We start from the raw sequence: 144,179 nt of genomic DNA, 5'->3' as shown, positions 1-144,179 counted from the left end.
AGCTCGAAAATTCAAGCCCCTTGGGTGCTGCCAGTTTCATTAGAAGTGCTCATCCAAGAAGGCTCAAGGTCATTGGCCACAGATAAAATGACATCAATTCACGTTATATTTACCATAGCGTTAATTGGACTGATCATGTCAACATCATACTTTTCATACTAAAAAGCTAGCAGTCATCATCATGAATCAAACTGACAATCTACTGGCAAATCCTAGTCGGGAACTCGGGCCTCTTTCTAGAGCGCCGACCTGAAGATCACTTACGTCATGATTCAACCTTATTTTTTTCAGAGTTCGCAGTTGTCTTGAAAGCACCATAAATGCAGAGAATGACAGAATTTGATGATAAAGTTTGATGACAAAATTATCCCACGAAGGACCGCCGCGCCACCTTCCTGTTCAAGTGAGCACAGCACAACAAGAAGAGTCCAAAAATGTATTGTACGCTGCTGAAAAAATTATGTAATATGCCGGGTAGATATATATACTGTAGCTAAGAAAGTAATACAAAGTGTATGTTGTATAGTAAGCTGTTATTAGCCCTTGTGCCTCACCCTAATTAGTTGGTCCCTTTCCCCCTCATAACTTAGTCTACTGTTTGACTTGGTGGTGAACATTTAGCCTATAGCCTGTTTTAGAGAAATGCCATCATCAAATATTGTAAGAGCTTTCATTGTCTGCTTATATGCCCCCTTTATTTATCCTACGGCTCCGACTTGGTGTACAGGTAGAATACTGTAAGAATGGCCCATGTTCTGAATTCTGTCACTGTCAATTTCAAAAGTGCTGAACAAATAGTTATATTGACTACATCCGTCATAGCTCGCTCCCTAATGTCTTAATCGAAATTATGGATTGCCTCTTATCCGCTCATCGTCCCCCATAGTATGTACATCGCAATTGTCAGTAGAAATCACATTCATTTAAGCAAGTCAGCCATATCAGCTATGTTTTTTTAAAGGCAGTAAATGAGGCTGAATGAACTGTTTCTCTGCCAGACAAGGCTCCGCTGATAGCCAGGTGTAGCAGTGGTAAGGTGTTGGGACTGCTGTTGGGACTCTGCTGTTGGGACAGCTTTATGTAGGCCCTAACAGTTTGTGGGCCCCGTTTGACACCGTTTTAGTGCAACTAATGTATTGTTCAGTGTTGTGTTGTGTAGTGTAGTGGCTTTTCTGGCATGCCTCAAAAGAAATTGGGGGAAGTTTGCCCAACCAAGATTTACATGCTAAAATCACCACTGGGCCTATTGTAAAAGCATACAAGCAATTCTATCCGAGCATATATTGTTAAATTTCAGATTTTTCTTCAATTTTCTTTCTACCTCCTCTAAAGCACTCACATCTTTAGTCTCCAGGAATCAACACCTGGACAGAGGTTCTGTAATTGAGCTTCAGTAGACAAAAGCTGTTAAAGCTGTTCAGGTTAAAAATGGAACGGAGTCAAACGGTTTTTCCATATGTTTGATGTGTTTGATACAGTTCCATTTATTCCATTCCAGCCATTATAATGAGCCAGTCCTCCTATAGCTCCTCCCACCAGCCTCCTCTGGTTTTAACATATGGATATCCCTAACCTCATAAACGGATGAGCAATCATTTCTCCATTAAAATTCACATCTATCTCAATTTGCAAGCCAATGCATTTACGCTTTCTAGCTAAGTACATAATGTAAAGTATCAACCTTTGAGCAGATTTGAATTAATGAGCATTGAAAGAGATCAAAAGGACACGTGTCAATTGTATTATAATAGTAGAATTACAGTGCTTGTTAGACTTGTTTGCAGTAAAGAGGTCGATTTGCCAACTTCAGACAGGAATTATCATGCTTTGCTTGTTCCTTTTATAGTTCCCAGACCTCAGTGAAAGTCCACCTGGGAATGCCAGAGGACAGTATCAGAAGTGTCCACAAGTAACTTTATGACAATGAGATTTGGCCTCCTGCCCACCTGAGCTGACTGTTGGTCTTATCAAGGAGGTGGTCGAACAGCTTAACTCGTCCCTCTCTGTGACCATCAGCAGAATCATTTCAGGACGGTCCTCCCCTATTGCTTCTGGTACACTCAAATAATTAGGGGCTCAACAAGGGTTCTTCTAATATCCTTAAAGTTCTTCAAAGAACCTTAGGGTTCTTGGCACTGAAAATGGCCCCCAAGAGGTTTTTCCAATAACCTCATAGGTGGGGTTCATCGAGGAACCTCCTTAGTTGGAGGGGGTTCTTGCTGCCTAACAGCCCGACTGAAACACTTCGGTTTGAATTTGAAAGGACATCAGGTGTAGGCACTTAACTGACAAATGTAAAGATCTCCTCAATTTAAGGTAAGGTTTGTCCCTTGTATGATCGAAATGTATATTATTTTATGATTATACCATTTATATTTTCATATTTTTGCAAGTCTTTCTAAAACAGAAAATGGACACAATTCAATGGATATCAATCAACAAAAATGTAAGAATATGTAGGCTATAAGAATATGTTGATGGCCAGCTTTAATGGGTGCAGATGACTGAACTGCTCACTTTTGTGTCTGTTTCTGCAGGTATACAGACAAGGAGGCATACAAATGTATTTCAATTGGTATTGGTATGTTATAAAGATCACATATACCATCCTCCTTCCTTACTTAGTCAATGAACATACCATAGTCCTCTACATTATGGACAAGGTATATGTATGAAAACCATTATCGAAACAGTTTTTTAAATTCACATTCACTACAAAAACCAAGGTATGAATACTGTCATGTGAATGTTTTGTTAATAATCTATAAAATGACTCTTTTTTGGATTCACAGACTTCACCCTCCCTACACCTCTGATGAATATAACAGGAAACCTGTTCGATTACCATGTACTGCAAAATCATTCTGGCTATGGATACAGAGAACATCAACACGTTAACATTACCACACCAGAGGGTATACCCATTGGACTTGGGGCTCTGCTGGGAGTTTACCTCATATTTAGATTTTTTTATTCTGCTTTGCCACTAAAATCATAATAAACACTGAGAACTAAAATATTGTGTAATTGTTGTTATTGTTATGCATATTATTATTATTAATAATAGTAATAATCATAACAACAGGGGTGGGGGGGGGTAGTTCAAAAATGTACCTCAAAAGGTTTTTCGAGGATCCATTAAAAGGGGTTCTTTGAAGAACTTATATGGGTTCCCCCACAGTATTAATATGAAGAACCCCTAAAGGATAATCCACAAACCTTTTATTTTTAGAGTGTACTCAGACTTCAGAGTTCAGTCATCAGAGTGCGCACCTGAAAACTGTATACTGGAAACACTCGGTTTGTTATTTTAACTAAATATAACCAATCTTTGTTAAACATAAATACCAAACTTGTTTTCTAGCTTTTTCAATGAAGTTCATGAAATTAAAATCTTGCTAGTAACAGATGACATTCATATTCTGACTATCTCTGAAACTTAGACAATACATTTGATGATACAGTGGTAGCAATACAAGGTTATAACATTGACAGAAAGACAGACATGCCAGTGGTGGAGATGTTGCTGTTTATATTCAGAACCACATTTCTGTAAAGATTAGAGAGGATCTCATGTTAAATACTGTTGAAGTAACATGGCTACAGGTTCATCTGCCTTACCTAAGGCCCATTTTTGTGGGAAGCTGCTATAGACCACCAAGTGCTAACAGTTCGAATCTGGATAATGTGTGAAATGCTTGATAATGTTTGTGATATCAACAGAGGTATATTTTCTGGGTGATTTATATAATGACTGGCTTTTATCAAGCTGCCAACTCAAGAAGAAGCTTTAAACTGTAACCAGTGCATACAATCTGGTTCAGGTTATCAGTCAACCTACCACGGTAGTTACACACAGCACAGGAATGAAATCATCAACATGTATTGATCACATCTTTACTAATGCTGCAGAAATGTGCTTGAAAGCAGTATCCAGATCCATCAGATGTAGTGATCACAATATAGTAGCCATATTTAGGAAAACCAAAGTTCCAAAGGCTAGCCCTAATATAGTGTATAAGAGGTCATGCAAAAAAATCTCAGTTTACATTGGCGCGTTATGTTCAGTAGTTCCAAAACATCCAGTGATTTTGCAGAGAGCCACATCAATTTACAGAAATACTCATAATAAACATTGCTAAAAGATACAACTGTTATGCATGTAATTTAAGATCCACTTCTCCTTAATGCAACCGCTGTGTCAGATTTCAAAAAAACTTTACGGAAAAAGCACACCATGCAATAATCTGAGTACAGCGCTCAGAGACCAACACAACCCAAAGAGATATCCGCCATGTTGTGTAGTCAACAGATGTCAGAATAGCATTATACATTTTCACTTACCTTTAATGATCTTCATCAGAATGCACTCCCAGGAATCCCAGTTCCACAATAAATGTTTGTTTTGTTCGATGAAGTCCATCATTTATGTCAAAATAACTCCTTTTTGTTAGCGCGTTTAGCCCAGTAATCAAAATTCATGACGCGCGATCACTAGGTGCAGACGAAAAGTCAAAAAGTTCCGTTACAGTCCGTAGAAACATGTCAAACGATGTATAGAACCAATCTTTAGGATTTTTTTTAACATAAATCTTCAATAATGTTCCAACCAGAGAATTCCTTTGTCTTCAGAAATGCAATGGAAGCTAACTCTCTCACATGAACGCACATAGTCAGCTCGTGGCACTCTGGGAGAGACCTTACTCAATCCCCTCTCATTCGCCCCCACTTCACAGTAGAAGCCTCAAACAAGGTTCTAAAGACTGTTGACATCTAGTGGAAGCCTTAGGAAGTGCAACATGACCCCATTTCCACTGTATCTTGGAAAAGCAAAGAGTTCAAAAACTACAACCTCAGATTTCCCACTTCCTGGTTGGATTTTTTCTCAGGTATTTGCCTGCCATATGAGTTCTATTATACTCGCAGACATCATTCAAACAGTTTTAGAGACTTCAGAGTGTTTTCTATCCAAATCTACTAATAATATGCATATCCTAGGATCTGGGCCTGAGTAGCAGGTAGTTTACTCTGGGCATGCTTTTCATCCAGACATGAAAATACTGCCCCCTACCCAAGAGATGTTAAGAGATATTCCAGCCTCAGTGATTAAGAAGCTTTCCAGTGAAGAGTTCAAGATGAACACTACCAACAAAGTGCAAAAAATACTGATAAAATCAGTCAGTAGCTTTCCCAGGAAAGTTTGTTCCAGCCAGACAGATTCTCAGGTGTCACCAACATCAACAATTTCCTTGAGGCATACCGATTCAACTGCTTTTGTTATCATTGGATCAGTTAACAAAGACATAAAGAGCCTTTTCCCACCAACGACTTATAATAAATCTCTATGGCAGGCAGACTTTATGCTTCAACATAGCAATGAGGAAAGCTTAGAGTACACTGAGGCAGTATCCGAAGGTGCACCCGTCTGCTGTGGAAGTGTCTAAGAAGAAGATTTGGACAATTGCAAAGATTATTTACCACAATGTGAAGACATAGATGAGGAAATGTCTGCAATAGTGGATATCATCATAAAGGAGGTACAGTATATACACAGAAAGAAGGGAGGTTTGCATCCCACCCTGATCAAATCAAGCGCATCATTTCTGAGAGCCACTTGACCCCTCTGCTTCTGACAGTGGCGGTGGAAAGAGTGCATCTGATACAGTCCTTACTAAGCTGAATATGAATGAAAAGAAGTTGGAGAAGCCCACAGCTTACGAGCTGGTTCAGCTGTTTTCAGAAGGGTCTGTGAAGCGCCTCCTGCTTCCTAGCCTTGTGCCCTCTTTAGCTTCAATGAGTTTTGCTCAGGGAGTCAGTGTGACGGCTAGCGTATCCAAAGATAGGATTTCATGCTTTTCTGGTACATCAGCATTTAGTGACACAGTCAGTCTGTTTACCAAAGTAATGGTAAGCCAAGTCATGGACTCTGTGGTTTCTGATGCACAATGCAGAGTGTCATCTCCAACAAGAACTGTAACTGATATTGGAAGTCTACTGAGTGGTAAATCTTCCCCTTTGCCACCTTTCTCAACCATCAGCATGGCAAAAAGTGAGACCTCCAATGCTGCACGAGGCTTTGAGGCCAACAAAGATGCTGAGGAAATGGATACCACTAGTTGTTCTGGCGTAGGTTAGAGCACTGTTTGTGATCAGATGTCAACCAGCCTGGATGTTGTCAAAGATGTCTCGCTTTCAGACCCTTCCTCTAATAATTTAGGCAGTGATAGTCTCATCAGCATGTTAGTGGTGGGACTTCTGTCAAAAATGGATCTGTAGGCAGTTGACGTCACACGCACATCACACGTCGCACGTCACACCTGATCCCAAAAGTTTTGGCTGCCTCCTGTGCATGGTCAGGCTGCTCACTGCACAGTTGAAAAATACATGGCAAAAATAAATCAAAACTGGATGGTGTTCAGAGAACAAACAAAAGATAACTATTGTAAAATATACTGTGTCCATCAAATGCATATAGCATTTATAAGCTGGAAGTAGAAGCCTAAGTGTTGTTGTCCATTAGTTTACTCCAATTATGGGAGGGAAGGTAGGGTTAGGGGAAAATAATTAAGGAAAATATATTGGAAAACATATATATAATTTATATACACTGCTCAAAAAAATAAAGGGAACACTAAAATAACACATCCTAGATCTGAATGAATGAAATATTCTTATTAAATACTTTTTTCTTTACATAGTTGAATGTGCTGACAACAAAATCACACAAAAATGATCAATGGAAATCAAATTTATCAACCCATGGAGGTCTGGATTTGGAGTCACACTCAAAATTAAAGTGGAAAACCACACTACAGGCTGATCCAACTTTGATGTAATGTCCTTAAAACAAGTCAAAATGAGGCTCAGTAGTGTGTGTGGCCTCCACGTTCCTGTATGACCTCCCTACAACGCCTGGGCATGCTCCTGATGAGGTGGCGGATGGTCTCCTGAGGGATCTCCTCCCAGACCTGGACTAAAGCATCCGCCAACTCCTGTGGTGCAACGTGGCGTTGGTGGATGGAGCGAGACATGATGTCCCAGATGTGCTCAATTGGATTCAGGTCTGGGGAACGGGCGGGCCAGTCCATAGCATCAATGCCTTCCTCTTGCAGGAACTGCTGACACACTCCAGCCACATGAGGTCTAGCATTGTCTTGCATTAGGAGGAACCCAGGGCCAACCGCACCAGCATATGGTCTCACAAGGGGTCTGAGGATCTCATCTTGGTACCTAATGGCAGTCAGGCTACCTCTGGCGAGCACATGGAGGGCTGTGCGGCCCCCAAAGAAATGCCACCCCACACCATGACTGACCCACCGCCAAACCGGTCATGATGGAGGATGTTGCAGGCAGCAGAACGTTCTCCACGGCGTCTCCAGACTCTGTCACGTCTGTCACATGTGCTCAGTGTGAACCTGCTTTCATCTGTGAAGAGCCCAGGGCGCCAGTGGCGAATTTGCCAATCTTGGTGTTCTCTGGCAAATGCCAAACGTCCTGCACGGTGTTGGGCTGTAAGCACAACCCCCACCTGTGGACGTCGGGCCCTCATACCACCCTCATGGAGTCTGTTTCTGACCGTTTGAGCAGACACATGCACATTTGTGGCCTGCTGGAGGTCATTTTGCAGGGCTCTGGCAGTGCTCCTCCTGCTCCTCCTTGCACAAAGGCGGAGGTAGCGGTCCTGCTGCTGGGTTGTTGCCCTCCTACGGCCTCCTCCACGTCTCCTGGTGTACTGGCCTGTCTCCTGGTAGCGCCTCCATGCTCTGGACACTACGCTGACAGACACAGCAAACCTTCTTGCCACAGCTCGCATTGATGTGCCATCCTGGATGAGCTGCACTACCTGAGCCACTTGTGTGGGTTGTAGACTCCGTCTCATGCTACCACTAGAGTGAGAGCACCGCCAGCATTCAAAAGTGACCAAAACATCAGCCAGGAAGCATAGGAACTGAGAGGTGGTCTGTGGTCACCAGCTGCAGAACCAATCCTTTATTGCGGGTGTCTTGCAATTTTGCCTATAATTAACACCTGTTGTCTATTCCATTTGCACAACAGCATGTGAAATTTATTGTCAATCAGTGTTGCTTCCTAAGTGGACAGTTTGATTTCACAGAAGTGTGATTGACTTGGAGTTACATTGTGCTGTTTAAGTGTTCCCTTTATTTTTTTGAGCAGTGTATATTAATGAAAACAGAGTGACCCAAGTCTCTTGGGAAAAAGAAAGAGAAAGAAAGAAAGAAAAGAAAGAAAGAAAAGAAAGAAAAAGAGCTGCAGTTCCGAGGTGGAGACACTGACTATTTTTAATATATGATAAAGAATTATAGTGAATTAACCCTTTTGTACCACACTATCTGCCACATTGAAGAACTCCAGGTTAAGTGAATTATCACTTCTACTTTTAATCAGCAATCGTAGGATTCATTCATGCTCTTTAGATAACAGGTTAGGGTTACACACTAATTTTCTGTCATGGTCTATGGACCCCCTAAAGTAGCCTTGGCCACCCCATGAAAAATCTCTAGTTCCGTCACTGCAAATAGGTTTATCTTCTGTTTACCACCCCTACCTTGTCACACCACAACTGATTGGCTCAAATGCATTAAGAACTAAATAAATTCTACAAATTCACTTTTAACAAGTCACACCTGTTAATTGAAATGCATTCCAGGTGATTACCTCTTGAAGCTGGTTGAGAAAATTCCAAGAGTGTGCAGAGCTGTCATCATGGCAAAGGGTGGCTACTTTGAAGAATCTCAAATATAAAATATGTTTTGATTTGTTTAACACTTTTTTGGTTACTACATGATTCCATATGTATTATTTCATAGTTTTGATGTCTTCACCATTATTCTACAATGTAAAATATTGTTAAAAAAAAAAGAAAAACCTTTGAATGAGTATTTGCATCCACATTTTACTGGTACTGTATATACTGGAGAAAAATATGAACACAACCATGCCAGATGTCTCAAGTTTTGAAGGAACGTGTAATTGGCATGCTAACTGCAGGAATGTCCACCAGAGCTGTTGCCAGAGAATTTAATGTTAATTTCTCTACCATAACCCACCTCCAACGTTGTTTTAGAGAATTTGGCAGTACGTCCAACCGGCCTCACAACCGCAGACCACGTGTAACCACGCCAGCCCAGGACCTCCACATCCAGCTTCTTTACCTGCGGGATCGTCTCAGATCAGCCACCCGGACAGCTGATGAGACTGAGGAGTATTTCTGTATGTAATAAAGCCCCTTTGTGGGGAAAAAGTAATTCTATGCCCTCCCAGGCCCATCCATGGCTGCGCCCCTGCCCAGCCATGTGAAATCCATAGTTTAGGGCCTAATGAATTTATTTCTATTGACTGATTTCCTTATATGTAACTCAGCAAAATCACTGAAATTGTTGCATGTTGCATTTATATTTTTGTTCAATATAAAAGTATTTACATTTTCCAAACCTCAAGATGATGGTTCTCACCTATAAATATAATGCATGTTGAGTTGTAACTGAGAATATTAGTTATATATTAACTTACATCCAAAATAATTTCTGAAGGCCATGTCAACTCTATTTTCTGTAGGAAAAAATCAAATCAAATCTTACTTGTCCCATGTGCCAAATACAACAGATGTAGACCTTACCGTGAAATGCTTACTTACGTGCCCTTAACCAACAATGCAGCATTTTTAAAAAGTAAGAAAATGTGTTAAATAAGAAAAGGAAAAATAGTAACACAACAAAATAACAATAACGAGGCCATATATAAGGGGTACCTGTACCGAGCCAATTTGCAGGGGTACTGGATAGTCAAGGTACACCCCTTAAAATTAGTTGATTTGGCTATTGTCTGCATCATTTCCAATCCCCCATATATTTTGGGGGTAAATATATACTGTATATGTGTGTGTACATATGTGTGTGTATATATATGTGTATGTGTATGTGTGTGCGTATACATGTGTGTGTATATACAGTTGAAGTCGGAAGTTTACATACACTTAGGTTGGAGTCATTAAAACTCGTGTTTCAACAACTCCACAAATTTCTTGTTAACAAACTATAGTTTTGGAAAGTCGATTAGGACATCTACTTTGTGCATGACACAAGTAATTTTTTCAACAATTGTTTACAGACAGATTATTTCACTTATAATTCACTGTATCACAATTCCAGTTGGTCAGAAGTTTACATACACTAAGTTGACTGTGCCTTTAAACTTCTTGGAAAATTCCAGAAAATTATGACATGGCTTTAGAAGCTTCTGATAGGCTAATTGACATAATTTGAGTCAATTGGAGGTGTACCTGTGGATGTATTTCAAGGCCTACCTTCAAACTCAGTGCCTCTTTGCTTGACATCATGGGAAAGAAAAGAAATCAGCCAAGACTTCAGAAAAATAATTGTAGACCTCCACAAGTCTGGTTCACAAGTCTGGGAGTAATTTCCAAATGCCTGAAGGTACCACGTTCATCTGTACAAACAATAGTACGCAACTGTAAACACCATGGGACCACGCAGCCGTCATACCGCTCAGGAAGGAGACGCGTTCTGTCTCCTAGAGATGAACCTACTGTGGTGAGAAAAGTGCAAATCAATCCCAGAACAACAGCAATGGACCTTGTGAAGATGCTGGAGGAAACAGGTACAAAAGTATCTACAGTATATACATAAACTCAGCAAAAAAAGAAACGTCCTCACTGTCAAGTGCGTTTATTTTCAGAAAACTTAACATATGCAAATATTTGTATGAACATAACAAGATTCAACAACTGAGACATAAACTGAACAAGTTCCACAGACATGTGACTAACAGAAATGGAATAATGTGTCCCTGAACAAAGGGGGGGGGGGGTCAAAATCAAAAGTAACAGTCAGTATCTGGTGTGGCCACCAGCTGCATTAAGAACTGCAGTGCATCTCCTCCATGGACTGCACCAGCTTTACCAGTTATTGCTGTGAGATGTTACCCCACTCTTCCACCAAGGCACCTGCAAGTTCCCAGACATTTCTGGGGGGAATGGCCCTAGCCCTCACCCTCCGATCCAACAGGTCCCAGACGTGCTCAATGGGATTGAGTTCCGGGCTCTTCGCTGGCCACGGCAGAACACTGACATTCCTGTCTTGCAGGAAATCACACACAGAACGAGCTGTATGGCTGGTGGCATTGTCATGCTGGAGGGCCATGTCAGGATGAGCCTGCAGGAAGGGTACCACATGAGGGAGGAGGATGTCTTCCCTGTAATACACAGCGTTGAGATTGCCTGCAATGATAACAAGCTCAGTCCGATGATGCTGTGACATACTGCCCCAGACCATGACGGACCCTCCACCTCCAAAATCGATCCCGCTCCAGAGAACAGGCCTTGGTGTAACGCTCATTCCTTCAACGATAAACGCAAATCCGAATCCGACCATCACCCCTGGTGAGACAAAAACGTGACTCGTCAGTGAAGAGCACTTTTTGCCAGTCCTGTCTGGTCCAGCGACGGTGGGTTTGTGCCCATAGGCGACGTTGTTGCCGGTGATGTCTGGTGAGGACCTGCCTTACAACAGCCCTCAGTCCAGCCTCTCTCAGCCTATTGCGGACAGTCCGAGCACTGATGGAGGGATTGTGCATTCCTGGTGTAACTCGGGCAGTTGTTGTTGCCATCCTGTACCTGTCCCGCAGGTGTGATGTTCGGATGTATCGATCCTGTGCAGGTGTTGTTACACGTAGTCTGCCACTGCGAGGATGATCAGCTGTCCGTCCTGTCTCCCTGTAGCGCTGTCTTAGGCGTCTCACATTACGGATATGGCAATTTATTGCCCTGGCCACATCTGCAGTCCTCATGCCTCATTGCAGCATGCCTAAGGCACGTTCACGCAGATGAGCAGGGACCTTGGGCATCTTTCTTTTGGTGTTTTTCAGAGTCAGTAGAAAGGCCTCTTTAGTGTCCTAAGTTTTCATAACTGTGACCTTAATTGCCCACAAGTGCATGTTCATTAATTGTTTATGGTTCATTGAACAAGCATGAAAAACAGTGTTTAAATCCTTTACAATGAAGATCTGTGAAGTTATTTGGATTTTTATGATTTATCTTTGAAAGAAAGGGTCCTGAAAAAGGGACGTTTCTTTTTTTGCTGAGTTTATTTTTCAACTGTGCTGTGATGCTTCACAAAAGTACTGAACCATTCTATTCTCAGAACTTCTACAGATTGTAAATTAAAGATAAACATTTTTGCTAAAATAATTATTATATTATTGATTGATTGACTATGATTTTTCAAATTACCCAGTATTGCTATCTACAGCATTAGTTCTACGTAAATGTTGCAATTCTACAGCCATTCCTGGACCTGTGACCAAAAACGAACTACATATGGACAGTACCATAATAAATGATCTAATGACTCTGCCCCCTCGCAGCAAAATCTGCAGAGCTGGGATTTTTGTATAATAATTTAAACAGATTTTTTTGTTGTTGATTCGTGTCAATTCATAAATCATGTGCCATGGAATCGGTACATCGAAAATCTCTTCCCAACTATTTTGCAATTTATATGGCACAACTCTCCATTTTTGGTCCTTAAATGAAATTGGTATATGTTTTTATTTAACACAATTTTCTTTAACAATTTATGGTCTTTAATGCAGGGCCGACAGACAAGTTTTTTTACTTTTCCCCCCTCTACTTGTGTTAGGGTTCGTTCCTACTTCGTCCTTGTCAATCATTAATTCATTGGTGAAATTAGCATTATGACAATATCTTTAATTAAATCATTCAATAACCTTTAATAATGCAATTGCAGGCAGAAGATGACAATCAGGAACATAGCACGCATGTTTCCGAGTAAGTTCTGCATCAAACAAAAGGTCTCAAGTTGTTTTATTAAACCGAAGTCCTGCCTTAGTGATGTCACTGACTACGTCATTACCTTTTTATTCCTGAGACCAAAACCCCGCATCCATGGCTATACAAACAGAGTTTCAGTTTTTATCTAAAAGCTAGGCAATAAATGTCCCCTCCCCAAAGTAGATTTATTGTGGAATGTCTGACTAGTTTCCTATCTCCCACACTTCCCTGCAGAGTTCTGTCTCAGTAACACATTTCTAAGAGGGGTCTTCTTTATAAGAGAGAGAGAGAGAGAAAGAGCAAACAACTGTGGAACAATTCTAAAACTATTAACGAATATATTATATTGTTAATCTGTAGTCTAGGACCCTATAAATGTAAGGAGGGAGGGGTCTTATAACCTCTCACCTTTTATTAATAAAAGATAAGCATAATCAATTATTCTAATACATAAAACATTTTTACAGCCCCAATCATGGGGTGCTGTAAAATAATTTGTATCATCTGTATTGGCGCTTTGCCTGTTTGATGGTTCGTCGGAGGGCATATCAGGATTTCTTATAAGCTTCCGGGTTAGAGTCCCGCACCTTGAAGCGGCAGCTCTACCCTTTAGCTCAGTGCGAATGTTGCCTTTAATCCATGGCTTCTGGTTGGAACATGTTCCAGTCTGTGTTAGCAAAACAGTCCTGTAGTTTAGCATCAGCTTCATCGGACCACTTTTTTATAAACCGAGTCACTGGTGCGTCCTGCTTTAATTTTAGCTTGTAAGCATGATTCAGGAGGATAGAATTGTGGTTAGATTTACCAAATGGAGGGCGAGGGAGAGCTATGTATGCGTCTCTGTGTGCGGAGTACAGGCAATCTAGAATTTTTACCTCTAGTTGCGCATTAATCATGTTGATAGAAACTAGGTAAAACTGATTTAAGTTTCCCTGCATTAAAGTCCCCTGCCACTAGGAGCGCCGCATCTGGGTGACTGGTTTCCTGTTTGCTAATTTCCTTATACAGCTGACTGAGTGCGGTCTTAGTGCCAGCATCCGTCTGTGGTGGTAAATAAACAGCCACGAAAAGTAAAGATGAAAACTCTCTTGGCAAATAGTGTGGTCTACAGCTTATCATAAGATACTCTACTTCAGGCAAGCAAAATCTAGAGACTTCCTTAGATTTCATGCACCAGCTGTTGTTTACAGATATGCACTGACGTATGCACTGACGGTAACGGCAGCTTTCCCACTCGACGTCTGCGAAACCTTACGAGGCACTCCGCTCTGTGTCCTCTGTACCTGCGTCTCTTTCTCTTGCCAACGACGGGGATGTTGGCCTTTGTTGTGTGTTCGAAGCACATCCTGTGTGTCTTTGTCTAATCCGAGGTGAGTGATCGCTGTCCTGATATCCAGAAGGTCTTTTTTGCCGTGAGATATGGTGGCAAAAACATTATGTACAAAATAAGTTACAAACAATGTGAAAAACCCCCGTAATTGGTTAGGTGCCTGTAAAACTGCTGCCATTTCTTCCCTGTGCCATTTTAGAATCAAGCAGTTCCTCCTCTGTAATTTGGCCTTCACAAGAGTCTTTCAGTACAGATGTTAATTTGATATTATTAATAGGAAAATAATCCATACAAATAGCTTCGGTTAGTGGAGATGGAAACTGAAATGAAAACATATTCTTAAAGTACTTTACTTCTTCTTTCAAAATATAATTCGGTGAATCATGCGTGACTCCATCATTTGTAACAAGTTTTAATACATTTATTTTGTAGCATTTTTATGTTGAAGATTGAAAAATTATTTGCTGCATTTCTCTCCATATTCCATCCAGTTCACTTTATTTTTATAATATATTACACTGGATCTTTCTTGAATAAGTTCCTCAATTTCTTTTTGTTTTTTCTCTAACTTATTCTGTGCCTCTATGGTACAGTTTTTAGTGCTATCTAACTGTACTGTTAGTCCTTCAATTTCCTTTATTAATATGGACTCTTTTGATCTAAATTGCTTTTTTTTTTATAGATGAGTACTGAATTGCATGGCCTATAAAGGCACATTTGAAAGTGTCCCATACAATAAGGGGATCTGCTGTACCTATGTTATGTCGGGTAAAAGTCAGTTATAAATTCTTCTGTCCTAGTTCTAAACAAATTATCATCTAAGTAGGCTTTGATTAAATTTCCAATATCCTCGCTCACGTGGAAATTCTGTAAGAGTAATATATTTGCCAATTATGTGATGATCCGACTGCATTCTGTCCACTATCAAAACTTTTTAAACTTTTGGTGCCAGAGAGAATGGCATAAGAAAGTAGTCAAGACGACTAGCTTGATTAAGCCTCCGCCATGTATATCTCACTAGGTCAGGGTATTTAAGTCTCCATATATCCACTAATTCCAATATATCCATGACATTCATGATTTCCTTAAGTGCCCGAGGGTGATAGTTTGTAGTGTGATTTCCTGTCCGGTCCATAGAGGTATTTAAGACCGTATTATAATCTCCCACCATAATAATAGAGTCTAGTGTTGCTTGTAGAGTTGATAAATTCTTACATATATTTTCAAAGAAGTTTGAATCATCATTATTAGGACCATATAGGTTAATAAGCCATATCTGTTTATTGTCAAATACATATTTAAAATAATCCATCTACCTTGATGATCTGTTTGGACAATATGCACATTTGGATCAAAATTACTGTTAATTAATATCATCACCCCTTTTGAATTTCTTTCAGTCCTTTTTCCACAAAACTTAATCTAAAATTGTTGAATGAGTTTCCTGTAAACAATAGATATTATATTCTTTCTCTTTTAACCAGGTAAATACTGATCGTCTTTTTTATTATCTGCTGAGCCATTACAATTATAACTGGCTATATTTATTTCACCACTTACCAAAACGAGTTTACATTTTATTGATCAAAATATATGTTTGAAAACGTACCATTAAAAAGTAACATGATGATTGAGTGTCCATATAGCTGTAGCATTATATTTGCATTGCTACTAAGTAAACCACCAGTTGGTCCCCACTATTCCACCCGCTAAAAGCCCTCCTCATCCCGAGTTGGGTTGTCATCCAAATGCCCGGCAGACCACCCCCGACCCCCCTGTATCCCATAGCCCCAGAGAGACCGGGACCCATCCTTCGAAAAGAGCACACAGTGCCACCCACAGAAGAGAAGCAGATCAACTGCCAAATCGATATATATATCTTTTTTTTTTCATCCTGTTTATCTTATTTTCCATAATTAGCTATTAATATTTGTAACAATGTAGGCAATTTATGCAAAGGATTTTTACCTCTCTCCAGTCTCGCCATTACTAAAATTACATTATGGAAAACAATTATTATATTAGCAAACAATTGTTGTGAATCATCCTATATTGTCCCAAACATCTTTTACTCCCTCGCAACAGTTGTGGGATACGCACACACCCACACACTCATACACACTCAACCCTTTCCCCCCACACAACCATAGACTCCGATTCTCAACAGTTGCACTATCCCAGAGCCCAACTCAAGAAAGGTCTTGATTTACGAATGCATATACAGTTACAGCTGTATCAGAAGGCCTGCAAAACTGCGCAAAAAAATGGGCAGAAATGGGGAGATTTGATTAACCATAGTCACGTCCTAGATGATGGAGGTCAGATATACCTCCTTCCCCTGAAACACCCACAACATGGTCCCCCGTAGTGACCATATTCCCAACCGTGCAGTCAGACCTTTGATTTTGTGCCACCAGGGCCACAATAATATGCCCCTCTCTGAATGTCTGAGTGTGACCCCCTCCCCATGGGTAACTGCAGCTAGTGCCACTGCCTGGGTGGGGGCACCCCACCGGAATCCCCACCGGCTAGGTACAAGGTTGTCAAGGTTCTCATTAACAGCTTTGAGAATTTCCTTGTATATTATGCTCTCCCATCAGGGGGCTTTGGCTCTGTAGGACCAACCCTGCCAGGCAGGCTCAGAATCTTGAGGGGGCAGTGCTGCTCTATGTCTCTGACCACATTTTGGCTACATACAGGCCGCTTACAGCAGGCCCATAAAACAGATAGGGACTTCTCCTTAGTATCTGGGTCGTTCAGGTGGGTGTCTAGGGTATAGGGTTGTGGATCATTCCATCAATATAGGACCATAACTAAATAAATTAGATGTAGAATTTATTTGAAAAATGTTCTTCCCCATGATGGGACAATAAAAACAATTAGATGTAGAATTTATTTTAAAACACTGTTCCACCATGATAGGACAATAAATAAATAAGATGTATAATTCATTATAAAATGTATATCCCTCATCTGCACAACATTGAAAGCTCTCTCACAACCCCTGCTAACAGAAATACGTTGGTTCTGGGATATGCAACCATTTCCTTTCTCACTCAACGCCACTTTCTGAAACACTAAAAAACACACACCACACCATCCACACATACTGTGCCTTCTGTTTGCTGTGTTTTTATCTCCACCATGTTGAATTAGTGCTTTTTTGTTACAATTAGTTATATTTGAAGACAGATAGAAAAGCTATATTTTTTTGTTGTATTATTACAATCCATAACTGGGCTAGAATCGTGTGTTTCATTATTTTCCTCTATGAGAACTTTGTAATTTTTTAAATAACCATGGAGTAGTCTTTGTGTCTCTGAACAACTGGTTATCAATATACATTTTATCGACCACGAGAGCTACGCGTTTCCCTTTCAATCTATTTTCCTTGAAAATTGGATACAGAACTTTACGTCGTTCTGCAATTCCCTTCGGGAACTGGTCATTCATGCCTATTTCCGTCCAGCGAGTCTTTTAAACATTATTTTATCTTTAAAGAAAGCAAATTTGGCAACGATTGGGCGTTCATGCCTCTGTCCGAAGCGGTGTACATGTTCGAGTTGGATTTTGTCGATAGCTTCGTGTGTGATCTGAAGCGCTGTAAGGAGGAACTCTCTAGCTACACATTCTCCTTATTTCTCTTAGATTCTTGTAAGTACCAGATTCTCTCTCATGGATCTAGTCTGTATGTCAAGTAAGGCATTAACTTCGGTTTCAATCTTATTGACTATCCCTTTTAGCTTGTTTGTGTCTTTCTCCAAAGTCGCAGCTTTTTTCGTCACTCATCTTGAGGCTTGCCTTCAACTCTTTTATATCCTTACTGACTAGTTCAAGTATACCCAGTTTGTCATTTATTGATTTTAACAGATCGGTTTCGAACTTTACCAATCCCGGTGGTGAAAATATTAAATCGTCTGTAGAAGAGTCACGTTTTCATTTTGAAATAGGTTCCCCTGTCTTACTCTCCGTCATGTTTGTATTTGTCGATAAATTTCTCTAGTCTTATGATTTGTTTTGTGTTGTTATCCAGATTGAAGGTTATTACTACCACGTGTAGGCCACACAAGCTCACAGTGGAAGCCATTCTTTGGAGTGATGGATCACCCTTCACCGTCTGACAGACTAGTCTGGGCTTGGCGGATACAAGGAGAACGCTACCTGCCCGAATGCGTAGTGCCAACTGTACAGTTTGGTGGAGGAGGCTGGGGCTGTTTTTCATGGTTCAGGCTAGGCCCGTTAGTTCCAGTGAATGGGAAACCTTAACGCTACAGCATACAATGACATTCTAGACGATTCTGTGCTTCCAACTTTCTGGTAACAGTTTGGGGAAGGCTCTTTCCAGTTTCAGCATGACAAGGCCCCATGCACAAATCGAAGTCCATACAGAAATGGTTTGTCAAGATCGGTGTGAAAGAACTTGATTGGCCTGCACAGAGCCCTGACCTCAACCCCATCGAACCCCTTTTGAATGAATTGGAACAAGGACTGCAAGCCAGGCCTAATCGCCCAACATCAGTGCCCGACCTCACTAATGCTCTTGTGGCTGAATGGAAGCAAGTCACTGCAGCAATGTTCCAACATCGAGTGGAAATCCTTCCCAGAAGACAGGAGGCTGTTATAGCAACAACAAAAAAGGGGGGGTGGGCCAACTCAATATTAATGCCAATGAATTTAGAATGAGATGTTCAACGAGCACGTGTCCACATACTTTTGATCATGTAGTGTAATTGAGGGAATATGTACATGTAGGTAGGGGTAAAGTGACTGTGCATAGATAATAAACAGAATAGCAGCAGCATGTGTGAAGGAATGTGAGTGTTTGTGTGTGTTGTCAATATGCATGTGTGTGTGGTTAGAGTCCGGTGAGGGTACATCGAGCCTGTGCAAGAGAGTCAGTACAGAAAATTATTCTAAATCATAATAAAATAAGGGGGACAATGCAAATAGTCCGGGTAGCAATTTGATTAACTGTTCAACAGTCTTATGGCTTAGGGGTAGAAGCTGTTAAGGATCGTTTTGGTCCCAGAGTTGCTGAGGACTACCATGCGGTAGCAGAGAGAACAGTCTAAGACTTGGGTGGCTGGAGTCTTTAACAATTTGTTGGACATTCCTCTGACATGGCCTGGTATAGAGGTCCCGGATGGCAGGAAGCTTGGCCCCAGTGATGTACTGGGCCGTACACACTACCCTCTGTAGCACCTTTGCGGTCAGATGTTGAGCAGTTGCTCTTGATGGTGCAGCTGTAGAACTTTTTGAGGACCTGTAGATGCTCAAAAAGCACCCAACATAGTGACATATGCTGCCACGTCTGGACTCCCAGAGGACCTTCCCTCCACCTTTCAACAGGAGAAACCTTCCAAACGTCCTCTTTTTGTCAGGATACGCCATAACCAAAGGCTTATCCAAACCATTCAAATGCTCCTCATAGAGCAAGTAACCCAACTATTGTATTGACCAATTGATTAAATATAATTGCATATAAGGCTTTTCTGTTTTCGTTTTCCTGTTAAGTCCATGTTCATGCCTGCACGGAAATCTAATTAGCATAATACACTCAAAAAAATGTAATGCAAATTAATCTCCATGAAGAACAGAAAGTCACACTAATAAACTATAGGTCTACTTAGTTCATGCACAAATTAATTAATAAAGGATCCAGGACACTAAGTGACAAGGGAGTAAACAGTTTTTATTTTGAAACGTGTTCAAGGGATATGTCATACCTGAATAAATCCAAAAGGGGGCAACATATACAAAGCAAAGGCATGAAGGACCAGTCTGGAGCTACAAACAGATGCTCGAATGATAATGCAAATCTCGGGTAGCCTATCACTGCCTCTAGAATACTAGAAGGGGCTGACCATGGCATGGGGTACATATACATCCTTGGGGTACCTTGGCTTTGAAATATCATCTCAAGACATCGTGAGATAAGGATATCAAATTACTGTACACGTGATGACAGTTGATAGGCTAAATTTGTTAATGATACAGTACGTTTGTCATTTAGCAGACGCTCTGATCTAGAGTGACTTGCAGGAGCAATTAGTGTTAAGTGCCTTGCTCATTTTTTACCTAGTCAGTCAACGAATCAGTAAATCGGACATTTGAGTTTCCTAGTTCCAACAAGCACATGAATGCGGCATTTATCTTATGGGTGTCAGCCAAACAATTGTATGTTTAAAAAAAAAATTAAAACATACCTTGCTTCTGGTAGATCCATACCAGTTAAATGAACAGCAAAAGATGAGTAGCCTAAATGATAATCTCTCGTGGATCGAGCATCTGACCAATTACAATTATTTTTTTCCTTTGTATTATTGAAATTACAATACAATTACAAATCAACATAGGACATAACTACAAACATATATTCTTATGAAATAAAATAAAAATGATGAAATCACTACACATGAATTTGCCAGTGACAACAGTTTCGTTAAAGTGAAAGTACCTCCAATCAAATACAAAGAAAAAGGTTAGGGGTTACAATTGTATAAACCTATGGTAGAGTTGTAAGAATACATAGTTTTTTGTCATTGACTAATTCTAGATATTTTATTAAATATTGGATTTCATGTTTTAAAAAATATTGCATTTGGGAACTGATATTTGATTTTGTGTAAGTAAAATGTACCATAGAGAATGAAGAAATTAACAATTAATTCAGTAGAAGTAGGGGAAACTTTTATACACAGTTTATAAGTGTGACTGTAAAGTAATTTTGGAGCGAGCTAAGTAATTACATATTGTAATGACCTGACTAGATCATAAAGGAACAATTGTCCAGACAGAGGCTTGAGTTTACGAATTGACGGTTTATTAACCCAACTTTACACAGGCTACTGTTTGGCCGTAGCCCACGCCAAATAAATGAAAGATAACCACAAGCCAACCGTGACCTTCTCTTGTGAAGGCCAGACATAAGAGAGAGAACAAAGGCTAAACCTGGTCTTAACTTCCAATGCTCCAACCCCCTGCCACTCCGCCAACAGCCAGGATGCCCGGCATCAGAACATTCCAGGCATTCCCGTGATTGGCAGATAGCAGGTTGATTGGCATGTCGGACCCCGCGAACACTGGGTACTGGTAAGTACAGCACAACCACCTACCAGCCTAACACAATAACACACAGCTGTCTGTGCGGGTCGCTACACAGCCCCCCCACCACAAAGTCCCTCGTCCCCGAGGGAACGAACAAAGTCTCTGAAGCGACCCGGAGGTCTCCCTTGCCTGCGTGGCCGTGATGGTCGCCGAGTGCCCCTCTGGGAACCAGGGGAAGAAGGCAGGGATATGGGGGACAAGGAAGCGGGAACGGGTAATACAGTCCGTGGCTCAGGGGAACCACGCGGTGACACAGGGAGGGAGACAGGGGGAGTGGGCTGTCTGGAGCCTTGTCTGCGGCACCTGGGGGTGGGTGCCTGGAGAATGGCATTGCCAGAGAGGGGAATTGTGGGGGTCCCTGGGGTTTGGGGAGAAGAGGCCCCTCTGTATGGGGCTAACCTGTCCCGGTGCAGTGTCACCTTTCTCCCTCTGGGAGGAAGCTGCACCCGGTAAACAACCTCCCCTACCCTCTCCAGGACACTGCAGGGTCCCACCCAGTGACTGTCCAACTTGGGGCATCTGCCTTTTTTCCTTAGGGGGCTGTAGACCCAGACCAGCTCCCCAGCCACAAAGTGCCTTCCCCGGGTATGCACGTCATAGTTCCTCTTCTGCCTCACACCTGCATTCACCAGCTGCTCTCTGGCGAAGGTGTGGGCTGACTCCAGGCGGTCCTGGAGTCTCCGGGCATACTCCGGCCCCGGGGGAACATGAGGGCTATCCAGGGGCCGACCAAACGCCATCTCCGCAGGGGTGCGGATCTCTCTCCCCAGCATGAGGAGGGCAGGCATGCAGGAGGTGGAGTCTTGAACAGCAGAGCGGCATGCCATGAGGACCATAGGCAGGTGCTTGTCCAAGTCACGCTGGTGTTTGGAAGAGACGATGGCCAGCTGCTGTCCAAGCGTTTTGTTGAAGCGCTCCACAAGGCGGATGGAGGATGGAGGATGGAGAGGAGTAGTCGGGTCTCGTGCATACCCAGCCTCTCACACATGGTGGCGAACACACGGGACTCAAAGTTTCTGCCTTGGTCGCTGTGGATGGACTCCGCGGCTCCAAACCTGCTGAACATCCCCGCTGTCAGGGCGTCGACGATGGTCTCTGCCTCCTGGTCAGGCAGAGCATAGGCCTCGGGCCATTTTGTGAAATAGTCCATGGCCGTGAGCATCCAGCGGTTTCCGCTGTCTGTGGTGGGGAACGGCCCAACTACATCCACTCCCACCCTCTCCATGGGAGCCCCCACTGGGAACTGTTGGAGCTGAGCATGAGAGCGGCCTGGGGGGGCCTTTCTCGCTGTGCAGTTGTCACAGTGGCGGCAAAAGTCCTCCACATCCCTCTTGTGCTGCCCCCAGTAAAAGCCCTGACGGAGGCGGCGCAGTGTTTTTGTGACCCCAAAGTGTCCAGTCCCTACCCCCCCATGAGTACTCTGGAGCACAGCCTCCCGCAATGCTTTTGGGACCACCACCTGCCACCTCTCCCGTAGCTGACTCCTTCCATGCCTGCTGTAACACGCCATCAGCCAGCCGCAGTCGCTCAAACTTTGACCACAACCCTTTGGTCACGAGTGAGAGCGCTGTCACCTCTTCCCACGGTGGCCTCACCTGCGCCTCTACCCACTGTAGCACTGGCTGTAGGTCTGTGTCCCGTCCCTGCTGCTTCCCCCATTCAGCCACGTCGACAGTCTGCAACTCACAGCAGACAGGCCCGCTCGCCCGACACACTGTGGCACAGACCTCCTCCTCTGCACACAGCTCTCTCTCCCGTCCCTCTCTCCGTTCACAGTGGCGGCAGCCATCTGCAGTACAGGGCCGACGGGACATGGCGTCGGCGTTGGAGTGGCGTGCCCCTGCCCTGTGCACCACTATGAAGTCATACGGCTGAAGCTCCTCCAACCAGCGTGCCACCTGCCCCTCTGGCTCTCTGAAAGACATGAGCCACTGGAGAGCAGAGTGGTCAGTCCTTACAGTAAAGGGCAGGCCACCCAGGTAGTACTTGAAGTGTTTGACGGAAACCACAACAGCCAAGAGCTCCCGCCGGGTGACACAGCAGCAGCGCTCATGTTTGTCAAATGTTTTACTGAAGTATGCCACCACTCTCTCCCTCTCTGGCCCCACCTGGGCCAGCACCCCACCCATGCCCACATTGCTCGTGTCTGTGTCCAGGATAAAGGGCAAGGTGAGGTCAGGGGGGGCGAGCACGGGGGCCTCGATCAGTGCACGTTTGAGGGTGTTGAACGCCTCCTCACACTCCACTGTACAAGTGAAAGCCTTGTCCTTCGGCAGCAGGCGGTTCAGGGGAGCAGCGACGCTTGAGAAGCCCCGTACAAACCTCCTGTAGTACGAGGCCAGGCCCAGGAAGCTCTTCAGCTGACGCTGGTCGGTGGGGGTGGGCCAGTCTCTGACAGCCCCTACCGTGTCCTCCATGGTGCTGATCCCCTCCTTCCCCACTCGGTGACCCAAGAAGGACACCTCTCTCCTCATGAAGTGGCACTTCTCGGGGTGGCGCTTCAGACCTGCGGCAGCCACCCTCTCCAGCACACGCCGTAGCGCCCCCAGGGCTGACTGGAAGGAGCTGCCATGAGCCAGGATGTCATCGAGGTATACCAGACACTGCTGTCGGGGGATGCCATCCAGCACCCTGTCCATCAAACGCTCAAAAGTAGCTGGAGCGTTGCACAGGCCAAAGCACAGGACCTTGAACTGCCAGCGTCCTCTGTTAGTGGAGAACGCAGTTTTGGCTCTGGCCTCTGGGGAGAGGGGCACCTGCCAGTAGCCACTGCGGAGGTCTAGTGAGGAGAACCAGGAGGACCCCCTAACCAGGTCCAGCGACTCATCGATACGTGGTATGGGGTATGAGTCCTTCCTGGTTACCTCATTCAGCCGCCTGTAGTCCGCACAGAACCTCAGCTTGCCCCCCTTCTTCGGAACCATGACGACTGGCGCCGCCCAGGGGCTGTCTGAGGGCTCAATGAAGTCTGCCCGCTGCATCTCCAACACAGCCTTGTCTGCCGCCTCCTGGCGTGCCAGCGGGATACGGCGGGGACGCATCTTGATGGGTCGAGCATCACCTGTGTCGATCTCATGCTGCACCAGATGAGTCTGACCCACCTCTTCCTCACTCAGCGCAAAGCTGTCTCTGAATTCAAACAGCAACTGCCACAACCGTTCCTGCTGCTCGGGGTCAAGACCAACACAGTTCCTCCCCCATATCTCCCTCACTGCAGACAGTGTCCTCTCCTCTCCCATCTGGGGTAGCTGGGCTGGGGGGGTGCGGCCCGGGCTCACAAAGGGCTGTGTCGTGGAGGTAGCTGGGGGAATGTAACACACCCCCGTACGTGACAGGGGGGCTGGGGAAAAGTCACACACAGATGTGGGGGAGGGGGGGCAGCCATGAGTCTCTGCTGCTTTAACTGTTGGAGTAAAGGGTTTGTTTGGTTGAGTGAATGTGACATTAGGGGGGCCATGGTGACTTCCGGCCCTCCCTGGAAGCTCAGTGTGCGCCTATTTAGGTCTAACTGGCAGCCTGTGCTCCTAAGAAAGTCCAACCCCAGGATACAATGGTCCTGCACAGCCGCCACCTACACAGGATGACGCACAGTCCTGCCCCCTACTGTCAGAGTCATTATTCCCGTCCCTGTTATGGGTGCCAGCTCACCTGTGACTGTGCGGAGCTGCACAGTTGTAGGCTCACACTGAGTCCAACCTGGCACAATATCTGGCCTCACCAGTGTTACTGTGGACCCAGTGTCCACCAGGGCGGAGCAGGGCACCCCCTCCACAGTGACATGATAAAAGTCCCCAACACAGGTCCGGCCCACCACAACAACAGGCTCCATCCGCTTGCCCTCGTCTGCTTCTGGGGGAAGTAGAGCCTTGCTTCCCTGTCTGTGCCGGTGGGCTCCTCCTGAAGAAGAAGGTGGTTGGGATAGAAAACCAGGGGTCCGCACTACCCGGTGTATGCGGACCCCGAGCCGTTTCCCTGAGCTCTGGGGGACATGGGGCAATTCCGGCACAGATGGCCTGGCTGGCCACAACCCCAGCAGACCCTGGGACCAGGGTGTGTGTTTCGTGCCGCCTGTAGCGACACAGCACGAATGAGTTCTGTCATTTCAGCCACCCATGCAGGCTTTCCCGGCTCCGGCTGCTCTGCCCCCCAGCTCGCACAGAGGGTCTGTCTCCCTGCACCCCCACCAAAGCCCCAGCTGAAGCCCCAGCCCACACCAGCTCCCTCTCCAAAGCCATCTCCAAGGCTATCTGCAATGACTCAGGATGAGCCAGCTGGGTCTGTATGCGCAGCTCCGTAGGAGAGAGCGCCTGTATGAACTGGTCCCGTGCTAGCTCAATCTGCACGGAGGGGGGCATGTGAGCATATGCCCGCCGAGAGAGGCTCTCAATGTCATTAGCCTGCACCCGTAGAGGCTCTCCAGGCTGCCTGCGTCTATTACTCAGTTCGGAGCGCAGTAGCCCGGGCTGTACACACTGTCCATAGCGCCTCAGTGCTCCCACTAAAGCACCATAATCACGTCTGTCCTCGGGGCTAATCAATATCAAACAGGCCAGAGCATCATCCGTGAGGCATAAAGCCAACTGCAGTGCCCTATCTTAATTCGACCACCCCCTAAAATGAGCTAACAGTTCAAACTGAGCATGAAAAGCTTCCCAATCTGCCTTACCGGAATACTTCGGGGTCTTAACAGATACGGACGCAGCCGGGAACCGGGCGCCGCCATGTTTGTTTACATCCTGAGCCCTAGATTCCTCGTCCCGCCGCGTCGACGTCACCCCTTCGGTCCGCCCACCAGATTACGCGCGAAGCACAGTCGACGAAGCACTCATGCCCGCTTCAGCGGCATCACGCTAACGTCCTCCCTCAAGCGGCCTCTGGGCTCCGACACCCTGGCGATCTCCTCAGCCAGATCCTCCGACGTCCATGCACCTCCTTGGCCATAATCGTCCCCTACCTCCACCTTCACTTTCGGATTCCCTCGAAGCATTTTCAACCCCGTTCTCACATACGGTAGCTAGCCACAGAAGTCAGCTAGCTGGCTAACTTTTATCAACTTTTTTTTACTTTTTATTTTTATTTTTTTACTTCTGACACCAATGTAATGACCTGACTAGATCATAAAGGAACAATTGTCCAGACAGAGGCTTGAGTTTACGAATTGACGGTTTATTAACCCAACTTTACACAGGCTACTGTTTGGCCGTAGCCCACGCGAAATAAATGAAAGATAACCACAAGCCAACCGTGACCTTCTCTTGTGAAGGCCAGACATAAGAGAGAGAACAAAGGCTAAACCTGGTCTTAACTTCCAATGCTCCAACCCCCTGCCACTCCGCCAACAGCCAGGATGCCCGGCATCAGAACATTCCAGGCATTCCCGTGATTGGCAGATAGTAGGTTGATTGGCATGTCGGAACCCGCGAACACTGGGTACTGGTAAGTACAACACAACCACCTACCAGCCTAACACATAACACACAGCTGTCTGTGCGGGTCGCTACGATATTTAATTTCATTAATACGATCCATGTATTTACAATGAAGGATGTAATATGTTGTTATTCAAATTAAATCAATGCTACAAAGCGAGATTTTAGTTCTGGGTTTACCGAGATGACCTATGACACCATGGAACTATCATTCGTGGCGGAGGGTATATTGCGCATTGACCTAGTCCGCGGAGTGATATGGTGTAAAATATGTGTCACAGTACTCTTTTCGCAATTTGCTCTGTATTGACATTGGTAGCGTGTCAGCAGACAACGCTGTACCTGGTCAATGTGATGGGAAGGGACAAGACGAAACCCAAACTATTTTTCAGGTGAAGCGTAGTAAGGGACATACGTTCAATGGTTTTACTTGTCGTACTGTAAAGGTTAACTTGAATCGGTTGCCATTTTGTTGCTTACACAATTATTTTCGCCCTGTGACTGAGATGTGATGACCAATGATGAAAATCAAGGAATTTGAATAGATGCAATTTGGATTACATTGAAGAGAATCGCAAGAACATCAATGTTTTCGAAGAGGACAGACGTCACCTGGTTTGAACATCTCGCCACAAGAGGACTATTATGACGGCTAACGTTAGCTGGCTGTGACTTACACAAATTCTATTCAAACTCATTGGTGTTGCATTTCATAGTTTTTCAGGCAAATATATAACGTCAGGCCTGTATTTTGTATTTTATTGCGATAATCTGATAATTACAATTGATGTCCGTCAATTCAATTGATATTCTGTTTAGTTAGCATGAAGCTAACGTTAAAGGTAGCTAGCTAGCTAACTATATAAAATGTTGTTAGCATGGTTGCTTGCCAGCTACAATGCATGGACAACATGACGCTTGTCGGCATAGCATGTCACTCTGGTTATATAGTTGAAGTGTTTGTGGGTGTTTGAAGCTTGCAATCTATTTATCCAGAACACTTGACATCATGTAGAATGTCTGGCAAAGCAGTTTTTGAGCTAATTTGTTTGCCATCTAAATGCATATATAACTAGCTAACTATCCAGTTTGCAACGCTAGCAATCTGGGTCAGAAAATGACAGCTGGCAGTAGGGACTGACATTGTGTACCTTGGGATTGTGGCCAGCCATGGGTAAAGCTGACTGCAGTGTCTGATTGTGGAAATAGTTCAAGGTAAAGCCTTATATAATCTGTTGTAATTGGCTACTGACGGGGAAGAATTTGACACTAGCTCCAGTTTTGCTTCCCATTTTAAACGTGAATAGTTGCATCATCACCTGGCTGTTTCTCAGGCAATATCAAAGGTGGACTGGAATGCATGCTTGTCATTGTAAAACTGACTTGTATTGTGTTAACGCCACAAGCACTAGTTTGCTTGACAGCTAAATCAAGGTTCCACTATCAAAAGAGAGCATCCTTCAAAGTGCATTACTGAAGAAAGAACCTTTTGACACCTGACCTAAATTGGACAGTTACGTTGACAATGGAGACTGTTGGAGACTTTGAATACAGCAGAAAGGACCTGGTGGGACATGGTGCTTTTGCTGTGGTGTTCAAAGGAAGGCACAGAAAGGTAAATATCTGGACCATTAAAGGTCTGCATCTCCATCTTTCCCATTGCATTGCTTGCCTCCTCCCTACTCCTTCCCTACCTTCCCTCTCCTCTATTTTTCTCTGAGGTTATGTGAGAGTGGTGACGTTTATATAAATCTGGGTCAATGGCATTGCACTGCAGTAAATTAACTGTCATTTGGCATCATTTTGTTTAGTTTTCCTTCAACTAACTAGATGTTTAAATATTTGTTACGATAGTGATGCAAGTATTGCAATGAAATACAATTATATCAATTTACAGGCTTCACCTTATTCAAATATAACAATGTTATTTACATGTTTGATCATGCATGTTATTGTTTCATAAGCCTCGATCATGCGATGTTGTGCAATCTTGCGTTATGGTCTGGCACTGGGGTGCATTGAGATGCCAGCCGTTCATTCATGAAACGGATGACTCAAACAGCAGTGAATAGCTCGCTGACATAGCCAGCCAGCCTAGACAAGGTGGAGAGAAAAGAGCATGTCTTCTTTCTCCATCTTCAGTGATGATATGAGCCATTATAATAGTCTACACATCAATGCAATCCTGACATTTTTTTTTATATGACCAATGAGATGATAGTCTAGTGATGATACATTCGTTCTATTAGCTTGATTGGTCACACACCAGTGATAACAAAGCATCTTGACTGACCAACTGACTGACAGGACTGTGGTGACTGTCCATGATGGGGATGTGGACCAAACTGTTCTGTTGATCCAGGCCTGTCGATCAAGGCACAGCTGAAGGACGATCAGAGAGGAGCGAATGTTACTTAAGTCTGAGCCTGCTCCACATCTATCTCACTGTGTGATGCTTCCAGGGATTATGTCACCATGCTACCCTATTGCCACAGTTGCTCGCGAGTCTGTGTATCCATTCCCCCACACATTGTCAGCAAAGCATTTGTGTCTTCCCTCTTAACAATGGAGAGACTTTTTTTAAATGAACATTTTAGTTAATTTCGTGCAGTTCTACACATTTTGCCATAGGGTGGAGAGAGACTGACCTAACAAAATCAATGGGGGCCCCCCAGCAGGTAATTCTACGCTAATAACAAGTTTGTATAGCTGTCTGCAAAATTAACTTAGCAATCTAAAATAGTTTAGCTGATATGGACTAAATGTCTGACTGTCAGTGTCTTACATAACAAGAGGAAAACTGCTAATGCACAACCTAATTTCAAAATTGCACCTTGTGTATTCTACCTCACAACAGTAAGTTGAGAATCAGAATTAGTTCCTAAATTGAAACTGGAAATTGATCAGAGGGCCTTCATGCGGCCCACGGGCTGCCAGTTGCCCATCCCTGATTTAGACAGTGGGACCTCGTCTGCATTTGCCTGTTGTCTTTTCTATTCTGGATTTTGTCTTACACAGTCTAGTTCTGTCTTACACTCTGGATAAGAGCTAAATTACTAAAATGTAAATTTCTCTCGCTACATTGGTGACCAGGGTGGGGATCTAGGGCTGGGCGGTATACCTGTATTTTACGATATACTGATTGATGTATGGAGCTGTTTGGGTTTTTACTTCTATATGGTATTTTAATATTTTGTTAAACAGGATAGGCCGTGTGTAACGTCCATTCTTATAGTTTACTTCGCTAATTGAGTCTTCTCTTTCTGCTCTCTCTCCATTCCGCTTTCCACACAGACCTAACCCCGCCCCCTATCACTCAAGGAGTGTATTTGTTGTTCCTCGACCATGAGGCACTTGCATTCAGTCTGCATGGTCAATGCAGCACATGCAACAATGTTGATGACAATGATGCTGTTTTCACTTTGCTTCTTAGTATAACTCCACTAGCGTGCTATAATTACACTTAGTTTGTTTCTTACGATACAAACTAGCTGTTTGCAGATGTATTTTCTTAGCAAGTTGGGCCTAAATCTTGTTAGCCGCTAGTCGCTAGTTAGCTAGCTAGCTGATAATACAGTTCCAGTGATGGTATAGACTTAAATCATGCTTGTGCAAAAGTATCTTCTAAAGCAAAGAGGAATGTGCAAAGGATGAATATGTTAGCTACATGAAGTAGCTAAGAGAAAACATTCAATGTAGTCCAAGATTATAGGGTCCCCTAGGAAACACTTGTCAACACTTTGCTTCCTACCCTGTCACAATAACTCCTCCCTGGCATTTTCATTAGTTGTCAGTACCCACTATTATATTCTAACTATAGAATTAGAAGAATCATTCTATTTCTATGATTCCAACAGTTCAAATAAAACAATTGTCACATCCGCCGAATACAACATGTGTAGACCTTACAGTGAAATGCTTACTTAGAAGCCCTTAACTTCTCTGGGATATGAGGGACGGTAGCGTCCCACTTGGCCAAAAGCCAGAAAAAATGTAGCGCGCCAAATTCAAATATATTACTATAAAAGTCTATCTTTCATGAAATCACACATGAAAGACACCAAATTAAAGCTACACGTGTTGTGAATCCAGCCAACATGTCTGATTTAAAAAAGGATTTACGGCGAAAGCACACCAAACGATTATGTTAGCTCAGTACATAGCCACAGAAAAACACAGCCATTTTCCCAGCAAAAGATAGTAGTCACAAAAAGCAGAAATAGAGATAAAATGAGTCACTAACCTTTGATCTTCATCAGATAACACTCATAGGACATCATGTTATACAATACATTTATGTTTTGTTCGATAATGTGCATATTTATATCCACAAATCTCGGTTTACATTGGCGGCATGTTCAGAAATCCCTCCAAAATATCCGGAGAAATTGCAGAGAGCCACGTCAAATAACAGAAATACTCATCATAAACTTTGATGAAAGATACATGTTTTACATATAATTAAAGATACACTGGTTCTTAATATAACCGCTGTGTCAGATTTCAAAAAAACTTTACGGAAAAAGCACACCATGCAATAATCTGAGACGGCGCTCAGATATAACAACATTTCTCCGCCATGTTGGAGTCAACAGAAATATGAAATTACATCATAAATATTCCCGTACCTTTGATCATCTTCATCAGAATGCACTCCCAGGAATCCTAGTTCCACAATAAATCGTTGTTTTCTTCGATAATTTCCATTACTTACAGTATGTCTAAGTAGCTACTTTTGCTAGCATGTTTAGTGCACATGTCCAAACGCTCGCGCAAATGCAGGCGAACTCGGACAAAACTTCAACAAGTTATATAACAGGTCGAATAAACTGGTCATTCTAAGTAGAGAATCAATCTTCAGGATGTTGTTATCATATACATCCAATAACGTTCCAACCGGAGCAAGGCGATATCATGAGGAAAGCGCATGACCAGGAACTGGCATCCATCCGGCCCCACAACACAGCATAAACTTCATTCCACGTTCTACAGACTGTTGACATCTAGTGGAAGGCTTAGGAAGTGCAAACAGATCCATATCTTACAGGGAATTGAATCGGCGATGAGTTGAACATTGACCAGTCTCAGAATTCTCACTTCCTGTTTGGATTTTTTCTCAGGTTTTTGCCTGCCATATGAGTTCTGTTATACTCACAGACATCATTCAAACAGTTTTAGAAACTTCAGAGTGTTTTATATCCAATAGTAATAATAATATGCATATATTAGCATCTGGGACAGAGTAGGAGGCAGTTCACTATGGGCACGTAATTCATCCAAAAGTGAAAATGCTGCCCCCTATCATAAAGAAGTTAACCAACAATGCAGTTTTAGGAATAAAAGTGTTAAAGTATTTACTATAAACCATAAAAAATAGTCGCACCCCCAATAAAGGTGATTTACCCAATAAATTACTGGGAGTTTATATATGGAGTGTGTGACTCTTTTACATTTTTTTAAAATTAAAAAATAGTTTATTCGCCATTAGTCAGCACCTCAACACAAAATAATGTTTCTGGGTGTGCGCCAGCTTATGTTTTTTAAGAAAGTATTTACTAAAATCAACTGAAGTAAAAAAATATATATAGTAATTAAACTGAAACATTAAAATAACAGTAGCGAGGCTATACGCAGGGGGTACTGGTACAGATTCAATGTGCAGGGGCACAAGGTTATTGAGGTAGCCTATGGGGCCTGGGCACACAAATGTTCTTAAAGAGAAGCATGTGTTGATGACAGTCTCTATCAGAGGCCCAGGATTTTGGCATTTCTGGACTGCAACATTGTAAAATTGTGCCCTCCATGGCACTTGCTATACAGTGCATTCGGAAAGTATTCAGACCCCTTGATTCCACATTTTGTTATGTTACAGCCTTATTCTAAAGTTGACAAAACATTTTTTTTAATCAATTATCAATATTTTATCACACAATACCCCATAATGACAAAGTAAAAAGTTTTTTGCTTATTTACAAAAAATTTAAACAGAAATACCTTATTTATGAGTAATACCTTATTTATTCAGAGTTCACAGGCATCCTGTTTCCATTGTTCATCCTTGATGTTTTTACAACTTGGAGTCCATGTGTGGTCAATTCAATTGATTGGACATGATTTGGAAAAGCACATCTGTCTATATATGGTTCAACAGTTGACAGTGCATGTCAGAGAAAAAACCAAGGTGGAAGGAATTGTCTGTAGAGCTCCATGACAGGATTGTGTCGAGGCACCGATCTGGGGAAGGGTACCTAAAAATTCTGTAGCATTGAAGGTCCCCAAGAAGACAGTGAAATCAGAGCTGGCCGCCCGGCCAAACTGAGCAATCGGGAAAGAAGGGCTTTGGTCAGGGAGGTGACCAAGAACCCGATGATCACTCTGACAGAGCTACAGAGTTCCTCTGTGGAGATGGGAGAACATTCCAGAAGAACAACCATATCTGCAGCACTCCAGCAATCAGGTCTTAATGGTAGTGTGGCCAGAAGGAAGCCACTCCTTGGTAAAAGGCACATGACAACCCACTTGTAGTTTTCCAAAAGAAACCCAAAGGACTCTCAGACCATGGTAAACAGTATAGTCTGGTCTGATGAAACCAATATTTTTAACTCTTTGGCCTAAATGCCAAGCATCACATCTGGAGGAAACCTGGCACCATCCCTACGGCGAAGCGCGATGGTGGCATCATCATGCTATGGGGATGTTTTTCAGCTGCAGGGACTGGGAGACTAGTTAGGATCGAGAGAAAGATGAACAGAGCAAAGTACAGAGTTCCTTGATGAAAACCTGCTCCAGAGCGCTCAGGACCTCAGACTGGGACAAAGGTTCACCTTCAAACAGAACATCGACCCAAAGCACACAGCCAAGAGAATGCTGGAGTGGCTTCGGGACAATTTTCTAAATGTCCTTGAGTGGTCCAGCCAGAGCCCGTACTTGAACCCGATTGAACATTTCTGAAGAGACCTGAAAATAGCTGTGCAGTGAAGCTCCCCATCCATCCTGACAGAGCTTGAGAGGATCTGCAGAGAAAAGTGGGAGAAATTCCCCAAATACAGGTGTGCCAAGCTTGTAGCGTCATAACTAAGAACACTCAAGGCTGTAATCACTGCCAAAGGTGCTTCAACAAAGTACTGAGTAAAGGGTCTGAATACATGTAAATCTGATATTTCCGGGGGTTTTTCATTTATAAATTTGCTAAAATTTCAAATCTGTTTTTGCTTTGTCATTATGTGGTATTGTGTGTAGATTGAGACAAAACTATTTAGTACATTTTGGAATAAGGCTGTAACAACAAAATGTGGAAAAAGTCAAAGGGTCTGAATACTTTCAGAATGCACTGTACATTGATTGGTAGGTTACACAAATACTGCCTGAGACACCTGATTTTTGTCTCTGTGCTCAATAAACTGTGAAACACTTTGTGTGATGGTGTTCTTTGTTCGCATGCATTAAATGTACATTATGGAAAACATGTCTCACACTCAGTCATTTTTGGTAGAATACGATTTTGGCGCTTTTAGAAGGTTAGTAGGGAAGTGAATCATTTAAACCACTTAAATATACTCACATTCACTCATTCATGTTGTATTTGAAACTCAAATATACTTTTCCCAACTGCTTTTTTTATAATCCTACAGGCTCTTTAACATTCTCCATACCTTCTATTCCAATGCATCAACATTATGCATGCCCACCAAACTTTATTGTATTGCTGAGCACATTGTACAACTATTATGATTGAAAGTTGTATTGCAAGGGAAGCAATACAGTACCAGTCAAAAGTTCGGACATACCTACTCATTCAATGGGTTTTCTTTATTTTTGCTAGTTTCAACATTGTAGAATAATGGTGAAGACATCAAAACTATGAATTAACACACACATGCAATCGGTAGCCATGAAGTGCTTTGAAAGGCTGGTCATGGCTCACATCAACAGCATCCTCCCGGAGACCCTAGACCCACTCCAATTTGCATACCGCCCCAACAGATCCACAGATGATGCAATCTCAATCTTACTCCAGACTGGCCTATATGAGAATGCTGTTCATTGACTACAGCTCAGCGTTCAACACCATAGTGCCCACGAAGCTCATTACTAACCTAAAGACTCTGGGACTAAACACCTCCCTCTGCAACTGGATCCTGGACTTCCTGACAGGCTGCCCCCAGGTGGTAAGGGTAGGTAACAACACATCTACCACGCTGATCCTCAACACGGGGGCCCCTCAGGAATGTGTACTTAGTCCCCTCCTGTATTCCCTGTTCACCCACGACTGCGTGGCCAAACACCACTCCAACACCATCATTAAGTTTGCTGACGACACAACAGTGGTAGGCCTGATCACCGACAACAATGAGACGGCCTATAGGGAGGAGGTCAGAGGACTGGCAGTGTGGTGCCAGGACAACAACCTCTCCCTCAATGTGAGCAAGACTAAGGAGCTAATCGTGGACTACATGAAAAGGTGTGCCGAACAGGCCCCCATTAACATCACCGGGGCTGTAGTGGAGCGGGTCGAGAGTTTTAAGTTCCTTGGTGTCCACATCATCAACGAACTATCATGGTCCAAACATACCAAGACAGTCGTGAAAAGGGCACGACAAAACCTTTTCCCCCTTAGGAGACTGAAAGGATTTGACATAGGTCCCTAGATCCTAAGTTCTACAGCTGCACCATCGAGAGTATCCTGACCGGTTGTATCACCGCCTGGTATGGCATCTGACTATAAGGTGCTACAGAGGGTAGTGCGAACGGCCCAGTACATCACTGGGGCTAAGCTTCCTGCCATCCAGGACATGTTTTCTCTGCTACCGCACGGCAAGTGTTACCGGAGCGCCAAGTCTAGGACCAAAAGGCTCCTCAACAGCTTCTACCCCCAAGCCATAAGACTCCTGAACAGTTAATAAAATCACCACCGGACAATTTACATTTACCCCCTCCCCCACTCCCTTTTGTACACTGCTGCTAGTCGCTGTTTATCTATGCATAGTCACTTCACCTCTCACCTACATGTACAAATTACCTCAACTAACCTGTACCCCTGCACACTGACTCGGTACAGGTGTCCCCTGTATATAACCTCATTATTGTTATTGTGTTACTTTTTTATTATTACTTTTTATTTTAGTCTACTAATTTTCTTAACCAACAGTGCAGTTCAAGAAGAGTTAAGGGCTTGTAAATAAGCATTTCTCAGTAAGATCTACACTTGTTGAATTTGGCGTATATGACAAATAAAGTTTGATTTGAGCTGTTCTTGCCATAAAATGGACTTGGTCTTTTACCAAATAAGGTTATCTTCTGTATACCACACCTACCTTGTCACAACACAACTGATTGGCTCAAACGCATTAAATTTACTTTTAACAAGGCACACCTGTTAATTGAAATGCATTACAGGTGACTACCTCATGAAGCTGGTTGAGAGAATGCCAAGAGCTACTTTGAAGAATCTCAAATATAAAACATATTTTTATTTGTTTAACACTTTTATTGGTTACTACATGATTCCATATATGTTATTTCATAGTTTTGATGTCTTCACTATTATTCTTCAATGTAGAAAATAGTAAAAAAAAAAAGAAAAAACCTTGAATGAATAGGTGTCAACTTTTTACTACTGTATGTTTAGGTTATGCCATAGTTATGCCATGTTGTTTTTTAAACCTCCATTCTGGCATACATGACACACATACACACACCTATCTCTCTGCATGCTTTTATTTGAGTTTCTATGCAAAGCATATGATTTCATGTTTCTTAATCCTGGTGCTAATTCTTTGAAATGTGACACATAATCATGCCAAAACATGACAGAGCTGGCTAATGAAATCGAAATGGACATTTACAGTAGCTGGCTAGGCTGGTCTGTGACATTGGCTGTCTTGCAATAAATTGACGAAAGGGTGAATGGAGTTACCTCTTCATATGATCAAGACATTTCCTCTTGCATGCTGCATATTTCAAGTGCACTCAAAAATCGATTTATTTTATTTCAGTCGGGGAGCTAGCTAGCTATATCTGTTCCTCTTCATCAGACAGCAGCTCTCGTTTTCACAAGAGGCTGTGTTATCGTAGATAGGCGAAGGCCAACTGAGCTCCGAGTGTGCGGCTCTCCTTTTATTTTTTTAAGTGTTCCACTCCGTTAGCCAGCACCTCGCCTAAATAGGTGTGCGTTTCTTTCGCCTCTAGAAGGCCATTTGCTACCTTCATCACGAGGGGTATGTACAGGAGTTCTGATTTGGTTCCAAGTTTAGTAGTTTTTGCCTGAACATCAAATTTGCCTGAACTGTTGAGTGTTGAAATGTACTTTTTATGAGTGGGCAAGAATTGAAGGTGCCAACAAATGTTATTGTCACCATAAGAATGTTTTGCTCTCATTTACAAACAAATTCTTATTTACAATGACGGCCTACCCCGGCCAAACCCTAACCCGGGCAATGCTGGGCCAATTGTGCACCGCCCTGTGTGACTTGCAATCACCGGCCGTGATGCAGTGCCTTAGACCGTTGCGCCACTCGGGAGACCAAACAAGATAGCCCTATTTGGTAAAATACCAAATCAATATTATGGCAAGAACAGCTCAAATAAGCAAAGAGAAACGACAGTCCATTAAGACATTAAGGTCGGTCAATCCGGAAATTGGAAGTTTCTTCAAGTGCAGTTGCAAAAACCATCAAGCGCTATGATAACTGGATAACTGTGTTCTAGTATTCATTTGACTGTTTCTTCATTCAGTCTGAGGTCTATCTGATTGAAACCCAAAAAACCTGTGTTGGTTTATTGTCCAAGATGTCCTCTCTTCCCCCGCATCTCTCTCACAAACGATGATACACAGTGCACGCAAAGCAATTAAAGGCCAGTTGGCCTGAGCTTTACACACACACACACAAGCTTCCCTTGGCATTAGTGTAAGTGATGGAGGAACTGAACATGTTTAAAGGGATTTTAACTAGTTGTTCCTTTATTTCACTCCTTCCTCCGACTGCAGAAGACTGATTGGGAGGTGGCCGTCAAGAGCATTACCAAGAAGAACCTCTCCAAGTCCCAGATCCTGCTTGGCAAGGAAATCAAAATCCTCAAGGTGAGTAGTATGCTTAACCTAATTCCTTCTCACTTATCTTGGAAACGTATTTAAAGAACGAGTTGACATCTATCTTCCATTAGTCATCATGTTTGACTGAAAGGCCATGACTTATAAATCTAAATAGAAGCCAGTTGTCACGTTAAAGGTACAGTAGCCAATGCATCGCTAATGTACTTGTTTTCTTCATTACTTTTTCCAGGAACTTCAACATGAGAACATTGTGGCGCTTTATGATGTCCAGGTAAGTCCTTATCTTGTTTTCCATTGAAGTAAGGTAGAGCTCAGTTGATTGCAGGTAGACCGAGTGTGTCTACTGTGTTAGCCTAGCGTCACTAAAGAAGAGTTAGCCTAGCGTCACTACTAAAGCAGAGTTAGCCTAGCGTCACTACTAAAGCAGAGTTAGCCTAGCGTCACTACTAAAGCAGAGTTAGCCTAGCGTCACTACTAAAGCAGAGTTAGCCTAGCGTCACTACTAAAGCAGAGTTAGCCTAGCGTCACTACTAAAGCAGAGTTAGCCTAGCGTCACTACTAAAGCAGAGTTAGCCTAGCGTCACTACTAAAGCAGAGTTAGCCTAGCGTCACTACTAAAGCAGAGTTAGCCTAGCGTCACTACTAAAGCAGAGTTAGCCTAGCGTCACTACTAAAGCAGAGTTAGCCTAGCGTCACTACTAAAGCAGAGTTAGCCTAGCGTCACTACTAAAGCAGAGTTAGCCTAGCGTCACTAAAACTAGGAGGCTGCATGCTGACTGAGCCTCCAGTTCACTCAGGGGCTTTTTATACTGACCGCTCTTCGTTTCATAAAGCCATTCTCAACAACACTGCTCAATTAGACCTAAATGGCTAGAAGCAAATTGTTTGAGTCATAATAACTAGCAAAATGGGACAGTGCAGGGGCAGGGCAATGCAGCAGCATACAGGCAGAACACTCTCAATCACTAGCTGACCAGTGAGCCAGACAAACACATTAGAATGGGTTGCCAAGCTCCTGAGTAGACCTTTTCTGTGTTTGTCCGGTCCAGGTGAAGCTGACTGCATATGTCCAGAGCAGAAGTCTGTGTGTAAAGTCAGTGGTCATGATGTCTAAACCATTAACTCTGACAGATCACTGACTGGTGGGCTAAGGCTGTGACCACTGACTGACTGGTGGAGCCTGGGAGCTTCTCAGTCACATGACTGGCCATGGTTATACCAGCAGCATGCGTTGTACGGCCCATCATCTCCCTGGTCGCCAATCAGAACTCACCACCGACTCAGCCCTCCTCAGTTCATGAGCTCTCTCTGTGTGTGGGCTTCATTGTTCACTCCATGGTTAGCAGGTACCGCTATGAGTCTCTCTGCGTTCTCTAGCTATAAAAAGCCTTTCCGGTAGGGCTCCACCCAATTGGGAGAGATTGAAAGAGTGGTATTAGAGAGAGAGCTATTGAAGTGATGATCAAGCAGCGCTGCCCACACGGTGAGGCACTTCCTGTGTTTATGTAAGCCTCCCACCGGGACCCTGCTGCTCTACCCATCCGGCCCTCCTCCCTTCATCCCTCCGGCCGCGCCCCTGATGTAATCACCACTTATAGAGTCAGACATTTCCGTTATGCTAATGTAGTGTGTGATGTAAAATGTGTTTGAAAAGTCCCTTGTCAATGCCGAACAGACTGGATGAGTGGAAGTAGGTTAAATCCACTAATACAGGCACTATCTTTTCATACCCCTTATGATTAAGATTTGGATTGGGGGTCAGGGAATCTGATCCTAGATATGTGGTTAGGGGGAGGGGCAACTTCTACCTGGAAGTGAATAGGATTGCCACAGAACACTCCCCATAACTGAAGACACTGGTTTGGGCTTTGTGTGTAGCGTGTCTTAGAGTCAGTCTCTCGCTCCCCCCTCTCCTCCCATTGGCAGAGCTGTACTCTCCCTGGGCCATCTCTCGCCTCTGCAGCTGTCGCCTTTGGCACACAGGCAGTGGGGCTTAGAGATGCCGTCTGAAAGGAAAGAGAGAAGAGACTGCGGCTTCGGCGTTTAGAGGGAGACGAAGATAGTGTTGCAGTGTTAGAGATGGGTGTTAGGCCTCCAAGCGTCCTCTCTTTCTAGGCTTTCTTTTCACTCTCTCTTTCTATTGCACTCTCATTTCTCATTGTTTCTTCCCACGGTCTTTGTTTATTTAGTTGTCTCTCGCGCTCTCTCTGTCTCTCTCTCGCGCTCTCTCTGTCTCTCTCTCGCGCTCTCTCTGTCTCTCTCTCGCGCTCTCTCTGTCTCTCTCTCGCGCTCTCTCTGTCTCTCTCTCTGTCTCTCTCGCGCTCTCTCTGTCTCTCTCTCTCGCGCTCTCTCTGTCTCTCTCTGTCTCTCTCTCGCGCTCTCTCTGTCTCTCTCTCTGTCTCTCTCTGTCTCTCTCTCGCGCTCTCTCTGTCTCTCTCTCGCGCTCTCTCTGTCTCTCTCTCGCGCTCTCTCTGTCTCTCTCTCGCGCTCTCTCTGTCTCTCTCTCGCGCTCTCTCTGTCTCTCTCTCGCGCTCTCTCTGTCTCTCTCTCGCGCTCTCTCTGTCTCTCTCTCGCGCTCTCTCTGTCTGGCTCGCTCTCTCTGTCTGGCTCGCTCTCTCTGTCTGGCTCGCTCTCTCTGTCTGGCTCGCTCTCTCTGTCTGGCTCGCTCGCTCTGTCTGGCTCGCTCGCTCTGTCTGGCTCGCTCGCTCTGTCTCGCTCGCTCGCTCTGTCTCGCTCGCTCTGTCTGGCTCGCTCTGTCTGTCTGCGCTCGCTCTGTCTGGCTCGCTCGCTCGCTCGCTCTGTCTGGCTCGCTCGCTCTGTCTGGCTCGCTCGCTCTGTCTGGCTCGCTCGCTCTGTCTGGCTCGCTCGCTCTGTCTGGCTCGCTCGCTCTGTCTGGCTCGCTCGCTCTGTCTGGCTCGCTCGCTCGCTCTGTCTGGCTCGCTCGCTCTGTCTGGCTCGCTCGCTCGCTCTGTCTGGCTCGCTCGCTCGCTCGCTCTGTCTGGCTCGCTCGCTCTGTCTGGCTCGCTCGCTCGCTCGCTCGCTCGCTCTGTCTGGCTCGCTCGCTCGCTCGCTCTGTCTGGCTCGCTCGCTCGCTCGCTCGCTCTGTCTGGCTCGCTCGCTCGCTCGCTCGCTCTGTCTGGCTCGCTCGCTCGCTCGCTCTGTCTGGCTCGCTCGCTCGCTCTGTCTGGCTCGCTCGCTCGCTCTGTCTGGCTCGCTCGCTCGCTCTGTCTGGCTCGCTCGCTCGCTCTGTCTGGCTCGCTCGCTCGCTCTGTCTGGCTCGCTCGCTCGCTCTGTCTGTCTCGCTCGCTCGCTCGCTCTGTCTGTCTCGCTCGCTCGCTCGCTCTGTCTGTCTCGCTCGCTCGCTCGCTCTGTCTGTCTCGCTCGCTCTGTCTGTCTCGCTCGCTCTGTCTGTCTCGCTCGCTCTGTCTGTCTCGCTCTGTCTGTCTCGCTCGCTCTGTCTGTCTCGCTCGCTCTGTCTGTCTGTCTCGCTCGCTCGCTCTGTCTGTCTCGCTCGCTCTGTCTGTCTCGCTCGCTCTGTCTGTCTGTCTCGCTCGCTCTGTCTGTCTGTCTCGCTCTGTCTGTCTGTCTCGCTCTGTCTCTCGCTCGCTCTGTCTGTCTCGCTCGCTCTGTCTCGCTCGCTCGCTCTGTCTCGCTCTGTCTCGCTCGCTCGCTCTGTCTGTCTGTCTGTCTCGCTCGCTCTGTCTCGCTCGCTCGCTCTGTCTCGCTCGCTCTGTCTGTCTCGCTCGCTCTGTCTCGCTCGCTCGCTCGCTCTCTCTGGCTCGCTCGCTCTGTCTCGCTCGCTCGCTCTGTCTCGCTCGCTCGCTCTGTCTCGCTCGCTCGCTCTGTCTCGCTCGCTCGCTCTGTCTCGCTCTGTCTCGCTCGCTCTGTCTCGCTCTGTCTCGCTCGCTCTGTCTGTCTCGCTCGCTCGCTCTGTCTGTCTCGCTCGCTCGCTCTGTCTGTCTCGCTCGCTCTGTCTGTCTCGCTCGCTCTGTCTCGCTCGCTCGCTCGCTCTCTCTGGCTCGCTCGCTCTGTCTCGCTCGCTCGCTCGCTCTCTCTGGCTCGCTCGCTCTGTCTCGCTCGCTCGCTCTGTCTCGCTCGCTCGCTCTGTCTCGCTCGCTCTGTCTCGCTCGCTCGCTCTCTCTCTCTCTCTCTCTCTCTCTGGCTCGCTCGCTCTCTCTCTCTCTGGCTCGCTCGCTCTCTCTGGCTCGCTCGCTCTCTCTGGCTCGCTCGCTCTCTCTGGCTCGCTTGCTCTCTCTGGCTCGCTTGCTCTCTCTGGCTCGCTTGCTCTCTCTGGCTCGCTCGCTCGCTCTCTCTCTGGCTCGCTCGCTCGCTCTCTCTCTGGCTCGCTCGCGCTCTCTCTCTCTCTGGCTCGCTCGCGCTCTCTCTCTCTGGCTCGCTCGCGCTCTCTCTCTCTGGCTCGCTCGCGCTCTCTCTCTCTGGCTCGCTCGCGCTCTCTCTCTCTGGCTCGCTCGCGCTCTCTCTCTCTGGCTCGCTCGCGCTCTCTCTCTCTGGCTCGCTCGCGCTCTCTCTCTCTGGCTCGCTCGCGCTCTCTCTCTCTGGCTCGCGCTCGATCTCTCTCTCTGGCTCGCTCTCTCTCTCTGGCTCGCTCTTTCTCTCTTGCTCGCTCTCTCTCGCTCTCTCTCTGTCTCGCTCGCTCGCTCTCTCTCTGTCTCGCTCACTCAATGGCTCGCTCGCTCTCTGGCTCTCTCTGTCTCTCGCTCTCTCTGTCGCTCGCTCGCTCTCTGTCGCTCTCTCTCTCTCTCTGTCGCTCGCTCGCTCGCTCGCTCTCTCTGTCTCTCGCTCGCTCTCTCTGTCTCATCAAATCAAAGTTTATTTGTCACGTGCGCTGAATACAACAGGTATTCAGGCATTACGGTGAAATGCTTACTTACAGGCTCTAACCAATAGTGCAAAAAAGGTATTAGGTGAACAATAGGTAGGTAAAGAAATAAATCAACAGTAAAAAGACGGGCTATATACAGTAGCAATGCTACATACAGATACCGGTTAGTCAGGCTGATTGAGGTAGTATGTAGATATGGTTAAAGTGACTATGCATATATGATGAACGGAGAGTAGCAGTAGTGTAAAAGAGGGGTTGGTGGGTGGGACACAATGCAGATAGCCCGGTTAGCCAATGTGCGGGAGCACTGGTTGGTCAGCACAATTGAGGTAGTATGTACATGAATGTATAGTTAAAGTGACTATGCATATATGTTAACCAGAGAATAGCAGCAGCGTAAAAAGAGGGGTTGGGGGGTGGGGGGCACACAATGCAAATAGTCCTGGTAGCCATTTGATTACCTGTTCAGGAGTCTTATGGCTTGGGGGTAAAAACTGTTGAGAAGCCTTTTTGTCCTAGACTTGGCACTCCGGTACCGCTTGCCATGCGGTAGTAGAGAGAACAGTCTATGACTGGGGTGGCTGGGGTCTTTGACAATTTTTAGGGCCTTCCTCTGACACCGCCTGGTGTAGAGGTCCTGGATGGCAGGCAGCTTAGCCCCAGTGATGTACTGGGCCGTACGCACCACCCTCTGTAGTGCATTGCGGTCAGAGGCCGAGCAATTGCCGTACCAGGCAGTGATGCAACCAGTCAGGATGCTCTCGATGTTGCAGCTGTAGAACCTTTTGAGGATCTCAGGACCCATGCCAAATCTTTTTCGTTTCCTGAGGGGGAATAGGCTTTGTCGTGCCCTCTTCACGACTGTCTTGGTGTGTTTGGACCATTCTAGTTTGTTGCTGATGTGGACACCCAGGAACTTGAAGCTCTCAACCTGCTCCACTACAGCCCCGTTGATGAGAATGGGGGCGTGCTCGGTCCTCCTTTTCCTGTAGTCCACAATCATCTCCTTAGTCTTGGTTATGTTGAGGGATAGGTTGTTGTTCTGGCACCACCCGGCCAGGTCTCTGACTTCCTCCCTATAGGCTGTCTCGTCATTGTTGGTGATCGGGCCTACCACTGTTGTGTCGTCTGCAAACTTAATGATGGTGTTGGAGTCATGCCTGGCCATGGAGTCGTGGGTGAACAGGGAGTACAGGAGGGGACTGAGCACGCACCCCTGGGGACCGCCAGTATTGAGGATCAGCGTGGCAGATGTGTTGCTACCTACCCTCACCACCTGGGGGCGGCCCATCAGGAAGTCCAGGATCCAGTTGGAGAGGGAGGTGTTTAGTCCCAGGATCCTTAGCTTAGTGATGAGCTTTGAGGGTACTATGGTGTTGAACGCTGAGCTGTAGTCAATGAACAGCGTTCTCACATAGGTGTTCCTTTTGTCCAGGTGGGAAAGGGCAGTGTGGAGTGCAATAGAGATTGCATCATCTGTGGATCTGTTTGGGCGGTATGCAAATTGGAGTGGGTCTAGGGTTTCTGGGATAATGGTGTTGATTTGAGCCATTACCAACCTTTCAAAGCACTTAATGACTACGGACATGAGTGCTACGGGTCTGTAGTCATTTAGGCAGGTTGCCTTTGTGTTCTTGGGCACAGGGACTATGGTGGTCTGCTTGAAACATGTTGAAAATGTCATTGAAGACACCTGCCAGTTGGTCAGCACATGCCCGGAGCACACGTCCTGGTAATCCGTCTGGCCCCGCAGCCTTGTGTATGTTGACCTGTTTAAAGGTCTTACTCACGTCGGCTACGGAGAGCATGATCACACATTTGTCCGGAACAGCTGATGCTCTCATGCATGCCTCAGTGTTGCTTGCCTCAAAGCGAGCATAGAAGTGATTTAGCTCAACTAGTAGGCTCGTGTCACTGGGCAGCTCGCGGCTGTGCTTCCCTTTGTAGTCTGTAATAGTTTGCAAGCCCTGCCACATAAGACGAGCGTCGGAGCTGGTGTAGTATGATTCAATCTTAGCCCTGTATTGATGCTTTGCCTGTTTGATGGTTCGTCGCAGGGCATAGCAGGATTTCTTGTAAGCTTCCGGGTTAGAGTCCCGCACCTTGATAGCGGCAGCGCTACCCTTTAGCTCAGTGCGAATGTTGCCTGTAATCCATGGCTTTTGGTTGGGGTATGTACGTACAGTCACTGGGGATGACGCCCTCGATGCACTTATTGATAAAGCCAGTGACTGATGTGGTGTACTCCTCAATGCCATCGGAAGAATCCTGGAACATGGTCCAGTCTGTGATAGCAAAACAGTCCTGTAGTTTAGCATCTGCTTCATCTGACCCCTTTTTTTATAGACCGAGTCACTGGTGCTTCCTGCTTTAATTGTTGCTTGTAAGCAGGAATCAGGAGGATAGAGTTGTGGTCGGATTTACCAAATGGAGGGCGAGGGAGAGCTTTGTACGTGTCTCTGTGTGTGTTGAGTACAGGTGATCTAGAGTTTTTTTCCCTCTGGTTGCACATTTAACATGTTGATGGAAATTTGGTAGAACTGATTTAAGTTTCCCTGCCTTAAAGTCTCCGGCCAATAGGAGCGCAGCCTCTGGGTGACTGGTTTCCTGTCTGCTTATTTCCTTATACAGCTGACCGAGTGCTGTCTAAGTGCCAGCATCTGTCTGTGGTGGTAATAAACAGCCACGAAAAGTATAGCTGAAAAGTCTCTAGGCAAGTAGTGTGGCCTGCAATTTATCACAATATACTCTACTTCAGGCGAGCAAAATCTAGATACTTGCTTAGATTTCGTGCACCAGCTGTTGTTTACAAATATGCACAGACCACCCCCTCCCCATCGTTTACCGGAGTGTGCTGTTCTATCTTGCCGGTGCAGCGTGTATCCCCCTAGCTGAATATCCATGTCGTCATTCATCCACAATTCCGTGAAACATAGGATATTACACTTTTTGATGTCTCATTTGGTAGGATATTCGTGATCGTACCTTGTCTAGTTTATTGTCCAATGATTGCACGTTGGCGTGTAGTATTGATGGTAACAGCAGCTTTTCTCATTCGCCTTTTCCGGGTTCTGACCAGGCATCCGGCTCTTTGTCCTCTGTACTTGCGTTGCTTCCTCTTGCAAATAACGTGGATGTCGGCCCTGTCGGGTGTTTGGAGAATGTCTTGTGCGTCTTGTTTGTTGAAGAAAAAAACTTGTCTAATCCGAGGTGAGTGATCGCTGTCCTGATATCCAGAAGCTATTTTTTGCCGTAAGATATGGTTGTCGCTCGCTCTGTCTGTCGCTCGCTCTGTCTGTCTGTCGCTCGCTCTCTCTGTCTGTCTGTCTGTCTGCGCTCTGTCGATCGCTCTGTCTGTCGCTCGCTCTGTCTGTCTGCCGCTCGCTCTGTCTGCCGCTCGCTCGCTCTGTCGCTCGCTCGCTTGCTCGCTTGCTCGCTCCCTCTGTCTGTCTGTCGCTCGCTCGCTCTGTCGCTCGCTCGCTCTGTCGTTTGCTCTGTCTGTCGCTCGCTCTGTCTGTCTGTCGCTCTGTCTGTCTGTCGCTCGCTCTGTCTGTCGCTCGCTCTGTCTGTCGCTCGCTCTGTCTGTCGCTCGCTCTCTGTCGCTCGCTCTCTAGCTCTCTATCGCTCGCTCGCTCTCTGTCGCTCGTCTCTGTCGCTCGCTCTCTCTCTGTCTTTAGCTCGCTCTCTGTCTGTAGCTCGCGCTCTCTGTCTGTCTCTCGCTCGGTCTCTGTCTGTCTCTCGCTCGCTCTCTGTCTGTCTCTCGCTCGCTCTCTGTCTGTCTCTCGCTCGCTCTCTGTCTGTCTCTCGCTCGCTCTCTGTCTGTCTCTCGCTCGCTCTCTGTCTGTCTATCGCTCGCTCTCTGTCTGTCTATCGCTCGCTCTCTGTCTGTAGCTCGCTCTCTCTGTCTGTCGCTCGCGCTCTGTCTTTCTCTGTCGCTCGCGCTCTCTGTCTGTCTGTCGCTCTCTGTCTTTCTCTGTCGCTCGCTCTGTCTGTCGCTCGCTCGCTCGCTCTCTCTGTCTGTCTGTCTGTCGCTCGCTCAGTCTGTCGCAGTTGCTGGCTCGCTCGGTCTGTCGCAGTCTCTCGCTCGCTCTCTCTGTCTCTCGCTCGGTGCGTCCGCACTTAGTGTAGCTAATTATTGACCTATTGTATCTAAACCGCTATGAAATATATTTTCAATATCTACAAGTAATGTATTTTTAGCTGCCGCTCGCTCTGTCTGCCGCTCGCTCTGTCTGCCGCTCGCTCTGTCTGCCGCTCGCTCTGTCTGCCGCTCGCTCTGTCTGCCGCTCGCTCTGTCTGCCGCTCGCTCTGTCTGCCGCTCGCTCTGTCTGCCGCTCGCTCGCTCTGTCGCTCGTCTCTGTCGCTCGCTCTCTCTCTGTCTTTAGCTCGCTCTCTGTCTGTCGCTCGCTCTCTGTCTGTCGCTCGCTCTCTGTCTGTCTGTCGCTCGCTCTCTGTCTGTCTGTCGCTCGCTCTCTGTCTGTCTGTCGCTCGCTCTCTGTCTGTCGCTTGCTCTCTGTCTGTCGCTCGCTCTCTGTCGCTCGTCTCTGTCTTTAGCTCGCTCTCTCTCTGTCTTTAGCTCGCTCTCTCTCTGTCTTTAGCTCGCTCTCTCTCTGTCTTTAGCTCGCTCTCTGTCTGTAGCTCGCTCTCTCTGTCTGTAGCTCGCTCTCTCTGTCTGTAGCTCGCTCTCTCTGTCTGTAGCTCGCTCTCTCTGTCTGTCGCTCGCAATCTCTGTCTGTCGCTCGCAATCTCTGTCTGTCTCTCGCTCGCAATCTCTGTCTGTCTCTCGCTCGCTCTCTGTCGCTCGCTCTCTGTCGCTCGCTCTCTGTGTCGCTCGCTCTCTCTCTGTCTGTAGCTCGCTCTCTCTGTCTGTAGCTTGCTCTCTCTGTCTGTAGCTTGCTCTCTCTGTCTGTCGCTCGCTCAGTCTGTCACAGTTGCTCGCTCGCTCTCTCTGTCTCTCGCTCGGTGTGTCCGCACTTAGAGTGTAGCTAATTATTGACCTATTGTATCTAAACCGCTATGAAATATATTTTCAATATCTACAAGTAATGTATTTTTAGCTGTTTTGAAGATGATGTACAAAACCGAAAGTAAAAGACACAAAAATGAAACTTAAGAATGGGAAGCATCAAAATGGCACAGAAAACTGATCTACCGCTTCTTAGACTTGCTTTTAATTAGAATGACAGATCTATAACTCACATTTCTTTGTGAATTTGGTCGGGTCACCCAAAAAGTAACATATTGTAGCTTTAACGTTAGTAAGGCCTAGCGCAGGGGTAGGCAGCCAGATTCAGCTGCGGGCTGAACATAATTATAGTGATTTGTACACTGCAAATTGACCACAAACAACTAAGCCCAAAAGAGATTGTATTTTAAAATAACAATAATTTAATACCTTGATAATGTTGACACGATCATATTTATATATTTATTTATATATTTATTTAATATAATTATTTTTAATTTTTTCCCCCCTCTGGGAATACTTGTGAACAGATTTCCAAAATTATATATTTTTTTGCAGAATTCCTGTTCATTTTAGACTTTTTTTGTCTAAAAAAAACAAGACCCCTGGCTTAGCATCTGAATTCAGATATAGGCTTAGATATTAGCTTATCCTTGGTCATACTCTTCAATCTCAGTTGAGGTGGAGGGCGTCTGGTGGTTATCGATGCCACACCGCTGAAAGACCAATTAAGAAAGTGTGGTCTGTTTACAGTCGACGGTCATTAGCTGAGGGTAGGAGCACTGTCGCTGGGTGTTTGTAGGAGTGTGAGGTGGTGCCTCGTTAGAGAACGCTGCTGGGGCACATTGACCTTTGAAAGGCCCGCTGCACTGTGAGGGCTCCTTTAGATCTCAATGCGGGCAAAACATAAAGCCTAGCCTATAGACACAATATCAGTCATTCATGTGTAGTATACAGTACACACTCTGAGGGCTATACATAGAGACTTCCACTCACATGCTGACCCCACCACCCGCGTCGTGTGCGCAAGCGTTGCAAAATAAATTAAAACATACACTACCGTTTAAAAGTTTGGGGTAATTTTTTTAATGGAATATCTGCATAGGCGTACAGAGGCCCATTATCAGCAACCATCACTCCTGTGTTCCAATGGCACGTTGTGTTAGCTAATCCAAGTTTATCATTTTAAAAGGCTAATTAATCATAAGAAAACCCTTTTGCAATTATGTTAGCACAGCTGAAAACTGTTATGCTGATAAAAGAAGCAATACAACTGCCATTTAGACTGGTTGAGTATCTGGAGCATCAGCATTTGTGGGTTCGATTACAGGCTCAAAATGTCCAGAAACAAAGAACAAAGAACTTTATTCTGAAACTGGTCAGTCTATTCTTATTCTGAGAAATGAATGCTATTCCATGCGAGAAATTGCCAAGAAACTGAAGATCTCGTACAACGCTGTATACTACTCCCTTCACAGAACAGCGCAAACTGGCTCTAACCAGAATAGAAAGAGGAGTGGGAGGCCCCGGTGCACAACTGAGCAAGAGAACAAGTACATTAGAGTGTCTAGTTTGAGAAACAGATGCCTCACAAGTCCTCAATTGGCAGCTTCATTAAATAGTACCCGCAAAACACCAGTCTCAACATCAACAGTGAAGAGGCGACTCCGGAATGCTGGCCTTCTAGACAGAGTTGCAAAGAATAAGGTCCTCTGTCCACTGTCTGTGTTTTTCCCATCTTAATCTTTACTTTTTATTGGCTAATCTGAGATATGGCTTTTTCTTTGCAAATCCTCCTTAGAAGGCCAGCATCCCGGAGTCGCCTCTTCACTGTTGACACCTCCCACTCCTCTTTCTATTCTGGTTAGAGCCAGTTTGCGCTGTCTGTGAAGGGAGTAATACACAGCGTTGTACGAGATGTGCTTTTCTTTCAAAAACAAGGACATTTCCAAGTGACCCCAAACTTTTGAACGGTAGTGTACATGTTATTCAATTATTGCACCCACACTGCTCGTGCGAGCCAACGAGCGTCTGCGTTGCCAAGTGCTAAAATTTAAGTCAGTTCTATTTGTGACACAGAATGCGATGCAAGTCCTGCTTCTCCCATCTCCTCATTGGCTTTTTAGAAGCATATACCCACGTGCTGTCTCCTCATTGGTTATACCCACGTGGGTGATTGAAGGTTGAACTGAGGTCGGTTGTGGTAATTCACCTTATTATGAAAGTTAGATGCCAATCACCATATAAAGTCCTAAGAAGAAAAAGCCTGGAAGGAGGAGAGATGACTAGAAATGATTCGGTTGACCGTTTTATGTGTGGATTAATTGTCAAAGTAGAGGACCTTGTGCATTTCAGGTAAAATAACAAATCAATGTTTATATGCCAGGACAAATTAGCTAGCAACAGCAAGCTAGCTAGCTAAATTGCCATACATGTTTAATGCTTTTGGACCTGTCACCCAAATTAATATAATTGGTTCGGAGTTTGTTTTGATATTTCAACCTGCGTGTCGTGATCGCGTTTGGTGTGGGGGACAAACTTGATTTGCACACAATGGCGCACGCGGGTGGAAGGTTTGGGTATGGTGTCATGCACACACAGAATGCACACAAACTAATTAATCTGTCATGGCTCAACACACACACACACACACACACACACACACACACACACACACACACAGCAATCACTAGTACATACACATTGGCACACACACTCACAACTATTATATCAATCATGCACACACACACGCGCTCTCATACGATCACACTGTGGCTATTCCTGGTCTGTGAATGTGGTCTCTAACCAAGCACTTAGTAGTTTCACACATATTCTTTGTGAACACGTGTGTGTGTGTGTGTGTGTGTGTGTGTGTGTGTGTGTGTGTGTGTGTGTGTGTGTGTGTGTGTGTGTGTGTGTGTGTGTGTGTGTGTGTGTGTGTGTGTGTGTGAGAGATTTCTGACTGTTTCTACCTCCTTCTCCATGTATTTCAAGTCGCTGTGGAAACCAAACCAAAGACTCAATATACAGTGTATTCAGACCCCTTGACTTTTTCCACATTTTGTTGTATTACAGCCTTATTCTAAAATGGATTCAATTCATTTTTCCCTCATCAATCTACACGCAATACCCCTTAATGACAAAGCAAAAACTTGTTAAAAAAAAAAAGTTTGCTAATTTATTAAAGATAAAAAACAGACCCTTTGCTATGAGACTCGAAATTGAGCTCAGGTGCATCCTTTTTCCATTGATCATCCTTTATGTTTCTTCAACTTGATTGGAGTCCACCTGTAGTAAATGTAATTGTTTGGACATGATTTGGAAAGGCACACTCCTGTCTATATAAGGTCCCACAGTTGACAGTGCATGTCAGAGCAAAAACCAAACCATGAGGTCGAAGGAAATGTCTGTAGAGCTCCGTGACAGGATTATGTCAGGCCATGATCAGAGAGGTGACCAAGAACCCAATGGTCACTCTAACATTGCTCCTCTGTGAAGATGGTAGAATCTTCCAGAAGGACAACCATCTCTACATCAATCCACCAATTAGGCCTTTATGGTGGAGTGGCCAGACGGAAGTCACTCCTCAGTAAAAGGCACATGACAGCCTGCTTGGAGTTTGCCAAAAGGGACCTAAAGAACTCTCAGACCATGAGAAACAAGATTCTCTGGTCTAACGAAACCAAGATTGAACTCTTTGGCCTGAATGCCAAGCGTCACGTCTGGCGGAAAACTGACACCATCCCTACTGTGAAGCATGGTGGTGTCAGAATCATGCTGTATGCATGTTTTTCAGCGGCAGGGACTGGGAGACTAGTCAGGATCAAGGGAAAGATGAACGGAGAAAAGTACAGAGAGATCCTTGATGAAAACTTGCTCCAGAGAGCTCAGGAACTCCGACTGGGGTGAAGGTTCACCATCCAACAGTACAACGACCCTAAGCACACAACCAAGACAACACAGGAGTGGCTTCAGGACAAGTCTATGAATGTCCTTGAGTGGCCCAGCCAGAGTCCGGACTTGAACCCAATCGAACATCCCTGGAGAGACATGAAAATAGCTGTTCAGAGACTCTCCCCAGAGGATCTGCAGAGAAGAATGGGAGAAACCCTACAAATACAGGTGTGCCAAGCTTGTAGCGTCATACCCAAGCAGACTTGAGGCTGTAATCGCTGCCTAAGATTCTTCAACAAAGTACTGAGTAAAGGGTCTGAATACTTATGTAACTGTGATATTTCATTTGTTTGTTTTTGTTTGCAAATGTTTCTTATAGCCTGTTTTTGCTTTGTCATTATGGGCTATTGTGTGTAGATTGATGGGGGGGAACAATTTAATCAATTTTAGAATAAGGCTGTAACGTAACTGTGGAAAAAGTCATGGGGTTTGAATACTTTCTGAATGTACTGTAACTGTAATTATTTTGAATGTTTTCATAAAGGAGTCTTGTTTATAAAGCCAGTTGGGAGTAGGGCTGGATGACGGGAAGGTTACAGGGCTTATTCAGATCCTGAGCTGTGCTGCTCATTAGGCGTATATCATAATAACAGGCCTGCGCTACATTAGCTAGGCGCTAGGCTACGTCTGTCCCTGCACTTCTTTATGGAGCTGTTTAGCGTTAAGCGGAAGAGGGATGCAGCAGTGTGATGCAGAGAATAGTAATCACATGGTGGAGTGTTTCTCTCTTTCCTTCTCTTTCGCTCGCTCGCTCGCTCTCTCGCTCTCTCTCTCTCTCTCTCTCTCATATATATATATATATATATATATGCAGGCTGACACAGCCCGCGCTGTACAGCATAGCTCGGTACATCCCCGCTATTTCATTAAAGGTTTACTGCAGAGAGAGTGAGTGTGTAAGGGGTAGATCAGAATTCCTTAAAGCATTTTAATGGATTCGAGATACATAGGTGCCAATTCAAGATGGACAAATACTTTGACACTAGCCTGGTACACAGCCCACACTGATTCAACAGACATGAAACTGACTTGATAAAAGATGGGCTCTTGGCAGTAGAACTTGTTCTTGGTGCACATGGGAGATTTCAGGAATCCTGTCGGTTTTCTTAGAAAACGAACTGCCTGCCCATCTATGCATTCAATCATCAGGCTTTTCTTTACACCCCATTAAACGGGTTAGAACACAACCAAGAGTAATCTCCATACAGTGGCAAATCAAATCAAATTTATTTGTCACATACACATGGTTAGCAGATGTTAATGCGAGTGTAGCGAAATGCTTGTGCTTCTAGTTCCGACAATGCAGTAATAACCAACAAGTAATCTAACCTAACAATTCCACAACTACTACCTTATACACACAAGTGTAAAGGGATAAAGAATATGTACATAAAGATATATGAATGAGTGATGGTACAGAACGGCATAGGCAAGATGCAGTAGATGGTATAGAGTACAGTCTATACATATGAGATGAGTAATGTAGGGTATGTAAACATAAAGTGGCATAGTTTAAAGTGGCTAGTGATACATGTATTACATAAAGATGGCAAGATGCAGTAGATGATATAGAGTACAGTATATACATATACATATGAGATGAGTAATGTAGGGTATGTAAACATTATATTAAGTGGCATTGTTTAAAGTGGCTAGTGATACATTTTTACATCATTTCCATCAATTCCCATTATTAAAGTGGCTGGAGTTGAGTCAGTATGTTGGCAGCGGCCGCTAAATGTTAGTGGTGGCTGTTTAACAGTCTGATGGCCTTGAGATAGAAGCTGTTTTTCAGTCTCTCGGTCCCTGCTTTGATGCACCTGTACTGACCTCGCCTTCTGGATGATAGCGGGGTGAACAGGCAGTGGCTCGGGTGGTTGTTGTCCTTGATGATCTTTATGGCCTTCCTGTGACATCGGGTGGTGTAGGTGTCCTGGAGGGCAGGTAGTTTGCCCCCGGTGATGCGTTGTGCAGACCTCACTACCCTCTGGAGAGCCTTACGGTTGTGGGCGGAGCAGTTGCCGTACCAGGCGGTGATACAGCCCGACAGGATGCTCTCGATTGTGCATCTGTAGAAGTTTGTGAGTGCTTTTGGTGACAAGCCACATTTCTTCAGCCTCCTGAGGTTGAAGAGGCGCTGCTGCGCCTTCTTCACAACGCTGTCTGTGTGGGTGGACCAATTCAGTTTGTCCGTGATGTGTACACCGAGGAACTTAAAACTTTCCACCTTCTCCACTACTGTCCCGTCGATGTGGATAGGGGGGTGCTCCCTCTGCTGTTTCCTGAAGTCCACAATCATCTCCTTTGTTTTGTTGACGTTGAGTGTGAGGTTATTTTCCTGACACCACACTCCGAGGGCCCTCACCTCCTCCCTGTAGGCCGTCTCGTCGTTGTTGGTAATCAAGCCTACCACTGTAGTGTCGTCCGCAAACTTGATGATTGAGTTGGAGGCGTGCATGGCCACGCAGTCGTGGGTGAACAGGGAGTACAGGAGAGGGCTCAGAACGCACCCTTGTGGGGCCCCAGTGTTGAGGATCAGCGGGGTGGAGATGTTGTTACCTACCCTCACCACCTGGGGGCGGCCCGTCAGGAAGTCCAGGACCCAGTTGCACAGGGCGGGGTCGAGACCCAGGGTCTCGAGCTTGATGACGAGTTTGGAGGGTACTATGGTGTTAAATGCTGAGCTGTAGTCGATGAACAGCATTCTCACATAGGTATTCCTCTTGTCCAGATGGGTTAGGGCAGTGTGCAGTGTGGTTGCGATTGCGTCGTCTGTGGACCTATTGGGTCGGTAAGCAAATTGGAGTGGGTGTAGGGTGTCAGGTAGGGTGGAGGTGATATGGTCCTTGACTAGTCTCTCAAAGCACTTCATGATGACGGAAGTGAGTGCTACGGGGCGGTAGTTGTTTAGCTCAGTTACCTTAGCTTTCTTGGGAACAGGAACAATGGTGGCCCTCTTGAAGCATGTGGGAACAGCAGACTGGGATAAGGATTGATTGATTGAATATGTCCTTAAACACACCAGCCAGCTGGTCTGCGCATGCTCTGAGGACGCAGCTGGGAATGCCGTCTGGCCTGCAGCCTTGCTAGGGTTAACACGTTTAAATGTTTTACTCACCTCGGCTGCAGTGAAGGAGAGCCCGCAGGTTTTGGTAGCGGGCCGTGTCAGTGGCACTGTATTGTCCTCAAAGCGAGCAAAAAAAGTTATTTAGTCTGTCTGGGAGCAAGACATCCTGGTCCGAGACGGGGCTGGTTTTCTTTTTGTAATCCGTGATTGACTGTAGACCCTGCCACATACCTCTTGTGTCTGAGCTGTTGAATTGTGACTCTACTTTGTCTCTAAACTGGCACTTAGCTTGTTTGATTGCCTTGCGGAGGGAATAGCTACACTGTTTGTATTCGGTCACCTTGCCCTGGTTAAAAGCAGTGGTTCGCGCTTTCAGTTTCACGCGAATGCTGCCATCAATCCACGGTTTCTGGTTTAGCACACAGCAGGTTGGTGGCACCTTTAATTGTGGAGAAGGGGCTTGTGGTAATGACTGGAGCAGAGTACGTGGAATGCTATCAAATACAGTGCATTCGGAAAGTAATCAGACTCCTTTACCTTTTCCACATTTTGTTACGTTAGTCTTATTCTAAAATTGATTAAATAAAAAATGTTCCTCATCAATCTAAACACAATACGCCACATTGACAAAGCGAAAACAGGTTTTTAGAAGGAAAAAAAAGAACGTCAGACCATTTGATACGAGACTTGAAATTGAGCTCAGGTGCATTCTGTTTCCATTGATAATTCTTGATGTTTCTACAACTTGATTGGAGTCCACGTGTGGTAAATTCAATTGACTGGACATGATTTGGAAAGGCACACACCTGTCTATATAAGGTCCCACAGTTGACAGTGCATGTCACAGCAAAAACCAAGCCATGAGGTATAAAGAATTGTCCGTAGAGCTCTGAGACAAGATTGTGTATGGGCACAGATCTGGGGAAGGGTACCAAAATATTTCTGCAGCATTGAAGGTCCCCAAGAACACATTGATTGGCCTCCATCATTCTTAAATGGAAGAAGTTTGGAATCACCAAGACCCTTCTTAGAGCTGGCCACCCGGCTATCGGAGGAGAAGGGCCTTGGTCAGGGAGGTGACCAAGAACCCGATGGTCACTCTGACAGAGCTCCAGAGTTCCTCTGTAGAGATGGTAGAACTTTCCAGAAGGACAACTTTCTCTGCAGCACTCCAGCAATTAGGCCTTTATGGTAGCGTGGCCAGACAGAAGACACTCCTCAGTGAAAGGCACATGACAGCCTGCTTGGAGTTTGCGAAAAGGCATCTAATGGACTCTCAGACCATGAGAAACAAAATTCTCTGGTCTGATGAAACCAAGATTGAACTCTTTTGAAGGAAAGATGAGGATCGAAGGAAAGATGAACAAAGGAAAGATGAACAGAGCAAAGTACAGAGGTCATTGAAAACCTGAGCACTCAGGACCTCAAATTTGGGTGACGGTTCACCTTCCAACAGGACAATGACCCTAAGCACACTGCCAAAACAACGCAGAAGTGGCTTCGGAACAAGTCGCTGAATGCCCTTGTGTCCCAGCCAGAGCCTGAACTTGAACCCAATCTAACCTCTCTGGAGAGAACTGAAAATAGCTGTGCAGCAACGCTCCCTATCCAACCTGACAGAGCTTGAGAGGATCTGCAGAGAAGAATAGGATAAACTCCCAAAACAGGTGTGCCAAGCTTTTATCGTCATACCAAGGGGGAGTTAGAGCACTCATTATGCATTTGGGTCCCAAGGTTTTTATATGACCATTTATATCGAGTGGTTCCAATGACGAATTTGACGCGAGCCACCCATCCAGCAAAGATGGCTGACAAAACATTACGGTAAGTAGTTATAACTTCATGACGAGTCAAGCAAAAATGTACAATTGAGAGGAATATGTTAGTTAATGTAGAGACAAACGTTTGCATATTTTTTTGTCATAAAGTTAATTTCTGCTGAAAATGGCTATTTAGCAAGTTAGCTGACTAGCTAGCTAGTGTTATGACATGAGTATGAATTTGTAATTCTTGTTTAATATTTTAGGGACTCCTGAGAAAACCAGACTGTCTTCTTGTGAAACAGTGGATGTAAATATTCTAGCTAGCTAAAGCATTTACTGCAAATTGTGTTAGCTTGCCTTATATTTGCCATGCAATACAGCTGAAGTAACATAGCTAGCTAACTATTTATTTGCTTATTGTGTATTGGAGGATAAAAATAACTGTATGCCTTTGGATGTGTAACAAGCTACAGTATGTAGCCGATCGGTGTATGGACTCTAAAACTTTTGATATGAATATTAGTTCAGAACCTATCGATGAACCTCAGCTATCATAGTTGTATCGTCAAGTTTGAATGGCATTAATGAAGCCTATGGACTGAGTAGAATATAATAACTTTATTGTGCCAAGAATGCAAGTCCTATATACATGTACAGTAGTTATTACCACGCATGAGATCCACACATTGTAGCCTGTACATTGAATATATTCACTGATCATGTACTCTTCCTTGACAAATAAAGGTGCGGTTCAGGTATGAATCTCTGTGAGACATTCTTTTTCAGTCATATCCAATACCAGGTGTATCAAACTCCATTCTTTGAATGATGCTGTGTCTGCATGTATGTATTACAATTATGCACTTCAACAGTCTTTACCGCTCCTGGGATATCAATGATTACACATTGTAACTATGCAAAAGACTAGAAACATGATTTAAGTAAAGGCTAATTTGTATTTAATATATACAGAAATACACATATGCAAATCTAACTCCCTTCATCTGCATTAATCTGAGGACACAGGATAGGTGTAGTATCTTAATGAGATACTTAATTTCAACCAGTGGAGAATGTGAAACGCTTTATTGAAAGTTCATTATCCAGGTGTTATAATAAATGTATTATGTATTTATAATTGTAATATTATAAATACAAAGAGGTGGGGAGAGAGGTAAAACAGAGGAGCAGGGAAGGCAGCATATGATTAATGAATTAGTGCCACCCTAATATTCTCTCAGTTCATCACAATTACAGTGTCTAGCGGTGTCTTCTAACCAGCCTTGGACTCCCAGTCGGCCCAAAGATTATCTTAACTTCTTATGGCTGCAATACCATTTTAAAGGTAATCTTGTTGTTAATCCCACCAAAGTGTCTGATTTCAATGCTTTTCAGCGAAAGCACCACAAACGATTATGTTAGGTCACCACCAAGCCACAGAATAAGCACAGCCATTTTTCCAGCCAAAGATAGCAGTGACAAAAAGCACAAATAGAGATAAAATTAATCACTAACCTTTGATGATCTTCATCAGATGACACTCATAGGACTTCATGTTACACAATACATGTATGTTTTGTTTGATAAAGTTCATATTTATACAAAACAATCTAAGTTTACATTGGCGTGTTACGTTCACTAGTTCCAAGAACATCCAGTGATAGTGCATAGCCACATCTATTCAACGGAAATACTCATAAATGTAGATGATAATACAAGTTATACACATGGAATTATAGATATACCTTAATGCAACCGCTGTGTCAGATTTCTAAAAAACTTTACGGAAAAAGCAAACCATGCAATAATCTGAGACGGCGCTCAGAACTAGTCAAATTAGCCGCCATGTTGGAGTCAACAGAAACCAGAAATTACATGATAAATATTCCCTTACATTTGATGATCTTCATCAGAATGCACTCCCAGGAATCCCAGGTCCACAATAAATGCTTGATTTGTTCGATAATGTCCGTTATTTATGTCCAATTAGCTACTTTGGTTAGCGCGTTTGGTAAACAATTCCAAAGTCACGAAGCGCGTTCACTAAAACCTGACAATGTCCAACAGTTACGTAACAGTCAGTAGATGCATGTCATACGATGTACTGAATCAATCTTTAGAATGTTGTGAAAATAAATCTTGATTAACGTCCCAACCGGAGAATTACATTGACTTCAGATGAGCGGTGGAACGGAGGTCCTCCTCATGTGAATGCGCATGGTCACCTCATGGCAGTGGTGACTAATTCTCCTCTCATCCGGCCCACCTTCACAGTAGAGTCATCAGACGAAGTTCTACATACTGTTGACATCTAGTGGAAGCCGTAGGAAGTGAATACTCATTCATATCTCGCTGGGATTTCAATGGGATCTTGGTTGAAAATCCACCAGCCTCAGAATTTCCACTTCCTGTTTTTATCTCAGGTTTTTGCCTGCCATATGAGTTCTGTTATACTCACAGACATAATTCAAACACTTCAGAGTGTTTTCTATCCAATACTAATAATAATATGCATATATTAGCAACTATGACTGAGGAGCAGGCTGTTTACTTTGGGCACCTCTGTGCACCTTTCATCCAAGCTACTCAATACTGCCCCTGCAGCCACAAGAAGTTAATAGTGGGTGAGGCGGCGATGACGGTATTGTCTTCCTCTCTCACATCAAAACATACCTGCAGACGAGAGACAGATGGATAGAGAGAGAGCATGATTTAGCTTAGTTTTTTTTATTCTAACACGGTCAGTCATCATAATCATCAGGAGGTGAAATGCAAAACTTACCTTGGATCATTAACTCTGGGACTACTACATCTCTATTTGTATTTCAATCTAAAGCATCTCTTTAATAATACTTCCTGTATAATATCCCTTACAAAAAATCATAACATTGGATAGATGCATGTGTAGCATGTGACAATAGCAAGGATAGCGTCACAAATATCAAGGATAGCGTCACAAATGAATACATAAATAACATTTGAAGCTTGATGATGACTTGATCATTTGAATCAGCTGTGTAGTGCTATCGCACAAAAACATGTTGAGTCCCCAGGACCAGGACTGAGAACCGCTGCTCTTCATTGGGACCTCTTAATCTGCAGACAGGCTTTCACAGCTCTCTGTATCTGAGAACAGAAAAGCTCACAAGAAATAGACTACACACAATACCTGCTCTATCCAGAATAGCCTCCCCTCTCACTTTGACAGCTGGGCCTGCTATCCTTTCACCCTCCAAAAAATACAAATGTTTGCCATTATCAAGAGTGGCACTGGGGCTAAAACAATATCCTATATAGTGTGGGAGGACTGCACCTAAATAGGCTGGAGACTCATAACTAATCGAAGAGCATGCATTTATATGTCCTGACCAAAAGATGAGTCGTTGGTAGGGTTCACTTGACGTTGCAGCACAGCAAGATTCTCAGTAGACAGGGGGCATGGGATGTCAGGAACAATGACCCCATTGTTAGTGTTTCCAGATTATCCTCCTGATAAAGTAGGTCCTCCATGTGCTGAATCTGGAATGCTCCAAAGAAACAAATCTGTATTAGTGATGATATAAATTTGGCAGCAACGGGCTTGATAGTCCAGTGAAAATGTCTGAGTGTTTGTGGTGTAAATCTGAAAATTAGCAGCTGACATCTTAAGCGTTTTTTAATTAATGCATGTGAGACAGGTTCCATGTACAACAAGACAGGCAGAGATGAAGAGAGAAAAAGAACACAGAACCATTTACTTACCTCTGGTTATGGACACTTTTGCCAAAAATAAGGCTTCTACGTCCTGTTCCTCGGACAGTGAAGATACATCTGGCAATATCCACATTTCCGACCCCTTGATCAGCTCGCACTCTGAAAGTAAACAAAATTATTTTTTGTAGATATTAAAACAATAACAGAGATATGAACATTCAATCTAAAGCAACAGATGTCATTTTCAGGATACGTCAATACAGCACAGTCAGCTTAACACCAGAATGGTATTGTGGTTGTTCATTAGGTGATGGGAAATATGCAATATGCATACAAATAATATACTTACAGTTAAAGTCGGAAGTTTACATACACTTAGGTTGGAGTCATTAAAACTCGTTTTTCAACCACTCCACAAATTTCTTGTTAACAAAGAATAGTTTTGGCAAGTCGGTTAGGACATTACTTTGTGCCTGACAAAAGTCATTTTTCCAACAATTGTTTACACACAGATTACTTAACTTATAATTCACTGTATCACAATTCCAGTGGGTCAGAAGTTTACATGCACTAAATTGACTGTGCCTTTAAACAGCTTGGACAATTCCAGAAAATGATGTCATGGCTTTAGAAGTTCTGATAGGCTTATTGACATCGTTTGAGTCAATTGGAGGTGTACCTGTGGATGTATTTCAAGGCCTACCTTCAAACTCAGTGCCTCTTTGCTTGACATCATAGAAAATTCAAAAGAAATCAGCCAAGACCTCAGATAAGAAATTGTAGACCTCCACAAGTCTGGTTCATCCTTGGAAGCAATTTCCAAACGCCTGAAGGTACCACGTTCATCTGTACAAACAATAGTACGCAAGTATAAACACCATGGGACCACGCAGCCGTCATACCGCTCAGGAAGGAGACGCGTTCTGTCTCCTAGAGATGAACGTACTGTGGTGCGAAAAATGCAAATCAATCCCAGAACAACAGCAAAGAACCTTGTGAAGATGCTGGAGGAAACGGGTACAAAAGTATCTATATCCACAGTAAAACGAGTCCTATACCGACATAACCTGAAAGGCCGCTCATCAAGGAAGAAGCCACTGCTCCAAAATGGCCATAAAAAAGCCAGACTACAGTTTGCAACTGCACATGGGGACAAAAATCGTAATTTTAGGAGAAATGTTCTCTGGTCTGATGAAACAAAAATAAAACTGTTTGGCCATAATGACCATTGTTATGTTTGGAGGATAAAGGGGGAGTCTTGCAAGCCAAAGAACACCATCCCAACCGTGAAGCACGGGGGTGGCAGCATCATGTTGTGGGGTTGCTTTGCTGCAGGAGAGACTGCTGCACTTTACAAAATAGATTGCATCATGAGGAGGGAAAATTATGTGGATATATTGAAGCAGCATCTCAAGACATCAGTCAGGAAGTTGAAGCTTGGTCGCAAATGGGTCTTCCAAATGGACAGTGACCCCAATCATACTTCCAAAGTTGTGGCAAAATGGCTTAAGGGCAACAAAGTCAAGGTATTGGAGTGGCCATCACAAACCCTGACCTCAACCCTATAGAAAATTTGTGAGCAGACCTGAAAAAGCATGTGCGAGCAAGGAGGCCTACAAACCTGACTCAATTACACCAGCTCTGTCAGGAGGAATGGGCCAAAATGCACCCAACTTATTGTGGGAAGCTTGTGGAAGGCTACCTGAAACATTTGACCCAAGTTAAACAATTTAAAGGCAATGCTACCAAATACTAATTGAGTGTATGTAAACTTCTGACCCACTGGGAATGTGATGAAAGAAATAAAAGCTGAAATAAATCATTCTCTCTACTATTATTCTGACATTTCACATTCTTAAAATAAAGTGGTGATCCTAACTGACCTAAGATGGAATTTTGACTCGGATTAAATGTCAGGAATTGAGTTTAAATGTATTTGGCTATGGTGTATGTAATCTTCCAACTTCAACTGTACCTTCCTTGAAAATCCATCTATACCGCCAAAGATGACAAATGTTGTCTCTTGAAAAAAAGCATTGGAATTAAAAGTGAAATGTTTAACCTATTATTCCCGCTTCATTATTTATGTATCACCAGTTGATGAACAACTCCAGTTTCATACATCATTGAAATGTCTACAAATAAGTAATAATAAAAAGTAAAAATTACTTCTTAGATTTGATGGAGACATTATACATCTTCGTACCTTTGTCAATTTATGATTTGTATCAGTGTGGATGAGAGACGGGAGCATGGACAGAGTATTTTTGCCGAGCAATGCAACAAAGATGGATCATTCTGGCAATGATACCTGCACCATCTACACGCTGCAAAGACTCCCTAACTCTTCGCCATTGTACACGATGGCCCATTGCTTGGAGATTTCCTTTGACCATTCTAAAGCCTGCATGGGGCATCCTTGCCTTAATGGCCCTAACTTTCTGGTCTAACACTTCATCTGACATTTCAGAATAGCATTCCCTGACAGACATATTGTGATCTTTCATCCTTCTGTAAAAATGTAAAAAAGCTAACCGTTACACTGTCATGAAATATGATTATATATTAACTATGAAACAAATAGGACATGGCCTGCTTATGAGTTGCCATGAAAGAAAGTTAGATGAATTCAACTGCAGGCGCTCGTAGCTAAATGTGTTTGGTTAGCTTGAGAAGAATAATTGTATGATTTATCATTCTACGGTATGTATGTAATATAGTAGAACGTTATGAACCGACACTGAATCGTAGGAGCTAACTACTAGCTATGTGGAAGTTGGACGGAAGAACGCCCAGTGCTGCTTACCTGAGATTCCATCATCACACACTCCTTCGTAGGTGTCCGCTATGACTTCCTTTGTGTCGGAAAGAAAGGCTGAACAGTATTGGTTGTAGCCAAACTGACACTCCAAAAATTGCCAAAATGGAGTGTGATTGATAGCGAAATTAAATAAAGTTTTGCTCTCGACAAAAATACATCAATTTGTTGCAAGTTGGGGATGGGGGCTAATAGCTGAACAATAGACTATTCAACCTTTACTAGAGAATAGTTTAATAGCCGAGGTAGGTGTGAAAAAACCCCGTCCTATCACAGACCAGATTTGCCCTATCGACCAAGGGGGAGTTAGAGCACTGATTTATGCTTTTGGGTCCCAATGCACTACTGTGTGTCTAACTGACAATGAATGGGCAATATAAACCAAATAATAAACTGATAATTGTGCACGACTTCAAATGAAACAAGCAGGGAGCAGGTTTTGAACCCAACCTTCTTGCCCAAAGTCCAGCGATCTATCGACTGTGCACCAAAAGCATGCTCAAGTCGCAGAGTCGATAGAGCGCGTCCTCACGGTAGCTTGCTACTCAATGTAATAAAGTAATTACTTTTTCAAATAAGTTACCTTACACGTTATGTTGGCTGACAATTTGTTAGCTACGCTGTATTTAGGAACAACATAGCATATTACAGCAGTATGTACCGGTATGTTCGTTATCTACCTAACGTTAGTAGTTATACATCAAACTTGACAGTATATTAACTATAGGCTATCTAACTACCCAACGTTTATTGACATGATTATTCCCGTCATTCTTAGCTTAGGTAAATGGTATAGTCGTTGTTCGTTCTCAATGGACATTCGGGTCCTTTCGTAAATTCGCTCTGGCTATCTACTCCGATTTCAGAGCACTCTCATCTGAGTGTACCAGAGCGCAGAATAATGAATTTACGAGCGCTCAACACCCGTTGAATATGGCCGGTGTCAGTAAACATCGGCAAAAAAGCGTAATTAAATTGTTTCCAGCAACACAGTTACAGTCACCAACACTCTGGTTAACACGAAAACTGCCTAACCAGCTCTGCTAGGGTGAGTAAAATGGTCAGAGTGGTCTCATTTGTGTCTGGAAGTAGCTAGCATGCTAGCCAATGTTAGCTTGGGTGCTTGACTGCCATTGTAAGGCCAGAACGCTCAAATCAACCCTACTACTCGGCCTGAACGTCCGGTGTGGGCACCGAGAGCGAAACGGTCTGAATTTACCCAGATGGTTTTTCGGTTTTCATGGAATAGAAACACCATAATATTAATCAAATGAATTAAGCAATGGAAGACTATCAAGAACTTCTCAAAGATGGCCTCTGGTGGTCAAACTAGCACTAACTTGCATTAACAGAAAAAATGGCTGACAATTAGATAATGTGCCACAGAATGCGCTGCAGTATGACACAACTTTTAAAGGAGCACCCACTAACAAAATGTGGGAAAAGTAAAGCGGTCTGAATACTTTCCGAATGCACTGTACATCAAACACGTGATTTCCATGTGTTTAATGCCATTCCATTTGCTCCGTTCCAGCCATTAATATGAGCCATTCTCGCCTCAGCAGCCTCCAATGAGTAAAAAACTCACACTCAAATCTCCCACGCACACACATACTGCTTTCACATTGGATTTAAGGTATAAGGCAATATTTATTTGACTCCCCTTACAACTAGGCCCATTTTTACCACATTTTTGCCTGCATACACCTTTTATACCTCTCGTGTACATGCCGGGGACGAGTGTTGGTGGTGTGGGGGTGTATTTTAATAAATCCATTGAGAATATACATCATCAAAAATACACTGCTCAAAAAAATAAAGGGAACACTTAAACAACACAATGTAACTCCAAGTCAATCACACTTCTGTGAAATCAAACTGTCCACTTAGGAAGCAACACTGATTGACAATAAATTTCACATGCTGTTGTGCAAATGGAATAGACAACAGGTGGAAATTATAGGCAATTAGCAAGACACCCCCAATAAAGGAGTGGTTCTGCAGGTGGTGACCACAGACCACTTCTCAGTTCTTATGCTTCCTGGCTGATGTTTTGGTCACTTTTGAATGCTGGCGGTGCTTTCACTCTAGTGGTAGCATGAGACAGAGTCTACAACCCACACAAGTGGCTCAGGTAGTGCAGCTCATCCAGGATGGCACATCAATGCGAGCTGTGGCAAGAAGGTTTGCTGTGTCTGTCAACGTAGTGTCCAGAGCATGGATGCGCTACCAGGAGACAGGCCAGTACATCAGGAGACGTGGAGGAGGCCGTAGGAGGGCAACAACCCAGCAGCAGGACCGCTACCTCCGCCTTTGTGCAAGGAGGAGCAGGAGGAGGACTGCCAGAGCCCTGCAAAATGACCTCCAGCAGGCCACAAATGTGTATGTGTCTGCTCAAACGGTCAGAAACAGACTCCATGAGGATGGTTTGAGGGCCCGACGTCCACAGGTGGGGGTTGTGCTTACAGCCCAACACCGTGCAGGACGTTTGGCATTTGCCAGAGAACACCAAGATTGGCAAATTCGCCACTGGCGCCCTGTGCTCTTCACAGATGAAAGCAGGTTCACACTGAGCACGTGACAGACGTGACAGAGTCTGCAGACGCCGTGGAGAACGTTCTGCTGCCTGCAACATCCTCCAGCATGACCGGTTTGGCGGTGGGTCAGTCATGGTGTGGGGTGGCATTTCTTTGGGGGGCCGCATAGCCCTCCATGTGCTCGCCAGAGGTAGCCTGACTGCCATTAGGTACCGAGATGAGATCCTCAGACCCCTTGTGAGACCATATGCTGGTGCGGTTGGCCCTGGGTTCCTCCTAATGCAAGACAATGCTAGACCTCATGTGGCTGGAGTGTGTCAGCAGTTCCTGCAAGAGGAAGGCATTGATGCTATGGACTGGCCCGCCTGTTTCCCAGACCTGAATCCAATTGAGCACATCTGGGACATCATGTCTCGCTCCATCCACCAACGCCACGTTGCACCACAGACTGTCCAGGAGTTGGCGAATGCTTTAGTCCAGGTCTGGGAGGAGATCCCTCAGGAGACCATCCGCCACCTCATCAGGAGCATGCCCAGGCGTTGTTGTGAGGTCATACAGGCACGTGGAGGCCACACACACTACTGAGCCTCATTTTGACTTGTTTTAAGGACATTACATCAAATTTGGATCAGCCTGTAGTGTGGTTTTCCACTTTAATTTTGAGTGTGACTCCAAATCCAGACCTCATTGATAATTTTTGTGTGATTTTGTTGTCAGCACATTCAACTATGTAAAGAAAAAAGTATTTAATAAGAATATTTCATTCATTCAGATCTAGGATGTGTTATTTTAGTGTTCCCTTTATTTTTTTGAGCAGTGTATATACGTAACATGCAACAATTTCAAAGGTCTTGAAATAAATGTATCTATGAATTTCACATGACTGGGAATACAGATATGCATCTGTTGGTCACAGATACCTTATAAAAAATATTTTAAAAAGTAGGGGAGTGGATCAGAAAACCAGTCAGTATCTGGTGTGACCACCATTTGTCTCATGCGGTGCGACACATCTCCTTTGCATAGAGTTGATCAGGCTGTTGATTGTGGCCTGTGGAATGTTGTCCCACTCCTCTTCAATGGCTTTACAAAGTTGGTGGTTATTGGCGGGAACTGAAACACGCTGTTGTACACATCGTCCCAGAGCATCCCAAACATGCTCAATGAGTGAGTATGCAGGTCATTGAAGAACTGGGACATTTTCAGCTTCCAGGAATTGTGTACAGATCCTTGCAACATAGTCTGTGCATTATCATGCTGAAACATGAGGTGATGGCAGGGAATGAATGGACGACAATGGGCCTCAGGATCTCGTCACGGTATCTCTGTGCATTCAAATTGCCATCGATAAAATGCAATTGTGTTCGTTGTCCGTATGTTATGCCTGCCCATATCAAAACCCCACCGCTGCCATGGGGCACTCTGTTTACAACGTTTACATCAGCAAACTGCTCGCCCACATGGCACCATACATGTGGCCTGCGGTTGTGAGGCCAGTTGGACATATTGCCAAATTCTCTAAAACAACATTGGAGGCGGCATATGGCAGACAAATGAACATTCAATTCTTTGGCAACTGCTCTGGGGACATTCCTGCAGTCAGCATGCTAATGTACGCTCCCTCAAAACTTGAGACATCTGTGGCATTGTGTTGTGTGACAAAACTGCACATTTTAGTGGCCTTTTATTGTCCCCAGCACAAGGTGCACCCGTGTAATGATCATGCTGTTTAATCAGCTTCTTTAGAAATAAGCATTTTGTGCATATGGAACATTTCTGGGATCTTTTATTTCAGCTAATGAAACATGGAACCAACACTTTACATATTGTGTTTATATTTTTATTCAAAGCAAATCCTTCCACTTTGTTAAGGAGCATGTGTAGGTTCTTCGTCATGATACCGATAGAAAATAATAGCAAACCTATTTTCAAAAGCATGTGAGTCTGGTGTATATATTTCACAACCTATGCAGGCTTTTGGAGTTGCCTATACGCGAATGAGCAAAATAATAGGCTTACTGTTGATTTAGGCTACGTTATTGCATGCTAAATGTATCTGATTAGCAAACGAATAGATTCGTTTTTCCACCTCCATTTACAGTATTTGCCCAGACAGAAACCAATTAACCAAATAGCCTATACAGACAGAGATTCAGTTAAACAAAATCACATTGATTGATTATCAGACAAGCCAGTGGAGTTGCAGGATTTTGGTTGGGAGTTGGCCTAGGCTACTAAGCGACTGCAAGTGAAGAGCAAAATAATCCACTTGTTAAACTACATAACATGGCAAAATGTTGTAATAAATGAGCCAACTAGACAAGATGATCATGAGCATCACTCACCTCAATTTAGCTAACATTTCCCCAGCCTAATTGTAGTCTAACCAATATTCAATCTGACAGATTGATTCATCAAGATGAGCCCCCACGCTTGCAAGAGTTTAAGAGCGTAATGTGTGCCAATGCCGCCTCAGCATTACGGCTATGTTTCATACTAAGCCATAGGCAGAACTTTATTGAAATAATTGTTATTTATTTATGTTATTTAACCCTTTTATTTTACCAGGTAAGTTGACTGAGAATACATTCTCATTTACAGCGACTAGGTCGTTTGGCGTAAATAAAAGTTTAGGTTTTGATACCGACAATACCTTTTCATATATAAAGAAAAGGTGGAAAAAAGCTGACGGGATGGTAAAGTATAATACTGTAGGTCTTAGAACAGCTGACGGGATGGTAAAGTATAATACTGTAGGTCTTAGAACAGCTGACGGGATGGTAAAGTATAATACTGTAGGTCTTAGAACAGCTGACGGGATGGTAAAGTATAATACTGTAGGTCTTAGAACAGCTGACGGGATGGTAAAGTATAATACTGTAGGTCTTAGAACAGCTGACGGGATGGTAAAGTATAATACTGTAGGTCTTAGAACAGCTGACGGGATGGTAAAGTATAATACTGTAGGTCTTAGAACAGCTGGGGGTAGTTTGTGTGCGTTGTGTTTGCCCCGAGAGAGGGAAAATGATTTAGCTTTGTGTTATTTGACGAACACACACACACTCAAGTATATTTGGTTATAGGATTTTAACTTTCCATATGTACCAAGCAAGGAGAAAGATTTATGCTAGAGGCATCTAATTTCATTATGCTTTTCTGACAACAGTTTTCTAACATTCTTTATTGTACAGGTCTGTCTTGTCTTGGTCTAAGGAGAGGGATACCTCTTCTTAGTTGGCCTAATTTCTGGACACTCGTGACCTAAACGATGAGCTCATAGAGGGACAGTGCCAGGCTGTCTCCGATGTGATGCCTTTGCAGGACATTAGGTTCTCCCATAGGGACAGCCTGTGCCCTTCAACTGCAAGTAGATCACCAATGTGTGTGTGTGTATTGCGCACACGTGTGATGAAAACACCAACGGGTCCCGTGCCACCACTAACAACACTATGTCCCCTGCTGCTCGAAGGGTTCACCCTGCCTTTGAAACACATTAACAGAACAACGCTCTCTCAGCACCCTGTAATCATCATAACATACATCATATTATAAACTGGATGGTTTGAGCCCTGAATGCTGATTGACTGAAAGACATGGTATATCAGACCATATACCACGGGTATGACAAAACATAACTTTTTACTGCTCTAATTATGTTGGTAACCAGTTTATAATAGCAATAAGGCACCTCGGGGGTTTGTGAAATATGGCCAATATACCACGGCTAAGGGCTGTGTCCAGGCACTCTTCGTTGCGTTGTGCGTAAGAACAGCCCTGAGCAAGACAGCCCTGAGCTGTGGTATATTGGCCATATACCACACCCCCTTTTACCTTATTGCTTAATTAATCACCACAGTGTGTCTCGTAGTGTGTGACACAGCTATGTATCTAGCGTGCAGTAATATTAGACTAGGCTAGATTCTTGGTTCTCAGAATGCTAAGGATTACTCTGAATTTGCGTAACAGATGTGTGCCGAGTGGATTTCCAGTCCACATATAGAACCCTATTCTCTAATGTCCTCAACAATTTTAAACTGAGCCCAGCCGGCCTCCTCTCTTCTCCCGCTGTTACCTTCCCCCCTTCGTTCTTATGTAGCCCAGGACTCAGTCTACCGTGTGACGCAACAAACAGGACAGACACACTAAGAATACGTTGTTGTTTTGGCCCGGCTCTAGAGTTGTGTTGGCATTCTGAACATTTCTGTGAGGTGGAGGGCTGAAGCGGTGGAAAATGGTTGGGGGATGTTTTGAGTTTCCCTCAAGACAACATTTCTTCGAGCTGATGTAGTACTGTTCCTTCTAGTGTTTTCTGGAAGAGCATCGCTCAAAGCTTGTTTGTGGCATAACTCTGACTGGATCGCCTCGTGACTCAGTGTCTTTAGAAGGATTGTGAAATGCTTTTATAAGTGGAATATGTCTGCTTGCGTGAGGGGCTGCTGATGTTGGATAGCAGGAAGCAGAATTGTTTATGCTTCTGTTTTTAGTTGTGGTGTATTCCTTTGAGGAAGGAGGGTTATGTAGAATAACCCTGTTGGCAGTTGGTCTTGTGTGTCTGTCCAAGGTCCATCAATTCTTTAACAGATAGTGTTTTGTGTCACAGTACATTCTGACTCATTTGGTGTCTCCTCTCTTGTGGTAAATGTGTTGATAATAATAGCTGTAACCAACCACTGCCTTAGAAAATACTGAATGCCACTTAGTCTAGATTTGGACCATGGAAGAGGTTTTGGACTCTCTTGTAGGATTGATTTTATGGTGGCATAGACAGTTCATTGTACATTGTCAACCTACTGAGGGCTGGAGGTTAAAGGGGGTGAGGCTGTCCTGTATTTGTACCTCTTACGTATCAATTACCCTCCAGGACAGTGTCCAGCCTGGCCAACACCCTTCTTTCCTCTCCTCCTATTCTTCCTCTCCCAGTCCTCATCAACCAGTATAGAGCAGGGGCTGAAAACAGCTTGTTATGTAATCTTGCCCAGGCCAAGACCAGACACCACAAACACACACACACACCGACCAGAATCCCATTATCCTAGTATCCACAGCAACGAGCCAATGGGATTGGCCAGGGAGGAGGGGGGCCCAGCCAATAAGCCTGGTGCAGTCTGACAGGTCAGCAGATAGGAAGGAGCTGAAGTGGAATTAATGGGTGGCTGTTGTGGTTGCTCTCTATCTGGAAACCTTGGCTGAGAGACCATTAGAACCAGAGAGTAATGCAGTCCAGTAACTGACTAGTATGGCAGTTGGTAGTCAAGGAATTGATTTTGAGACGCATTGATTTGTTTGTACAGTACACAGAAAATAATGCCATCAAATGTATTTGAACTCATACGCTCCTTAGAAAGGAAAGAAGCCTTTCATGTGGCAGGCTGTTTCTCTTAAATTTGGAAATGGTTTTTGGAAATGTTTTTTTGCCCATGTCACAAGATACACTTCTGGATCTAATCATAGATAGCCTACTTAGAATGGCACTGAAGGGATTGGAAAATGTGTGACGACAATTGTGTTGTTGATGAGAACTTGATGCACATGCCAAGATGCTTGATCTGCCATATGCTGCAGTACCCTCAACCTGACACCACACACATGCGCAAACACACACCCAAACACTCCCCCAAATACATGTGAGCTTGCTTAACCTGGAGGCCTGCTTGGGTTACTTTGGCTCCTGTCCAGCATCTTCTTTGCTCCTGCATCACCATGTTGACAAGGTGGCTCCTATATCTGTCACCTTGCCCAGTTCCCTTGAACCAAATATCCCGAACACACACACACACACACACACACACACACACACACACACACACACACACACACACACACACACACACACACACACACACACACACACACACACACACACACACACCAACAACCTCCACTTGGACCTGTTGTGTAATAAACTCCATTCCTCTCCCCTCAAAAATGTAGACTGTAGCACGACACAGCTTGGAGGCGAGGGGTTCACTAAGGACGGCATGGTTTCTTGAGGGGCGCCAATTTGATCTTAACCCCATGTAGGTCGCACAGTATGAGATGGAGGATGAGGGTGTCAATGTGTCTAGATTGGAGCAAGGTATTGTACTGTACGGATCCAATCCAGATCAGTGGATCAGTTATGCTATGGGCTTCAGTTCATGCTGGGTGGCAAAGGAATCCTATTGTCTGTACTCTACACATATGATCCATCTATACAGTATATGTAGGCTATATCTGTCTGCACCATATATACATGTATACTGTTATATACTGTTATATATACTGTTCCTCTATGTAGTGGATGTGACAGGTGTTGTGAGAGAGATGATCACTCTAACCCATGTTGTTTCTCTCCTGTCTTCCAGGAAACTCCCAACTCTGTGTTCCTGGTCATGGAGGTAGGTGGAGTGTCACACTATCAGCATGCAACCTCTTCTACCGAGCTGCCTGTAGGCTGCCAGGGTCTCTGCCTTTATGTTGATACCTCTCCCCTCTCTCTCTCTGTCTGTCTTACTCTGCTTAATTACCCGCCCCTCCCCCATGCTCTCTCTCCACATGCCCATGGTAATTTCCTCAGTCCTATGAGAGGCTGCAAACCCAGTGTGCGCCTGTCCTCACTCTGCCTCTCCCATCCCCCTTCTTCTTTCTCTCTCTCCTCTCTCCCTCTCATTGCTCAAGACCAAAAAATTCCACAAACCGCCTGAAGGAAAGAAACTAACTATATGACACCTTAAGTAGCCCTTTAAAAATATACCTGTACACCCACACCCCGCTTTCCAGGAATACTGTTGTTCATTTGCAAAACATTGTTAATTTGCTTTATATTTATCCCTGCAATACTTATTCTGCCCCTTCTCATATTCTTGCTGTTGTTAAGCTAACTGGCTGTGCAAGGTGTCATGGGACCCTGGTACCTTTTACCTTGGCCTGCCTGGGGTGTTCTAGCTTGTTGTAGATACCGCTGTGTTCTGAGAGCCACACTGACACTAAGGGGGTGGGGTCTCTGGCACAGGAGAAGAAACAGACATAAATCTGGCTTTGGTCTTCTAGTTACCAGGCTGCTTAATCAATGTATACCCCTACCAGAGAGATGAGCATAGATAGCATCGACAGTAGGCTAGCATGGATGCTAATCTGGCTGGTGTTTGCCAGACTGCTTGTTTTGCCTAGTAAGAAAGGCTTGTCTTACTCAGGTTAGAGGAGGGATCAGATTAATTATTACTTATTAAGCAGTCAGTGCTCAGGGCTCATACTCCAGCATTTTGGCACCGGTAGGAACACATCGAAAGGGAAACTGTTTTAGGGGAAACACTGCCGTTTTAGCTGCAACATTGACTCTCTGTATGAAACAAAGCAATCTCTTTTTTTGAGCGAACATTATTAATATGCAGTATGTGCCTCAAAAATTATTCTCCTCACACGGAAAACAAATCATGGCGGCCCATAACCTTACAGCAATCAACGTGGGCACCCCCATAAGAGTTAAATATATGAATATTACCTTAGCATTATGTGGTTATGGTGGAACCCTAAGAATGTCTTATTTAAACTCTGCTCAATGCCTCTGCTGCTTGCAGTAAACTGATTGGAATGCACACAGAGCATGTCTCTCACTCCATCCATGTGTCAATATAAGGATCTGAGCTGTAATTGATTTCCCTGTACAAAGGCTAAACAACATGGTGTGGTAATAAACTGAACTGGAGTCAGATCCTATCGGTCACTGATAAGGCAGAGGCTCTTTAAGGCCAGATCAAACCAATGCTTTGATCAGAGGAAGCTCTGGTAACCAACAGGATTTAATTGGTGGTTCAACTGACAGAACTGGAAATGGTGGACAGACATGGGGTAGATGCTATCTTAAATGTTCCTACCACCTAGCTGCCCTCTTTCTCCTCCACTTTCTTTCCCCTTCTCCCTTATACCTTTTCTCTAACTCGCTCACTAACTCTCTGTCTTTCTTGGACTACTCTCCTTTCCATTCTCTGTGTTGACTAAGGATTAACAGAGACTGTCAGTACTGATAACAGCACAGCCATTCATCAGATTAATTGATGAGACCCATCGTTATCTGGGCTTTGTGGTCACATACAACACATGCACGTACACACACACACACACACACACACACACACACACACACACACACACACACACACACACACACACACACACACACACACACACACACACACACACACACACACACACACACACACACACACACACACACACACACACACAGAGCTTGATACTGTTAATCCATGTTGTTCTTACACAGTCTGCTAATAGAATGGTTTTGTTTGTCTTGTTCCTCCCCACAGTACTGCAACGGTGGCGATCTGGCTGACTATCTGCAAGGTAAGCATCGCACTAATCTCAATACACACTGGGTATTATTCATCAAAACAAAGTAACTAGCGGTGGAGAGGAGGGGGGGGTGTGTGTGTGTGTTCCCAATGCAAGGGAGTGCTGTGTGTAGGAGCCACCACAGTGTTATGACACAATGGGTTCTTTCTTTAGCACCGAGGTCAGCACAGCTCTGACGCAAGTCTAGAAATGTGCCATCTCAAAGGTCACTCATCTCTCATAATGCTTCCCAAGAAAGCACCAAGCACTGAATGTCTTAATAGGATTCTGCTTGTGGAGATCTACGTGGTATGTCATTGACTTTAATGATATAGCAGTTCATAGCTGTGAATTGCATAACACACACACCTGCCTCCCTGTTGATATCAACAGCAACAAAAATGTGTCACATACACGTGTTTAGCAGATGTTATTGTGGGTGTAGCGAAATGTTTATGTTTCTACCTCCAACAGTGCAGTAATATCTAACAATACACACAATCTAAAGTAAAGGAATGGAATTAAGAATATATAAATGTTTGGACGAGCAATGTCAGAGCGGCATAGACTAAGATACAGTAGAATAGGATAGAATACAGTATATACATAAGATGAGTAATGCAAAATATATAAACATTGTTAAAGTGATTTGTGTTATAATTATTAAAGTGGCCAGTGATTTCAAGTCTATGTATATAGGGCAGCAGCCTCTAATGTGCTAGTGTTGGCTATTTAACAGTATGATGACCTTGAGATAGAAGCTGTTTTTCAGTCTCTCGGTCCCACCTATGATGCACCTGTACAGACCTCGCCTTCTGGATGATAGCGGGGTGAACAGGCAGTGGCTCGGTTGGTTGTTGTCCTTGATGATCTTTTTGGCCTTCCTGTGACATCGGATACTGTAGGTGTCCTGGAGGGTAGGTGGTATGCCCCCGGTGCTGCGTTGGGCAGACCGCACCACCCTCTGGAGAGCCCTGCAGTTGCGGGCGGTGCAGTTGCCGATACAGCCCGACAGGAAGCTCTCTATTGTGCGTCTGTAGAAGTTTTGTGAGGGTTTTAGGTGCCAAGCCAAATTTCTTCAATCTCCTGAGGTTGAAGAGGCGCTGTTTCACGTTCTTCACCACACTGTCTGTGTGCGTGGACCATTTCAGTTTGTCCGTGATGTGTACGCCAAGGAGCTTGAAACTTTCCACCTTCTCCACTGCGGTCCCATTGATGTGGATAGGGGGGTGCTCCCTCTGCTGTTTCCTGAAGTCCACGATCATCTCCTTAGTTTTGTTGAGGTAGAGTGAGAGGTTATTTTCCTGGCACCACACTTCCAGGGCCCCCACCTCCTCCCTGTAGGCTGTCTCATCATTGTTGGTAATCAGGCCTACTACTGTTGTGTCGTCTGCAAACTTGATGATTGAGTTGGAGGCGTGCGTCGCCACGCAGTCGTGGGTGAACAGGGAGTACAGGATGGGGCTGAGCATGCATCGTTGTGGGGCCCGTGTTGAGGATCAGCGAAGTAAAGATGTTGTTTCCTATCTTCACTACCTGGGGGCGGCCCGTCAGGAAGTCCAGGACCCAGTTGCACAGAGCGGGGTTCAAACCCAGGGCCTCGAACTTAATGATGAGCTTGGAGGGTACTATGGTGTTGAATGCTGAGCTATAGTCAATGAACAGCATTCTTGCATAGGTATTCCTCTTGTCCAGATGGGATACGGCAGTGTGCAGTGCGATGGCGATTGCATCGTCTGTGGATCTATTGGTGCGGTAAGCAAATTGAAGTGGGTCTAGGGTGTCAGGTAGGGTGGAGGTGATATTATCCTTGACTTGTCTCTCAGAAGTGAGTGCTACGGGGCGAGAGTCATTTAGTTCTGTTACTTTTGCTTTCTTGGGTACAGCAACAGTGGTGGACATGTTGAAGCAGGTGAGGACAGCAGACTGGGATAGGGAGAGATTGAATATGTCCGTAAACACTCCAGCCAGCTGGTCTGTGCATGCTCTGAAGACGCGGCTAGGGATGCTGTCTGAGCCGGCAACCTTGCGAGGGTTAACACATTTAAATGTCTTACTCACATCGGCCACAGAGAAGGAGAGCCCACAGTCCTTGGTGGCAGGCGACATCGGTGGCACTGTGTTATCCTCAAAGTGGGCGAAGAAGTTGTTTTGCTTGTACGGAAGCAAGACGTCGGTGTCCGCGACGTGGCTGGTTTTCTCTTTGTAGTCCGTGATTGTCTGTAGACCCTGCCACATTCGTCTCGTGTCTGAGCCGTTGAATTGCGACTCCACTTTGTCTCTGTACTGACGTTTTGCCTGTTTGATTGCCTTACGAAGGGAATAACTACACTGTTTGTATTCAGCCATATTCCCAGTCACCTTGCCATGGTTAAATGCGATGGTTCGCGCTTTCAGTTTTGCGCGAATGCTGCCATCTATCCACGGTTCCTGGTTAGGGTTGGTTTTAATAGTCACAGTGTGTACAACATCTCCTATACACTTCCTGATGAACTCAGTCATGGATCATGTTTGCATATGTACAGTACCTACTCATTCCAGGGTTTTCTTTATTTTTACTATTTTCTATATTGTAGAGATCACAACTTTGAAATACCACATGGAATCATGTAGTAAACAATTCAAAATATTTTTTATATTTGAGTGACTTCAAAGTAGACACCCTTTGCCTTGATGACAGCTTTGCTTACTCTGGGCATTCTCTCAACCAGCTTCATGAGGAAGTCACCTGCAATCCATTTCATTTAACTTGTTAAAAGTTCATTTGTGGAATTTCTTTCCTTAATGCGTTTGATCCAATCAGTTGTGTTGTTACAAGGTAGAGGTGGTATACAGAAGATAGCTCTATTTGGTAAAAGAGTCCATATTATGGCAAAAACAGCTCAAATAAGCAAACAGAAGGAACAGTCTGTCATTATTTTAAGACGTAAAGGTCAGTCAATACGGAAAATTTCAAGAACTTTTAAAGTTTCTTCAAGTGCAGTCGCAAAAACCACGAAGTGTTATGATGAAACTGGCTCTCATGAGGACCGCCACAGGAAAGGAAGACCCAGCGTTACCTCAGTTGCAGTGGATAAGTTCATTAGAGTTAACTTCACCTCAGATTGCAGCTCATATAAATGCTTCACAGAGTTCAAGTAACAGACACATCTCAACATCCACTGTTCAGAGGAGACTGCGTTAAGCAGGCCTTCATGGTAGAATTGCTGCAAAGAAACCACTACTAAAGGACACCGATAAGAAGACGAGACTTGCTTGGGCTAAGAAACATGAGCAATTGATATTAGACCGGTGGAAATCTGTCCAAATTGTATATTTTTTGTTCCAACCGCCGTGTCTTTGTGGAACACAGAGTAGGTGAACGGATGATTTCCGTATGTGTGGTTCCCACCATGAAGCATGGAGGAGGAGGTGTGATGGTGCTTTGCTGGAGAGACTGTCTGTGATGTATTTAGAATTCAAGGCATACTTAACCAGCATGGCTACGTCAGCATTCTGTAGCGATACGGCACCCATCTGGTTTGCTCTTAGTGGGACTATCATTTGTTTATCAACAGGACAATTACCCAAAACACACCTCCAGGCTGTGTAAGGGCTATTTGACCAAGAAGGAGAGTGATGGAGTGCTGCATCAGATGACCTGGCCTCCACAATCACCCAACCCCAACCCAATTGAAATGGTTTGGGATGAGATAGACAGAGTGAAGGAAAAGCAGCCAACAAGTGCTCAGCATATGTGTGAACTCCTTCAAGATTGTTGAAAAGCATTCCAGGTCAAGCTTCTTGAGAGAATGCCAAGAGTGTGCAAAGCAGTCATCAAGGCAAAGGGTGGCTACTTTGAAGAATCTCAAATATAAAATATATTTTGATTTGTTTAACACTTTTTGGTTACTACATGATTCCATATGTGTGATTTCATAGTTTTGATGTCTTCACTATTATTAAACAATGTAGAAAATTGTAGAAAATAAAATAAAGAAAAACCCTTGAATGAGTAGGTCAGTCCAAACTTTTGACTGGTACTGTATGTCAACATCAACATCAGGTAGTTATGTGTTAATCCCAGCAGAGCTACAGTTGAGGAACAGAGAAAGAGTTGGAGAGAGGTCATCATGAAATAGACACCATAACAAGAGGTCAATGGGGAGTCTTAAGATGGACAGAGGAACAGAACGTCCCAGTGCAGCAGGTTTAGTGTAAATACTGGTGTAGTGAGGAAAGCAGTGTTGTGGACTCTGGTCCTCATGTTGTTCTGATTCACTTGTTATCAGGGGAACTGTTTTTATTTTATTTTTTATGTTGTACTGTCGCACGCTTTCACGTCACTTCAGGGCATGGTACAGTGTCTGTACCTCTCTTCTAGCACGCACTGTCACACACCCCCTTTCTGTCGTGTGCACTCTTTCTCTCTCTCTCTCTCTCTCTCTCTCTGTCGTTTTCGCCCTCTCTCTTTTCGCTGTTTCTCTTTCTCCCTCCCTTATAAACCCTTGTATAATAGCATCACACAACCATGTTATGTTATTTCTCTAATTGCACAACTTTGCTGTGTTAGAAGAAGTTGCCACTGTTGTACTTTAGAGAGAATGTTGTTAAATCCCTGATTTAATGTGTGTATGCACGGTTAGATTTAATAATGGAAAAATTGATGTAATAAATGTATCACTAGCCACTTTAAACAATGCCACTTTTATATGTTTACATACCCTACATTACTCATCTCATATGTATATACTGTACTCTATACCATCCACTGCATCTTGCCTATGCCGTTCTATACCATCACTCATTCATATATTTCTTTATGTACATATTCTTATTCATTCCTTTACACTTGTGTGTATAAAGTAGTTGTTGTGGAATTGTTAGGTTAGATTACTTGTTAGATATTACTGCATGGTCGGAACTAGAAGCACAAGCATTTCGCTACACTCGCAATAACATCTGCCAACCATGTGTATGTGACAAATAAAATTTGATTTGATTTGATAAGATCCATTGTGACCATAATGGTTTCATTTACCCAGGAATCCTCTTAGCTAGCAGCTCACTGGATTAGCTAATGTTGTTGTTTCACTGCAACCAGTACAGGCAGGGACCAGACACACTCCACTGCCTGACCTCGTATGCTAGCTAACATTCACTGTTAATACTTGTATTACTTAGGCTGCTAATGTTCAAACAATTACTACCCTAATCAGTTGTGCTTGCATAAAAGATGTAGACTACTTGCAGAATAAGCATTTTGTGCAGGTTGCTTTCCCTTGGATTCAGGGTGCAGTTGAAGGGGTGCAACTTTCACCTCCCCCCCACACACACACACATTCTGCATTTTTGTTCCCCCCAGTTTTATCATTGGAATGTGATACAAAACTAGGCAACGGTGTGCTTTAGGACCATGTGGTCCATTTAGGACCCTCCTAGCAGTCGGGTAGGCTGTTTGGCGCATCTATCTGACAGGATAAAAAAAATATATATATAAAGAAGTTTACGTACACTTAGGTTGGATTCATTAAAACTTGTTTTTTCAACCACTCCAAAAATGTCTTGTTAACAAACTATAGTTTTGGCAAATCGGTTAGGACATCTACTCTGTGCATGACAAGTAATTTTTCCAACAATTGTTTACAGACAGATTATTTCACTTATAATTCACTGTATCACAATTCCAGTGGGTCAGAAGTGTACATACACTAAGTTGACTGTGCCTTTAAACAGCTTGGAAAATTCCAGAAAATTATGTTATGGCTTTAGAAGCTTCTGATAGGCTAATTGACATCATTTGAGTCAATTGGAGGTGTACCTGTGGATGTATTTCAAGGCCTACCTTCAAACTCAGTGCCTCTTTGCTTGACATCAAGGGAAAATCAAAAGAATCCAGCCAAGACCTCAGAGAAGAATTTGTAGACCTCCACAAGTCTGGTTCATCCTTGGGAGCAATTTCCAAACGCTCGAAGGTACCAAGTTCATCTATACAAACAATAGTACGCAAATATAAACACCATGAGACCACACAGCCGTCATACCGCTCAGGAAGGAGACGCGTTCTGTCTCCTAGAGATGAACGTACTTTGGTGCGAAAAGTGCAAATCAATCCCAGAACAACAGCAAAGGACCTTGTGAAGATGCTGGAGGAAACGGGTACAAAAGTATCTATATCCACAGTAAAACGAGTCCTATATTGACATAACCTGAAAGGCCGCTGAGCAAGGAAAAAGCCACTGCTCCAAAACCGCCATAAAAAAAGCCAGACTACGGTTTGCAACTGCACACGGGGACAAAGATCGTACTTTTTGGAGAAATGTCCTCTGGTCTGATGAAACAAAAATAAAACTGTTTAGCCATAATGACCATCGTTATGTTTGGAGGAAAAAGGGGGAGGCTTGCAAGCCGAAGAACACCATCCCAACCGTGAAGCACGGGGGTGGCAGCATCATGTTGTGGGGGTGCTTTGCTGCAGGAGGTGCAGGTGCACTTCACAAAATAGATGGCATCATGAGGTTGGAAAATTATGTAGATATATTGAAGCAACATCTCAGTCAGGAAGTTAAAGGTTGGTCACAAATGGGTTTTTCAAATGGACAATGACCCCAAGCATACTTCCAAAGTTGTGTAAAATGGCTTAAAGACAACAAAGTCAAGTTATTGGAGTCGCCATCACAAAGCCCTGACCTAAATCCTATAGACATTTTGTTGACAGATCTGAAAAAGCGTGTGCGAGCAAGGAGGCCTACAAACCTGACTCAGTTACACCAGCTCTGTCTGGAGGAATGGGCAAAAATTCACCCAACTTATTGTGGGAAGCTTGTGGAAGGCTATCGGAAACGTTTGACACAATTTAAAGGCAATGCTACCAAATACTAATTGACTGTATGTAAACTTCTGACCCACTGGGAATGTGATGAAAGAAATAAAGGCTGAAATAAATCATTCTCTCTACTATTATTCTGACATTTCACATTCTTAAAATAAAGTGGTGATCCTAACTGAGCTAAAACAGGGAATTTCTACTAGGATTAAATGTCAGGAAATGTGAAAAACTGAGTTTAAATGTATTTGGCTAAGGTGTATGTAAACTTGCGACTTCAACTGTATGCCCCCCCCCCCCCCCCCCTTCTAAAACGCCCCTGCTTAAATGTAAGCCGAGGCAATCAGTCATTAAGGGAGATGGAGGTTTCGAGTGCGTATAACTGCTGGCAAATGTTTTGTATAAGTCCCATGTGGCTTAGTTGGTTGAACGTGGCGCTTGCAAAGTCGGAGTTGTGGGCTTTGTTTCCCACAGGGGAAAAGTATGAAAATGTATGCACTCACTACTGTAAGTCGCTCTAGATAAGAGCGTCTGCTAAATTACTAAAATGGAAATATAAAAATGTAAATGCATGTTAATGATCAGTGTGGGTGAAACGTTAGTGTGTAAAATGGTTGTAAAAAGTTGTATCTGTGGCCTCTAGGCTAGTGCATAGTGGATGGGTAATGTCATTTATAGAGATTTCAGTGTAGTATGGGTAATGTAGTTTTGTATAGATAACATATGCTAATAGCCAGTGTGGGTGTAGTATTCTTTTACCACTGCATCCCTCGTCTTCATACATTATGTGCCAATACATTTGTACTGTATACTGAAGGATTGTGGGTAAGTAGTTTCCCCTCCTCTCCCTAGCCAAGGGGACACTAAGAGAAGACACTCTGAGGGTGTTCCTACAGCAGATAGCAGCAGCAATGAGGATCCTCAACAGTAAAGGCATCATCCACCGAGACCTGAAACCACAGAACATCCTGCTGTCATACACCAGCCGCAAGAGATCCAGTATCAACGGCATCCGCATCAAAATAGGTGACTGAACAACCCAGCCCCTCAAACACAACACACACTCAGCTAAAACTAAGCTAAACCTTCAAAAAGACAACTATCCCTTTAATTCTGTATATAGTGTTATTTCTGTATATACACAACTTCATAATGTTTATACGATATAAATACTGTTTATACTGTAAATATAGAGATGGCCTATCTATGAACTGTTAGCCATCGTATGATTTGTCTTATTGTGTCACACAAGTGTCATATATCATGTATCAAGATGCACCACAATGATCGCTAGCTAAGGTCATGGTTAGTTGTTTTGAACCTCACAGCTATATTTAGTTTGCACAATGCTATTCCCAGAAGGTGTGGTGACTCATGTTGTGTGTTGAGTGCCCAATTGTCTAGTGTCTGAGAGGCTTGGGAATAGGAGTCGTGACACTGCGATCAATAGTTGTTATTAATAAGACAGACAGACACAGGCAGACAGACTGACTGACTGATGGACTTCTCTCTTTCAGCTGACTTTGGCTTCGCACGATATCTCCAGAGCAACATGATGGCTGCCACGCTGTGTGGCTCCCCCATGTACATGGTGAGTGGATGCGGGTTAGTGTTTGTTGTGTGTGTAAGGGTGTTGTGTCTAAGTCTCTTGTTCTCCTGTGACAACAGCTTTGCTTACTCAGAAACCTGCAACTGGAACGGTCCTTTCAGAGCATGACCTCTAACCTCTGTCCTCTAACCAGGCCCCGGAAGTGATCATGTCTCAGAACTATGACGCCAAGGCAGACATGTGGAGCATTGGGACGGTCGTCTACCAGTGTCTCGTAGGGAAGCCACCTTTCCAGGTAGGATGGAGAGAGGGAGTTGATATGGGGCATCTTTTTTTCATCACACAAAGCAGAATGAAACTGTGCGAAGAAAATAGCACATGCCTCTGCAAGAAAAATGTCACCCATGGTGTGCATTTATAGAAGTAGTATACAAACCCCCTGTCACTCTGCTCTCGATCTCTCCTTTCTTTCTTTCTTTTCTTTTCCTTTCTTTTCTTTTCTTTCTTTCCTTTCTTTCCTTTCTTTCTTTCTTTTTCTCTCTCTCTCTCTCTCTAGGCCAACAGTCCCCAGGACCTGAGGATGTTCTATGAGAAGAACAAGTCGCTGCTGCCCATGTAGGTGATAGGATTTAAGAATGATTAACTATCTGATCGAGGCCATTTGGGCTGAAAAGTTGTGTTTTTAACCGGAAGGTGTTGTCTGTGCCTCTATTACCCAGCATCCCGAGGGAGACGTCTCCTCCCCTTGGCAACCTGTTGCTAGGCCTGCTGCAGAGGAACCAGAAGGATAGGATGGACTTCGGTCAGTTCTGACGCCACTTCCCTTCTAGAATGGAAATGATTTAAAACATAATGTTTCTTATTAATCAATTGGATATTACTTCTCTAACATTCACACTTCTGTCTTGTTGTTTCAGATGCATTTTTCAGCCATCCTTTCTTAGATCCACTGTCTGCCATCAAAAAATGTGAGTAGATAGATGAAAACTTCCTTCATCAATAACAGGGAAATACATGTTGTGGTATCATAGCTGTATTGTGAGATGGCGTTGATGTTGAGAACACTTAGGTCTTGTGTGAAAACATGTATTTGTATGTTTTCTCTCCAGCATGTCCTGTTCCAGTACCCAACTGCCCTAGCGCTGTGACCGACATCACCTGTGGCAGCTCGCCCTCTGTTCGCTACAACTCCCCTGCCGTAAGTTAATCCTGACTGCCTATACACCTCATAGTTTCATTCCACAACAAGTGGGTTTATCTGTACCTCAAGGCATAGCACCACACCTCAACACTGAGCACTGAAGAATCCAGACTTTGTACAGTAACTCTGTGGGAAAACGGACAAACTGAGTTTCCCAGGGATGTACTTTTTCTCTCTGTCCACTGTGATTGCATTATTCTGACAGTCTAGATAGCCCAGTCTGGCTCTAATTGAATTGTACAGCCCAAGCCCTCTCTCTCACTGAGATTGATCCTCTTGCTTTCTTTCTCTTGCCCTACGCTCCTCACATTCACACACACACACACACACACACACACACACACACACACACACACACACACACACGGTCGTACGCACACACACACCACCTACCCCCACAAACATACACACACCTTTTGCTCACTACAACACACACATACCCCTTCCCTTCTTCAGTCTCTCCCAGACATGCAGACGTTACCTGAGGACTGTCTGTCATCGCCCCCCCTGGGCCCTCCAAACTACCTGCAGCTGTCTAAGGAGTCTGGAGGAAGCACCAGCAGCAAGAACTCTTCCAGCGACACGGACGACTTTGTCCTGGTGCCACACCTCTCCACAGAGTCTTGTGAGTCTGCAGGAACACACACACACACACACACTGAAGACTTGCTACTCCTTATTACACTAATTAGGCCTACTGGCAGCACTTCTCTTACACTAAGCACCTGCTATAAAACACACACACTAAGCACCTGCTATAAAACACACACACTGAGCACCTGCTATAAAACACACACACTAAGCACCTGCTATAAAACACACACACTAAGCACCTGCTATAAAACACACACACTAAGCACCTGCTATAAAAGACACACACTAAGCACCTGCTATAAAACACACACACTAAGCACCTGCTATAAAACACACACACTGAGCACCTGCTATAAAACACACACACTAAGCACCTGCTATAAAACACACACTAAGCACCTGCTATAAAACACACACACTAAGCACCTGCTATAAAACACACACACTGAGCACCTGCTATAAACCACACACACTGAGCACCTGCTATAAAACACACACACTAAGCACCTGCTATAAAACACACACACTAAGCACCTGCTATAAAACACACACACTAAGCACCTGCTATAAAACACACACACTAAGCACCTGCTATAAAACACACACACTGAGCACCTGCTATAAAACACACACACTAAGCACCTGCTATAAAACACACACACTAAGCACCTGCTATAAAACACACACACTAAGCACCTGCTATAAAACACACACACTGAGCACCTGCTATAAACCACACACACTGAGCACCTGCTATAAAACACACACACTAAGCACCTGCTATAAAACACACACACTAAGCACCTGCTATAAAACACACACACTAAGCACCTGCTATAAAACACACACACTAAGCACCTGCTATAAAACACACACACTGAGCACCTGCTATAAAACACACACACTGAGCACCTGCTATAAAACACACACACTGAGTACCTGCTATAAAACACACACACTGAGCACCTGCTATAAAACACACACACTAAGCACCTGCTATAAAACACACACACTAAGCACCTGCTATAAAACACACACACTAAGCACCTGCTATAAAACACACACACTAAGCACCTGCTATAAAACACACTCACTAAGCACCTTCTATAAAACACACACACTAATCACCTGCTATAAAACACACACACTAAGCACCTGCTATAAAACACACACACTAAGCACCTGCTATAAAACACACACACACTAAGCACCTGCTATAAAACACACACACTGAGCACCTGCTATAAAACACACTCACTAAGCACCTGCTATAAAACACACACACTAATCACCTGCTATAAAACACACACACTAAGCACCTGCTATAAAACACACACACTAAGCACCTGCTATAAAACACACACACTAAGCACCTGCTATAAAAGACACACACTAAGCACCTGCTATAAAACACACACACTAAGCACCTGCTATAAAACACACACACTGAGCACCTGCTATAAAACACACACACTAAGCACCTGCTATAAAACACACACTAAGCACCTGCTATAAAACACACACACTAAGCACCTGCTATAAAACACACACACTGAGCACCTGCTATAAACCACACACACTAAGCACCTGCTATAAAACACACACACTAAGCACCTGCTATAAAACACACACACTAAGCACCTGCTATAAAACACACACACTGAGCACCTGCTATAAAACACACACACTAAGCACCTGCTATAAAACACACACACTAAGCACCTGCTATAAAACACACACACTAAGCACCTGCTATAAAACACACACACTAAGCACCTGCTATAAAACACACACACTAAGCACCTGCTATAAAACACACACACTGAGCACCTGCTATAAAACACACACACTGAGCACCTGCTATAAAACACACACACTGAGCACCTGCTATAAAACACACACACTAAGCACCTGCTATAAAACACACACACTGAGCACCTGCTATAAAACACACACACTGAGTACCTGCTATAAAACACACACACTGAGCACCTGCTATAAAACACACACACTAAGCACCTGCTATAAAACACACACACTAAGCACCTGCTATAAAACACACACACTAAGCACCTGCTATAAAACACACACACTAAGCACCTGCTATAAAACACACTCACTAAGCACCTTCTATAAAACACACACACTAAGCACCTGCTATAAAACACACACACTGAGCACCTTCTATAAAACACACACACTGAGCACCTTCTATCAAACACACACACTGAGCACCTTCTATAAAACACACACACTGAGCACCTTCTATAAAACACACACACTGAGCACCTTCTATAAAACACACACACTGAGCACCTGCTATCAAACACACACACTAAGCGCCTGCTATAAAACACACACACTAAGCACCTGCTATAAAACACACTCACTAAGCACCTGCTATAAAACACACACACTAAGCACCTGCTATAAAACACACACACTGAGCACCTGCTATAAAACACACACACTGAGCACCTGCTATAAAACACACACACTGAGCACCTGCTATAAAACACACACACTAAGCACCTGCTATAAAACACACACACACTAAGCACCTGCTATAAAACACACACACTAAGCACCTGCTATAAAACACACACACTGAGCACCTGCTATAAAACACACACACTGAGCACCTGCTATAAAACACACACACTGAGCACCTGCTATAAACCACACACACTGAGCACCTGCTATAAAACACACACACTAAGCACCTGCTATAAAACACTGAGCACCTGCTATAAAACACACACACTGAGCACCTGCTATAAAACACACACACTAAGCACCTGCTATAAAACGCACACACTGAGCACCTGCTATAAAACACACACACTAAGCACCTGCTATAAAACACACACACTAAGCACCTGCTATAAAACACACACACTAAGTACCTGCTATAAAACACACACACTGAGCACCTGCTATAAAACACACACACTAAGTACCTGCTATAAAACACACACACTGAGCACCTGCTATAAAACACACACACTAAGCACCTGCTCACACTTGACACAGACAGTTGACCAAATAGACACATTTTGAGTGGCGGTATGGGTAGTCAGTTAATTCACTAATGTGGCATGGTTTCTATTCTTGTCTGGTTTGCTCACTTCCCTCTCTCTCCTCTTCCTCAGATGACCAGCCAATGGGAGCAGTGGGGCGTCGGGGATCCGCAGAGTGGTGTGGAGGGTGAGTGTAACGTCATCAACTTCAGCTCTAAACATATTGTTGTTGTCTGATTTGGGCCGGCCACCATCAGAAAGGAACATAAACCTTGTCCCTGCACTTCCTCTACATACTAGAGAATACCAGAACACAAAAGAACTCCCAGGAGCACAATATCTAGATGACCTGACCTGGTTCCTCTGTTGACTCCCCTGGGCTTGACCGTGTTGCTCCATGGAAATCGATCATTTTTTCACTGTTGACTTGTTGCATCATAGAAATGTAACCTAAACTCAGAGAGGATTAACAAACAGTCTGTTTGTGTCCCTAAACTGGGATATTTCAGGATATTTCCACTGTCCGACTATTTATGTATTAGATCAATTTGAATTATAGCACATTGGACAGATCTAATAATGGTTGACACAAAACATATGTGTGGTGAAATGATCAACGTTAAAAACAATTAACCAGTCTGATGTGCATGCTGCTATTTCAGCCCCAGATATTGTGTGTGTGTGTGTGTGTGTGTGTGTGTGTGTGTGTGTGTGTGTGTGTGTGTGTGTGTGTGTGTGTGTGTGTGTGTGTGTGTGTGTGTGTGTGTGTGTGTGTGTGTGTGCTGTGAATGAGCTGCATGAGTAAGTCATTCTGTCTACTCCATATAGACATGTCTATGTAGAATGCTACATAAAACACTCTACATCTCAGTGTGTCTGTCAGTGTGCACAGCAGCTGTGTTTTATACTCCTTAGTCATAAAAGACATGCTATTTGTCTCTGAAAGCAATATATCAGTCTTCCATTTCTATGAAGCTATGTCAATGCCTAAATAAGGCATTTTGTTCATGTCAAAATTGTGTAGACGTCTCAGATAAACGGCTACTGTGTATAGGTCAGTTATATCCTGAACCACCCAGACGAGGCAGGCCTGTTGTATGAGAATAGATCTCTTACACACACACAGGAAATCGCTTTGGGCAAATGTGACTGTTGTTGTCGCGGCATCTTAAATGACTGTCACTCACACACACACACACACACACACACATATATATATATATATATCACACACACACACACACACTGAAAGCAGAGGCACAAACACCACTTCCTTGTCTCATGTGACTCCCACACTCTCTCTGTGTTTGTAAATAGCCTGCAGCAAGACAATGCTCTCCACTGTCATCTATAACTTTCTTTTTATTTTCACTCCCCATGTTCCTCTCCCTGTTTCTCTCTTTGTAAACAGCCTCCAGTAATACTGTTTTCTATCATTCAGTTTCTCTCTTTGTAAACAGCCTCCAGTAATACTGTTTTCTAGCACTCAGTTTCTCTCTTTGTAAACGGCCTCCAGTAATACTGTTTTCTATCATTCAGTTTCTCTCTTTGTAAACAGCCTCCAGTAATACTGTTTTCTAGCACTCAGTTTCTCTCTTTGTAAACAGCCTCCAGTAATACTGTTTTCTAGCACTCAGTTTCTCTCTTTGTAAACAGCCTCCAGTAATACTGTTTTCTAGCACTCAGTTTCTCTCTTTGTAAACAGCCTCCAGTAATACTGTTTTCTAGCACTCAGTTTCTCTCTTTGTAAACGGCCTCCAGTAATACTGTTTTCTATCACTCAGTTTCTCTCTTTGTAAACGGCCTCCAGTAATACTGTTTTCTATCACTCAGTTTCTCTCTTTGTAAACGGCCTCCAGTAATACTGTTTTCTAGCACTCAGTTTCTCTCTTTGTAAACAGCCTCCAGTAATACTGTTTTCTATCATTCAGTTTCTCTCTTTGTAAACAGCCTCCAGTAATACTGTTTTCTATCACTCAGTTTCTCTCTTTGTAAACAGCCTCCAGTAATACTGTTTTCTATCACTCAGTTTCTCTCTTTGTAAACAGCCTCCAGTAATACTGTTTTCTATCACTCAGTTTCTCTCTTTGTAAACAGCCTCCAGTAATACTGTTTTCTAGCACTCAGTTTCTCTCTTTGTAAACGGCCTCCAGTAATACTGTTTTCTATCACTGTTTCTCTCTTTGTAAACAGCCTCCAGTAATACTGTTTTCTAGCAGTTTCTCTCTTTGTAAACGGCCTCCAGTAATACTGTTTTCTATCACTGTTTCCATTCCCTCTCACAGTTTTGTAGTCACCCTCATCTATTCCTTAGTTTGTTTCCCCTCATGCTCTCCTCAAACAAATAGCTGTTTTCCTCCTTTCTCACCATCTCTCCATTTTCATCTTTGGGGTGATGGTTTTTCTCTCCCCCTCTTTACCCTGTCTCTTAAAGTGATGCTCCAAAGGTTACAAATTGCAATTCGTAAAATATGTTAATACTTTTTAAGTACTTAAGATCCCGGGCTGCATCTTTAACTCTCTCTCGGCCTGTCCCTTGCCCCCATTATTCCCCTCTTTGTTCTCTTTCCCTTGGTTCCCTGGTTGTGCTGCAAGGTGGTTAATACTCAGCCTGCCCCTCTGTGACCACTCTCTATTGTGGATGAGGTAAGGTGAGGAGCTAGTCTGAGTGCCAGAGAGTCATTCTCTATTCCTGGAGGATCCCACCCCTCAGTCAGCTCACCTCCCACTGTCAATTGTTTTTCCCCTGTGCTCTGTCTGTCCTTAATCGATTCCTGAGCCAGGGAATGAGAGGGGGAGGGAGGGAGATGGGAGTGCAGAGAGACAGAGCCATTACTAAGGATGAATATGGAGAAAAGAAAGAAGGGAGGGAGGTAAGTAGAAAGAGAGAACAGCTGCCCAAGATGAATTAGGAGAGAGCAACGAGCAGACACAAAGCAAATAGAAAAAGGGGAGAGTATTTAGAGTGAGAGGGTGCACACAGAGGAAGAGAGGGAAAAGACAGTGCTGTGTTTCCATTCCCCTCTGGGTAGATGCAGTAAAGACAAACGGGTCAACAGTAAAGCAACACTGACTTACAAACTGCCTTTTGTTAGGGAGAGCACCCTGTGTAGCTCCAATGTCCCAATTAGCTTCTGTTAGAACACAACAGATTTTAACGACCTGCTCTGGGGATAAATGAATGTGTTAAACTGAATGACTGCATGGGGTAATACAGTGTACTGAGGTTAGAGAATAAACCACAGGAATAGTTGGTTTGTTTTCCCTTTCTAAATGCCACTGATTAACATTTCATGGCCCTTTTTAGTTTTGGTTGAAATCCAATTTTATTTGTCACATGCACTGAATACAACCTTACAGTGAAATGCGTACTTACAAGCCCTTAACCAACAATGCAGTTCTAAGAAAAAAGATTTACTAAATTAACTAAAGTAATAAAAAGTAACACAATAGAATCATAATAACGAGCTTATGTACACGGGGTACCGGTACACTGTCAATGTGCGGCGGTACAGGATAGAGTGACTATGCACAGGTAAAGTGACTATGCATAGATAATAACAGAGTAGAAGCAGTGTAAAAAAATAAAAGGGCAGGGGGTCAATTTAAATAGTCAGGGTAGCCATTTGATTAATTGTTCAGGAGTCTTATGGCTTGGGGGTAGAAGATGTTAAGTCTTTTGGACATAGACTTGGCGCTCTGGTACCATTTGCCGTGCGGTAGCAGAGATAACAGTCTATGACTTGGGTGACTGGCGTCTTTGACAATTATTTGGGCCTTCCTCTGACACCGCCTGGTATAGAGGTCCTGGATGGCAGGAAGCTTGGCCCCAGTGATGTACTGGGCCATACGCACTACCCTCTGTAGTGCCTTGCGCTCAGATGCAGAACAATTGCCATACCAGGCAGTGATGCAACTGGTCAGGATGCTCTCAATGGTGCAGCTGTGGAACTTTTTGAGGATCTGGGGACAATGTCAAATCTTTTCAGTCTCCTGAATAGGCGTTGTCGTGCCCTCTTCACGACTGTCTTGGTGTGTTTGGACCATGAACGTTACGTTTGTTGGTGAGGGAGAGGTTGTTGTCCAGGCACCACTGCCTGGTCTCTGACCTCCCTATATGCTGACTCATTGTTGGAACTTGAAGGGCGATTGTGTCTAATCGAAAGCTATGTCAATGTATGTCTTGTTGTAAAATGTGTTTATTTGCTTCTCGGAGTGGAAAGCAAACAAAGGAACCCCTCTGTGTCTTTGTCTGTGTGTTGCTGCTGTACAGGACAGACGGGTGGTCGCGTGCCTCACGTGTATCCCTCAGTCTATTCCCATGTCTCTGGTCTACACCCTCCCCCGTTAATCATCTTATTACATAATGCTGCTAGGCTGAATCTGTCCTGTTCTATAACATTTATATTCCTCCCCCTTCCTCTCTTTCCCCTTTTCATTCTAAACCCAAGTGAACCCCCTATGGTTGACCCGTGTATGACTGTTGTTCAGGGAACATTTTGTACCAATCGAATAACAAAGGAATGCAAATTTGCCTGGCTTTTTTCCCCTCCTGTCCCTCTGTGTCTGATAGAAAGGAGGAGGGCTCAGCACGTGCTATTGGCTGAGCCCACAAACCACAGTTTCTTCAGGCCCGCCCATAACTCCTCCTCTTGGCACAGACGGCTCCCGACTGATTGGGCAGATACGCGTGGGTTTACACAACAGCCCTGCCCCCTCTGGGTTGGGCCAGCCCCCTTACAGCAGGACTGAAGTTTAGTTCCTCATCCAGCCTCAGTTGAAAATGCCATATGTGTAGAAGTAAACAAAGAACTCAAGAGACATAGCCTAGTTAGAAACTTTGAGTCAGCCTAGAGTTTCATTTAGTCCAACTGTTGCGCTCTCCACGTTCTATTTATACAAATGTCGTCTCGGTAGGACTGAAGTATTTTTTAACATAGAGTTCTGTGGGTGTTGACATTCCTGAACAGATGGTGCAGTTTTGGCAGAACTAGCAGACAGACTGGCTAACGGGCCTGCTCTTCCCACTTCACCCTTCCAGGCAGCCGCAGACCACCGGACAGACCCCCATGGTGTCCCCCCGGGCAGAGACCACCCCCATCCCTGTGCCCACCCAGGTGCGGAACTACCAGCGCATCAAGCAGAACCTCTCCAACAGCCCCACCACTACGCTTTACAGCTCCCCCAGGTAAGAGACACTGTCTGGAGAAAAGGGCATCGGTACAATTTGCCGTCCGGTAGCAGAAAGAACAGTCAATGGCTTGGGTGGCTTTAGGGCCTTCCTCTGACACTGCCTGGTATAGAGGTCCTGGATGGCAAGGAGCTGGGCCTCAGTGATGTACTGGTCCATACGCACTACACTCTGTAGAGCCTTGCAGTCGAATACCTAGTATTTGCCTTACCAAGCGGTGATGCAGCCAGTCAAGATGCTCTCAATGGTGCAGCTGTATAGCGTTTTGAGGTGCCCATGTCCTGGGTGGTTCTCGAAGTACAACTGTCATGGTTTAGACATTTTTTGTCTTGTGGGTGCATACAGTCCTCACACCTGGCTGATCAGAGACTAGTCTTTCATGTTGTTGGATTTCTAATGACTAACCTTTGGGTGGGAACAGGAAAATTCACCTACAACTGTCAGTTATTGCATCAGGTAAAGTTTCACTAAGTTTCATCAGTTTAGTCAGTGGATATTGCTTGTTATATTGTGGTGTGATGGGGGGAGTGTTTCAAGACATAGAAAGGGAGGGAATAGGAGGAGGTTTTGAATCTCCTTTAGAGGCAAATTAGTTTTATTGTTGTGCTTCTTGACTGTTGTGAGATAAGAACATTGCCACAGGGATTAGTATAGTGTTCCTGTGGTGCTTATCCAAGCAGCCAGGGTTTTATGTTAATGTAGGCTCTACTATTATTGTGTTTCCATCAGGACTGTGACACTAAAGACTTGTGGCAAGCAGAATCAACAACATCATCAAGACTGTTGCTTTGCGAGAAGGTGTTAACGTTCAAAGTTAGCCATTGTTATGTAAATTCAAGCTGAAAAGTACCCAGGGCCTTGCCTTGGCTACAAGTTAGAGCAAGTCCACCGGAGCCCAATGAGACATGGGTGCTGGCCCGCATAGAAGGAAACAGAAAAGTTAGACTTTTGGGAAAAACACTGGGGTAAATCCACAATGGGAATGGGGTACTGGAGTAGCCTAGCTCCACATTGAACCCTCCGCCCCCTACCTACCCTCACCACAGGGCCCCAAAGCCTGGGCAGTGGGTACGGAGTAGCCAGCCTCCCCCGACTGCTGCCCCTTTTCCCTTGGCCCTGGGTCTTACTCTGTGTACTCCAAGGAGGATTAAGCTCTCTGTCATAGACCGACTACCCTGTCGTTGACCGTTTCTGGCTAGTTAACGAGTTAGCGTTTAGCGCCGGTTCTTTAAGTTCAAGAAGAGATGAATGCAGAGAGCAAGCACAGCAGGCTACCAGACAGACACTGCAGACATCTCAGGGGAAGACTGGCTTCCATATGTGCCCGCCTGCTGCCTACTTTTTCTCTGTCAGACATATTTCTTTTGAAACTCCAGAAAGCTCAAGGGAGGAAGTGAGGCAGAAAGAGAGAGAGTGGAAGAGTACTCGCTGTCAGCACAACAGTTGCTTAACCAATGTTCCGACATGCTTGTTTTTTTTGCGAAATTGAAATTGAAAACTCCGGAAATTGAAATTAGAGCCAAGTGAAAAAAGGCAACTGTTAGACACTGAGCTGAGGGAATAGAATCTAGCTAAGCTCATTGCCAAAAGTTCATGTTTTCAGATGTTTTAGAAAGGTTATTCAAGTGTTATTTGATGATAACATGAAGGATAGTGGTTGGAAACTAGAGCATCGCTGTAACTTAAAAGGGGGTTCATGAACTGTAGGTGGTGTTGGTTCTGGTGGACTAATAATGAATGTGTATAACATTTTTGTTATGTATGTATTGTATATTTGTGATATCTAAACCTCCATTGTTTGTGCTTGTTGTCTATGCAGGTCTGGTACAGTGAGGCGGTCCAACACCAGTCCCATGGGTTTCCCTAAGGTTGGCTCTGGGTCCGCCAGCTCTGCAGACTGCAGCCCTCAGATGACAGGCAGACGTCTCTCTATAGGCAGCTCCCGCCCATACTCGCCTTCACCTCTGGGTAAGAACATGCCCCAACATGTCCCCATCTCATATCATTCAACAGGCCTGGCATCATAATCCTTTTACATTGAAACCTTCTGTTGACATCTAATGCAACACTGCATTAATATGTCTGTGTGTGTTTCTCTTCAAGTGGGCACAATCCCAGAGCAGCTGGGTCACTGTTGCTGTGGACACACTAAGGGCCACGAGTCCCGCAGCCGCAGCTCCTCAGGAGGTGAGTTCAGTAGACAGACAGACCGATAGAACAAGGTTGGGTTTCCCAAAAACATCGTAGCACTAAGATCTTCATTCATAAATGGACAAAATATGATCTTAGTGCTCTTGGGAAACCCAGCATAGGATGACTTAAAGAGCGACAGACAAGGGCAGCTACAGAAGTGTTTACATGTTCTTCCCTCTCTCCCCTCCCCTGAGGTGGATGTTTATGATTGACAAAAGCCATGAGTCAGGTTTTATTTTAAATAACAGGTATTCCATTAACACTCTGAATACAATACAGACTTGATGATCTGCTAAAGAAGAAACCAATACAGACTTGATGATCTGCTAAAGAAGAAACCAATACAGACTTGATGACCTGCTAAAGAAGAAACCAGAAGTTTCCGGGGTCTTTTTGAACTTCTCAGCAGCAATTCTGTGAATGAACAAGAGGCTCATAAAAACATTAACCTAGTGGCCCTTCAATGCTGCTATTTTTGACTTGGTTACAGTGGAAAAATACAAATTTCAAAACTGTAGAGCCATCTAGTGGTGAATTGTACATCTTCTCTAGATCAGTATGGGCCAACTCCACTGACACTATACTAACACTAATGTAACTGATGAAACTTAAACTTTTTACATTTACATTTACATTTAAGTCATTTAGCAGACGCTCTTATCCAGAGCGACTTACAAATTGGTGCATTCACCTTACTTTTACATTAAGTGATAAATTACTTGTATGAATGACTGTGTCTCCTTTAGGTTCTCCAGTGCCGTCGTCCCAGTTACTGGGGGCTCGCCTTCAGAGTGCCCCCACCCTGACCGAGGTCTACCAGACCAGACAGAAACTCCACAAGCAGCTGTCAGACCCCATCCAGCCCTCCACCTCCAACTACCCCCCCAGCCACTCCCCTCATCTGGGTCGCCCTGGCAATCTGGGCACCTCCCCCACCAAACACCTGGGCTCCTCTCCCCGCTCCTCTGATTGGCTGACAAAGTCACCGCTGCCCACCATCATTGGCTCCCCCACCAAGGTCGGTTAAGTTGATAACCATTTTGGCATATTATAATGATAAGCCCAATTCTGTTTCGCTACAGTCCTACTTACCACAACCTTGGAGTGAGTATTCCCAGTAACTGTTGACCTCGATGTCCCTGTTCAGCCCATCTCGGCCCCATTCAAGATCCCTAAGACGCAGGCGTCCTGTAATCTGATGGCCCTGGCAGACAGTCCCACACCCACTAAGACCCTGGCGGACGCACGGGACATCTGTGCCCACCACTGCACCCCCTATCCCAGTGGGCGCCAGTCTGCCCCTGAGGCCAGTAGGACCACCTTTGGCAGGTAATGTGACCACTATGGTCTTTCTCTTTCTGTGTGGGTAATATACACTACATGACCAAATGTATGTGGACACCTGCTCGTTGAACATCTCATTCCAAAATCATGGGCGTTAATATGGAGTTGCTCCCCCCTTTGCTGCTATAACAGCCTACCCTCTTCTGAGAAGGCTTTACACTAGATGTTGGAATTAGAGGTCGACCGATTATGATTTTTCAATGCCGATACCGATTATTGGAGAACCAAAATAAGCCGATACCGATAAATCGGCCAATTTTTATATATATATATATATATATATATTTGTAATAATGACAATTACAACAATACTGAATGAACAATGAAAATAAAATAATACATACATAAAATCTATTTAGTCTCAAATAAATAATGAAACATGCTCAATTTGGTTTAAATAATGCAAAAACAAAGTGTTGGAGAAGAAAGTAAAAGTGCAATATGTGCCATGTAAAAAAGCTAACGTTTAAGTTTCTTGCTCAGAACATGAGAACATATGAAAGCTGGTGGTTCAATATTCCCAGTTCTTCAATATTCCCAGTTAACTTCTTATGGCTGCAGCCCGACACCGGTACACTTATGACAACAGCCAGCTCAAAGTGCAGGGCGCGAAATTCAAAAGATATTTTTTTTAAATATTTAACTTTCACACATTAACAAGTCCAATACAGCATATGAAAGGTACACATCTTGTGAATCCAGCCAACATGTCCGATTTTTAAAATGTTTTACAGGGAAGACACAATATATAAATCTATTAGCTAACCACGTTAGCAAAAGACACCACTTTTTTTACTCCCAGTTTTTTACTCCATCAGTAGCTATCACAAATTCGTCCAAATAAAGATATAAATAGCCACTAACCAAGAAACAACTTCATCAGATGACAGTCTGATAACATATTTATTGTATAGCATATGTTTTGTTAGAAAAATTTGCATATTTCAGGTATAAATCATAGTTTACATTGCAGCTACAATCAGAAATTGCACCGAAAGCAGACAGAATAATTACAGACACCAACGCCAAATAACAAAATACTCATCATAAAACATTTCTGAAAAATACATAGTGTACAGCAATTGAAAGACAGGCATCTTGTGATTCCAGACAATATTTCCGATTTATCAAGTGTTTTACAGCGAAAACACAATAGAGCGTTATATTAGCTTACCACAATAGCCAAAAACACAAGCAATTTCCCAGTAGCAAAAGTTAGCGATCGTAACAAACAAGCAAAAGATATATAATTTTTGACTAACCTTGATTTTCTTCATCAGATGACAGTCCTATAACATCAGGTTATACATACACTTATGTTTTGTTCGAAAATGTGCATATTTAGAGCTGAAATCAGTGGTTACACATTGTGCTAACTTAGCTACTTTTTCCACAGCGTCTAAACAGCAACAATATTTTTCTGACACGTTTTCTGACACACATATTCTGACCAAATAGCTATTCATAAACATAAGTAAAAAATACATGTTGTATAGGAAATGATAGATCCATTAGTTCTTAATGAAATCGCAGTGTTAGAATTCTAAAAAATAACTTCATTACGACATCCAGCTTCGGTATAGCTGAGTACCCCAAAGTTGGGCGCCCACGACTAATTCACATGCACGACAGATATATGAATTAGCATCATAAAATGTTTCTTACTTTTGGTGATCTTACATCAGAATGTTGTAGAAGGTGTCCTTTGTCAAGAACAGTCGTTGTTTGGATTTAGAACGTTCATTTTCCCTCTCGATTTAGCACGCACACTTGCCAAGTGGCACAAAGCTCTCCAAGTCAACAAACGGAAGAGAACGGAACACGGCAAAACTCCCGAAAAATTTTCAATAATCTGATGAAACTATATTGAAAAAACATACTTTACGATGATATGGTCACATGTATCAAATAAAATCATAGCCGGAGATATTAGTCGTCCATAACGACAGCTAAACAGAAGGCAAATCCATGTCCCCTTTCGCGCGCTCCAGAAAACAGAAAATGGACGGTCACGTCATACAAAGAGCTTTTATTCCACCTCAGACCAAGATAAACACGAAATTTCTTCTCTCACCGCCTCTTGACATCCAGGGGAAGGTGTATGAAGTGCACGTAGACTCTTACGTATCATGCCCATGTATAGGCAGGAAGTAGAACAGAGCATCGATTTCAGACTTTCCACTTCCTGGTCAGGAAGTTTGTGCCAAATGAGTTCTGTTTGACTCACAGATATAATTCAAACGGTTTTAGAAACTAGAGAGTGTTTTCTATCCAATAGTAATAATAATATGCATATTGTACGAGCAAGAATTGAGTACGAGGCCGTTTGAAATGGGCACCTTTTATCTGGCTACTCAATACTCCCCCTGCAGCCCAAACAGGTTAACCTTTCTAGGACACACGTTCCGCTAGCGGAACCCCTGACAACATTCCGCTGAAAAGGCAGCGCGGGAAATTCAAAAATATTTTTTAGAAATATGTAACTTTCACACATTAACCTTTCTAGGACACACGTAACTTTCACACATTAACAAGTCCAATACAGCAAATGAAAGATAAACATCTTGTTAATCTACCCATCGTGTCCGATTTTAAAAGAAATGTTTTACAGCGAAAACACAACATATATTTATGTTAGATCACCACCAAATCCAAAAAACACACAGCCATTTTTCCCAGCCAAAGATAGTCACACAAAAGCAGAAATAGAGATAAAATGAATCACTAACCTTTGATAATCTTCATCAGATGACACTCATAGGACATCATGTTACACAATACATTTATGTTTTGTTCGATAATGTGCATATTTATATCCACAAATCTCGGTTTACATTGGCGCCATGTTCAGAAATGCCTCCAAAATATCCGGAGTAATTACAGAGAGCCACGTCAAATAACAGAAATACTCATCATAAACTTTGATGAAAGATACATGTTTTACATATAATTAAAGATACACTGGTTCTTAATGCAACCGCTGTGTCAGATTTCCAAAAAACTTTACGGAAAAAGCACACCATACAATAATCTGAGACGGCGCTCAGATAGAAATAACATTTCTCCGCCATGTTGGAGTCAACAGAAATAGTAAATTACATCATAAATATTCCCTTACATTCATCAGAATGCACTCCCAGGAATCCTAGTTCCACAATAAATTGTTGTTTTGTTTGATAATGTCTATTATTTATGTCCAAGTAGCTACTTTCGTTAGCACGTTTAGTACACATATCCAAACGCTCGCACAGATCCAGGCGAACGTCGGACGAAAACTTCAAAAAGTTATATTACAAGTCGAATAAACTGGTCAAACTTAGTAGAGAATCAATCTTCAGGATGTTGTTATCATATATATCCAATAACGTTCCAACCGGAGCATTTCTTTGTGTCTATAGAAGTAATGGAACGCAAGTCGATATCATGTGGAATGCGCGTGACCAGGACCTGGCACTTTGCCAGACCACTGACTCAAACAGCTCCCATCCGGCTCAACATCACAGTAGAAGCTTCATTCAACGTTCTACAGACTGTTGACATCTAGTGGAAGGCGTAGGAAGTGCAAACAGATCCATATCCCACTGGGATTTCAATAGGCAATGAGTTGAAAATCGACCAGCCTCAGAATTCTCACTTCCTGTTTGGATTTTTTCTCAGGTTTTTGCCTGACATATGAGTTCTGTTTTACTCACAGACATCATTCAAACAGTTTTAGAAACTTCAGAGTGTTTTATATCCAATAGTAATAATAATATGCATATATTAGCATCTGGGACAGAGTAGGAGGCAGTTCACTCTGGGCACGCTATTCATCCAAAGTGAAAATGCTGCCCCCTATCCCTAAAAAGTTAACCTAGTAAAATCATCAACCATGTGTAGTTAACTAGTGATTATGTGAAGATTGATTGTTTTTTTTAAGATCAGTTTAACGCTAGCTAGCAACTTACCTTGGCTCCTTGCTGCACTCGCGTAACAGGTGGTCAGCCTGCCAGGCAATTTCCTCATGGAATGCAATTTAATCGGCCGTAATCGGCGTCCAAAAATGCCGATTACCGATTTATGAAAACTTGAAATCGGTTAATCGACCGATTAAGTCGACCTCTAGTTGGAATATTGCTGTGGGGACTTGCTTCCATTCAGCCACAAGCATTAGTGAGGTCGGGCACTGATATTGGGCGATTAGGCCTGGCTCGCAGTCGGCATTCCAATTCATCCCAAAGGTGTTCGATGGGGTTGAGGTCAGGGCTCTGTGCAGGTCAGTCAAGTTCTTCCACACCGATCTTGACAAACCATTTCTGTATGGACCTCGCTTTGTGCACGAGGCCATTGTCATGCTGAAACAGGAAAGGGCCTTCCCCAAACTGTTGCCACAAAGTTGGAAGCACAGAATTGTCTAGAATGTCATTGTATGCTGTAGTGTTAAGATTTCCCTTCACTGGAACTAAGGGGCCTAGCCCAAACCATGAAAAACAGCCCCAGACTATTATTAGTCCGTCCGACTGCCAGATGGTGAAGCGTGATTCATCACTCCAGAGAACGCGTTTCCACTGCTCCAGAGGCCAATGACAGCGAGCTTTACACCACTACAGCCAACTCTTGGCATTGTGCATGGTGATCTTAGGCTTGTGTGCAGCTACTTGGCCATGGAAACCCATTTCATGAAGCTCCCGACAAACAGTTATAATGCTGACGTTGCTTCCAGAGGCAGTTTTGAACTCTGTAGTGAGTGTTGCAACCGAGGATAGACAATTTTTACGAGCTTCAGCACTCGGCGGTCCCATTCTGTGAGCTTGTGTGGCCTACCACTTCGCAGCTGAGCCTTGTTGCTCCCAGACATTTCCACTTCACAATTACAGAACTTACAGTTGACCGGGGGAGCTCTAGCAGGGCAGGAATTTGACAAACTGACTTGTTGGAAAGGTGGCATCCTATGACGGTGCCACATCGAAAGTCACTGAGCTCTTCAATAAGGCCATTCTACAGCCAATGTTTGGCTATGGAGATTGCATGGCTGTGTGCTCGATTTTATAAACCTTTCAGCAACGGGTGTGGCTGAAATAGCCGAATACACTAATTTGAAGCGGTGTCCACACACTTTTGTATATATAGTGTATCTCTTGCTCATCTCAATGTGTTCTGCATGTATTTCTCTCCCCAGGTCTGTCAGTACTGGCCGTCTGTCTGAACAGCCAATCAGAATCACTCTAGGGGGACAGCCCTACCAGGGAAGCACGGACAGCCTCAACACAGAGCGGCCCATGGATACAGGTAAATAAACACACACTGACACACACACACTGTCCGAGTTTGTCCTCACTGGTATAATTAATGGAACAGATGTTTGTACCGTTAATTAGAAAACAGCTGGAGTTTAGTAAGAAATAACCTAGCTAGTAGACTGACCTGTACAACAATGGTTTAGTAGATGACACTTGTCATTGTCCCAAAGAACAACACAAATACAAAGACTCACCAGTCTTTTTGCTTCATGGCTTCTCGCCCTGCATGAACTGCTTGGATTGGCTGCTCTGACAGGCACTTCCTGTGAGAGCTTGATTGGCTTAGTGTGAATGACCGCCCCCTCCCTCCCTAGCCCCAGCAGGACCGTTTGGGCTGGCTCAGCTTCAGGGCGGGGCGGCGAGTCCCCGGACCGTTCTCTTCACCGTGGGCTCGCCCCCCAACAGCAGCACCCCCCCTACCTGCAGCCACCTGGGCACCCGGCCACGCACCACCTCAGGTGAGACCGCTCTTTGCGTCAGCGGCTAACCTGCTAGGCTAACCATTTGCTAAACCCCACTTCCCAAGGCTACACCCTCCTAGCTAACCTGCTAACGCTAATTTCTATGACCACTCAATGTTGCCTACCTGGAGTGAAGCGCTCACTCAGGGGTAGTGGTTCCAATGCCAGTCCCCTGAGGTACATAACTGCAATTTAGTGGGCAATCTCTCTCCCTCTCCTTGTGCTGTCCATCTTAGTGGGTACATTCAATAATAGTCTGTCTCCGTGGACTGAACATTGTTCTGGGAAAGAAATTTAAAAATATATCTTAAAATCTGAAATTCTCTAGAATTCAAATTCAACCAATGAAAAGAGCAATCAAATTATGCCAAAGTGATAGGTCTACATAATGACTCACATGAACAATAAAGTTATATCCTTCTCGCCTTCTCTCGCTCTCAGTGGGCTCCAACAGTTCGGCAGGCTCCCTGTGCTCCACCAGTGGGCGAGTGTATGTGGGCTCTCCTCCAGGCATGGCAATTGGGACCCCTCCCCAAGGGGTGGCAGAGGCAGGTCCCAGCAGCCTACGCTATGTCGCCTACGGTACCTCTCCCCCCAGCCTGGATGGATTCATCACCTTTGAGGCCCCAGAGCTGCCTGAGGAGACACTCATGGAGGTGAAAGAGGGGACCTTGTGTGTGTGTGTGTGTGTGTGTGTGTGTGTGTGTGTGTGTGTGTGTGTGTGTGTGTGTGTGTGTGTGTGTGTGTGTGTGTGTGTGTGTGTGTGTGTGTCATTTCTATTTGCACACGTCTTTATGTAACATCTGACCTGTATCATGTGTTTGTGACTATAGCGAGAGCACACAGACACTCTGATGCACCTACGGATGATGCTGTCCTTCACTGACTGTGTCCTGGATATCGCAGCGGTGCGAGCAGGAGGGGCAGACTTGGGTATATCGGCTGCCTCCCTCTACCCCCCTCAGGAGAGTGTGGTAGTGGACCAGATCAGCCAGCTCAGCAAGGAGTGGGGGTAAGGGAGAGATCAAATATGCAGGGAGGGTCAGTTTAACTGAATGTATTTTGGTTTTAGTTCGGACCCAAACCTGTTGCATTTCGTCATAGTGATGCACAAAAAACATTGTTGTTTCATCACAATTTTTTAAAATGTGAAAGAAAATGATTTTTTTTTTAGAAAGAAAAGCCATGGAAAGAAGTAAGATGTATAGGTTAGTAATGTGTGCTGTACTGCCCTCTACAGGCAGGTGGAGCAGCTGGTGCTGTACATGAAGGCTGCCCAGCTCCTGGCCTCCTCCCTCCACCTGGCCAAGGCCCAGATTAAATCAGCCAAGCTCAACCCCTCCAGCGCAGTCAAGCAGGGTAAGACAGAAGTCCCCAGACCGGTAACAGTGCCATTACACTATAGTATTTATGGAAGATTTATTTATTTTTTAAACGGCATACTAACTTAAAATATCAATAGTATCCAGATGCATGTATAATACTTAGATATTATTATTTTAGTTTATTTTGAGCATAACTAGCTTTCTCTCCCCCTCCCTCCCCTTCCTCAGTGGTGAAGAGTCTGAACGAGCGTTACAAGAGCTGCATCTCCCTGTGTCGGCGGCTCACAGACAAGCTGAACCACTTCTTCTCCGACAAGCAGCGCTTCGTAGACGAGATCAACAGCGTGACCGCAGAGAAACTCATCTATAACCACGCTGTGGAAACGGTGCAGTCTGCAGCTCTGGATGAGATGTTTCAGCAGACGGAGGACATAGCCTACCGCTACAACAAGGCTGCCATGCTGCTAGATGGCCTCTCTAAGATCCTCCAGGACCCTGCAGACATTGAAAATGTGGCCAAGTGTAAGTATCCACCCATCGTCCTCAACTATAGATTGGATACCAGTCTGTTTCTGCCACACCATTGATATGTCATGTATGGCCAAAGGCACAAATCCATCTGACAACCAGGCTAGACTCCCCCAACAGGCTCTGTCAGAGACCAGACTAGCTTATCACATTGTAGTGTATCAGAGACTCTGGTGTAGTGGACATGGATATTAATATGGACAGTCAAGTGTGTTAACTAGAGTCTCTTGAGAACAATCCCTTTGACCTCTTATTTGACCACAGGTTTGCTTCAACCACTTAGTCTATCTCTGAGCTGCATTCAGATGAGGCTTCAATCAGATTATGTTTAGAGTGCACTATGGTGCTTTAACAGTGTGGCATGGCAGCCAAGGCATTGTGACATGGAACAGCCGCTCCAGTGACTGTGATCTGACTGTGTTTGTGTCTCCTCAACAGACAAGGCCAGTGTGGACCGGAGAATCTCTGCCCTCTGCTACTGCACCGTCACACTGTACGAGTAGCAGACCACACACACACACACACACACACACCAGGGGCAGCTGTGACCTCCCTGCCCTCCTTCTCTGCCCAGAGGGACCACTCTCTAACCTAACCATAGAACCTTGAGAACAAGCACAGAACCCCAATGTTCACTCACGTAGCAGTCCAAGCACCTTTCAGATTCTTTATCTTTTTCTGAGTTTAAGCAAACAGCAACACGACAGATAGTATTAAACCTTCTTTGGCATCACAGACTGACCACTGAAGTGCACGAGAGATGATGCACACATTCACTACCAAAGATGATCCAATGATCCTGCAACTGAGACATTCACAGGACATGAACAAGACGCAGGCATCTTCTCGCATGCTGTCTGTCAACCGACTCCTTGAAGAGAGTGGGATGAGGACACACACCACCAGATCAAACAAACTACCCAGCTTTTTGTTTCTGACTTGCAGGATTTTTTAATTATTTTGTACCAGAAGAGAGAGATTGACATGAGGACAATGACAACCCAGAGACTTATACACCGATGAAAAAGACAACTTTTTAATGCAAATCACAGTTATTATAATAATGTAAAGGTTTTTACTCTGTGTTATTAATGCTGTTGTGATTATTTATTGGTTTGGGATAGAAGAAGAAGGATGATGTGATGCCGTCTGACATCGTCTTTAGTATTGAAGTGGAAGGAAGGAGTATATGAGATTAGTCAACTTAAAGGCAGGCAGTCTGGCCAACACTGTAACAAATACACACACACTCAAACGCCCAAACACACACTTTACAATACAAGAATACACACACACACCGTTGTTACACACATGGAAGGAATCCTGAAGAGCAAAGGAATCTGTAGATTTGTAATTAGATCTTTTTGTTCATTTGTTAGCTGAAGCACTTTATTGTGAAAAGTTGGGGGGGACACTTTAGGTAAGAGAAGTGTGAAGGCTGCGAGCTGTAGCTCAAGTGGGTTAAAGGGCTGGGGGGGGTCTCACACTCTCCTCAGCCTGCAACACCACTCGCCCTGCCACAGCTCTCCCTCATTACTGGGCAACCTGCTCGCATGCTCTCTGAATATGTGTTGCTGTGGAAATAGGGTGAGGGGTCGTATGACACATCCAGTCTCTACACACCACTGGTGGGCTTTTAGAATACTATGGTAAGAAGAAGCCTGTGGGTGACAGAGAATCAGACTAAAATTGATGTTTTCTTTGCCTCTGGAACTTTTAGCGGTGACCAGCATTGGCATTTGGGGAGGAGGGGTTCCGGATCAGTTAACCAAGGGGGCACCCCCCTCTCCAGGGTGAATCAAGACAAACAGTCAAATTACTTGAGTAGTTACCTTAAGTTTCATTTTCGCTAAATAATACAGAAACAAGCTTTTTTATGTTCATACATGAATAACTGTAGCTAATTTCCTTGTAAATTGATGTTTGCAAGAGTGTAAAAAATGTGTATGTTGTGCATGTGATTTTGTTATTTTGTTTACCTAAGTGTGTGTGAGAGCACAGTGAGAGAGTGAGGGGGTCAGTCAGCGAGACAACACCATTGGATGCCCTGCCTCTCAAAGAGCACAACCATTTTTATGTACATAGAGATTTGATATGCCCTTTTACCCACGGGTTCAGTCAACCTACCTCCATTGGAGGTCCCTGGCACAGAGGAAGGTGCCAACCACACGGCAGCTGCTCAGAAGATCTTCACACAACTTCCTCTTTATACTAGGACTGTTCATATACTATACTGGATATGAGAATTCTGTGTGGAGAGATCAAATCTACGGTGTATTGGAAGTAAAGAAAGGCAGTGCCTAGCAACCATTCAAGTCTGCTCTCTCCCCAAGCATCTGCTGTGCTCGCAATACAATAGTGTTAGTGAGTCTGCACACTTCAGGTATGCAAAAGGCCAGTGATCATAGAAAGTCCATTACAGAAGAATAGCTGCCTCATAAACCTGTTTGAAAAGTGGGCAGACTCCTTTGATTTTCTATGTACAAGTGTGAATAGTGTGTAATGCATAAACTTGCAACTGGTGGCCACTAGTTTTTTCTTATGATGTACTGTTCTTTTTTAATAGACATATCCAAGTTTCTGTGATTTATTTTGGTTTTGTTCTTCTTGTGCCCTCTCCCCTGCTGGTGAGCACTCTGCACCACAAAAAGCCTTTTCTGCACACTGAGTTGAGGGAGAAATACAGTTAAAACAATAGTCTGTCTGAATTGACCTAATACATGCATCTATTTATAGCGCTGTGGTTTTAGGCCACACTCCCTCTCTAGCAGTAGTTTATGAAGAATGGAGTACTAACGATGGACTGTTTTAGAGACAAACCATTGGTACTAAGCACATGTTATATCCCGTAGAGTGAATGTATTTACCCTCCCTGTCATTTGCACCTGAAGCTGAATGCATACCAACTCTTGTGATGGTCAACCCCCCCCCCCCCCCCCCCCTGAACCGACCATGAAAATGCAACTGAATTTCCACACACCTATTTTTCACTGAGAAATGTTAATGTTTTACTTGATATGTGTTAAAGGGCATCTTTCTTTATGGAACTCTACAAATGCAGCCTTTGTTAATTAAAAAGAAAAGTTGGAACTACATGCATGGTCTGTCTTACTTCATGGAAAATACTAATATAACATTTGTGGGTCCTCAAGGGACCCCATTTGAGCCAATGAGCAGTCATTTTGACTCAAACATTCAATAGATTGAGCCAAAATCCTTATTTTTTTGCACAACATCAATATACAGCTTCAAAGTATGTTTCAAACCATCATGTCAATTTCATCGACCATCAGTCCATAGTTCTGGTGGTGGTTACATTTCTCCAGCCCCATTCCTCAGCTGGATTAACTTTTTATCATCTGTAACAAGAATCCCCATCCATACAGATTCTGATAACATAATTAGCTACACAAGGGGCTCATTCTCTGAATATCACCTAATAAATTAACAGGATTCCAAAATCACACGGTTCTCTATAGAACTATTCTAACTTGTCCAGTCATTTACTGCCAAATAGAAGGTGACAGATGGGGAGGAAGGGATATTTTAGGACTGTTACTGCCTGTTTTCTGAGGACACAGTCAGCAAATTATTCATCCTTGAAACAAATTCTGCATACAAATTGATCTAGTACACAAACTGTTTGTGGCAACCTTCTAATCTCGACTTCAGCTGTTGACAAGAGGACCACTTCTGTGAAAAAAAAGAGAGGGAAGCCCACAGTTGAAAAGACATTGTATTGTTTTCTCTCTCCACTTCAGTGTTTTTCATACCTGCCTCTTCATCTGTGTGCGTGTGTGTGTTGGGGCCCACTCTCTGTCATACTGTGAAAACAATTAATGTAGCCCAGAACCCACAGATGAACAGTGTCACGCCCAATATTGTGCAGCAATATTGGCCTTCTCTTCCTCTTAAAGCTTTGTTAACACCCAGTCCCCCTGTTGCTGTTTATGTCTACATCAACCATTTGTTAGTTGCTATGAATGGCCTTCATCACCACATTGAGACTGCAGTAGATATAAAGAACTAAAAGCATGGAATCCATTAGTCTGCATTTATTGTGGACATTTGCCATTAACCAAACTAAATGTTACATTTTATTACTTAGATTTCCTAAATGCCATCTTGAGAGTTAGGCTACGTAACATTGTTAAATTCTGTTAGGCATTCCCTTAGGCATTCTAGTGTTTCTAGATAGATAATAGATACAGTAGGCTATTTGGGGTTTCACATTTCATCAACAGCCACATTTTCCCTAAGGTGTGCAAGCGCAAAAATATTCAAAATTTCCTTTAGCCAAAAGGGCTATGTTTCCTAAAGTAGAACCCCATCATGTTGAGTAAAAACAGATGTCATATAGAATACCACAGTATGAGTCATAATACCCATAAAAACTAGCGTCAAACAGGGAAATGGTTCCAATTGTTTTTCCGCCATTCATTTTTCCCATAGGGGATTTTAGAAGCACTTCAAATAAGGGTTGTTTCATGTAGGCTTACCCTGGCGTGAAGTTTTGATAACCGTGTAAATCTCTCTAGAAAAAGGTGACTTATCAAAATATATGCCTGTATTTCCCCCACCAAAAATGAAACGCTAATTATCTGATAATGTGGCTATCACAAAGAACTACAAATGCCAGATGATCTGGATGAGACTGCTGAATCAAGGTAAAGATAACTCTCTCTGAATTAACTATCTAATGTTAGCTAAATGTAGTATTTAAGAAATGTCTACATTTCTATAAATGGACAATTCTGTGAAGTCTTGTGCAAGTTTAAAATTGACATAATACCTGTTAGCAAAGGTGCCAGCTAGAGATGATGTGCAGGAGCTTGCAGGGATTTGTAGAGTTTGCATTATGTCTACTTTGATACGAATTAGCATTTTCGAATCTGAGAGTAAATTAAGCCAAATATATTGATGTAAGTCACCTTGTCCGAGAGAGATTTACATGGTTATCAAAGCCTACACGAAACACAGCCTTTATTTTAATGCCCAATGTGAAAAATGAATGGTGGGTGAACAATTGGAACCATTTCCGTGTTTGACCGCTAGGTTCTATGGGTATTATGACACTTCCACTGTGGGGCTCTATTGCATAACATTCTGTATATCTGTAACAATGGAATCATTTAATGTCGGTCCTCGCACCAGTCTCGCCACTAGAGCGCGCACCGTTCGTGTCCAAAATCAAAAGTGATTAGAAAAAGACAGGGGTGCTAGCGGAAACCTATCCGGTCTTCAGTGCTCTGCGAAGAAGTTGGGGGGAGTCTCGTCTCGACCTCCAATCAGAATAGCTAGTCGCAGCACTGACAGTTAATATAAAACCGCAAGACATCTCTCTAGCTTGCCTGAATCACACAATGATATGGGACTAATAAAAATGGGAGCGGAGGTTGAGTCTCTTGCAGGATTCCTTGGCGCTGTGAAGTAAACTGGATTGTCCAGGCGAGCCAACTATCTAAATTCCTATTTGATGGTCAAGGTATGTCTGAAAATGTGTGAGCAAGTTAGAATAACCCTTATTATCAACGGTATTTTAGAGTTTTCTTTGGATTTCAAGGTTTTCAAGCCTCGGAACGACGGAGGTCAGATCATATTTCTGATTTCTCAGAAAAACGTTGCTCCTCATAGGCTATTAGGCTCAAATTGTACATATTATTTCATTACAACTATAATCATATAGCTACTTTATATTTTAAACCCCTGAAAAGCATTACTTATTCACAGGCCAAATGCGTAAACTTGGTTGGGTGATGTGCTTCAGAGAAAGTGACAAATCGAGTGATGATTGACAGAGAAAGGTGGCAGGACTTGGTAGTAGTCTGGTAGATATGAGATTTGATTCATTTCTCAGGTACCACACGGATGAGCTTGACAGTCTCAGAAAAGTCGGTAGGCTGCAAGGTAAGGCTAGGTTTGCCACGGCTACAGGAAATGTGATTTCCAGCGGAAAACGAAGTTAATTTGCTAGCCTTATAGTCGTATTACTCCTCCATTTCATATTGCGCTTAAGTACTAAATCATTTTTTCTTGAAAGTGTCATGTAGGCAGCCTATGTGGATATGCATGCATAGGGCTTTGAGTCAGACTTTATCTAAAGAATGCAAGGAAGACATTGCCATGGCTTTACGATTATTATGGCAAACACGAGAAACGTCACTCTAAAATCTAATGTTGAGATAATGTCATGCCATGTCTATAGAATATGGGTAAAGCTAAATCACAACCACCATCCACGGGGGACGCACCCATGCACCATGTTGTGTATTCCTCAATTCCAAATGAATGTGAAAGATAGGTACCATCTGAACTATGACATGAAGTGTCTGAAATGATTAAATTAGTGCCCATCGTTGTCATTAATTTGGGATTGAGTCAGGTAGCTAGATATTCAAAACAGATGGTGTAAAACTCATTTTAAGACCACTTTTGAATTCTTAACACGCTATGTAAACTCTAACCATACACTGACAGCACAGACAGATGGACAGTGCTATCAGTGCAATAGTTCAACCATATTAATCATGGAAAATGAGGACTTACTTGTTGTTGCCCTGATGAGCCTAGCCTATACTGTTTTCTGCACTACTTCAAGTTCACATTAAACGTGGCTCTTCTTAATGTCATGCATTAATTTGGCTTAAATGGATTAGCGTGCCCGCACCATCTATCTCCTAATTACATTGTTTGTAGGCTTTGACTTTGGGATTAAGCTGGTAAAATACACTCTTAGAAAGAATAGGTGCTATCTAGAACCTAAAAGGGTTCTTCGGCTGGCCCCATAAGAGAACCCTTTCAATGGTTCAATTTAGAACCCTTTTTTATTTCCAGGTGGAACTCTTTCCACAGAGGGTTCTACCTAAAATCAAAAAGGGTTCTACCTAAAATCAAAAAGGGTTCTACCTAAAATCAAAAAGGGTTTTACCTAAAATCAAAAAGGGTTCTACCTGTAACCAAAAAGGGTTCTCCTATGGGGACAGCCGAATAACCCTTTTGGAACCTTTTTCTAAGAGTGTACTCTCCACCACATGGAGGATGCTTCTGAACTCTGATAGACCTGCTGTATGAGCAGCAGAGATCAGGTATGCGTTACATTGCAAAGGCCTACGTAGGCCTATACTAATGAGGCTCAACCCATCCTTAGATGCCGGGACATCAAATTAGACTGAACAATAGCTGAAAATGCATTAAGACATCCTTCCCAGTTCCCACATAGCTTAGCGTTTTATTACTCACATGTTGAGAGTTAAAGAATAAGCAAAGTCAGATGAAATGTACCGTGCATTCGGAAAGTATTCAGACCCCTTCACCTTTTCCACATTTTGTTACGTTACAGCCTTGTTCTAAAATGGATTCAATTATTTTTTCCCCTCATCCATCTACACACAATAGCCATAATGACAAAGCGAAACAGGTATTTAGACATTTTTGCTAATGGATAAAAAATTAAAAGTAGAAATAGCTTATGTACAGTACATAAGTATTCAGACCCTTTGCTATGAGACTCAAAATTGAGCTCGGGTGCATCCTGTTTCCATTGAGATGTTTCTACAACTTGATTGGAGTCCACCTGTGGTAAATTCAATCGACTGGACATGGTTTGGAAAGGCACACACCTGTCTATATAAGGTCCCAAAGTTGACAGTGCATGTCAGAGCAAAAACCAAGCCTTGAGTACGAAAGAATTGTCTGTAGAGCTCTGAGGATTGTTTTGAGGCACAGATCTGGGAAAGGGTACCAAAAAAATGTCTGCTGCATTAAAGGTCTCCAAGAACAGTGGCTTCCATCATTCTTAAATGGAAGAAGTTTGGAACCACCAAGACTCTTCCTAGAGCTGGCCGCCCGGCCAAACTGAGTATCCGGGTCAGAAGGGCCTTGGTCAGGGAGGTGACCAAGAACCCGATGGTCACTCTGACAGAGTTCCTCTGTGGGGATGGGAGAACCTTCCAGAAGGACAACCATCTCTGAAGCACTCCATCAATCAGGCCTTTATGGTAGAGTGGCCAGACGGAAGTCACTCCTCAGTGAAAGGCACACGACAGCCTGCTTGGAGTTTGTCAAAAGGCACCTAAAGACTCTCAGATCATGAGAAACAAGATTCTCTGGTCTGATGAAACCAAGATTGAACGCTTTGGCCTGAATTCCAAGCGTCACGTCTGGAGGAAACCAGGCACCGCTCATCACCAGGCCAATACCATCCCCTACGGTGAAGCATGGTGGTGGCAGCATCATGCTCTTGGGATGTTTTTGAGCGGCAGGGACTGGGAGACTGGTCAGGATCGAGGGAAAGATGAATGGAGGAAAGTTATAAGAGATCTTTGATGAAAACCTGCTCCAGAGTGCTAAGGACCTCAATCTGGGGTGAAGGTTCACCTTCCAATTGGACAACGACCCTGTTTAACACGCTGACCACACCGGACACGTCGCGTGCGCGAGCTGTGCAAAATAATCTACACATACAGTTGAAGTCGAAAATTGACATACACTTAGGTTGGAGTCATTAAAACTTGTTTTTCAACCACTCCACAAATTTCTTGTAAACAAACTATAGTTTTGGTAAGTTGGTTAGGACATCTACTTTGTGCTTGACACAAGTAATTTTTACAACAATTGTTTTCAGACAGATTATTTCACTTATAAGTCACTATATCACAATTCCAGTGGGTCAGAAGTTTACATACACTAAGTTGACTGTTCCTTTAACCATCTTGAAAAATTCCAAGAAATTATGTCATGGCTTTAGAAGCTTCTGATAGGCTAATTGACATAATTTGAGTCAATTGGAGGTGTACCTGTGGATGTCTTTCAAGGCCTACCTTCAAACTCAGTGCCTCTTTGCTTGACATCATAGAAAAATGAAAAGAAATCAGCCAAGACCTCAGAAAAACAATTGTAGACCTCCACAAGTCTGGTTCATCCTTGGGAGCAATTTCCAAACGGCTGAAGGTACCACGTTCATCTGTACAAACAATAGTACGCAAGTATAAACACCATGGGACCTCGCAGCCGTCATACCGCTCAGGAAGGAGACGCGTTCTGTCTACTGTGGTGTGAAAACTGCAAATCAATCCCAGAACAACAGCAAAGGACCTTGTGAAGATGCTGGAGGAAACCGGTACAATAGTATCTATATCCACAGTAAAACGAGTCCTATATCGACATAACCTGAAAGGCCGCTCAGCAAGGAAGAAGCCACTGCTCCAAAACCGCCATAAATCAAATCAAATGTATTTATATAGCCCTTCGTACATCAGCTGATATCTCAAAGTGCTGTACAGAAACCCAGCCTAAAACCCAAAACAGCAAGCAATGCAGGTGTAGAAGCACAGTGGCTAGGAAAAACTCCCTAGAAAGGCCAAAACCTAGGAAGAAACCTAGAGAGGAACCAGGCTATGAGGGGTGGCCAGTCCTCTTCTGGCTGTGCCGGGTGGAGATTATAACAGAACATGGCCAAGATGTTCAAATGTTCATAAATGACCAGCATGGTCAAATAATAATAATCACAGTAGTTGTCGAGGGTGCAGCAAGTCACCACCTCAGGAGTAAATGTCAGTTGGCTTTTCATAGCCGATCATTAAGAGTATCTCTACCGCCATACTACGGTTTGCAACTGCACATAGGGACAAATTTCGTACTTTTTGGAGAAATATCCTCTGGTCTGATGAAACAAAAATAGAACTGTTTGGCCATAATGACCATCGCTATGTTTGGCGGAAAAAGGGGAGGCTTGCAAGCAGAAGAACACCATCCCAACCGTGAAGCACGGGGGTGGCAGCATCATGTTGTGGGGGTGCTTTGCTGCAGGAGGGACTGGTACACTTCACAAAAAGATGGCATCATTAGGAGGGGAAATTATGTGGATATATTGAAGCAACATCTCAAGACATCCGTCAGGAAGTTAAAGCTTTGTCGCAAATGGGTCTTCCAAATGGACAATGACCCCAAGCATACTTCCAAAGTTGTGGCAAATGGCTAAAGGACAACAAAGTCAAGGTATTGAAGTGGCCATCACAAAGCCCTGACCTCAATCCTATAGAAAATTTGTGGGCAGAACTGAAAAAGCGTGTGCGAGCAAGGAGGCGTACAAACCTGACTCAGTTACACCAGCTCTGTCAGGAGGAATGGGACAAAATTCACCCAATTTATTGTTGGAAGCTTGTGGAAGGCTACCCAAAACGTTTGACCCAAGTTAAACATTTTAACTTCTTATGGCTGCAAGGGGCAGTATTGAGTAGCCTGATAAAATGTGTCCATTTCAAACGGCCTCGTACTCAATTCTTGCTCGTACAATATGCATATTATTATTACTATTGGATAGAAAACACTCTCTAGTTTCTAAAACCGTTTGAATTATTTCTCTGAGTGAAACAGAACTCATTCTGCAGCACTTTTCCTGACCCGGAAGTTCAAAGTCTGAAATCGATGCTCTCTTCCTCTTCCTGCCTATAAATGGGCACAAGAGCTATTAGTATACATGCACGTCATACACCTTCCTCTGGGTGTCAAGAAGGCTGTGAGAGAAGAAATGAGGTGATTATCTCGATCTGGGATGGAATAAATCCTCTTGGAATGACGTGTACCCCAGTTCCGGTACTCTGAAGAACGCGATTTGGACAGTGGGGTTGCCTTTTGTTTTGCTGACGTTATAGGCGACTATTATTTCCGGCTTTGATTTTATTTGATACATGTCACCATATCATCGTAAAGTATGTTTTTTCAATATAGTTTCATCAGATTATTGAAATTTTTTCGGGAGTTTTGCCGTGTTCCGTTCTCTTCCGTTTGTTTACATGGAGAGATCCGTGCAACCCGGCTAGCGCGCTTGCTAAATGGAGAGAGAAAGTTGCCATTCTGAATCCAAACAACGACTCATCTGGACAAAGGACACCTTGTTCAACATTCTGATGAAAGATCAGCAAAAGTAAGACCCAATTTATGATGTTATTTCATATATCAGTCGTAGTCGCCGGCGCCCAAGTGCTTCTGGCTATTGTGCTAAGCTAATATAACGCAACATTTTGTTTTCGCTGTAAAACACTTAATAAATCGGAAATATTGTCTGGCATCACAAGATGCCTGTCTTTCATTTGCTGTACACTATGTATTTTTCAGAAATGTTTTATGATGAGTAATTAGGTATTTGACGTTGGTGTCTGTAAATATTATGGCTGCTTTCGGTGCAATTTCTGAATGTAGCTGCAATGTAAACTATGATTTATACCTGAAATATGCACATTTTTCGAAAAAAACATATGCTATACAATAAATATGTTATCAGACTGTCATCTGATGAGGTTGTTTCTTGGTTAGTGGCTATTTATATCTTTATTTGGCCTAATTTGTGATAGCTACTGATGGAGTCAAAAACTGATGGAGTAATAAAAGTGGAGTCTTTTGCTAACGTGGTTAGCTAATAGATTTACATATTTTGTCTTCCCTGTAAAACATTTTAAAAATCGGACATGTTGGCTGGATTCACGAGATGTGTACCTTTCATATGCTGTATTGGACTTGTTAATGTGTGAAAGTTAAATATTTAAAAAAAATATCTTTTGAATTTCGCGCCCTGCACTTGAAGTGGCTGTTGTCATAAGTGTACCGACGTCGGGCTTGCACGCCAAACAGGTTAAAGGCAATTCTACCAAATACTAATTGAGTGTATGTAAACTTCTGAACCACTGGGAATGTGATTAAATAAATAAAAGCTGAAATAAATAATTCTCTACTAATGTTCTGACATTTCACATTCTTAAAATAAAGTGGTGATCCTAACTTTACCTTGTCAGGGAATTTTTACTAGGATTAAATCACAGGAATTGTGAAAAACTGAGTTTAAATTTATTTGGCTAAGGTGTATGTATACTTCCAACTTCAACTGTACATGTTATTCAATCATTGCCCCCACACTGCTCGTGCGCACCAACGAGCTTCTGCTTTGCAAAGCGCTAAAATTTAAGTCAGTTGTATTCGTGACACAGAATGCGATGCAAGTCCTGCTTCTCCCATCTCCTCATTGGCTTTTTAGAAGCATATACCCACGTGCTGTCTCCTCATTGGTTATACCCACGTGGGTGATTGAAGGTTGAACTGAGGTCGGTTGTGGTAATTCACCTTATTATGAAAGTTAGTTGCCAATCGCAATATAAAGTCCAAAGAAGAAAAAGCCTGGAAGGAGGAGAGATGACTAGAAACGATTCGGTTGACTGCTTTATGTGTGGATTAATTGTCGAAGTAGAGGACCTTGTGCATTTCAGGTAAAATAGCAACTCAATGTTTATATCCCAGGACAAATTAGCTAGTAACAGCAAGATAGCTAGCTAAATAAGACAAATTGGCTAGCAACTGCTAGCTAGCTAAATTGCCATAAATGTTTAATGCTTTTGGACCTGCCACCCAAATTAATATAATTGGTTCAATGTTTGTTTTGATATTTCAACCTGCGTGTCATGATCGCGTTTGGTGTGGGGGGACAAAATCAATTTGCACACAATGGCGCACACGGATGCACGCACGAGTCCAGTTTGGGCATGGGTAAGCACACAGCCAAGACAACGTAGGAGTGGCTTCTGGACAAGTCTCTGAATGTCCTTGAGTGCCCCAGCCAGAGCCCAGACGTGAACCCGATCAAACATCTCTGGAGAGACCTGAAAATAGCTGTGCAGCGACGCTCCCCATCGAAACTGACTGTAAGGACCAACGCCGGAGACGAGAAGCAGGTACAGGGTATTGACATTTAATTAGGAACAGACAAAGAGCAAGACAGAAACAGCATCAGCACACGGATACACAATGACAAACAACAATCAATGCAACAGTGGGGAACTGACAAATATAGGGGAAGTAATAAACAGGTGATTGAGTCCATTATCGCTGATGCGCGTGACGGAGGAAAGGCAAGTGTGCGTAATGATGGTGGCAGGAGTGCGCAATGCTGGGGAGCCTGGCGCGGGGAAGAGCGGGAGCTGGTGTGACACTGACAGAGCTTGAGAGGATCTGGAGAGAAGAATCGGAGAAACTCCCCAAATACAGGTGTGTCAAGCTTGTAGTGTCATACACAAGACGACTCCAGGCTGTAATCGCTGCCAAAGGTGCTTCAACAAAGTACTGAGTAAAGGGTCTGAATACTTATGTAAATGTGATATAAAAATAAAAAAAACTATTTTTGCTTCGTCATTACGGGGTATTGTGTGTAGATTGATGAGGAGAGAAAAAAATAGATTTAATCAACTATAGAATAAGGCTGTAACGTAACAACATGTGGAAGAAGGTAAGGGGTCTGCATTCTTTCCAAATGCACTGTATATGGTGTATTACGAGGATATAAGAGTGTTGAAAGATAAGATCCTAAAAGTGAGATGTGTTTGGCCTATAATTTCCCGTAAGGAGAGTTGAGGCGCGGACAGCCATAGTTGTCAAGTAATTATAGTGGTAAATGTTGGGCTGATTTGAAGTCTGGGCTAACGGTCATTTGCTGTAATTTATTGGTGAAAGGATGAGAAACACCTGGTGTGGAAATGTTCACGGCCCCCAGTAAAAGAGCAGCAGGTGTATTCATGGATAACATACATGGACAATGAAGAGAAAGGGAAAGACACTAGCTAGCACCAATGTAGTAGACTAGACTTCTAAACTAAATGAGCACTTCGTTTTAGCCACAGATTCCCACTGCATGGCTTTAGACTGCCCCCTCATCTGTTTTTTAATAAAACCATTCACTCAGGGTGTAGTCGGTGTCTGGGGAGGATGGAGGATGATGATTTCCTGTTAAAATAATTGTTTTTATTAAAAGGAAAACATGGGTAGTAAAAGTTAATCCAGTATTATGAAAACACAACCTCATGAAAGATATATACCTTATTTTGGATTTGTGTGAAGTCAGTAGTGATGCACTGATATGCCATTTGTTGCCGATACCGATATCCAATATTTTCCTTGCCAAAAAAAACGATACCGATATAAAAAAAAAAGTGGCCTTTTTAAGCATTCTAGCACAGTTAAATAGTTAACACACACATGGACACAGCGGTCTAAGGCACTGCATCTCAGTGCAAGAGTGGTCACTACAGTCCCTGGTTCGAATCCAGGCTGTATCACATCCAGCCGTGATTGGGTGTCCCATAGGGTCGCGCACAATTGGCCCAGCGTCGTCCGGGCCGTCATTGTAAATATGTATTTGTTCTTAGCTGTCTTCCCTAGTTAAATAAAGGTTACACACATACACTGACCAAAAAAGTTATTTTGTTTCCAGTTACATATGTCCCCATTACCAGTAAAATGTAATCAAAACCTATTTCTTTCACTTACTTGCTGTGCTGTTTCGTTGTTCATTTGATCAGTCGTTTCATTCTCAACCAGGATTTCTATGGAACGCCATTTGGGTCTTTGCGATTTGACGTGTCAAATAAGCTTGTTGACCAATCTGGACCTGAATATGACTGCACTTCACATAATAATTTAACACGCTCATACATTTTTAACGTAGTTATTACACATTAATTACACTATCACTCGTATTTCATATGTCACAACGATTCATCGATACGTATGCTATTATGCTGGTAAAGTTGTCTCGTGCATCTACAGTGCAGGTCATAACAAAAAGCTAGCTAGCTCATGGATACAAACAATGTTCTTCCCCAATAACATAGCATAACGACATTATCTGTTTCATTAGCATAGTTAGCTAGCTAACTATTTAGCTAGGTGTCATCTAAAATAACCCTAATTTATACATTTCTATTAGATTAACGGTGGTTGGACCCATCTATGTGAAGCTAGCCACAATAAGGATTAGCCACAACTGTGGACTTTGCGGTTAGCCTTCAAAATAAATTTTGCATAATTCTACAATTTGCATCACTGTCAATACCATACTTTTATTTTGAAGGAAAACCGCAAATTCCACTATTGTACCTAATCCTTAGTGTGGCTAGCTTCACAAAACATACCCCGGTCTGGTCGAGCCTAACTAGCCAGATGAAGCTAGCTGGGTGCTTATAACGTTAGCTTTGGGCAACAGGGTTAAGTAGCTGGCTAGTGTCGTGGAAGTAAACAGTCAATCATATTTCTCAAATACCGGAGCCTGTGAGTTCAATTAGACTTTTATTACAATATAACAAAAGCCGAGCTGGTTCGTGAAGCAACTCCCTTTCCTGTCTTGACACATACTTCTTATACATTTTTCCTCCTTACGTCTTCCCCTCTGGCATTTAGCCACCGTTATCTTTTTGCCTTGCACTAACTTTTATTTGGTTTCACATTAGGGCTTGGAAATTGTAGAGCAGGGTTTCTTAAACTTTTTCAACCCAAATTAGAAATTCTGTGTTTTCCTGGGAGCCAAGTTTAGGAACATGTGCAACTATACGTAAATAGTGGTACATTTCATTGCCCTTATGCCTAAAACAAATGCAATATAGACAAAAGCAAATAACAATGAAATGAAATAGCCATATAAATAGCTAGTCATGTTTATTTCCCCCATTTTAAAAACTCTTACAAAAACTCTTACATATCTGTCTAGGTTGGAACTGTTGCTGTTAAAATTCAATACATTTTCATTCTGAACTGGAACAAACTGATTGATCACATCACACAGAACAGGGTCAGAACAGCATAACAGAACAGGGTCATTGTCCATTTTGAAGACCCATTTGCGACCAAGCTTTAACTTCCTGACTGATGTCTTGAGATGTTGCTTCAATATATACACATAATTTTCCCTCCTAATGATGCCATCTATTTTGTGAAGTGCACCAGTCCCTCCTGCAGCAAAGCACCCCTACAACATGATTCTGCCACCCTCGTGCTTCACGGTTGGGATGGTGTTCTTCGGCTTGCAAGCCTCCCACTTTTTCCTCCAAACATAACGATGGTCATTATGGCCAAACAGTTTTATTTTTGTTTCATCAAACCAGAGGACATTTCTCCAAAAAGTACAATATTTGTCCCCATGTGCAGTTGCAAACCATAGTCTGTCTTTTTTATGGCGGGTTTGAAGCAGTGGCTTCTTCCTTGCTGAGCGGCCTTTCAGGTTATGTCGATATAGGACTCGTTTTACTGTGGCTATAGATACTTTTGTACCCGTTTCCTCCAGCATCTTCACAAGGTCCTTTGCTGTTGTTCTGGGATTGATTTGCACTTTTCGCACCAAAGTACGTTCATCTCTAGGAGACAGAACACGTCTCCTTCCTGAGCGGTATGACGGCTGCGAGGTCCCATGGTGTTTATACTTGCGTACTATTGTTTGTACAGATGGTACCTTCAGGCATTTGAAAATTGCTCCCAAGGACAAACCAGGCTTGTGGAGGTCTACAATTTTTTTTCTGAGGTTTTGGCTCATTTCTTTTGATTTTCCTATGATGTCAAGCAAAGAGGCACTGAGTTTGACGGTAGGCCTTGAAATACATCCACAGGTACACCTCCAGTTGACTCAAATTATGTCAATTAGCCTATCAGAAGCTTCTAAAGCCATGACATCATTTTCTGGAATTTTCCAAGCTGTTTAAAGGCACAGTCAACTTAGTGTATGTAAACTTCTGACCCACTGGAATTGTGATATAGTGACTTATAAGTGAAAAAATCTGTCTGAAAACAATTGTTGTAAAAATTACTTGTGTCATGCACAAAGTAGATGTCTGAACCGACTTGCCATAACTATAGTTTGTTAACAAGAAATGTGTGGAGTGGTTGAAAAAGTTTTAAAACTTCCGACTTCAACTGTATACTACTATGAGATAGTACTCCCTTATTTCTGCTTTTCATCGCCATTTATATAATGACATCAATGCCTTGCTAGCTGACTTACTTTTCCACTGTCGAAGCACTGTTTCCTGAAGCATTCTGTCCTGTTCTGAAAGAATTCCCTGGGTATTTCATCATGCTGTGGATGTTTGGTCAGGACGTGTCATTATAAGAATTTGTTCATTTTAATTGACTCATTACTAAGCACTTCCCCGCACAAAACACATTGAGGGAGCTCCTCGTTAATTCTCAAAGTTTGTATGAAAGAGAATCTTATCGGTGTATTGGCTTTTCATGACGATTGAGCTGTCAGAACTTGTTGCGAGCATGAGACCATTTGGCGAGTGGGAATGACAAATCAATGGCTTACAGCTCATCATCTGCTGTTGAACGACAGCGCTGCAGCGTGTGTCACGGAGTGATCTTCAAGAAAACTCCAGAAAAAAGATCTGGTAAACCGCAAAGCACACGGGCATCTCCCACTCGCGCAGCTGCCAAACTGAGCAGAGACCGCTCTAAGCAGAGAGCGCACTGAAAAGAGACTGCAGTTGCACTTGGCCAAATCAATTAATTAAATAATTATTCATTTATTCTGACACGTCGTGACCCACCATTAACAGGTCCGGGTTGCGACCCATACTTATAGAAAGGCTGCTGTAGAGCATCAGCAATAGTTAAAAAAGACAGACATGTTCTCGACTAAGAAAGGTGCATGCATGTGTAACCATAGCAACAGTACATATCAGGCTATAACACTTACAGGAATAACCAGTCGTGTCCACAGCCCAGACAGGTGCGTATCTAATGGTGTCTAATGACCCAGAGCACATATAGAGTGCACTAGTTGTGCTGGCTCCTTCTGAAATAAATAATTGCCACATATGTTCTGGGAAAAAAACAATACTAGCTATTTATTTTCATGAACTGAAGTTCAATTTCAATAGGCGAACAAGAAGTGGCAACCTAGCTAATACTTACTCACAAATATTCCTAAATCATTGCTAAGAATAATGTAAATGACTGCAGTTTCTACTGGTCATTGTTTTCAGGCTCGTTGTATTAGTGCTAGCTAGGTACCAAGCTAAAGCTAGTTACCCCAGATGTTGCAGTCGAACAAATTATGCTTTATTACCAACTCGGTATTGTTAACACATCGTTTGTGGCCGGTGTTTGTTTGTTTGCAGACTTTTTTTACAGCTTTGACCGTGCTACTGTATCTTTTGACACACAAAGACCCAAACGGCGTTCCATAGTATGTATGTCGTGAAGCTAATAGCAGTGACGCTATTACTGTGTAACTCCGGTAGTGCAACGTCTGAAAAATAGCGCACTTGTTAATGTGTACCTGTTCTCGACCAGTCGGCGAAGCCAACATCACCCACGACAGAGAACGGTTGTTTGTCAAGGGCAAGGAATTCAATTATTTTGGCTTTAATGGATTTCGCCTTTGAGTTGTCTCGCTGAAATTTTCTTACTCTTTCAAATGACTGCTCGACTGCTTGACAGCTCGATCCACACAGCAGACATTGTGTGGGCTAAGTTAGGAATGCTGTGTTACACGTGTAGTGCAACATTTTACATGGCGTCATTGCACAGTAGCTTTGACATCGGTTTTTGGTTTTTAACATCTGCGTTAAACTAGACATCGGGCCGATACCGATGTTGGCATTTTTAGCTAATATCGTCCGATTCCGATATGTTCACCGATATATTGTGCATCCCTAGAAGTCAGTGAAGGAAAAAACATAAGCATAATACATCTCTTGATCTTGTTTAATACGGAAATATTTACTGACCATCATTTGATAGGGCAGATCTCTTTTACTTATTTTGTCTATCTTGTTTGGTAGGGGGGACTTAGGCTTTGAGTCAACAAAGAAAACACATGTTGTCCCGATCGTTGTTAGAATATATGGACCAAGGCGCAGCGTGCGTAGAGTTCCACATGTTTAATAAATGAAACTCACCAAAACAAATACAGAACAAAACGAGCGTGAAGCTATGCAGTGCTCACAAGCAACAATACATAAACAAGATCCCACAAAAACCCAGTGGGAAAAAACAGCCTAAATATGATCCCCAATCAGAGACAACAATAGACAGCTGCCTCTGATTGGGAACCATACCAGGCCAACATAGAAATACAAAAACTAGAGTACCCACCCTAGTCACACCCGGCCTAACCAAATTAGAGAATAAAAGGCTCTCTAAGGTCAGGGCGTGACACATGTTCTCTCACAAACACACACACAGTTGCTCAACTGGATACAGGGAAACTGTGACTTATTTATGTGCAAATCTGATAGATCTTTGCAGAATTATATTTTTTAACTAACATTTTGTGACATTACTCAAATTCGGTATACATTTGCCTGATTAAACATCAGAACCAGTATTACTGGGCTTTTTTTAACCTTCAGATTAATAGAATAAACAGTCTCAACCACCACACAAAATGAACAACTCCAGTTGAGTATATCAGAGTTTCTGGGAAGCTTAACACATAATCAGCCGTCATGTTGAATCTCAAGTATTCCAGATGTCCTTTTTGATTATCCAACATCCCCTGTTACATAAGAACATTCTGTAGCCTTTGCAGGACATTCTGTAGCCTTTGGAACTTTTCAAACCTTTTACTTCAGTGGACTAAATCAGGGCCACGCAGAGTGTTTCTTGGTAGTCTTAAACAAATCTACTTTGAAACTAAAGTATACACCTCACACACATGGTCAAGTTGTTAAAAAAAGAAGACACCTGTACCATGCCAGATAAAGTATGTATTTCTTTTTGAGTTTGCATCCCAATATTACACTTTATATACATCACTGAAGACTGAAATATAACAAAACCCCTTGACATAGAAACACCGGATTTTCTGCTGTTTAAAAACATTATGTTTATTAATTACGAAATTATGAAAGATATTAATAACATTCCACCCATGAGGCCAGTAGAGGTCAATTTGGTCATTTGACTACAGGAAAGCTTGATGTGATAACCTTCCACAGACTATACCTAGCTTTGGCCCACTGCACAAATTAATGATCAATCCTTCAATGGCTTTTCTGCTGGGTCATGCTTGGGTATACACCTCCTGAACGCTTATCCAGTTGTTATACAACTACAACTGTTAAAGCAGCAATCAGCAATTGAAACAACACTAAAGCCCTCCCCACCACTGTTTTGGTAAAATGCGGTTGGGATGGGGCTAGAGAAATGTTACTACTCTCAAAAGACAGAGCTTTAGATGCAAGGACAGACCATCCATGATATCAAAATGATAGTTTTAACCATGTTTTTAGGCAATACAGTGATTGTTTTTCATTTACTTTGTTTACAAACATTGGTGGAAAACAAGCTTATATTTTGTGTTCTGATGGGGTACGACAGTTTAACTAAACTCATGAGGCATTTATAAGTTATATTCTTTAAATACTCAATGGGTACATATCATTAATTTATAAGTACAAATTAAATGAATGTAGCAACTGCTGATTGCCCCTTTAACCTTTGTCCAATTTCCATGTGTTGCGTGTGGGTACTCTGTGCTCTGCTCATTATGGCAGTGTTGCTGCCAAGTGCACAAAGAGGTTTAGAAGCAGATCATTTTTCCTGCACAAAGGATGCGGGTTAGGTGTGTTCAGGAACTAAAGTCCTGTGAACCACTAGCCTTCTCAGTTAGATATCTAGAGCTGTGCAGTGAACAAGAAACTATCAACAACAACAGAAAATAGTGGTATGAAGTGCATTTTCATTTTAAGTTATTGCTTGGTTATTAAACTTATTTAAATGTTTTCAAGGTTTCTGAAGGAATCATTTAACTGTTTTGCCAATGGCATTCCATTGTTATTTGTGATACGGTAGTCATCAATGCGTACCTTTTGCCACACAATACTTAATATGTGAATGTGAACTTTCTAATGGTGTCTCGGACATCTTTATACATAACTGTCGGCTTGGAGGAGACCGATGAGGACTTTCCTAAAGACACATTAGACAGATTAGACACAGATATTATAAGGACCTTCAGTGACGATGTCTCCGCTTGCATCATCACAACCATGAATAGTTTGTGTTGTAAACTAAGAAAACATTTGTGATACATTTTGATAAAGAACATGAGGTCAAATCCATTGGGGGCCCAAAGGAAAGGGAAATTCGGGCTGTTGGTGTGTGTTGCAAGGAAAGTTTGAATTGTATCCAGAAACAAGAGTAACAAAGATGGCTACGGTGGCAATTTGAAAGGAAAAACTCTTTATTTGAATTCTATAACTACATTTACTGTCTGTTCCGAGTGTAATCTTCAATGTTATGTTGTTCAGATAAGTGGCTTGAGGGAAGGAATACAGTTTAAAAACATGAACTACTAACATGCGTCTGCTAAATAAATATTATAAAAATCAAAAAACTAAATTATGGCCGTTAACACATTTGTCATATTTATTTAGTTTAATGTTTATGTGGAGATTATGTTTATGCATTATGTGTTTAACGCTAGCTGTATGTATTTATATCTCCGTAATGGAGTGCATATCAATGTGACTCACAGCTTATTTACTGCCTGTAGTGTCTATGGAGCCCCGATCTCCGCTTAATTTATCAGGATGTTGCTCTGTTCACCGGATGATGCAGAGTGTTGTTAATGGCCCATATACTGTGTGTTTATTTTGGGTCACTGAAAATTATATCCAATTAGCTGTACCTTTTTTATATTTGAAAAAAGGGAAGCAATAAGATTATTAGTATTCCATGTATCTCTCCGTTTACCTTTTCTTAGATATACTACATGACCAAACGTATGTGGACACCTGCTCATCGAACATCTCATTCCAAAATCATGGGCATTAATATGTAGTTGGTTCCCCGTTTTCTGCTATTACAACCTACACTCTTCTGGGAAGGCTTTCCACTAGATGTTGGAACATTTCTGCAGGGACTTGTTTCCATTCAGCCACAAGAGCATTAGTGAGGTCGAGGCACTGATGTTGGGCAATTAGGTCTGGCTCACAGTCTGCATTCCAATTCATCCCAAAGGTGTTCGATGGGGTTGAGGTCAGGGCTCTGTGCAGGCCAGTCAAGTTCTTCCACACCGATCTCGACAAACCATTTCTGTATGGACCTTGCTTTGTGCATGGGGGTATTGTCATGCTGAAACAGGAAAGGGTCTTCCCCCAAACTGTTGCCACAAAGTTGGAAGCACAGAATTGTCTACAATGTCATTGTATGCTGTGGCGTTAAGATTTCCCTTCACTGGAACTAAGGGGCCTAGCCCGAACCATGTAAAACAGACCCAGACCAATATTTCTCTTCCACCAAACATTACAGTTGGCACTAAGCATTGGGGCAAGTAGTGTTCTCCTGGCAGCCACCAAACCCAGATTCGTCCATTGGACTGCCAGATGGTGAAGCGGGATTCATTACTCCAGAAAACACATTTCCACTGCTCCAGAGTCCAAAGGCGGAGCGCTTTACACCACTCCAGCCGACGCTTGGCATCGCGCATGGTGATCTTAGGCTTGTGTGTGTGGCTGCTCGGCCATGGAAACCCTTTTCATGAAGCTCCAGACGAACAGTTGTTGTGCTGACGTTGCTTCCCTAGGCAGTTTGGAACTCGGTATTGTTTGTTGCAACTGAGGACAGACGATTTTTACAAGCTTCAGCACTCAGCGGTCCCATTCTGTCGCCTACCACTTCGTGGCTGAGCCGTTGTTGCCCCTAGACGTTTCCACTTCACAAAAACAGAACTTACAGTTGACCGGGGGAAGCTCTAGCAGGGCAGAAATTTGACAAACTGACTTGCTGGAAGGGTGGCATCCTATGACGGTGCCACGTTGAAAGTCACTGAGCTCTTCAGTAAGGCCATTCTACTGCCAATGTTTGTCTATGGAGATTGCATGGCTGTGTGCTCGATTTTATACACCTGTCAGCAACGGGTGTAGCTGAAATAGCCAAATCTACTCATTTGAAGAGGTGTCCACATACGTCAAATGTATTCAGATACACTAAAAGTAACATCTTTGTTTTGTTTTTGTGTCCCCTCAGAGCATGATGGCGTTTCTCCTGTGTGTTAGTCTGTGGATGCTCCTGGCTGTCCATGGCCAGGCCGGAGCCGTGAAGAACTGCCACCCGGGTTGCCACTGTGAGGTGGAGAGCTTCGGCCTGTTCGACAGCTTCAGCCTGACCAGGGTGGACTGCAGGGGAGTGGGCCCTAGCACCAACCCCATCTCCATCCCCCTGGACACGGCCCACCTGGACCTGTCCTCCAACTCCATGTCCCTGCTGACTGACAACATGCTCTCTGGGCCTGGCTATACCACCTTGGTCAGCCTGGACCTCAGCAACAACCTTATCTCCATGGTCAGTCCCAAGGCCTTGTCCAGGCTGCGCTACCTGGAGTCTCTGGACCTCAGCCACAACTCGTTGGAGGGCCTGGACGAGGGCTGCTTCTCTGGCCTCCCCCTGGCCGAGGTGGACCTCAGCCACAACCACTTCCGAGAGTTTGATCTGGACATGTTCATCACTAAAGATCACGGAGAGCCAATCAGCGTGGATCTGTCCCACAACCGGCTGACAGTGGTCTCCTGGAGTTCTTCTAGGAGCCCCTTACTACATGTCCAGAGCCTGACTCTAGCAGCCAACCAGCTGAGGGCCGTGCCCAAGCTAAAAGGCATCCTGCTGAGGGACCTAAGCCTGGATGGGAACAGTATCTCCCGCATTGAGGAGGGTGCTTTTGAGGACCTCAAGGACCTTGTTTACCTGTCCCTCAGTGGGCTTCCTGAGCTCTTTAACATCCAGCCCAACTGTTTCAGAGGCCTACAGAACCTTCAGCTCTTGGACCTGTCCAACAATGCCAAGCTAAAAACACTGAGCCCAGCTGTGTTCAGTGGACTTGTGTCTCTACAGGAGCTCAATCTGTCCAACTCTGGAGTAACGTCATTGCCAAATAACATGCTAAGTCACTTGCCAATCATCAAGAGTATTACCCTGGGCCAGAATATCCATTGTTGGAGGGCTCAAAAGCAGGGCCAGTTTCACAGGCAGCTCGGACAGGAACAGAAACATGAGGTGCTAACCTGTGACGTTGAAGGGGTTATCTCGTGATTGTGTTCGGATCGTTGCCTTCAGTATGGACATCTAGCTAACACATTAGTGCTAAAACTGTGCCTTATATCACTATATGCAAAGAACACTTTTTGTTATTGCCGCCAATCAGGATAATTACTATTTGAACAGTTTTTGTTTAAATTCAAAAATGTGTATTTTGCTTTTATTCCAAAGGCCTGAGGTATTTATATTAATCCACTGTACTATCACGTCATGCTTGCTATGCATAAAGCATGTCTTTCAACTACAGTAACAAGCTAGCAATAGCATTGATGGATATTATATTAAAACCATTTCGTTTTTTAGGATCTGGAAATAGAAACAGACCTCAGCCACTTGGAAAAATACTGTTATTCCATAACAATCATCAGATCATTGAAGTATACACATTACTATGCAAGGACCACTCTTATTTCAGAACGAAAGGTCTTATGTAGAGTATATAGTTAAGTATGTCTATCATAGGAAGCTGGTGGGAGGAGCTATAGGAGGACGGGCTCATTGTAATGGCTGGAATGGAATAAATGAAACGGTATCAATCAATTTAATTTTTCAATCAAATGTATTTTTAAATCCCTTTTTACATCAGCAGATGTCACAAAGTGCTATACAGAAACCCAGCCTAAAACCCCAAACAGGAAGCAATGCCGATGTAGAAGCACAGTGGCTAGGAAAAACTCCCTAGAAAGACAGGAACCTAGGAAGAAACCTAGAGAGGAACCAGGCTCTGAGGTGTGGCCAGTCCTCTTCTGGCTGTGCCGGGTGAAGATTGGAAACCACATTTGACTGTTCCAATTATTCCATTCCAGCTGTTACAATGCGCACATCCTCCTATAGCTCCTTCCACCAGCCTCCTCTGATGTCTAGTTTTATTAAGTGGACGCATTCTCCTGCTATCTTGCTCAGTCATGTTTACATGGTCTAAGACCTAGAAGCCAACATTGCCTGTTCTGTTTCAAAGAGCAGTTGAGGTTGAAACTGAGGTTGAAATGTGGTCTGAACAAATCAATGCATAAACACATTTCTGAATGTCACCCAGGGGGTTTCGCTGCTCCGTTATTGAATCAGTTTCTCATGACCGTGACCATTCATTTCAAAACATAAAACGGTCTCCTTGTACTTGTATTAGACACAGACATGTTTTGTCCTGTATTTTCATATCTCTTCTGACAGAGAAGTGTGTTTTAACTGAAACACTATACCACATGTCATTTGATACATTGTATTATTCACCCTACTTTGAAATATTGTAAATGTCGTAGCTATTCTACAGCATCGACTTTGGATCTACATTGGCCAAAATCCTTCAGATATTCTGTGCAACAACAACTGCATGTTTGAACACCTGCCTTGGTTGCTATCCCTGTGGTATAATATGGACCGAAAGAGACAATCAGCCTCATAACTGCACATGAGCTGGTTCGGATGTTAAACTTCTGCGTAAAGATTGTATATTTCTTATTGATAGTGTACAAAACATTAAGAACATCTTCCTAATATTGAGTTGCACCCCTGACCCCCCCCCCCTTCTTGCCCTCAGAACAGCCTCAGTTTGTCGGGGCATGAACTCTACAAGGTGTCAAACGTTCCACAGGGATTCTGGCCCATGATGACTCCAGTGCATCCTACAGTTGTATAAAGTTGGCTGGATGTCCTTTGGGTGGTTGAACATTCTTGATACACACAGGAAACTGTTGAGGGTGAAAAACTCAGCAGCGTTGCAGTTCTTGACACAAGCGGGTGCCCCTGGCACGTACTACCAAACACCGGTCACAGGCACTTAAATATTTTGTCTTGCCCATTCACCCTCTAAATGGCACATGTACACAATTCATGTCTCAAGGCTTAAAAATCCTTCTTTAACCTGTGTCCTCCCCTTCATCTACACTGATTGAAGTAGATTTAACAAGTGACATCAATAAGGGATCATAGCTTTCACCTGGATTCACCTGGTCAGTCTGTCGTGGAAAGAGCAGGTGTTCTTAATGTTTTGTACACTCAGTTATAACTTTTTATAAATGTAAAATAAATGGATTATTCTCGCACTGACAGCTGTCCAAATAGTTTTGTAATGTCTGTGCAATGAAGCCGCGAGTTAGTACCCGCAAAACACCAGTCTCAACGTCAACGGTGAAGAGGCGACTCCGGGATGCTGGCCTTCTAGGCAGAGTTGCAAAGAAAAAGCCGTATCTCAGACTGACCAATAAAAAAAATAAGATTAAGATGGGGACAAAAGAACAGAGACACTGGACAGAGGAACTCTGCCTAGAAGGCCAGCATCCCGGAGTCGCCTCTTCATTGTTGACGTTGAGACTGGTGTTTTGCGGGTACTATTTGATGAAGCTGCCAGTTGATGACTTGTGAGGCATCTGTTTCTCAAACTAGACACTCTAATGTACTTGTCCTCTTGCTCAGTTGTGCACCGGGGCCTCCCACTCTTTCTATTCTGGCTAGAGCCAGTTTGCGCTGTTCTGTGAAAGCAGTAGTACACAGCGTTGTACGAGATCTTCAGTTTCTTGGCAATTTCTCGCATGGAATAGCCTGCATTTGTCAGAACAAGAATAGACTGACGAGTTTCAGAAGAAAGTTCTTTGTTTCTGGCCATTTTGAGCCTGTAATCGAACCGACAAATGCTGATGCTCCAGATACTCAACTAGTCTAAAGAAGGCCAGTTTTATTGCTTCATTAATCAGAACAACAATTTTCAGCTGTGCTAACATAATTGCAAAAAGGTTTTCTAATGAGCATTTAGCCTTTTAAATAATAAACTTGGATTAGCTAACACAACGTGACATTGGAACACAGGAGTGACGGTTGCTGATAATGGGCCGCTGTACGCCTATGTAGATATTCCATTAAAATCAGCCATTTCCAGCTACAATAGTCATTTACAACATTAACAATGTCTACACTGTATTTCTGATCAATTTCATGTTATTTTAATATACAAAAAAGTTGCTTTTCTTTCAAAAACAAGGACATTGCTTAGCGACCCCAAACCTTTGAACGGTAGTGTACATTGTCTGGGTTTCAACACACACCACACTTAAAGCCCACTGTCGTCACTCCAACAGGGTTTCACAATTTCACAGAATTCCCTGTATTTCATAGAGCTGGATTCATGTGATTTCATTTTGTTTGCTGTACTGACTCATAGGATGTGTCCTGTAACAATAGCACTTATGTCTTCCTCAGTGCCTAGTGCATCACTTTATTTACTTTCACATGCTGCCTAACTTCCTTCCTTTATTTACTTTGAACTCTGCCTGTAAACGCACACAAACACACACTAGTGGTCTCGAGAGGTCCTTAAACACAAGCGGTCAGATACACTAGTTCCAGGCAGGGAGCCATGCAACTGTGGACTGATATCTGAGCTGATGAGAGGGAAAGAGAAGGGGAGAAGGAGGAGAGCGGCCTGACTTTGTGTAATGGCGGCTGGCTGTAACTCCACAGATCTCTGCTCTGAGAGTGTTCCATTGTGTGCTCCTCCTCAGAGATACAGATAGCATCCAGGTGTCCACTCAGCACCTTGCAGTGGTTGCCAAAGCACAGTTCTTTGAAATTCTAAGAGACCCGTGTACCAAAAAAATTCTGACTCCACAAAAGCTTTCCTCCAGATTACATCTATATTACAACATCCTGCTCAGGAAAAGTATGGCTTGCTAGGATCAACTAGACAGTATATTTCCTTAGTGATTTTGCTTCAGTTTATACTCTTTTAGATATATTTTAGCCAACATAGGAGCAAAAGAGGTTGTGTGTGAGAGAGAGTGATAAAGAGAGAGAAGCGCAAAAGTGATTTTCTGAGAGTTTGGCCCTCTGCGGATGGCCCCATTAGTAAACCAGTTCCAGATGTTTGGGCCATTGTCCATCTTCTGGAGAGCAGGACTTTGGAGGCGGGGAGGCAGGAGGGTTGTCAATCACAACTACCTCCTTGAGGTCAGCCTGACAGGATCAACCTGAACGGTGTTAAATTACAAAACAAAACATTTGCAATCCAAATACAACTAATCAGCATAATAACATAAATGAGAATCATAAGAGAGTCGCAAGGATTTTAACTTTTCTTTACTATTTATTTACCTGTTTGTAATCCAGTGACTCAATCTGCTGTGCACTATGGTTGTTACTTTATCTGTGGTTTTAGACTGATATCCACACGTCTCTCCAGGGAAATATAAAAGGTTCAGGTATATGAGGGGTCATGACACTCTCAGAGATACTGTATCAAGGTAGCCCATGAGAACACATAGCAGTGAGCCAAAGGCTCAACTCTCCTGAGGTGTTTTAATGCAGCAGTGGTTTGCTTACTGAACCCTCTGGAGACATGATTAGCATCCCCAGGCCACTTCATAATGGATTATAAGATAGTGTTCATTACACACACACACACACACACACACACACACAGCTGGCCATGGGCTCCATGCATTATGAATTCACTAGCTGAGAAAAATCTATGCTTCTCAGTAAATGTAAAGATTTTCATTACACTTTTTATGACAAAGTGTCTAAATCTGACAGAAAGACTAACACAACACGTGGAATTCACAGAAAATTGTCATACTGTAACCTGGATGTCTAAGAGTGGTTGCTAATGTACAGTAGCTATCTGCATACATACAATATATCGTATCGCCATTTGTATTGCATTGAACTAGCGTCATGTTTTGTCAAAAATATTTGAAAGACCTCAGCAGCACCCTTATCAATAGCCCTGTTATCTACAGAATCCCTTTGCCTTTGGATCTGGCTTGATGAGGATTTTGATTGGCCGGTTCCCTGAGAGGAGGAAGTTATACCTCTAATAATGCCAGCATAGAGGGGCTCTCTAAAAACATGCCACTTCAATACAGCTAAAACTGGAAGTGAGTTTTCGCTAACCATAACTCTTTTCCTAACCTTAACCTAATTCTCCTAACCTGCTATGAAAAGTAACTTCCAGTGGTAGCTGTATCCAAGTGGTGTGTTTTTAGTGTATGTCAGCAAGAGAGACAGAGAAGCATTCCCAAAGATTGTGGATAAATGAAGATGTCCCACTCAGGCCATTTACCATTTTTTTTAAATTGGTCACAGATTCAGTCTGCTTAAGGGGTTGCTCCAATGCATTAGCAGCTGGGTCTGGTCTGCTTAGTTCATTGACTGTATATGAATGACACTGTATGGTGGTGGGACTTTGTTCATATTCTGTGTCAACAGAGATAATACAAATAGGTTTACCTCATCAAAAACACAGCATGACATTCTGAAGTAACCCTCGTCTTACTCTTACTCTGTCTTACAGGAGAGCATTTCTTTGGTTTATCTGTGCTTTAGTTTTTTGGCGTATCTGTACTTTACTATTTATATTTTTGACAACTTTTACTTCACTACATTCCTAAAGACAATAATGTATTTGTTTCTCCATACATTTTCCCTGAGGCCCAAAAGTACTCGTTATATTTTGAATGCTTAGCATGACAGGAAAGTGGTCCATTCACACATTTATCAAGAGAACATCCATGGTCATCCCTACTGCCTCTGATCTGTGTCGTGGAAATTCTAATCAGAAAGGAAGAGACTGTAGATTCTTCAAAACGTATTTTATTATAAGAATTGCAATTCTGGAGCGGTTGACAATCACTCAAAAGGTGCAGTCAAGAGCCCAATGAATGAAAGTTGGGTCTGAGCTTTTATAACCTTTGTCTACACGGCAGTTTAGCAGGTGTTATATCATGGTGGGAACATAGGGCAAAAACAAGTGATAGCGCCAGTTTTGTTACTCCTTTCTGCTGATATAATTGTCGCTGATGCTCAAGCCAGCCTCTGTTCTCTTCATATCTCCACACAGCTGTGCCCTTGAAAGATACGAAAAGAACAGGATGGACCTAAAACTGGTCACTCTCAGATGGCCCTTTTTCTTTGGCCGTGTGACTAAGTTGAATGAACATAGGCAGAGTGGAAAAATGCCAGCTTCTTTTTACAAGACCTTCAAACAGGCAGTGTAAATGTACAGGTTTAAGGCTCATGTGCATGTACATAAAATAGTTTGTTATTTTCCACCATATTCCTCCCCTTTGAGACTAATCTCAACCTGATACAAAATTACAAGTAAACATGTAAGTAATAATTCATAATGTAAGACAAATATGTCGTAATCTAAGCAAAACTTCAACCAAGCAAAATAAAAAGCATTGTAGGAGAGGGCTTTCTTACACCAGTACATTATCTTTGTAAATGGCTTCCATAGAGCCACTGAGCTTTCAACCTTCTCATAGTGCAAAAAATTCTTATGGGAATAATTTAAACAATTGCAAATCATTTAAACAGTTACAAATGATTTAAACAGTTACAAGGAGTACACTCTTCGTCTGTCAGAAGAGGACAATCATCACGTTGACACTGTCCACACTGGTAAGGCTCAGCATGGTGAAAATAACCCACATGAACCTCCTTAGAGCACCACTTACAAAAGCCTCACTAGGCATGTCCTACAGACCTGGTGCACCATCAGCTCGACGTTGTCATCCCGATGCTCTTGATTAGCATCGTCTTCATCAGACATGTAATCAGGCATGGGAAACAAGTCTGGGGGGTAAGGCTGGGGGGTCATCTTCAATGGTAAGTAATGGCATAGTGAGGACAGTGTCAACCGCTTTGCTACATAGTTTCTTAACACGAGCAATGATAAGTAGTACAGCAAAAATGATTACTAGGCCATAGATGAGCCAATGGAAAAATGTTGCTCCTCAAGACCCAAACAGGGAAGTCAGCCATGCAAAAGGTCATCTGCCTTGTCCAGCTACTCCTTCCATTAATGCGCTCCCTTAGCTTGTCTAATTGTTCTATGGCAGTGGAGATATTTTCAGTAGAGTCTGGAATGAAAGTATAACATGAAGTTATAGAGCACATACAGATAATCCAAGGCTGCCCTATTTTTCAAAGTCATTAACCTATTCTGTTTCATTTCCGCAGAGGCAGCTCTAAACCCAAGCATGGTTGCATTGATATACCCTTCAAGAACATAACCCAGCCTACCTATTTCATGAGCATTCTCAGTGGCCCTATACCAGGGCACAAGTCCTCTCCAGAATTTTCCCAAGGGGTTGATCGCCTATGGCCTAGGGGAACTGAGTTGGGTTTGCTCAAACTTCTTCTCCTTTGAGACCGGTTTGGTTGCTGCGTTGGAATAATCATAAGGGAGGTGTTTAGTCTCACTAGGGTGCAGCATCCTGACCAACCAGGAGGAAGACTAGGCCACATATTTGTTCCGCAGTGGCAAAATGTGTTCATTAAGGCCGTTGAACCTAATGGACCCGGCACTAATGGGGAACGGCTTGACTTAACCTGTCCAATTCTCATGGTAATATTATAGGCAATAACATCCACAGGGTTAGACCAATTGCAATAATTTTGACAGCAAGACTGACCAACCACCAAAGGTATGGTGTATCAGTAATATTATGACACACGCACTGTGCATGAAGCCAGGATGGTTGTTCAACAGTTAGCAGCGCTGGGTGAGAGCCCTTTCGGGTGGTTACACCTGAAAACAGATTGTAACACATGGTTGTACAGTTTAAACTTTCTCCCTCACTGCTTGTATCATTAGCTTCTACGCCTGTATCCTGGAGGGCTTGGGTAGCATTCACACAACGCTCAACACTACTTGCACCATCACAATGCTTAGCCAAAGTTCTTAATGCTATCATTCTGCATGAAAGTTTCTCATCTGGCAAGGCTACAGGAATACTGGTATATGGTTTTGTGGATGCATGTGGAATTTCAGCACAAACAAAACATGACACATTCCTGTGAACACTATTGTCAAACATAAACTTGGTGAATTGATACCAGATGTTTTCAGTGAGGCTACTTCTCCCAGTGTGCCCTGCTGCCCCATTACTGTTATGCCAGGGGCTGGATCGTCTACCTTGTTGGCATGTACCCACGTAGACCTCTCTGCAACCTTCACCGGTGTCTGGGTCTTCATTTTCTTAGTATTGGTTAATTGTTATATAAAAAAATAGACAGTTCTTGTTCTGAAAACTATATTTTGACTTGTTTATGTAACACAGGGTTTTGTTCCCATATAGGGGTTCCCCTTACACAGACCATTATAAATGTCTTATACCAATATCCACCTACACTCCAATCACAGCCTCCAACTGTGGCTTCCAACTGCTCTTAAACGCTAGTAAAACTAAATGCATGCTTTTCAACCGATCGCTGCCCGCACCCGCTCGCCCGCCTAGCATCACTACTCTGTACGGTTCTGACTTAGAATATGTGGACAACTACAAATACCTAGGTGTTTGGTTAGACTGTAAACTCTCCTTCCAGACTCATATTTTTTTATTTTTAATGTTACCTTTATTTAACCAGGTAGGCAAGTTGACAACAAGTTCTCATTTACAATTGTGACCTGGCCAAGATAAAGCAAAGCAGTTTGACACATACAACAAAACAGAGTTACACATCGAGTAAAACAAACATACAGTCAATAACACAGTAGAAAAATAAGTTTATAAACAATGTGAGCAAATGAGGTGAGATAAGGGAGGTAAAGGCAAAAAAACGCCATGGTGGCGAAGTAAATACAATGTAGCAAGTAAAACACTGGAATGGTAGATTTGCAGTGGAAGAATGTGCAAAGTAGAAATATAAATAATGGGGTGCAAAGGCGCAAAATAAATACAGTGGGGGAAGGGGTAGTTGTTTGGGCTAAATTATAGATGGGCTATGTACAGTTGCAGTAATCAGTGAGCTGCTCTGACAGCTGGTGCTTAAAGCTAGTGAGGGATATACGTTTTTCCAATTTCAGAGATTTTTGTAGTTCGTTCCAGTCATTGGCAGCAGAGAACTGAAAGGAAAGGCGGCCAAAGGAGGAATTGGCTTTGGGGGTGACCAGAGAGATATACCTGCTGGAGCGCGTGCTACAGGTGGGTGCTGCTATGGTGACCAGCGAGCTGAGATAAGGGGGGACTTTACCTAGCAGGGTCTTGTAGATGACCTGGAGCCAGTGGGTTTGGCGACGAGTATGAAGCGAGGGCCAGCCAACGAGAGAGTACAGGTCGCAGTGGTGGGTAGAATATGGGGCTTTGATGACAAAACGGATGGCACTGTGATAGATTGCATCCAATTTATTGAGTAGGGTATTGGAGGCTATTTTGAAAATGACATCGCCGAAGTCGAGGATCGGTAGGATGGTCAGTTTTACGAGGGTATGTTTGAGAGCATGAGTGAAGGATGCTTTGTTGCGAAATAGGAAGCCAATTCTAGATTTAACTTTGGATTGGAGATGTTTGATGTGAGTCTTGAAGGAGAGTTTACAGTCTAACCAGACACCTAGGTATTTGTAGTTGTCCACATATTCTAAGTCAGAACCGTCCAGAGTAGTGATGCTGGACGGGTGGGCAGGTGCAGGCAGCGATCGGTTGAAGAGCATGCATTTAGTTTTACTTGTATTTAAGAGCAGTTGGAGGCCACGGAAGGAGAGTTGTATGGCATTGAAGCTCGTCCATATATTAAGCATCTCCAATCCAAAATGAAATCTAGAATCGGCTTCCTATTTCGCAACAAAGCCTCTTTCAGTCACGCTGCCAAACATACCCTCGTAAAACTGACTATCCTACCGATCCTTAACTTAGGCGATGTCATTTACAAAATAGCCTCCAACACTCTACTCAGCAAACTGGATGCAGTCTATCACAGTGCCATCCGTTTTGTCAGCAAAGCCCCATATACCACCCACCACTGTGATCTGTATGCTCTCGTTGGCTGGTCCTCGCTACATATTCGTCGCCAGACCCACTGGCTCCAGGTCATCTATAAGTCTTTGCTAGGTAAAGCTCCGCCTTATCTCAGCTCATTGGTCACCATAGCAGCACCATAGCAGCACAAGCCGAATTCTAGATTTACATTTTGGATTGGAGATGCTTAATGTGAGTCTGGGAGGATAGTTTACAGTCTAACCAGACACCTAGGTATTTGTAGTGTCCACATATTCTAAGACAGAACCGTCCAGAGTAGTGATGCTGGACGGGCGGGCAGGTGTGGGCAGCGATCGGTTAAAGAGCATGCATTTAGTTTTACTTGCATTTCAGAGCAGTTGGAGGCCACGGAAGGAGAGCTGTAGCATTGAAGCTCATCTGGAGGTTTGTTAACACAGTGTCCAAAGAAGGGCCAGAAGTATACAAATGGTGTCGTCTGCGTAGAGGTGGATCAGAGAATCACCAGCAGCAAGAGTGATATCATTATACAGAGAAAAGAGTCGGCCGGAGAATCAAACCCTGTGGCACCCCCATAGAGACTGTCAGAGGTCCGGACAACAGGCCCTCCGATTTGACACACTGAACTCTGTCACAGAAGTAGTTGGTGAACTAGGCGAGGCAGTCATTTGAGAAACCAAGGCTGTTGTCTGCCGATAATTATGTGGTGATTGACAGAGTCGGAAGCCTTGGCCATATCGATGAATACAGCTGCACAGTATTGTCTCTTATCGATGGCGGTTATGATATCTTTAGAACCTTGAGCGTGGCTGAGGTTCACCCATGACCAGCTCGGAAACCAAATTTTATAGCGGAGAAGGTATGGTGGGATTTGAAATGGTCGGTGATCTGTTTGTTTACTTGGCTTTCGAAGACCTTAGAAAGGCAGGGTAGGATAGATATAGGTTTGTAGCAATTTAAGTATTGGGGGTCTCCCCCTTTGAAGATGGGGATGACCGCGGCAGCTTTCCAATCTTTGGGGATCTCAGACAATATGAAAGAGAGGTTAAACAGGCTAGAAATAGGGGTTGCAACAATTTCGGCGGATCATTTTAGAAAGAGAGGGTCCAGATTGTCTAGCCCGGCTGATTTGTAGGGGTCCAGATTTTGCAGCTCTTTCAGAACATCAGCTATCTGGATTTGGGTGAAAGATAAATGGGGGAGGCTTGGGCAAGTTGCTGTGGGGGGTGCAGGGCTGTTGACCGGGGTAGGGAAGCCAGGTGGAAAGCAAGGCCAGCCGTAGAAAAATGCTTATTGAAATTCTCAATTATCATGGATTTATCGGTGGTGACAGTGTTTCCTAGCCTCAGTGGAGTGGGCAGCTGGGAGGAGGTGCTCTTATTCTCCATGGATTTTACAATGTCCCAGAACTTTTTGGAGTTTGTGCTACAGGATGCAAATTTCTGTTTGAAAAAGCTATCCTTTGCTTTCCTAACGGCCTGTGTATATTGGTTCCTAACTTCCCTGAAAGTTGCATATCGCGGGGGCTATTCGAGGCTAGTGCGGTGCGCCACAGGATGTTTTTGTGCTGGTCAAGGGCAGTCAGGTCTGGAGTGAACCAAGGGCTATATCTGTTCCTGGTTCTACATTTTTTGAATGGGGCATGCTTATTTAAGATGGTGAGGAAAGCACTTTTAAAGAATAACCAGGCATCCTCTACTGTCGGAATGAGGTCAATATCCTTCCAGGATACCCGGGCCAGGTCGATTAGAAAGGCCTGCTCGCTGAAGTGTTTTAGGGAGCGTTTGACAGTGATGAGGGGTGGTCGTTTGACCGCAGACCCATTACGGACGCAGGCAATGAGGCAGTGATCGCTGAGATCCTGGTTGAAGACAGCAGAAGTGTATTTGGAGGGCAGGTTGGTTAGGATGATATCTTTAAGGGTGCCCCTTGTTTACTGATTTGGGGTTGTACCTGGTAGGTTCATTTCTAATTTGTGTGAGATTGAGTGCATCAAGTTTAGATTGTAGGATGGCCGGAGTGTTAAGCATGTGCCAGTTTAGGTCACCTAACAGCACAAGCTCTGAAGATAGATGGGGGGCAATCAATTTACATATGGTGTCCAGGGCACAGCTGGGGGCAGAAGGTGGTCTATAGCAAGCGGCAACAAAGATAGACTTGTTTCTGGAAAGGTGGATTTTTAAAAGTAGTAGCTCAAATTGTTTGGGCACAGACCTGGAAAGTAAGACAGAACTCTGCAGGCTATCTCTGCTGTAGATTGCAACTGCGCCCCCTTTGGCAGTTCTATCTTGTCAGAAAATGTTATAGTTAGGGATGGAAATGTCATGACTTTTGGTGGTCTTCCTAAGCCAGGATTCAGACATGGCTAGGACATCCGGGTTGGCAGAGTGTGCTATAGCAGTGAATAAAACAAACTTATCACCAGAGGAACAGAGGAGGAGTAGGATAAGGGTACAGCTAAAGGCTATATGAACTGGTCATCTAGTACATTCAGAACAGAGAGGTAAAGGAGCAGGTTTCTGGGCACGGTAGAATAGATTCAAGGCATAATGTACAGACAAAGGTATGGTAGGATGTGAATACAGTGGAGGTAAACCTATGCATTGAGTGACAATGAGAGATGTATTGTCTCTAGAAACATCACTTAAACCAGGTGAGGTCACCGCATGTCTGGGAGGTGGAACTAAAGGGTTAGCTAAGGCGTATTGAGCAGGGCTAGAGGCTCTACAATGAAATAAGGCAATAATTACTAACCAAAACAGCAATGGACCAGGCATATTGACATTAGGGAGAGGCATGTATAGCCGAGTGATCATTGGGTCCAGTGAGTAGCTGGGCGAGCTGGAGACACGGTGATTCAGACAGCTATTGGGCCGGGGCTAGCAGGCTAGCAGAAGGGCTTTAGAGGGACGTCGCGACGGAAGAAGTCAGTTGTAGCCCCTTCGTGCGGTTACGTCGGCAGATCAGTAATGATGGATCAGCAGGGCTCCGTGTAGTAAAATGGTCTAGGCCAATTGGCAAAATAGGTATAGTACCCCCCCCAAAAATTGAGCTAACAGTCCGGTGTGCTTTAGACAGCTACTGGGCCGCGGCTAGCAGGCTAGCAGATGGGCATTCAGGGGACGTCGCGATGGGGGAGCCAGTTGAAAAAACCCCTCGGGCGGATTACGTCGGGAGTCCAGTTGTGAAGGATCGGAAGGGCTCCGTATCGGCAATAAAAGGGGTCCAGGCCAATTGGCAAAATAGGTATTGTAGCCCAAGGAGTGGCTTGCCAAAACTATAGTTTGTTCACAAAAAATTTGTGGAGTGGTTGAAAAACGAATTTTAATGACTGCAACCTAAGTGCATGTTAACTTCCGACTTCAATTGTTGATTTTTCTATTGTGTTACTGACTGTAATTTTGTTTATCCCACATGTAACTCTGTGTTGTTGTTTTTTGTTGCACTGCTTTTCTTTATCTTGGTCAGGTCGCAGTTGTAAATGAGAACTTGTACTCAACTGGCCTACCTGGTTAAATAAAGGTGAATTTTTTTTTTTTTTAAATAGCCCACTACAGTGGCTTGCAAAAGTATTCACCCCCCTTGGAATTTTTCCTCTTTTGTTGCCTTACAACCTGGAAATGAAATTGATTTTTGGGGGGTTTGTATCATTTGATTTACACAACATGCTTTGAAGACGCAAAACATTTTTTCTTGTGAAAAAAAACAGAAATTACACAAAAAAACAGAACTTGAGAGTGCATAACTATTCACCCCCCCAAAGTCAATACTTTGTAGAGACACCTTTTGCAGCAATTACAGCTGCAAGTCTCTTGGGGTATAACTCTATAAGCTTGCCACATCTTGCCATGGAGATGTCTGCCCATTCTGGTGTATAGCAATCTTTAAGTCATACCACAGATTCTCAATCGGATTGAGGTCTGGGCTTTGACTAGGCCATTCTAAGACATTTAAATATTTCCCCTTAAACCACTTGAGTGTTGCTTTAGCAGTATGCTTAGGGTCATTGTCCTGCTGGAAGGTGAACCTCCGTCCCAGTCTCAAATCTCTGGAAGACTGAAACAGGTTTCCCTCAAGAATTTCCCTGTATTTAGCGCCATCCATCATTACTTCAATTCTAACCAGTTTCCCAATCCCTGCCGATGAAAAACATCCCCGCAGCATGATGCTGCCACCACCATGCTTCATTGTGTGGATGGTGTTCTCGGGGTGATGAGAGGTGTTGGGTTTGAGCCAGACGTAGTGTTTTCCTTGATGGCCAAAAAGCTCAATTTTAGTCTCATCTGACCAGAGTACCTTCTTCCCTATGTTTGGGGAGTCTCCCACATGCTTTTGGCGAACACCAAACGTGTTTGCTTCTTTTTTTCTTTAAGCAATGGCTTTTTTTTCTGGCCACTCTTCCATAAAGCCCAGCTCTGTGGAGCGTACGGCTTAAAGTGGTCCTATGGACAGATACTCCAATCTCCTCTGGGGAGCTTTGCAGCTCCTTCAGGGTTATCTTTGGTCTCTTTGTTGCCTCTCTGATTAATGCCCTCCTTGCCTGGTCCGTGAGTTTTGGTGGGCTGCCCTCTCTTGGCAGATTTGTTGTGGTGCCATATTCTTTCCATTTTTTAATAATGGATTTAATGGTGCTCCGTGGGATGTTCAAAGTTTCGGATATTTTTTTATAACTCCACCCTGAACTGTACTTTTCCACAACTTTTTTTCTGACCTGTTTGGAGAGCTCCTTGGTCTTCATAGTGCCGCTTGCTTGGTGGTGCCACTTGGGGTGAATACATATGCACGCACCACTTTACAGTTTTTAATTTTTTAAATTTCACCTCACAAATTTGGACAATATTGTGTATGTCCATTACATGAAATCCAAATAAAAATCAATTTAAATTACAGGTTGTAATGCAACAAAATAGGAAAACCGCCAAGGGGGTGGATACTTTTGCAAGGGACTGTACTCTTCTTCTCCATTGTGCAAGACACATTGACCACCAGAATTCTGTCACTAGGAAAATACCTATATTTGAATGTGCACTTTGGTTGTACCTAAGGAAAGTCAGTCTCACCCTTAATTTTATTGTTCGGAATGGCGTATCTGTCCACTGACGCTCCGTGGCGGGTCCGAGGCCGGTCCCTTCTGCTCCACTCAGGCGGAGTGTGGGCTCCCCGAGCCACATCAAATGCAGCCCCTGCGTGCATTTAAACTTGGTGTCCCCGGGAATAATCAACAAACGGATTTAGCCATCCCATCCTCGTCTTCAAGATTTGTTGTGGAATTTCTAATCAGAAAGGAAGAGACTGTAGATTCTTCAAAAGAACTTATTTTATTATAAGAATTGCAATTCTGGAGCGGTTGACAATCACTCAAAAGGTGCAGTCAGTAAATACATTTGATAATTATGTGTAAAATGAGATAGGCTGGTGACTGAGTGGAGTGTTTTGTTTCATAGAAGAAAGTAGATAGGATTTAAGTAAGATGTTAAAATAGGTTTGAACAAAATTGTTCAAAAAATTTAATAAATGGAATGATTGTAAAGGAACTGAGTAAGAATGGAAGAACGTCGTAGTAAGATAGAGAAGAAAAGACGCCGACTTCTCGGTTGTAGAAATATACTAAAATAATGTCTGTAAGGAAAGGGGAAGGATAACTGAACTCCTAGAACACGAAGCCTGAAGACTACTGGACAAAAAGAATGACATTGATGGTACGTGGAATTTGGTTGAAGGAGATTCTAAAAGTATCAAGTACTGACATACATTGCGCCTTAAAGAAATCTAAAACTACTCTGAGGGTGGAACGCACGGAACGAGAAAATAATGAAGACAGTATAGATTTGCCTAAGATATCATTATTTGGGCTATTCTGTTGCATGTCCTCCTTTTCCTTGTGGACTACAGGAAAAGGAGGACCGAGCACGCTCCCATTCTCATCGATAGGGCTGTAGTGGAGCAGGTTGAGAGCTTCAAGTTCCTTGGTGTCCACATCAACAACAAACTAGAATGGTCCAAGCACACCAAGACAGTCGTGAAGAGGGCATGACAAAGCCTATTCTCCCTCAAGTAACTAAAAAGATTTGGCATGGGTCCTGAGATCCTCAAAAGGTTCTATAGCTGCAACATCGAGAGCATCCTGACTGGTTGCATCACTGCCTGGTACGGCAATTGCTCGGCCTCTGACCGCAAGGCACTACAGAGGGTAGTGCGTACGGCCCAGTACATCACTGGGGCTAAGCTGCCTGCCATCCAGGACCTCTACACCAGGCAGTGTCAGAGTAAGGCCCTAAAAATTGGGAACGAGAGATTGAAAAACAGCTTATATCTCAAGGCCATCAGACTGGTAAACAGCCATCACTAACATTGAGTCGCTGCTGCCAACAAACTGACTCAAATCTCTAGCCACTTTAATAATAAAAAATTGGATGTAATAAATGTATCACTAGTCACTTTAAACAATGCCACTTTATATAATGTTTACATACCCTACATTACTCATCTCATATGTATATACTGTACTCTATACCATCTACTGCCTCTTGCCTATGCCGCATGGCCAACGCTCATCCATATATTTATATGTACATATTCTTATTAATTTCTTTACACTTGTGTGTATAAGGTAGTTGTTGTGAAATTGTTAGATTACTTGTTAGATATTACTGCACGGTCGGAACTAGAAGCACAAGCATTTCGCTGCAATCGCATTGACATCTGCTAACCATGTGTATGTGACCAATACAATTTGATTTGATTTGATAAATAGTAAGAATTGAGGTGACTGATCTTTGGAATTGAATTTAAGGGAACCAAATTTAATTTAAAATAGGCAATAGTTAACTGATTGATTTGAGAGTTGACTGCTGTTAAGAAATGTACATACCGTTAAAGAACTAAGCAAATAAGGAAAGGGTACCCCATGAATTAATGTGTGGAAACACAATAACAGAATGATTGTGAATTAATGATTGCATAATGATGAACTGTTGAAGACATGTTGTCACTTTAGGAATGGCAAGCTTTCCAGAGCCTGGCTACCTGATTGTGCTGAAATCACTCAACCACTCTGTGATCTCATTCATGACCACAAGATGACAATGAATGACAAGATACGGTGAACACCAGAGGGTTTGAAGGCACGTGAGAATCTTAAACAATTATTAACTTCTTATGGCTGGGGGGCAGTATTGAGTAGCTTGGATGAATAAGGTGCCCAGAGTAAACTGCCTGCTACTCATGCCCAGAAGCTAAGATATGCATATTATTAGTAGATTTGGATAGAAAACACTCTGAAGTTTCTAAAACTGATTGAATGATGTTTGTGAGTATAACAGAACTCATATGGCAGGCAAAAACCTGAGAAAAATCCAACCAGAAAGTGGGAAATCTGAGGTTTGTAGGTTTTCAAGTCTTTGCCTATCCAA

At 43.6% G+C, this 144,179-nt stretch overlaps 2 protein-coding genes across 6 annotated transcripts; both read left to right on the top strand.

The window, feature by feature from the left end:
• The first annotated feature begins 27,000 nt into the window (after positions 1-27,000).
• LOC120028305 (serine/threonine-protein kinase ULK2-like) lies at positions 27,001-106,300 on the top strand. Of its 3 annotated transcripts, XM_038973507.1 has the most exons (26): positions 27,002-28,310; positions 37,683-37,775; positions 37,978-38,019; positions 71,734-71,766; positions 73,693-73,729; positions 81,375-81,548; positions 82,040-82,113; positions 82,265-82,366; positions 82,628-82,686; positions 82,791-82,873; positions 82,989-83,039; positions 83,181-83,269; positions 83,729-83,897; positions 87,019-87,073; positions 91,928-92,074; positions 93,897-94,045; positions 94,181-94,264; positions 95,017-95,288; positions 95,418-95,599; positions 100,773-100,882; positions 101,208-101,351; positions 101,796-102,010; positions 102,188-102,366; positions 102,595-102,713; positions 102,908-103,201; positions 103,646-106,300. In XM_038973507.1, the coding sequence occupies exons 1-26, from the start codon at positions 28,221-28,223 to the stop codon at positions 103,708-103,710; spliced, it is 3,111 nt and encodes a 1,036-aa protein (XP_038829435.1). In that variant the 5' UTR covers positions 27,002-28,220; the 3' UTR covers positions 103,711-106,300. The 3 variants fall into 3 exon arrangements, with proteins under 3 accessions (XP_038829436.1, XP_038829435.1, XP_038829437.1); XM_038973508.1 differs by lacking the exon at positions 101,208-101,351 and having other exon boundaries at positions 27,001-28,310; XM_038973509.1 differs by lacking the exons at positions 27,002-28,310; positions 37,683-37,775; positions 37,978-38,019 and adding an exon at positions 38,798-39,094.
• Positions 106,301-108,442: 2,142 nt separating this feature from the next.
• Positions 108,443-127,707, top strand: LOC120028879 (tsukushin-like). Of its 3 annotated transcripts, none has more exons than XM_038974130.1 (2): positions 108,443-108,692; positions 125,993-127,707. In XM_038974130.1, exons 1-2 carry the CDS (start codon positions 108,684-108,686, stop codon positions 127,049-127,051), a joined length of 1,068 nt encoding a protein of 355 aa, XP_038830058.1. In that variant the 5' UTR covers positions 108,443-108,683; the 3' UTR covers positions 127,052-127,707. The 3 variants fall into 3 exon arrangements, with proteins under 3 accessions (XP_038830058.1, XP_038830059.1, XP_038830060.1); XM_038974131.1 differs by lacking the exon at positions 108,443-108,692 and adding an exon at positions 118,176-118,294; XM_038974132.1 differs by lacking the exon at positions 108,443-108,692 and adding an exon at positions 123,571-123,686.
• Positions 127,708-144,179: the final 16,472 nt, after the last annotated feature.

This window comes from Salvelinus namaycush, chromosome 34 (genome assembly GCF_016432855.1).
Source record: "Salvelinus namaycush isolate Seneca chromosome 34, SaNama_1.0, whole genome shotgun sequence".
Classification (NCBI taxonomy): domain Eukaryota; kingdom Metazoa; phylum Chordata; class Actinopteri; order Salmoniformes; family Salmonidae; genus Salvelinus; species Salvelinus namaycush.
Note: the sequence above shows the minus strand (reverse complement) of the source record. Positions and strands in the feature narration are given on the sequence as shown.

Coding starts and splice junctions, on each gene's coding strand:
- LOC120028305 (XM_038973507.1), top strand. CDS start 28,221: ATGGAGACTGTTGGAGACTTTGAATACAGCAGAAAGGACCTGGTGGGA. Junction 28,311..37,682: donor TCAAAGGAAGGCACAGAAAG/GTAAATATCTGG, acceptor CTCCGACTGCAG/AAGACTGATTGGGAGGTGGC. Junction 81,549..82,039: donor CGGCATCCGCATCAAAATAG/GTGACTGAACAA, acceptor TCTCTCTTTCAG/CTGACTTTGGCTTCGCACGA.